We start from the raw sequence: 144,179 nt of genomic DNA, 5'->3' as shown, positions 1-144,179 counted from the left end.
GCCGTCTTTATCCTCTCAGCATTTTGCAACTAAACTCGCCGTCTCTATAACTCCATGGTGCTGGCCTCATTGGGCCCAGCTGGTTGCTTAAAACTCCGCCTATCATTGGTTATCTCGCAGTGTCCTGGGACACGTCATACAGTTAAATGCTACTACTTCAGTAGTCGGTATTCCTTCGGAAAATACAACGGGAAACACTGTCAAAGAAGGCTCAAGGTTTGAACAGAGATTTCCGCTTACTGGCGGTTTAGCTGCGGGCTAGACGCGGTTCGCGTCTGATGGTGCCTGATCAGCTGTCGTCAGAGAGCACGGAACACTGTTCTCGTGAACTCCTCTTCGAAATGGAAGATCAAAGTCTGGGATGAATAGTTTTGTGTCTGTTGAAATTTGACAGGTGAAAGTGGGTAGGATGGACTATGTCGCGAAACGGAAAAGTGAAGGAACGACACAGACAGCTGAGGGACCGCGCGGGTGCCAGCCGCGTCACGTAAGGTACATGCCCTTGCGGGTGTGGTTCTCTTGTTCATCCAACAGACTAGGTATATAGCCAAAACTTTCTCGTTCTTGGAGTGTGATTCACTCTGTTTCGGTTATCTATCACGGGGGTAGGCATGTGGTATGTTCCCCCAGATGAACATTCAAATACAAATCAAAATAAAGCATGGTTACATCCTAAACTACTCTTCCAAAACAATTTATCACCTAAGACATCATTATTATTAAACAAATAGTTGGCAGTACTCGGGAACTTACTCTAGCATACTTGAAATCCTACAAAATGATTATCCTCATCAATATAGTAACACAGTGACACATGGAAACACTAGGTTGATACTAATACTAAATTACTGGTGCTGGCAAAACTTTAGCAAAATTCTCTAAATAGGTAGTAATAAAACAGTCAAAATGAACAACAATAAGATAATACATGGACTTAAGTAATTGGACACAAGTAATTAGACATAAGTAATTGGCAACTCGTCATAGTGATACAAGACATGGCAAAACCGCAACAAAGGCAAAAGTTTAAAATATTATTTCTTTCAAACAAAACTTCCTTATCCTCCAGTTACATTTCGTAGCAAAATGAGTGTAAGTATCCCTTGGTATTCTTTTACGCTCTCGTTTGCATCTCCATACCAACTGACCTTTGGTACTTCTACCCACAAGAAAACTGTCATTAAGTAATGGCAATGCTGTGTGTAATGCTGTGGAATAGTGCGATGTCACGTTAATACTTCCTTTAACAAGACTCTGATGAAAAGTGGTTTTGTGTCGCCTTCAATGAACAGACCAATAATTATTAAACAAGTGATATGCTGTTTGCTGTGTTGATTTGTTTTTGCAAATATATGTGATTATCAGTCACCCACTCAATCGTTCAAGGATATGATTGTTGTTCCTTTTGTTAATTCTCTCACTTACCTGCTTCCATATAATCAATATTGGCGGCTCGACGAAGCTGGTTGCATCTCGAAGACGTCGATATGACTTACCTGTCGGTGCTTTGGTTTTTGGTTCATTTGTCATATAAAAAGTGTGTAGGGAGCAAAGTAAGTTCCTTACTATTGAAAATGTGCGTAACGTTATTCAAAGCGTTCGTTATATAATGGTTAAGAATTTCTGTGTTGAGATTCAGTGCAGCTTGAGGTGCTAAGGTGCGACACGCGTCGCGCTCGTGAGATTGTAAGTTGCTGACAGCAGAGCTGACAGTACGGCTGCGTCCGTTTCACTGGCTCGGCGGCATAACTGGCGTTCACGCTGGGTCCGTCCTCTTGCTACGCATGGAGTTTATCTCTCGATACAGTCACAAAATTTCCTTCCAGAGTTTTCTCATGTTGTTCACGACAGTTATGCATGGAGGATGTTCTTTTCTAAGGGACTCTAATAACTTAAATCGCTAGAGGTCACAAAACTATCGGGTTCCAATTATTTTATTTAAACACTCTGTTCTTCTAAAATTTAGGTAACTGGCAGGTGTTAGGCTTCTAGATAAACTGTATTTTGCGATGGCATTCCAAACCCAACTCCTTGGCTAACGCGTTTCCCACACAGCGGTCGTTTACAGGACAGATATAGCGGCAAGTGCCGGCTTTCTTGACGCCATATAGATCCGTTTATTAACCGTGGTGGTGATACAACATAGCCGGAGATCGATCTGAAATTCCAACGTTTGCTAATCCTGATGGTTTAGACAATGCGTACCAGGAAAAAGTTCTCTCTCACGATTTTGTTCCTTACTGAAAACTCAAATAGACAATACACATAGATTCCCGTCTTTAGATAAGACTAATAAAATCTGTAGGCCAATATTAAGCTGGTGAATTAATTTCTATAACTATCACTTTAGGTTTGCTGTTTAAACTGCAACGTACGAATGTACGAAGGTGTAGCGTGGCTGACGCACGTGGCGTGCAGGGCGAACGGATGGGAGGTGAGGAGGAGCGAGGGGAGAGGTGCAGATGCTGTATGCGCCAAAGACAGAGGCGGTGGGTGGGGAAGTGGGAACCGCAGTGGCCGCTCTCTCTGCAGGCCGGTGAGAGGGAAGGGAAGGGGGCCGCGTCGCCAGCTGACAGGGAGGGGCGGGACTCGCCGCATCTGAACAGCTGTAGACAACAGCGGCGGTATTTACGCGACTCCTTCCGCGGCATTTAAAATACAGAAATACGTGGTACCAAGAAAACTTACCTTGTTGTCTGTTCACATCGCATCATGAAAACAATGAAATAGCACTTGAGGAAGACTCCTTTTACTTTAGAGTAACCTATTTGTTGTTTAACTTGGACATACTTATTCATGTTATTATCGTTGTGTGAACATTTAACAGAACATACATGTAATAGGGCGTATTTCAAAGGACAGGTAGACGGCAGCATGTAGTCATTGATCTACTGGCAGTTACGAAGGCGTGTTACTATCATGTTTTTATGGTCAAGCTTTGTACCTGTGTTCGTGCACTATCCACTAAATTAACATATACAAGAGTAACTGATTCATTCTCTACGTGTTCTTTTGACAAGGACAACTTTCCCCTTAATTCCATGATTAAAGAATGTTTGTATACAAAGACAGTAACTTGTTCTCGAAAGAACAGTTATTGTTGATGACCGTGCAGCTTTTCCCTGAAATAAATGATGACTAACTGACAACCTCAGCTGCTGATAGGTGTTGTTGTTATACCTCGATGTGGACAGCTGAAAATGTGTGCCCCGACCGGGGCAGCTGAGGTTGTCAGTTAGTCATCATTTATTTCAGGGAAAAGCTGCACGGTCATCAACAATAACTGTTCTTTCGAGAACAAGTTACTGTCTTTGTATATATAGTTAAAGGCTACCCAGCCATTGACCTTTGTCTGTGCGAATGCGCACAGGTTGCCCTAACTCTTACGGGAATCGCCAGCGCGTGCGCGAGTAATGAGTGGGTGGGCAAATGTCTATAAGGTACAGTACATATGTAGAATTGTGGACAGTTGGGAATGTGAGTCTCACGGGAAGCGTGCAAGGGATAAGTCCCTGCAGTCGCGCTATTCATCTGTGTCCTCGGTGGCTCAGATGGATAGAGCGTCTGCCATGTAAGCAGGAGATCCCGGGTTCGGGGTCCCGGTCGGGGCACACATTTTCAGCTCTCCACATCGAGGTATAACAACAACACCTATCAGCAGCTGAGGTTGTCAGTTAGTCATCATTTAAGAATGTTTGTGTTTTTAATTCTGGACTGCTACGATAACATTACTGGAGACGTTAAATGACAAGACAAAATGATTACATAACTTCAATCACTTCATTAACATGTGACGTCATAAATTCTATTACTAGTTGCCAATTCTTATGTCTACTTAGAACTAACATGCACAACTTAATTAAAGGTATATTAACGACGGTGTTTTCCGTCAATAGATTCTCTTGCTGCATGCAGGACTTTTCCAACTGTTTACATACCATTTCAGACCTACTTTCTAGAACGCAAATCATAGGGGTTTGACCTTAGAGCATATCTACGTTGCTGTCTAGGCGGTTGTATTAACTTTTTTCTTGCTTTTTTGGGTGGAACTACTGGCGTAATAGGCCGAGCTTCTCCGGTCGGAATTTCGTGCTGAACCAAATCCGTAGCCGGTAGAAACTGCCTCTCTTCAAACAACCACGAAAATTCCTCTAATACTGGCTGCAACATTCTTTTCTCCTCACTGTTTAAATGGCCAAACTTCTCTGCTAACTGACTCCTTAACGTCGACGCGACATATCGCACTTCTCTAACTGAACATTTCTTTCTTCTCCTTCCTTTCTCATCTTTATCTCGCTGCTTCTCAGCTCCTCTTACTTCCTCAAAAATTTCCTGACCACTGGCAACAATAGTACCCTTCGGTATATCAACATCTTCTACACCAAAATTATCTATACTTACTGGTATCGCAAAACCCTTCTGTCTCCTCTCCGGTCGGCAGATACTTAAATGAATGGTCTCTTTACATGTACTGAGTGACGATCTAAAACATCATTCTGGGTGAGCGGGTCAACCAGAATGTCTGTCTTATGCTGTTCTTGATTTTTGACATCTATCCAGAGAATCTTTCCACTTCCGCCTTTTATCCTCACAGGGTCAGTGGTTTTTATCGCCCACATCTGCGGTTTTATGGGAGACTGCGAACGGCGCCTTTCGCAGCTCCCTCGCGTCTGACGGGGGTGCGCACTGCCAAATCGGTGAATTGCTTCGCCGAACTGCACAGTTCGCGTTCGATAATCCACTATCCCCTGATAACAGTGCAGGAAGTCATTCCCTAGTATGATATCAAATTCACCCTTCTTTAGCCTTACTACCTCCATCCTCTGACTGTATTTACCCTCGTCTATTTGCAGATTCACTACACACGAACCTGCAGGGACAATTACTTCCTCTCCAAGGCCACTGATATGGTACCGGGGTGACTGTAACACCCTTCGATCATTTTTCTCCACAAACAATACACTAACTTGAGCACCAGTATCAACTAAAATTCTAACTAATTTGTTCCCGAGTACGCCAAATAGAGTAACGTGTTCCACCTCTTTACATTTTCCAGTCCTAACCGGGTGTATTATTTTTGTCGGGGGCGCGGGTGGGTGGCGGAACCTGCCCCCCAAGCGTTTCCCTGATTCGACCCCACGTTGCGGCGGTGGCCGCGCATCTGATTTGAAAATGGTGACTTTGTGGGGCAAACATTATTAGGATGACCTACTGTCTGGCAAATGGTGCAATACGGCGTGCGACAGCGCATTGCCGTATGGTTGAGCTTCCCACAACGCTGACAAAATACTTCTTTTGCTGGGACCGGTACTGGGTCCGATGGGCGCGGGGCGGCAGCGCAAAAACGCAACACCTCTTCGCGAAGCATTGCCAAACGAACAGCTTCAAACAGAGAAGGCTGCTTTGACTTCTCCTCCGATGCGGGGGTCAATACCGCGAACAAATGCATCAATTGCACGCGCTTCCGCTTCTGAGCGCAAAATTCTGTTTTCACTGGCATTTTCACCTAGCTTATAGGTACGACAAGATACTGCTCGTATGCGATCTGCAAAGGCATCAAAATCCTCATTAGGCTTCTGCCTAAGGGTTGATAATTGGTCTCTGTAATATGTGGTACCTCTGGTATCGGAGTAACGCGTAGTCAATCCGCGGACCAATATTTCAAATTCGTGCGTGTCACGCAATTCGTCCACCGTTTCTATGAACATTCGGGCTTCCCCTGTCAACTTCAGTCTGGCTACAATGACCAGTAGATCATCCGGCCAGGCACACGTGCGACCCAAATCACGAATATTTTGTAAAAACATAGCCACATTTTCGTGGGACTTCCCAGAAAACGTGGGAATGAAATCAGCCGCAGGAAAATTGCTTACAGTCGCCATGTTAGCAGAAATTGTGGCGTTTGTATTAGAGACAGAATTAGTGTTAGTTGCCTCTGTTTGAGCATTAGTTACAGGGGTGGAGCTAGCCACAGGTATGGAAGTTCGCGCACTAGCTTCCAGCGTCTGTTTCAAGACGCAGTTTTGCTCAAGTAGCTCCTGATTTTGTGCGAATAACTGGCGCATTTGTGCATTTATGGCCTCGAGCGGGTCTTGCGAGACAGGTGCCTCTACGGGGGTATCCCGTTCCGTCGCTCGTGTCCCTATCGGCATGTTTACAATTTTATGGGACGCTAGTGACCAGAAAAAAGTAATGATTGTTACAAAAAAAGGACGGCCACAAAGATTCTGAATCCAGCGGCGGAAGATCGTCGAAGCTATAGTTGTAAGCATCGCGGCGACTTACATGGCGATGGAGGCGGTGCGACGCATTGGTGGCGGCGACGGCATGGTGCAGTGGCTGCGGCGGGCGGTGGTCGGCGGGCGGCAGCGGGCGGCGGCGGCGGCGTCCAGACCCTCGTGCGGCGGCAGATGTGTTGGCGGCGGACGGCGCTGGCTCGGCCGGTCGGCGATGGCGGCAGGCCCCTGGCGCGTCGGTGACAGCGGCGGGCGGCGGCGGCGTGGCGGATGACGGCGGCGGATGACGGCGGCCCGGCCGGTCGCGCAGCGCAGCGCAGGCCCCTCGAACTCAGGCAGCGGACAGCGCGGCGGCGTCCGGCTCACGTGGCTGACTAGCGTGGGCTGCCTCGCTGCAGCGCGCGCCCTGTGCGTGTTTAGTGGAGCAGCCACGGCCCACGTGGAGCAAACGTGGCGGCCGGTTGGCGCATTCCATGCGCGAAGTTCACGGCGTCTCGCCGGGAAAAATTTTGTGTAGCGACAAAGTCACTACGGGAACGTATCCCACTTCTGACGCCAATTGTACAGGATGGCGGGTATGGGCAGGCGGTGGGCGTTGTGGAATAATAGTGTAAATTTTAGAGAAAGGCCATTTATTGGCTAAAGCATGATGAAAGGGGCTACATAGGCCTAGGGAGGTGAGGGTGAGCCAGAGCTCACAATTTGGCGAACATTGTTCGCGAAGCTACCGAAAGTGGTTGTCTGCCAAAACTAAGTCCACAGTGCCGCAGCACCGGGAGAAGCGGGAGATGTTCAATGCTACAGGGCGCGCATCCGACTCGCGGGTGAGCAAGAATACAAGAGAGCGGGCCCAGCGACGGGCGGCCGGGTATATTCGACGCACCACGCGGCTTCCTCCATCCTGATTGGTCAGGACCGAGCAAACCGTGCGGGCGGCGTGGAACTTTCCAGAGCGGCGCCTGCTAAGCGACGCCTGGGGTGGCGTTACCTCGTCAGCACATGAGAGAGGCGCGTGAACAAGGTGCCCTTTCTCGGTGCTGACTTCCTGTTACTAGACCGTGGCACGAAAGAATTTACAGGCAGCTAACACTGCCGGCCGTGGCTTGGCCGCGATGGAAAAATGAAGTTACCGGTTGGAGGCTCATATAATAAAGTAAAATCCCTTATTGTCTGGCTCAGCCTTTACAGCAGTTATCTTTTATGGGCATTGCGAGACAATGGACAAAAATGGTGTTATGGCCCGGGATGGCTCACTTTGTGTATCAATAGCATCCAGAAAGAAAGAGAGGGACTCATAATTAGTACATGCAGATGTAGTAGTAATAATAATTGTAGAAGAAATAAGTATCAGCAGGTGCACGTTCACTCACTGACAATCTGAGTCACGCCCTTGGAACTCAGAGCCGAATATGGTGTAATGGGCTCCACATTATCAACTACACGAGGCATTTCTACAAAAGAAAACAGACAGTATCGTATAAGTACCAGGTGATCAAAAAATCAGTATAAATTTGAAAACTGAATAAATCACGGAATAATGTAGATAGAGAGGTACAAATTGACACACATGCTTGGAATGACATGGGATTTTATTAGAACCAAAAAAATACAAAAGTTCAAAAAATGTCCGACAGATGGCGCTTCATCTGATCAGAATAGCAATAATTAGCATAACAAAGTAAGACAAAGCAAAGATGATGTTCTTCACAGGAAATGCTCAATATGTCCACCATCATTCCTCAATAATAGGTGTAGTCGAGGAATAATGTTGTGAACAGCACTGTAAAGCATGTCCGGAGTTACGGTGAGGCATTGGCGTCAGATGTTGTCTTTCAGCAACCCTAGCGATGTCGGTCGATCACGATACACTTGCGACTTCAGGTAACCCCAAAGCCAATAATCGCACGGACTGAGGTTTGGGGACCTGGGAGGCCAAGAATGACGAAAGTGGCGGCTGGGCACACTATCATCACCAAATGACGCGCGCAAGAGATCTTTCACGTGTCTAGCAATATGGGTGGTGCTAATAAAACCCCATGTCATTGCAAGCATGTGTGTCAATTTTTACCTCTCTATCTACATTATTCCGTGGTTTATTAAGTTTTCAAATTTATACTGACTTTTTGATCACCCGGTACTATGAGTAAGAAAAAAATCAATCACAGACGAAGATGAAGGGGAAAGATCGCGGTAGCACTGACCATGTAGTGAGCCAGCGGACTGCCTAAATCCCAGGCGTCAACTCTTGGAGAGACTGTACCTTGGCAGTGCAGTGCCAGAGGGGCACTGGCTCATCCACGTACACCCCTGCAACATCATTGAAAAATTATACAGAAAAGATGAAATACATTACATAATCAGAGTAGTATTCACACACACAAAGACTTACAGAATGTGTACTCACGATCGCAAAGCTGTTCAGGAGCAAGCTCAAATCAACTCGCTCATCTCTCAGGAGAACCAGAGAACAGGACACCGAGTGTGTCACCCTCCCATTAACGGCGGCAGTGTACTGCTAACACCTGAAGAAAGAGAGAAAATCACTGCAGTCGTGTTTCATATACAGAGCAACAATATGAAGAATGAATGAATATACAAACACACACAAAGTTCACGATAAATACTACATGAATGCGAGCACGATTGCCTGTCTCCATATCACATGAAGAACAAGCAGACTGATGACACTTCATCACTCACAGCGGTTGTGCCAGCTGTCTGATCAGAACTGAAGTACTGTCACAGAGCGTGGCCTATTAATTGTCCGCTGTCAGAGGGAAGCTAGCGCCTGTGGTTGGGTCAGATTCTACCAATAGGGAACCCATCCTGTAATATTTTTCGAACAATCAGAGCAGGGAACGCTGCTGCCTTTTATTTGTTTGACCAACCAGAGCAGAAGACGCCGTATTTTTGTGACCAATTAGAGCAGGACACGCCGACGCTGCCGTCGGTCGGAAGAGGATTTCTGCATCACAACCCTGAAACTGTATGGCGATGATGTGATATAAACCAGACACACACGTAAGCCGTCCGAGAGCACGGATTTGCTTTACAGAGATGGTTCCGAGCTATACAGGGTTATTGTTTTAACTTGAGAAAACTAAATATCTCGAAAACGATGCACCGTACGAAAAACATTGTGTGGGTGAAAAGTTAACATTAGTAAAGGGGACAACTGGTGACCTCATAACCACCCCTGTTGGATGGGCGTGGTCAACTCTGTATTTTCAAACGGGAATGTTTATTGCATATTCGGATTCTACGCCAAAAAATACGTGAAGTTAACTCAAACCATTGTTTTGTATTCGTGGTAGACGGCGTTGTTTTTGCAATTAAGAACCGATACATTTGATTCTACATTTCACGTGCGATCTAAATGTAAATCTTTGTGTTCTAACAACTGATATTTATGATTGAAATTTACTTTAGTGTTGCACATTTGATCGTACAGTACAATATGGTTTGCATTACAGTGTCTTGTTAGAAACTACGTTTAACGACATACACGAACAAGGATGCGCATGTAATAATTTTCCTGCGGAATGTTTGACATCTCTCTGTCGGCCGCGCGGACGGGCTGCGCAGTTTGAGGTGCCATGTCACGGATTGTGCGGACCCTCCCGCCGCAGGTTCGAGACCTCCCTCGGGCATGGGTGTGTGTGTTGTCCTTAGCGCAAGTTAGTTTACGTTAGTTTAAGTAGTGTGTAAGTCTAGGGACCGATGACCTCAGCAATTTGGTCCCTAAGGAATTTTCACACATTTGAACATTTTCTGTGTGTCCCCTTGCCTCTCACCACTGGGGTGCTTTATTTCGGTAAGCATCCATGGCAGGCGTGCCTGTCACTACCACTTCATGGATATTTTACCTTATTACAAAGGTTGCAGTTTGTATTCTGCCGGTAGCTGCATAGCGGCCAGCGCGAGAGTTGGATGGAGTCACCCACCGAAATCAGTCACCTTGCTGCCTGGCTTCCAGGGCGACCACCGAAATCAAGCATTCCGATGGTTTTGGGACTCACCACAATCAAACCCGTGCGGAACAGAAAACAGCGTTATCATACAATTAGCTTATTTGCTAGAAATGCCAATGTCCATCCGTAATATTTGTACTGTATAATCATATTCACATCACTTAAGTAACGTTTGGACATCAGTATCAACCGTTATAATACAAAGGGTGCTATTCACATTTTAAGTGAAATGTAATCAATTTCGTCGGTTCCCAATTGCAAAAACAGACACGCCTGATGTTTGTCGATGGCAGTCTACCATGAATAGGAAGCAATGGTTTGAGTAAACGTTATTATTTTTTGGCGTAGATTCCGGATATACAATAAAAATGGGGGGTTCCTGTTTGAAAATACGAAGTAGACACAGACCAAGCAGACGGCGTTGTTAGGAGATGGACACCTGTAGCAGAATCATATGTACCTTTTACAAATAATTACTTTTCACTTCGAAAATTTTTTTGTACAACTCGTTGCTTTCAAGATATTTTGTTATCTAAAGTCAAAACAAATACCCTGTACAATAAATTTTTGTACCATACAACATCTGCCAAAGGAGATGCAACTGTCACTGACACACCGACAGCAGAGTACTTTGCGCTATACGCCAAATACACTCCTGGAAATGGAAAAAAGAACACATTGACACCGGTGTGTCAGACCCACCATACTTGCTCCGGACACTGCGAGAGGGCTGACAAGCAATGATCACACGCATGGCACAGCGGACACACCAGGAACCGCGGTGTTGGCCGTCGAATGGCGCTAGCTGCGCAGCATTTGTGCACCGCCGCCGTCAGTGTCAGCCAGTTTGCCGTGGCATACGGAGCTCCATCGCAGTCTTTAACACTGGTAGCATGCCGCGACAGCGTAGACGTGAACCGTATGTGCAGTTGACGGACTTTGAGCGAAGGCGTATAGTGGGCATGCGGGAGGCCGGGTGGACGTACCGCCGAATTGCTCAACACGTGGGGCGTGAGGTCTCCACAGTACATCGATATTGTCGCCAGTGGTCGGCGGAAGGTGCACGTGCCCGTCGACCTGGGACCGGACCGCAGCGACGCACGGATGCACGCCAAGACCGTAGGATTCTACGCAGTGCCGTAGGGGACCGCACCGCCACTTCCCAGCAAATTAGGGACACTGTTGCTCCTGGGGTATCGGCGAGGACCATTCGCAACCGTCTCCATGAAGCTGGGCTACGGTCCCGCACACCGTTAGGCCGTCTTCCGCTCACGCCCCAACATCGTGCAGCCCGCCTCCAGTGGTGTCGCGACAGGCGTGAATGGAGGGACGAATGGAGACGTGTCGTCTTCAGCGATGAGAGTCGCTTCTGCCTTGGTGCCAATGATGGTCGTATGCGTGTTTGGCGCCGTGCAGATGAGCGCCACAATCAGGACTGCATACGACCGAGGCACACAGGGCCAACACCCGGCATCATGGTGTGGGGAGCGATCTCCTACACTGGCCGTACACAACTGGTGATCGTCGAGGGGACACTGAATAGTGCACGGTACATCCAAACCGTCATCGAACCCATCGTTCTACCATTCCTAGACCGGCAAGGGAACTTGCTGTTCCAACAGGACAATGCACGTCCGCATGTATCCCGTGCCATCCAACGTGCTCTAGAAGGTGTAAGTCAACTACCCTGGCCAGCAAGATCTCCGGATCTGTCCCCCATTGAGCATGTTTGGGACTGGATGAAGCGTCGTCTCACGCGGTCTGCACGTCCAGCACGAACGCGGTCCAACTGAGGCGCCAGGTGGAAATGGCATGGCAAGCCGTTCCACAGGACTACATCCAGCATCTCTACGATCGTCTCCATGGGAGAATAGCAGCCTGCATTGCTGCGAAAGGTGGATATACACTGTACTAGTGCCGACATTGTGCATGCTCTGTTGCCTGTGTCTATGTGCCTGTGGTTCTGTCAGTGTGACCATGTGATGTATCTGACCCCAGGAATGTGTCAATAAAGTTTCCCCTTCCTGGGACAATGAATTCACGGTGTTCTTATTTCAATTTCCAGGAGTGTATTTGTATCAAACAACATCTGCCTGAGATATGGTGCTTCACAGTACTGGAACAGATACAGCCACAGCGGGCTCCTGTGCAGTATACACAATAAATTTTATGGCAGTAAACGCTCAGGATAAAAGACTTTACTGCACAGAGCTAGCACTGATACAGGCAGAGCAGTGTTTTACGTGATATAAAACAAATATTTAAGCAGACACACACGAACAAATCTACAAGAGCAGTTGTGGTACACAGGCAGAGCTGTGTTGTCTAATAAATTATTGTAACATTCACTGACTGCCTGGCCCTCTTATGCATTTATACAATGGTGCGTATTGGTGGTGCTATACGAAGCGATAAGTTCTGGATGCAGGCCCTGTTACACGGGGTCGGGCAAGTGAAAGTTGCCCGGACGATTGTATACGATGGCACATGAATGTATGTATATAACCAGGAGAAAAAGATCTTCAGTTACTTCCAACAGGATGGAACAACTGCCCATACAGCCGGCCAGACATTGAAGCATATTTGCACAATCTTCATCCCTGGCTGAGTTGTTATCAGAGGTCACTCAGGTCGCGGCCCAAGCTGGCCACTGATCTGTCAGTGTGCGATTACTTTCTGTGGGGAGCCCTCAGGTCTAAGGCGTATCACAACAACCTTCATAGCCTTCGAGAACTGTAGCAGAATATTTCGGATGATATTGCAGAAATTCCAGCAGTCCAGCATCGATCCGCCTTCGGTAACTTGCTGACCACGGCCCAAAAGAGACAAGAGATAAATGGTGGTCACTTTCAGCATTTGCTACAGTCAGGTTACTACCGTATTTCCCTTTGTTTCTTTGTACGCTGGAACTCTGTTCTCCAGGCCACTTTTATTTGCCTTAATTCATGCATCACTGTGCATGTGATCTTAACAGATGCGCTATTTATATTTACTCCGTGCTCTGCAGAAGGTGGTAAATCCAGTGTACCTGCTCTTCCTGTTGTTCAGTGGATCTCAGTGTGAGCACGTCAGCAGGACGTATCTCTTCTTAATGAATGCGCTATTTATATTTACTCTGTGCTCTGCAGAAGGTGGTAAATCCAGTGTACCTGCTCTTCCTGTTGTTCAGTGGATCTCAGTGTGAGCACGTCAGCAGGACGTATCTCTTCTTAATGAAATTGCATATGGAATTGAACGCGTGTGCCAGGTCCCATATATAGAGCAGCGTGCAGTGTCCTTAAAACTCCTTACACCTCAGCAGTCTGTATGCTTTCAATAAACAGTACGCCCTCAGCTCACCGATCCTAAACAAATACAACTATGCTCAGAGATGGCCAGTGCGAGCCCGCCACCAATGTAAACAGAGGGACACAGGCCAGCCCAGTCGCAGTACGGCCGCACACGCTACAATGGGCGCGAAGAAGCACTTCAATTTCAGGACAAACGTAATACACTTCATCAGATGATTGGTGGTAATACACTTACCGACTAGCTCGTGTCGGAATGGAGGAGATACACGCACTTGACCGACGCAGCTTCGACAATCGTATTCGAAAACAATTCTGTCTCTATTTCTGGAACCAAGCCACAGACCGCATATGCGGCTGATGTTACACACTCGCCGTTGATGTACCAGGGGTAAGGGAGTAAGTCAGAACCCTAATTCTACTTTAAAAATCTTTTATTGGCTATCCAACTTAAGTACTTACACATTGTATTGTACACTGATCAGCCAGAGCTCTATGAGCGCCGACCTACTATCGATATAAATCCGTCAGGGCGATAGCAGCTGAATCTGGGGAGAAATGACTGCTGGTCACACACACGCATGGTGCACGTAGTATCAATGAGCGTGCTGTTTGTGTGTAGAATGGGGAAGGCGCGCTATCTGAGTTTCATCGAGGACAGACTGTGATGGCCTGGAGACTCAGAAAGTGTATATCGGCAGCTTCACGACTTGTCGGATGTTCGAGAAGTGCTGTGATCAGTGTCTTCAACAGTGGAGAAACCGAGGTGGAACGAAGTCCACGTCGTTGGGCTGGGCAGCCACCCCTCATTACAAAAACCGAGCGAGGTGGCGCAGTGGTTAGCACACTGGACTCGCATTCGGGAGGACGACGGTTCAGTCCCGTCTCCGGCCATCCTGATTTAGGTTTTCCGTGATTTCCCTAAATCGTTTCAGGCAAATACCGGGATGGTTCCTTTGAAAGGGCACGGCCGATTTCCTTCCCAATCCTTCCCTAACCCGAGCTTGCGCTCCGTCTCTAATGACCTCGTTGTCGACGGGACGTTAAACACTAACCACCACCACCACCATCATTACAAAAAATGGCTCTGAGCACTATGGGACTTAACATCTGAGGTCATCAGTCCCCTAGAAATTAGAACTACTTAAACCTAACTAACCTAAGGACAACACACACATCCATGTCCGAGGCAGGATTCGAACCTGCGACCGTAGCGGTCTCGCGGTTCCAGACTGTAGCGCCTAGAACCGCTCGGCCACTCTGGCCAGCCCCTCATTACAGATATCGGACGTCGTAGGCTGCGCAGACTGGTAGAACAGGACAAGCGGTGAACTATGGTCGAACCAACATCAGACTTCAGTGCTGAGCAGAGAGCAGGTGTGTCTGAAAACACAGTGCCCAGAACATTCCGAACGATGGGCCTCCGCAGCCGAACAACCATGCATGTACCAAAGTTAATACCATGACATCGGCAACTACAACTGAAATGGACACGTGACCATCGCCACTAGACGTTGGTGCAGTGGCAGAGCATTGCACGGTCAGATGAATCCCGGTACCTTCTTCATCATACCGATGGGAGGGAGTGAATCCGTCGACTTCCTGGCGAACAGCTCCTTGACGCCTGTACTGCGGGACAGAGACGAGCTGGCACCGACTCCCTTACACTCTGTCGAACATTCACGTGGGCATCCATGGGTCCAGTAGAGCTCGTGCAAGACACCAATATGGCCAAGGAGTACTGTACACAGGTTCAAATGGTTCAAATGGCTCTGACCACTATGGGACTTAACATCTGAGGTCATCAGTCCCCTAGACTTAAAACTACTTAAACCTGACTAACCTAAGGACATCACACACATCCATGCCCGAGGCAGGATTCGAACCTGCAACCGTAGCGGTCGCGCGGTTCCGGCCTGAAGCGCCTAGAACCGCTCGGTCACAACGGTCGGCTACTGTACAAAGATTGCTGACCAAATAAGCCATTCATGACAATCATGATTCCCGGCGACAGTGGCATTTTCATCAAGATAATGTGCTATGAAACAAGGCCAGGTGTGGGATGGAGTCTTTCGAGTTACACAGTGGCGAATTCCAATTGATGTGCCTGACTGTGTGGCCGAGCGGTTCTAGGCGCTTCAGTCTGGAACCGCGCGATCGCAGGTTCGAATCCTGCTTCGGGCATGGATGTGTGTGATGTCCTTAGGTTAGTTAGGTTTAACTAGTTCTAAGTTCTAGGGGACTGATGACCTCAGATGTTAAGTCCCATAGCGCTCACAGCCATTTGAACCATTTTCAAACCAACTGATGTACTGGCCCCCCAACTCGCCATCTCTTAACCTTATCGAACACACCTGGGTTGTGGTTGAACATGGCGTCAAAAGCTCATCGCCTCCCTCCCCGGAATTAATGGGAATTAGGTGACTTGTGCGTGCAGATCTGGTGCCAACTCCCTCCAGCGACTTACAAAGACTTCATTGCTTCCATGACACGACACTTTGCCGCTGTTATCCGTGCCAAAGGTGGACATACTTGCTAGGAGGTAGGTGGTCATAACGTACTGGCTGATCAGCACATGCTTTAAATTACCAGATGGAGATAAGACACTGCGGTATTCTAAGTAATTTTGACTGCTTAGGAAGTGAAATATTATACACAAGCTACGAACGCTGTTTAAGACTGATGAGTTTGTAACCAAGTACGTCTGTTGTGATGAGTATTTTCAGTCAGATGGAGATTGTGATGCTCATGGTCCACCTCGTATTAAATTGCTCTGCAAAGACTAATAAAAAAGGGAGCAAATAAAAGAAATGTTTTTTTCTTAATACATGTTCTTTTTTTCACGTAAAATTTGCAACAGATTTACTTCAGCCAGTTGGTAATGGTACTACTCACTTCTTCTAATGCAACCAACAACACATCTTTAAGCTTTGTAAATTAAAGTGCGCGTCATTTATGTTGGCGGCCGAGTTTAGGTTCGTTCTGCGCATCTGACGTCAAAAAATACAGTCAGCCGATGAACAGAGAACGACGTTGCCAGAGCTCGACTGCAGAGCAGAGCACGGACGAGTGTCTTCAGTTTTAGAAACGTTCAGTCATAAATAAAGTAATAGAACAAAAGCAATGTCTTGATAGCAGACTTTGTTTTTTGAAAGTTTGGGAAAACCATTCTTTATACCAATTGCTTCATTTTCTATTAATTAATTAAACCAAACAAGCAATAAGACTCTTAATTCAGGCGATAGCAAGGAAAGGTGTTTGTATCAATTTCACGAACCGCTTTTTCGCAATAAAGAACAGCGGTAATTGTTTATTTCATATTGTACTTCGACGAAGTGCGAGTAATTCATAGGCATACCAACAGTGTTTGTCAGAATTTTGCGTGACCTGTTAGATTCCTTATGGAGAGACGTTGCAGGACGAGCTGCGCTAGCGTAACGGTTAAGGCGTTGGGTTAGTAAGCGATAGGTAAAGAGTTCAAACCTTGTGTGTTGCTAAACATTTTTTTTATTTTAAAACAATATCGAAGTGTCTTACTTCATGAATTTTATTCGTTTGAATGCAATTTTTTGAAATTTCTAGTGCTTTGTCTCTTCATTAACCCTTTCGCTGCTGCAGTCACGTGTTCCCCGCATTCTGCGCTGTGCGTGATTTTGTCATCACTTCACTGCTCGCCTGTGCAGACACAAGGTGTTCCCACTGCTTTGACACACTTATCATTCGATTTCACAAAAACTATTTGGCCCAAAAATTTGATTTTTTACACATCTTCTTGACTGATACCTTCCCCCCATAAATGACTTAATTTTGTTTCGATGTTCAACCCATTTATTGTGCAGCATTAAATGTAGTAAACCATTCCACGAAATTTTGAAGAGTTTGCAGAGGTGAAAGTCCATAGCGTACACTTTCCGTACGGTCGATTTTAGTTGCCACAATGTTGAGAATGAAATGTGGACAAGGTCCTTAATTTCATATAAAATTTACTGTATAACAACATCTCATTTACTTTAAGTACCACATAGGTGTCGTATGTAATATTGAGAAATATTCCGTCTTTCGCGACTGTAATAAAAGTTTTATTTACACCGGGCGCGTTTGGCTTTATTTTAAAGCACTTCAGTCAGTCAAAGGAAGTGGGGGGAAGGTATCAGTCAAGAAGATGTGAAATCTAATTTTTGGGCCAAATAGTTTTTGTGGAATCGAATAATAAGTGTGTCAAAGCAGTCGGAAACACCATGTGTCAGCACAGGCGAGCAGTGCAGTGACAAAATCGCGCACAGCGCGGAATGCGGGGAGCACGTCTCTGTAGCAGCGAAAGGGTTAATGCGGCCGTGGCGGCTTTACTTCATAAACAGCGCGCTCCCCCCTAAACGTAAGCTTGCGAACTATACTATACTATGGCGCTGTTCCTCTTGGCGCGTGCGTCGTGTGCAACTGGCAACGCAGCAATCTCCCGCGTCTGGGCGGGCATGCGCGAGCCGCCAAGATAAAAGAATTCAACTATAGATGCACATCAGACAGAGAGAGACGCAGCATGTCGCTGTGAGATAGTGACCTGATGTGTGCTTATTTAAGTGTGTGAGGAGCTGAATAACATTCAGGGCGCCTGCCCACAGCCCATAGTGCACCCGCCTGTGATGACTGCTACTGCTCACTCCAGTACCCTCTGGCAATGGGGAATGGAGTTAGTACCCAGCAACGTGCAGAGCCAGTGTGTGTGGAAGCTAATATCCAATAAGTGCTCAGCTAACCTATCACAGTGTCATTTACTATAATATTACAGTGTCAAAGTAGTAGTAGCAAGAGTGTGTTCTTGGTGCCTGCTTATAGATTACGCACTTAAGTGTTAGTTGCTAAGTACGGTATTCTTGCCAAGGATAGTCATCTATGCATATAATAAAAACGGATGTACATATTTATGTACGTATATACACATTTATGTACGTATATACCACATCTCCTCCTGAACCACTGGACCGATTTCATCCAAACTTGGTTCAAATACCACTTACTGTCTGGAAACAACACTGCGGGATAAGAACCATTTACATAGCAAAGGAGTGCTGGTGAGGGTAGAAAGCAGTGTGTCCCACAACACGTACATACCCATATTTTATTCCCCCAATACTTGAGAATGGGAGCACTTAGTGAGTTATAACAAACATTATACAATTTTCAAAACTTAACGAAACTTTTCTCACTGGCAACCCCCACAAAACGAAAAAAGGAAAAATGTTATATAGTTTCCTGCATTTTAGTTGTTCATGTAGTAAAACTATGGCATAAAGCATGACGTTTTAATTAATCACTTGTTTATTACTAACACTGTTCACAACACATTTCGCATACAGTATATACGTACACCGATCAGCCAGAGCATTATGACCACCTGCCTAATGGCTGGTATGTCCACCTTTGTCACGGATAACAGCGGCGACGCGTCGTGTCATGGAAGCAGTGATGCCTTGGTAGGTTTCTGGAGGGAGTTGACATCACATCTGAACACACAAGTCACATAGTTCCCGGAGGGGAGGGAGGGAGGCATCGAACTCTGATGCCAAGTACAATCACATCCCAGATGTGTTCAATCGGGTTCACATATGGGGAGTTGAGGGGCCAGCACATTACCTGGAACTCGCCACTGTGTTCTTCTAACGACTCCATCATACTCTTGGCCTTGTGACATGGCGCATTATCTTGTTGAAAAATGCCACTGTCGTCAGGAAACATGGGCATCACAAAGGAGCGTATGTGATCTGCAACCAGTTTATTATTCCTTGGCCGTAATGGTGCCTTGCACAAGCTCCACTGGACCCATGGATGTCCACGTGAATTTTCTGCCGAGCATAATTGAACTGCTGCCAGCTTGTCTCTGTTCCGTAGTACTGCTTTCGAGAAGATGTTTCCGTAGAAGACGAAGGATTCGCGCCCCCCCATCGGCACGATGAAGAAGGTGTCAGAGTTCATCAGACTGTGCACTGCAATGCTCTGCCACTACGACAACGTCTAGTGCCACTGTTCACGTGCCAGTTTCAGTTCTAGTTGCCGATGTTGTGGTGTTAACATTGGCACATGCATGGGTGTTCCTTGAGAGGTGACGCTGCTATCGCCTGTACGGACTTACATCGACATTATGTCGGTGATCATAAAGTTTTGTCGGATCAGTGTATACAAATGGATGTTCCTGCAAAATTATATCATTATACGACACACGGTTTTGGAGGTACGGCGTCATAAATATTGAGCTGCGTGAAAATGAAACAGTATGGGGAAATTTGCTAGAGATGCAGGTGAAGTATGTGTAGAAATACGTGTGAAATATGTTAAATATAGGTGAAATATTTTTAACGTGTGGGAATGCTGGCAAGGCTATGGGTAGAAAGCTTATCCATGCTCCTGGAATGATTTCAATGAAATTGGTAAACATATTAGTTAGAATCTGGAACGAAATACCGTGGGAGTAAGAACCACCAGACTCCTACGGGCGTGGGAGTGATAGCGTGGAGAGAGAAGGAGGGACAAAAAGAGAAGGGGACAGAGGAAGTGGACATAGATAGGGGGAGGAGGAGATGGAAGAAGGGGAGTTGGAAGTGGACTTATTGTTAGAGACCAGGAGATGGACTGAGAAAGAAAAGAGAAGCAGATAAATAGAGAACTGAACGGAGGAAGAGATGGACAGAAGGAGGGGGAAGAGGAAATGGACAGACAAAGGGGGGAAGTGACAGAGAGATGTGAGAGAAGGAGACAGACAGAGAAGAGAAAGAGGAGGAGATGAACAGAGAGAATAGGGAGGAGGAGATGAACACTGAAAAAGTAGACAAGGAGATGGACTGGGTAAGGGAGGAGCAGAAGGCTGACAGATGGACAGGAGAGGAGAAGGAGGAGATGAAAAGAAAGTAGGGGGTGAAGGAGCTGGACCAACAGAAGCTAGGAATACATACATACCTGGGAAACGCCGGATACCAACCTAGTTTACTATGTTATAAGAGTGTCAACGTAGAAAGAGCTTATTTTTTGCTGCATTGTGGCGTTAGTAGTTAAACATTTATGCACAACTGCAGGGGATACACTGCGGTGCTAGCTGTCAGTGAGTTCCATTTTAACATTTGTATTCCTTAAAAAGCCGGTCTGCGTGCAATATTAAACTGAAAATTGCAGGTGTCCCATACTGTTCCTCAAGTGAGGTACAGGCTACAAACGCCAATCCCCTCTCAGGATGTTGGGTATACTGAGAGGGGCAGTACTGGGAGGAGGGGCGGCAGGAGCACCAATAGGAGCACACTACGCCAGTGGAGGAGGGGAAACGCCATTTTTGGGTATTAAATTACCATCTTTATTATGAGTTGTCATTTAGGCTGCGAGCGTTTGATCATTAACTAACACCTGTGTAAACATGAGCACAAGTTCAATTTACAGCTGCCATACTGACCGTTTATTATGGTAATTTCAGAGACAGTTTACATAGGACACCATCGTAAGTGGGCAATTTATTTACGTAAGGAGAACAATGGGGTGTTCCTCATTATATGTCCACTGCTCCACTACTTTGAGCCGTTTTCCTTCCCGCTCTCTATTCATGAATGGATAGTTTCCCTGAAAGTAAAATGCTTCAGGTAACATAAAATGCACTCAGGCACTGGGAGGAGATTTGAAATTTTGTGACTTGAATGCGTCTCATTTGCCGCTTTGCCTTCAAGATCTTACATACCTGTGGATCATAGGCCGTTAAATCACTTGGTAAGCTAGTCTTGCGCACACAATTGTGAGGAAGCGCAGAACAAGAAAGATTGTTTCCGATCTAATACCTCATTAAAACTGACTGGTATATATGTTACTGGCAAACTGTGAAATCCGGCATTTTATGAAATCTGTAGGAAATATATAGAATAATAAAACTTATTAGGCACAGTATTAAATGCATCTTATTAAGTACCTCGTCTAGGCATTTAATGGAATGCCGGTCATCGGCATGTGTAGAAATTCTTCCAAAAAGGGGCAACATTCAGAACTTGACAGGTTTGACGCAAGAGATTCGATGAGTTTGAAAACGTCTCGTGCCCCAAGAACTAAATTTAACCTGGAGTACAAGAGATGTATTTAGTATCAGAAAATGGTTCAAATGCCTCTGAGCACTATGGGACTTAACATCTGAGGTCATCAGTCCCCTAGAACACAGAACTACTTAAACCTAACTAACCTATCACACACATCCATGCCCGAGGCAAGATTTGAACCTGCGACCGTAGCGGTCGCGCGGTTCCAGACTGAAGCGCCTAGAACCGCTATTCAAGGTCGTCTCTTTACGTTCATAATATGAATATGGATGCAACCTTTGTGATTAAATGATCAAAAATTACATTCTCATATGATTAAATCTGGAACATACAACTAGTTTTGAAACAACGCTACAAGCATTCACATAAATAATTTATTCATATTCTCATAAAGTTGTTAAAAGCTTGAAACTGAAAATCACTAACTTGAAATAGGAAAAAAATGATTGAGGAAATCCTGCTGTATATCAACAGAAACAGGGACTAATCTTTTAAAAAGGGCTGTTCAACGTTGACGCCTTCCGTAATACTTTGTTTTCTTACGAGACATCACATGTGTTCACGTCAGTGGATTTATTGCATTATTTAAACGATTTATATCTATTACTGTAGATGCACATAATTGAACTTTACTAAAATTTGTCTCTAGAGGTAAATTTTTTGAGTCATTTAGGTGAAGTGTAGGCCACGGCTAATATAAGACTAGATGAATGTGGGAAACATCTCAAAATCATCCTCAGATTGGTTGGTAGAATCAATTTTTAGCAGCCTAGATCTGCGCCAAGTTAACTCTTGTCATTCCAGTTTGTCACATTATTGTGCAGCTTGCCAATTGGAATCCAGAATTCATGCTTCGGTGACTGCATGTGGCACTGTGTTAGAAACATAGACATCTACAGGTTGACGACAACCTTAAAATTTCACGTATTTTCTCTCTCTTCTCTCTCAAATAATGGAATTTTATTTTGTTGACTGGTATATTTCTGATGAAATATACACCCTATGAAGAAGAAGATGCACCTCGAAGGAACTATCTGGATGGCATAGAAATCGGTAAATGTGATGTACATGTGCAGCCAAACAATTTCAGAAAAAACTGCATGATTTACTCAAGTAAAAGACCATTGCAATCTGAGAAAGTCAGTGACGAGTTGGTCATTGTGATTGGGGCTCAATTCGTAACGGGACTCATCTCTCATCTCTGAGGACAGTTCTACTCCAGTTAAAGAGAGTACAGGCCGGAAACGTGTCTGAAGACGCCACGCACGGCAGTGGGATATCAACCTGACAGTTGCTCGTCATACGGCTCGACAACCAGGAGTGATTGTCTGGGGTGGCATTCCATTTCATAGCAGGACCACTTTGGTTGTCATCCGCGGCACACTACTGCGGTGCATCAACGATGTTCTGCGCCTCCTTTTGTTACCCTTCACGGCCAACCACTATGAGTTTACATCTGAGCAAGGTAACGCACGCTTTTACACGAAGAGAGTTTGTGCTGCTCGTCTTCGTGCTTTCCAGACCCTACCTTGGTCAACCAGGTCGTCGCTTCTCTCCACAATTGAGAACGTTCCGAGCATTATGGGAAGAGTCCTCCAACCAGGTCGGAATTTTGACGATCTAACCCGCCGGTTGCACAGAATGTGGCACGACATCCCTCAGCGGGACATCCAATAACCCTGCCAAGCCAAGCTTAAGAACCACTAGCATCCTTTCATGCTTGGTGTCTTACCCGATGGCGGTATTATCATCTTTCAGCCGTATAACTGTCTCGGAGCCAGAACCGTGCTACACTGATATGAAGAGCATTACAGCAATCTCATGTTGAGGTCTCTGCGACCAAATTTGCCTGACGTAAATCCTATGTAACCCATTTGGGTCGCTATCGAGCGCCATCATCGCGTGCGCAACTCAGCAGCCCGTTATTTACGCGAATTACGTCACCTTTTCGTAGACATCTAATGCCACATACCTCCATAAACCTACCAACAAATTGTTGGATCCCTGATACGCAGAATCGGTGATGTATTTCGTTCCAGCTACGGACAAACAAGCCATTGAGCAGGTGGTCATAATATTTTGGCTCATCAATGAATTCATCGGGTGTGCAAGATACAGAGTCAGGCGAAATAGGCTCAGATGTCAAGAAGAAAGTAATAATTCCATTTCCAAAGGAAGCAGATGCTGATAGGTGTGAATACTACCGAGTAATCAGTTTTATAGTTTATGGCTGCGAAATACTAACACGAATTCTTTACAGAAGAGTGGAGAAAACTGGTACAAACTGATGTCGGGGAAGATCGGTTTGGATTCCGGAGAAATGCAGGAATACACAAGACAATAGTGACCCTACAACTTCTCTTAGAAAACAGATTAAGGAAAGGCAAACCTATGTTCTTAGATTCTGTACACTTAGAAAAAGGTTTTACAATGCTGGTTGGAATACTCGCTTTGAAATTCTGAAGGTAGTGGCGGTAAAATAAAAGGGGTGAAAGACTATTTACAACTTGTACAGAAACTAGTCCCCAGTTATAATAGTCGATGGGCATGAAGGGGAAGCAGTGAAATGAGGTTGTAGCCTAGCCTCGATGTTATTTAGTCTGTACAGTGAGCAAGCAGTCGAGGGAACTAAAGGAAAGGTTAATGTTCAGGCAAACGAACTAAAAAAACTTTGCTGTTTCCGGATGACACTGCAATTCTGACAGACACAGGAAAGGACTTGGAAGGGCAGTTGAACGGAATATACAGTCTTGAAAGGAGAATGAAAGATGAACATCAACATAATCAAACCAAGGATAATGGGATGTGATCGAATTAAATCTGATGATGTTGAAGGAATTAGATAGGAAACGAGGTACTAAATGTGGTACATGAATTTTGCTATTTGGGCAGCAAAATAACAGATAGTAGACGAAGCAGAGAGGATATAAAATGTAGACTGCCAATGGCAAGGAAAACGTTTCTGAGGAAAGAAATTTAGTAACATCGAATATATTAGGTTGGTACATAAGTTCGTAGCTTTTTTCCGTAAGCGTAATGAACACAACTGATACACATAACTGAGGCTTAAGTCATCAATACTATAGTCCCCATCGCTATTTACAACAGTCTCCCTACGCTGCGGTAACTTTCCAATTCCGCTTCTGTAGAGATAACGTGGTTTTGAGGCGAAGAACTCGTCGAACCATGTTCGGAATGCATTTTCATCAGGAAGGAAATTCCTTCAAGGTTGTTCTAGAGAGAGCGGAAAAAGTTAGAACCTGAGGGTGCAAGATCAGGCGAATACGTTGGGTGCGGAATGACTTCCCAACCAAACTCCTGTATAGTGTTTTTGTCAATCGAGCAGAATGCAGGCGGGCGTTATCGGAGAGTAGCATCACTTCACGTAGTCTTCACGGTCCTTGTTCTAGGCCTGCATCTGCAAGCTCTCTCAGTTATTGACAATAAATGTCAGCAGTGATGAGTACACCTCGGGGAAGGAATTCATAGTACTCCACACCTTCGCTGTTCCATCATATGCACAGTCCCTTGTACGAGTAGTTGCTGCTTTGTTTGGCTCAACCATTTCTTTCTTTTCCTTATATTAGCGTGAAGAGATCATTTTTCGTCGCCAGTAACGATACGGGATAGGAATGGACGGTGTTGTTCACGAGTGAATTGATGATAAGTAAGCAGAGTTGCACATATGGACACCTGCTGATTTTTGTGATTTTAGTTTAGAGCATGCGGTACTCACCCACCCGATTTTCGAATTTACCCATTGCAAGCAAATGTTACACTATCGTGGAATGATCACAGGTTGACATATTTGTCAGTTCTCGAGTACGCTGACGTGAATCATTGTGGATTAATGCGTTTAAAAAATCTTCATGTGAAGGTCTTCCCCGACGTGGAAAGTCACTAACGTCTAGCGCCCACAGCTCCACTCACTATATCCAAAAGACAAAATGACAATATGCAAACTCAAACAGCAACAGTGAACTACAAACGAAAAATTACAATCGATAAATAATCTCATAGCAACCAGAATAGCAAAATGCAAAACAAAAACTCTATGAACATATGCATCAACTTAATAGACTTAAGTGTTAGGAAGTGTAGCCACGTAGGGAAGTGAAACATGGACGGACGGCCGGTGTGGCCGTGCGGTTCTAGGCGCTTCAGTCAAGAACCGCGTGACCGCTACAGTCGCAGGTTCGAATCCTGCCTCGGGCATGGATGTGTGTGATGTCGTTAGATTAGTTAGGTTTAAGTAGTTCTAAGTTCTAGGGGACTGGTGACCACAGATGTTAAGTCCCACAGTGCTCAGAGCCATTTGAACCAGTTTGAAACATGGACGATAAACAGTTTACACAAGAAGAGCATAGAGCCCTTTGGAATGTGGTGCTGTAGAAGTATGCTGAAGATTGGATGGGTAGATGGCGTAACGAATGAAGAGCTACTGAACAAAATTTGGGAGACAAAAAATTTGTGGCACAACTTGACTAAAAGAAGGAATTGGTCGATATGACACTTTCTGTGACATCAAGGTTTAGTACTGGAGTGAAATCTGAGGGTAAAAGCCGTAGAGGGAGACCAAGAGATGAATATATTAAGCTGATTCAAATGGATGTAAGCTGTTGTATTTGTTCGGAGGTGAAGAGGCTTGCACAGGATAGAGCACCATGGAGAGCTACATCAAATCAGTCTTCCGACCGAAGACAGCAACAACAACAACATTGTGTTAGAGTGCTTCCACATTCGTCTCTGCTCCGCTTTCATACTTCCCTTACGGCGTCACGTGACCTCTACGCCAACAGGCGACATTTCATCCGCGACGGACAGTGGTCACAATGTTTTGGCTTTTCAGTGTATCTGTGGTACAGATATAAAATATTATAAATTAATATTTGAAAAATTAAATTAGAAAACGTTAAAGTTCGGAAAAATTGCTGCCACCGATAAATTTTGCTTCAGCTAAGTAATATTTCGCATCGCGCATTCTATCCCACACTTATAAACGTGTTAGATCGTTTAAGTAAATGTGGCACCAATGGTTGGATTATGCACAACCAAAAAAATCACGGTGTTGAGAATACAGCTCATAGTTTCAATGAAACCGGTCAAAATATAAAAAATATAATAATGAATTTAGGAAATAGACTTGCGTCAGTGAAATGTTATATTTAGCCGAAGGGACGTGTAACAGCAGTTCTGACTGCACATTTGCTGTATCGTAGTCCCGTATAGAATACTGTTATTTGTGGAAAATCTTCTAATCTGTGGGGTAACTGCGACATAAAGCTCATTGATGTGCTTTTCTATTATTCTTGACTTAGCACAGTTGACATAAATAGATATTACATCCATTCTTTAACTCGCAGTTAGATTAAATTAACATTGCAGTGTATTTTTGGTAATTATACGACGTTAAGAACAGGAAATTAAGTCAATTAAAGAGAATTTATGTCAGTGTACGGGATACGAAGGGTGTCTAGGGAGGAAGTTACTAGGTGCAGGCCACTCGAGCCTGATGAAAAACTAAAGAAGTGGACAACGGAAGGGAGGCAGTTCATGCTAAGTTCTGTTGGTGGTAGGTCATGGGGAGCAGAGCCAGAGGCTCTGCCTCCCATGAAGACGTTAGTTCTGCTTGAGCTGCAGAACCCTCCAGAGTCCACACACGTGACCTGCCTCCCACACACGCTATTGGCTAAAACCGATGGCGTGAATATGCTAGTAATTTCTGCAAAGCGCTGAGGGCGTCTCTTGTCAGCAGCTTTAACCGGACAGAACTGCCTCGGTTCTCAAAGGAAGGCAACTTGTGTCACGTAGGAAGAGCCCAAGTTACACTGGGAGGGAAGTTGTAAATATTTAACTGGGGCCTTTGAAATAAAATTTGTTGCACCAATTCCCTAAAATATTCCATGACTGACTGCCGCTGCCACACTTAGAATTATTTTACAGGGTGTCAGTACATCGTCTGTATCTGCCGGTACATTTGATATCAGCACATGTGGGAGGCACTGTTTATTTACTCGTACATCGATACTGCAGAAATTATTTCGTCCGGATTACAGAGGTATTACTTCAGTTAGTGCACAGGTCACATCTCACTGACAGATGCAGCGACGATATTCAAACAGTACAGTTCACCTATGTTTTCCGCCATCTAAAACAATGTCAGTGGTGTGTCAAACACAAGTTTTTCTTTATAACATAAAGATTTATAATGTTCTAGATTTATATTTAAGACGCAAAAATTAATTGAATTGAAATATCAGAATTAATTACTTTATATCTAAAATACTATTTATCTTAATGTATACTTTTAGCTACCGTCGGGACCAAGAAGGTCAAAGGTATTTACTTACTTACGGACATAGTGAGTAAGTATTTAACTTAAGAAATGATAATAAAGAAGCTATACAACAAGCAAGAGATGCGTCGTTATATTTCTACAAACGGTAATGACTGAAAGGAGCATGTTAATCAGGAAGATACTTGACAGAAAGAAACGACATTGACTTTTTTCTTAGCCAGAGTTGGTTACAGTAATTTGTTGCACTGTGCCACTTACATAATCGCATCAGTTACTAATCTGTAGAATAGTTGCTAACAGACATTAATTACACTTTAGAATGGTGACACATACTTATGCGCGATCCACCTGTCTCCGTATCAGAGGTCATATGCCTGCGTGGTGGCGCTCAACTTGGAGATAAGCGGGTTCAAATCTTGACGGTGGAAGATATATTACTCTCATCACCATACAACTATCACACCGTCTTGAGAAAAGAGGTCATTGTGCACGGAGATAAAAACTCTTTCCGATAAGGCTATTGAATCTACTCCTCGAGGTCCCCCACACGAAAATGTCTTACGACCCTTTCTTCCGCCCGATCTTTAGTCTTGCTCATGATCGTTAGCACGGCGGAACCGTACTATCCCACCAAGGCAGCTCTTGCAGGACGACTTACAAAGTACATATTTGATTCTGTGTGGATATACGGGAAGCTAATGTCGGCATTTGAGGGGGGTGGGGGGGGGGAGGGGGACAGATTCTTTAGGCTAGTGCTATCACGCCTCCAGTGACTATTCTGCACAGGTTAACCTTTCCTCGTAGTAGTATTGGTCTGTACTCTTTGATCCATTTTGTTTACATTGGCGACTCTGGCGCACTGAGGTCATTAACATGGTGATGTCATCATCCTTACCAGTGACGCCTTCAGGGAGGTCACTGCTGTTATTAGTGATATCATTATCATCCTCATCAGTGGGAAGCCACGCACCCTCCTCCTCCCCCTCCGCTTCACTCATCCTATCTCTAGTCAATCATGACTCAGTATTAAAAATCCAAGATGGTGGAAATAGTCCAATTATGTTAATGGGAAATTAAAAACCGTGTCCTCCCGTCTCCCTGTTCCCATCCAATCAAACAAATTGGCAACATGTGGATGGCGATTAAGTTGCAGATGTTTGCCTGGGAAGATCTTACACATCCTCCATTCAGTCCTGATTCCCCCCAAACTACTTCCATATTTTCGGTGCCACAGCAGCGGACCAATCGGGGGACACGTGGGACAATCGTCGGACTCGTATCTGAAGGCAACCCGGTCGGGCTGAGCGCCTTAGACACAATGTCAAGCGAGTGCAGCAAGGTGGAGGTTCCCTGCTGTTTTGGGGCGCCGTTATGTGGAGCCGACGTACGCCGCTGGTGGTCGTGGAAGGCGCCGTAACGGCTGTGCGATACGTGAATGCCACCCTCCGACCGATAGTGCAACCACATCGGCAGCGTACTGGTGAGGCATTCGTCTTCATGGACGACAAATCGCGCCCCCATCGCGCACTTCTTGTGACTGACTTCTTTCAGGATAATGACACCGCTCTACTAGTGTGGCCAACATGTTCTCCAGACATGAACCCTATCGAACATGCATGGGATGGATTGAAAAGGGCTGTTTATGGACGACGTGATCCACCGACCGCTCTGAGGGATCTACGCCGAATCACTGTTGAGGAGCGAGACAATCTGAACGAACAGTGCCTTGATGAACTTGTGGATAGTGTTCCACTACGAATACAGGCATGCATCAATGTAAGAGGACGTGCTACTGGGTATTAGAGGTATCGGTGTGTACAGAAATCTGGATCACCAGCTCTGAAGGGCTGGTACAAGATGCAATGTGTGGATTTCATGAGCAATAGAAATGGCGGAAACGTTGTTTTTGTTGTCCTCTATTTCAATTTTCTGTATAGGTTCCGGAACTATTGGAACCGAGATGATGCAAAACTTTTTTTGATGTGTGTAATTAATTAGTTAAATGTTCCATGAATCATTTGCACGATAAATTGTAATGCCGTGGAACGAGTCATTGTACATACAAATCGTAAATTAATTTTTAAATATGGCTACATGTTCACCATTTTTAAAGTTTTTTTGATATACAGATGTTTGTGATCCCTACTAACCACTTTTATGCATTACAGTAACAGAAATTCTTCTTCTACGCAATAGAAGGACTTGTGAAGGAGAAGCTTTTCCAATTTGTTTTCAAATTTTCCTTTGGCATCTCTCAGACATTTAAATCACTGAGCCAGTTATCAAAATTATAAGCCGCAGCATTGTACACATCTTTTTGTGCTAGAGACAACCTTAATGTGGAGTTATGAATGTCATTTTTCCTTCTGATATTGTAATTACGTACGTCGTTATTGATTCTGAACTGTAGTGGATTATTTACAACAAACTTCATGAGGGAATACATATAGTCTGAAGATATTGAACAGATGTGTACAAGTTGATTGCGGGTGTGCACCACATATTACTCTTACATGACGTTTTTGGGCAATGAAAAGTTTCTTTCTTAAAGATGAGTTACCCTGGAACATTATTCCAAATGATATTATTGAATGAAACTATGCAAAATGTGTCAGATTACAGACTTGTCTCTCTCTAATTCTTCCAGTGATTCTAAGTGGAAATGGGGCTGAATTAAGTTGTTTTAGATGTCCTACAATGCACTTTTTCCAGTTTAAATTGTCATCAATGTGGACACCTAAGAACTTTGAAGTTTCCACCCTATTTATTACTTGCTCACCAAGTGTTACACTAACCATTGGTATAGTAACACTAGATCTGCAGAACTGAATACTTTGTGTTTTTTAGAATTGAGAATATGAACATTTGCAAAAAACCTGTCAATGATACTTTTAAGAACATTGTTTACTATCTCTTCCGTTTCTGTACGTATGCCTGGATTGATTACAATACTGTAGAAGGAACTAATTCTGCTTATTGTATATTAGACAGAACTGAGGAACTATACTGGACCTAAGACTGAGCCCTGGAGAACCCCATACGTGATTTCTTCCCACTCAGAATAATTTACCTGTACTACATTGGTTGAATTATTAAGTACAAGTTTCTGCTATCTATTCGTTAGACATGATCTTATCTATTGGTTACCTGCACAGTGAATCCCACAAAACCCCGCCGGGAATCGAACCCGGGAACCCGGGCGTGGGAAGCGAGAACGCTACCGCACGACCACGAGCTGCGGACCCAGATTATCTCAAACTACCTTACATATTTCATGGAAAAGTGATACTTGTTGTCATTACCCAGCATGTTGCAGGGACCTCGCAAACCGATTTGCAGGATGAGTGTATTACAGAAAAATCTGTGGATATTCTAAACTAATGTTACACTACGAGTCCTGAAACAAGACACAAAATAACTTGTGCAGTGCACTATTCTACCGAACTGTTAGAGAAACTGGATACAATTAACAAAACACAAATAATAATAACCAACTGATCGAGAAACTTTGATAAAGAAATGGCAGAAGAAATCGTTGATTTTATCAACTGCGGGGTGTCTACTGATCAAACAGGACTCTAGACTGCAGCTGAAACTGTAGAGCATGCAGGTGAAGGGTGTACTTCACATTTAATCTCGTAAAAACGCCTTCCAGTTCACCAGAAGAAAGTGGAGACGAGACAGAAATCGACAGAATTTCATCATAATCGAACGTAAATAGAAAGCTATATTTTTATAGATATATTCACGAGATTCTCATGTAGCGTTAAAATACTGCGCAGAAAGTTTATGAGCTAAATGAACAATCTTCCATTTTTAATGGCTCTGAGCACTATGCGACTTAACTTCTGAGGTCATCAGTGGCCTAGAACTTAGAACTAATTAAACCTAACTAACCTAAGGACATCACACACATCCATGCCCGAGGCAGGATTCGAACCTGCGACCGTAACGGTCGCTCGGCTCCAGACTGTAGCGTCTAGAGCCGCACTGCCACCCCGGCCGGCTCCATTTTTTATAATAAGTAATGCCAGTAAGACATGCCGAAAGCCGGCCGTTGTGGCCGAGCGATTCTAGGTGCTTCAGCCCGGAACCGCGCGACAGCTACGGTCGCAGGTTCGAATCCTGCCTCGGGCATGGATGTGTGTGATGTCCTTAGGTTAGTTAGGTTTAAGTAGCTCTAAGTTCTAGGGGACTGATGACCTCAGATGTTAAGTCCCATAGTGCTCAGAGTCATTTGAACCATTTGAACATGCCGAACTTCATCCAAAATGGGCATTGAACTCGAACGTGTCAAAAACCATGCGCAAACAAAAAACTAATAAACAGCTGTGGCGATGGTATTACCAACTGAAGAAAGGTGGAACAAATCACGAATAGTATAAAATGATAGATTCGTAGGCCTATAATCGTTCTGAAGAAGCCAGGAAACACGGTTACAGCCAAATTATTGCGGCAGTGGGCGATGGTTCAAATGGCTCTGAGCACTATGGGACTTAACATCTATGGTCATCAGTCCCCTAGAACTTAGAACTACTTAAACCTAACTAACCTAAGGACAACACACAACACCCAGCCATCACGAGGCAGAGAAAATCCCTGACCTCACCGGGAATCGAACCCGGGAACCCGGGCGTGGGAAGCGAGAACGCTACCGCACGACCACGAGATGCGGGCGGCAGTGGGCGATGTCGGTAGCGGCTTCATTGTAATCTGAAAATATTGAATTTAAAACATGGTGTGATACCTTGAAGACTAACATAGAATTCAACAGCGACATGTTACCGAATACATCAGCACGAAGGGAAAACGTATGTTCGAGGAATTACTGCAAACTACTGAGAGTTATCACAGTGAAACGTCTGCTTTAATTCCGCAGTTCGACCCGATTTTGTGGTTAACACGGTTATGCGACCATCACATCATCGGTACAAGAATATTGTGACTCCGAGGTGAAAAGGTCACTGAACTTTCTGTCAACCAGTTAAATAACTGACGCATTCGTATACCGTCCAATACGGCATAACACTTTCCGGAAAACTCCTGACAACAACCTTCATTTTCTTCAAGAAGTTTGCAGAAAATTCGGTCCTCGAATGTAACAAGAGGTGAACCAACTAATGGAACAACGTCCGAGTGTGTACGCAACCGCCACAAGGTCAGGGAAGTTGGTAAAAGAAACACAGAGTAGATCTGGGGAACGTACCCAACTTAAGGTGTGGAGGATCAGAACGTTAGTTAGAATTACGAGTTTAGATTTGACAGTAAACTGGTGCTCATTGAGGGGCGTTTTCTGTGGACAGGTCAGTTGGTATTATGGTACCATTCCTGGTTATATGGGTTTTGAATTTTTTGTGAATAGTGTAGTTTAGGCATCTCACCGTGAGCATTGGGATGAGATGGCAGTTATATCGGAAACTGATTTCTGTGCTAATTTTGTGGATTTATGTAACAATGTAGCTAAGTACATAATTCGTTAAGCAAATTTCATACATTGCAAAGAGGAAAATACAGACTAAACATATAAATGGATTTAGGAATCTATCAAAAGACGTGATTGCTTCCACATTAAATCAGAGTTTTCTTGCACAGTTATTGCACACGTTTTCTTCTTCTGTACAGGTTTCACGCAACCACGTTTTGCACATGACACACTGAATCAAGTCCATCTGCAGTCAGTTTTTATCGTATTGGTTAATGGCACACTGAGCACAACAATTACTGCCTGTTTCGCTAATCCTAGATCGTTTTTAGACTTAATTTGCTGTGACCCAGCTCGTGCTTCTTCAGTTCGACTTGTTCTGTGTTCCCCAATAGCAGCTGTCGATACCAGCATTATTTTTCGAATTTTGGACAGGTCAGTATTATCTCAGTTGTTTTCTGAAAACTGTCATATATTTTTATACACAGTATGTTATATTTCAAGCTAAAATTTATGAAAATGAATTACTTTATAAAATGTTCTAGACTCGATGTTTTTATAGATAAGTACTAGTTATGAATGCGCAGTTAAAATTACTTTTATAGAAACATTTGAAATTAAGAACTATTGGCACACTTAAAATTTCTATTATTACGCAATACTGTACTGGTTACTATGTTTATTTCTGGATTCATTTATGAAATAATAATCGAAATTAATAATGTAACAGAAACTAGTAGAAACTCATTTGTTAAGAAAAATTGTAAATCCTTTGGAATATTATTCCCCTAACAATGGTTTCCCTTAAGAATCCAACTCCTATCATTATCAAAATTACCGTCTCCTGCTACGCACATACACAAACCCTTTTCTTTAAATTAATAAGCGCGCTGCAAATTATAAAAAATGTCAACTCACTACCAAATCCTGTGTCGCTGCTGGCAGACACAGCAGTACGGCAGCTTGGCGACGACCCCTCGCCCAACACACGTGCGCACCACAGCAGGCGGGATCCTACACTGGCTTCGAAACTGCCACTAGTTAATCTGTGTGCTGCGAAGCGCGACAACAATATCTTAGATTCCAGAGGTTGTGTATGCGCGCTGTAGCCAACCTTTAAATCCTAAGACACTATTGCCAACTCTCATAACACCCAACCTCATTTTTAAAAATTTTGTGGGGTGATTCTTGCCTAACATATTTTCAAGGAACAAACAGTAAATTTTTTTTTTACAAAACGACGAAAAAACTTAGGCAAAGAGAAAAAATGTTACAACTTATAACCAATGACTAAAAGTATTTCTTGCTTAGCATCTAAGTAATATTTTTTTTTTACAAAACGACGAAAATTTTCTTGCATGGCATATAGCCAAGAAAAAAATGTTTAAAATTTATACAAAATGACAGAAATGTTGCTTGCCTATTTGACTGGAAAGGAGAAAACATGGCTCCTTTTACAAAATAATATGAAAATGTTGCTAGCCTAGTATGCATGTAATAAGAAAACATCGAAGGAAATATAACAAATTTCTTACATAAGTAGATAAAAAAGATCATATAAGTTTTAACAGATGTGTAACAGTAACTACTTAAGCATTGAATAGTCTTCAATAAGTTAACATAACCTAATAACCAGTAAAAAAATGATATTTTATTTTGTGCATTTGGGCACTTAAGTTTCCATGACATTAATCAGTAGTGGTCTGAATACATGATATTTTATGTTTTTCTCTGCTTGCAGTTCCCTCTGGTCAAAAGAAACCAGGTCTACATGTTTTAAGTGCATTAGACTCAGGGACTTCATACCCTCTGACGAACACACCTGTAGTCAAATTTTCCTCTGATGAGACAGTTTAACAACGTAGGCAGGCTCAGAGACCTTGTGTCCACTGACAACCATTCGTAACGTCCATCCTACCAGGATAACACAGTTTGACAGTGTTGGCAGACTCAGGGACCTCGTTTCCACTGACAACCACACGTCACTGCGTTATTGCTTAAGTAACTCCTCAAACGTATGTAGTAAAAGCCTCGATCGAGTCTTTCTGTATACTGGAAACGTCATATTTTATAGAAAATAGATTCTCCCTTTAAAATACGATATCTCTAACCTAATTACAGAAATAAAGCAAGGAATAATATTATATCATATAAAGAGGCATGTGAGCTCTGAGCTCATTTAAATGTTTTCTTTAACTCTATTGCCACAGCAATTACAGATTTGTGGTATATATCTCAAGTCATTAATAATGTGAGGCTCATCACATGGTGGCAAAGTCAATTTTCTTTAAATTTCTTGCCACAGCAATCAACGATTTGTGGCATGTATTTTTCAATTCAGTCATAATATGAGGCTCACCACACGGTGGCAAGTTAATTTTCTTATGATTAGTTTGGCCAATAACAGTGGCAAAGTTTTGATTGTGACCACGAATCATTACCAATGTGGCACCACACAAAAAATATCATTTTAATTTGTTACAATATTTGTTACAATAATTGTTATGTACATTTTGGTTATAAAATATTTAAATAATCCTACAAACAGAAAAGTAATTCCATAGTGATGCTATAATAATAAAAGTTACAAAATCATGTAGAAAAAGTCTAGCCAACGGCTTGCCAATTCAATTCATGAATATGTACAAAATTTAGTGAATAATTACGTGACTTTGCGTCAGAATTTTTTTTACACTCTAATTACTAAGTTATACCAAATTTATAATTATCAGTCTGTAATGACTGTCAATATTTCTGATGTCAAACGTCAATGTCTGTGGAATAGCGTCTCAATCGTTTTGATATGGAGTCCTCATTGTCTCAGTTTGGAGGCCTCTCTAGTCTTTGCATGAATCTGTGTGGCCATACCTTGGACGGTCACAAAGAATAAGGAAAAGAAACAACCTACAAAGTACATAATAAAAAAATAGATTATTTGCAAAATACAACACACAAAACCCCTCCATCTGTCCAGTAGAAACTGAAAGAAATGATTTATTCATCAAGGTGACAAGAAATAAATTTATGACATGACAAGAGAAAAATCATCACCTTCCAATTAACCTCGTCACTAAATGCGTCACTAAATGACAGTCATGAAATAGAAAAACAAAAGATAAATATTAAATTGACTTATTTTAAACTCCTATTTACATATTCATAAAATATGGCAGATACTCTCACCTCTTGGCGTAAGAGTCATTTCACTCTGCAAAGAGCAAAGAAATCGTTTAATGCAAGACACAATTATCCAAGTCATAGCTCAGTGTTGTTTTGTTGTCACGGCCGACTGTTTCTGGAACGTCTTTCTTCTCGCGACCCTTAACGGTAAGCGTGCTACGCTCCGATCTGAAAATATCGTCTACTACACAAAATTATGTCACGTTAAGTTCTTTCGTTTCTGCAATGGAGAAAACTTCCGTTGCGATCATGTTTCCTGTAGGGAATGCAATAAAGTCAACCTTAACAACAACAAGAAGAGACACAACAATATCATTCTTACCATTACACAATTTCACAGAGCAAAAAATATTCTTGGCATTCATTCATCACATAATTCAACACTGTGCTGTGTATTTGTATCAGAACTCCTTTCGTGAGTCATGGCTATGTCTTAACTTTACTGTGACATAGATTTCAAGTAAGTGTGTACTCTCCCTTAATATTACTGTGACTTAAATTTTACGGAAATGTGTATAAGCTATATCTTCCTTCATAGAACACCATTGTGGGTTTCTTCGTTTAGAAGTGTATCTTTCTTACTTTCTCTTGTTCTATAAATGTCTGAAAAATGCTTCCTCATTGTGCCAAACTATTCATGAGAGGTCCATAAATCCTAATACGACTTACCTGGCAAACTAATATACACGAAAAATACACATAAATCATCACTCTTCAAACTACCTCATAAATCAGAACAAGTGTCAGTTCGAAAGTCTCCTAATTATACTATTGCCCATCAAATATACCTTCTCAATTCAGTGCCACTTATACACTATATTTTACCTGAAGATAATGTCAACAGTTTCTGTTATTTCATGTTATTTCTCCCTAAAAAACGTACATAGCTATTTCTTGCATTTTCCTTCAAATAAGTCACGAAAATTTCATTGTTTCGGTGAACAATCGCAAGATGTCTACAACTGGTATAATCCTCCCGTCAGAAATGTCCCTTTGCAAAATTCTCATTCTCTCCAACAATACAAATCATTCATAATCATTCATTCTTGGTCTTTCAAACAGGATAGATTGATAGTAAAAGATTAATAGATAAACAGGTTAGTCAAAGATTATGAAGCAGTACTGAAAATTAAAATCGGAAGAAATTACTGTAACGGCTGGGGCACCTATACTCGCCAAACGTATATTTACTAAAGATCAGGCCTTATTCCTTGAAAATTTTAATGTGTGACAAGTGATGAAGACCTCTCGATTTATGTGTTCGTATTGTCTCAAGTTCCACAGCGTTTGTGTGTGCAATGCGTCGTATACGGAGGGGTCCTTCATACACCAAGAAAAGCTTCCTACTCAAATATTTTCCCTTATGAGATATTAGGTGTGATCTAAGCAATACTTTTTGACCTACCTGTAAATTCTTGACGTTGACTCGTGGATTATGCAGCTTCTTTCTTCTGTCTGCAGCTTTCTTGATGTTCTGTAATGCTATACTTACCACTTCATAGTGTTTTTGCAATAGTTCATCTAGAGTCTGTGGTCTATCGGTTTCAGGTTGGATTACTGTGTTAATTTGTCTGAAATCAAGAACCAGCCTAATGGAATTATCCCTTTCCTTAACCACGTGTAATGGGCTGTTATATGAACTCACAGCACGATCGATGATTCCCTGCTCTAACATGGATTGTATTTCCTGTCTGACTTTGTATCTGTACGTCAATGGGATAACGTATGGTGGTACAAAACATTTATTACGTTCCTTGACCTTGAATTCATAAAGAAAGTTACGTATTGTTCCTGTCTTGTGAAAAAAACTTCACAATTTGTTTATAATATTTCAAATAACTCATCTGTGCCTGCATTAGGATCTACTTCGTCTTCGTAAAATTTCCTTTTAATTAATTGTTCTGTACTAATGGGTTGTTCTGTTTCACAGTAACACCTAGTGATGTTATCTGTGCAACTATTAGACAAATTCAGTGATAGTTGCTCCTCAAGCGGAAAGAGAAAACGCAGATAATTCACTTTCTCGTCCTCCTTTGTTAGCCTTCCTTGAAATTTAAGCGTGACTAGCATTTGATTTACTCGTAACATGACTTCAGCATTACAAAAGTTTAACATTTGCTTTATATTCACGTAGGAATTCCACACCCAAAATCATTTCTGTTGATAAAAACTCGTGTCCTTGACACCTGAAAACTAAAGAAGTCTGATTGCGTATGTCTACACTCTTTCCTTGAATGACTCCCTTTAATTTGGTCTTTAATAATGGCAAGGTTGGACAAACAGATGCCTGTTCACACTTCTTAAACATTGTCTTGCTAATTACATTCACAGGGCTGCCAGAATCAAGTACAGCTGAAAGTAGAATATTTCCTACCGAGATTTTTATAATTGAATGAGCATACATAATTTCGCTGTTATCATTTTCTTGTAATAATGTGTCTCTAATGTCCTCCAGTCCAACAAAGTTAACATAATTTGTGTGTCGGATTTCCGCCGATACAAACGGTTCGTTTGTAGTCCTTGTTGCTAGTCATTGTTGTGCCGGCTCGTATTGCCGCGAATTATTGCTTGGGTTGGGTGGTCTGATTTCTACATTGTCGCCACGCTCTAAATTGAAATTTCTGTGATCCTGCCAATTTTGATTTGTCCCCTCATCATAACTGTTTTGGTTCTCATAATTGTTATGACCATAATTATCACGTGGGCTCGATGCTCTGTATTCTGCATGAGCACCGCGTTCCGAATTGTAATTTGCGTGTCCGCGCTAATTTCGGTTGTCTCTACCGCGACCATTCCTTCCAAAATAATTTTCATTTCCATAACGCCTTCGCTCTCGCGATCCGCGATCCCTATTACTGTACTGAAAGTTCCTATGATCATAAAAATCATTTCTCTGGCGTCTATGACCTGTGTTATACGGTTGATGCCGCATATCGCGCCTATCTTCTTCCGCCCTGTACGCGTGAGGTTCGTCCGAGTTCTATACGCGTTTACGGTCGCGCCGCGGATTATTATTTTCCCAATATTGATTTCTATTATCTCTTTGTGTGTTTTCGTAGTTGTCAAATTCTAATTCTTGCAAAAGAGCTTGGAATGCCTCCAAGTCATCTTTGCACCTACCTGCCAAAATTATGTGGCGTAATCTGATCGGCAGTTTTGTGAAACAGATACGAATTAATTCCGACTGACTGTACGGATTCGTTAAATATCTGTTCATGCGTATCATGTTTTCAAAATATTGCACTGGATTTGAAAATGTGTGAAAATGTGAGAAAATGGTTATAGACAAACTCGTCATTTTTCTTAGCGGATGAGTTTTCTTTTACAGCATGACTCACGTTTCCTTCATTACGTCCCGCAAACGTGTCATATTCACGAGAACGGTGGTCGGCATTTCCATAATTAACGCGCTCATTGTCGTTACCAATTTGTTAATTATCGGATCTACCAGTGTCATTGCTGCGATCGATCTTTCCTTCGATGCTGGCAAGCTGTTCCTGTATATTTTTCACGTCACGTTTGTTTTGCTGATTGTCATCTGCCCTTGTTTAAAACGTTGCAGAGACTGAAATTCCTCGGTATCCGCGATCGGTACCGGCTGAGTGTCTTCTGACCTCGTATCTAACCCGCTACTCAGTTCCGTCACTTTCATGGATAATTCATCTACCTGTTTAGCTACCGTCGTTAATTGAGTTTATATCTTTGAAACTTCATAGGTGGTCTGTAATGGCAATGACTCAACATTTTTCGCTAATTCCTCTACTTGCAGTTCTTGTTGTGACGTCTGTAGTTTCACTTCAACAATATCAACATTTTGTACGTGATCAAGTCGGGATACAAGATCATTAATATTTGATTTGAATTCTTCATGTACCTGACTTTTCAACTGACTGGTCATTTCTTCAAATTTACGATTTAAATTGTCATTCATTTCACCCCGAAACAATGTGAGATTCTCGTTAATTTCGTTCTGAAGCGATTTGAAATTCTTTGCAATATTGTTGTTAAATTCACTGAGTTTACTCAGTAATATTGTAAAACATCATTACTGGGGGCAGGGAGTACAACGTTACTCCTCTCTAGTAAAGCAGAAGCAGTACCTGCATTTCCACTAACAGAAGGAAAGGCACAATTACTCCGCTCTATCGGAGTGGCAACGAGACCTGAATTTCCACCGAAAGTGGGGAAAACAAAATTACTCTGTACTTTTGAGGCGGAAGCAACGCTGGAGTTTCTCATAATGAGTTCCGTTTGCGTCACTGTATTGTCATGTCATAAGCTGCGTGTAGCCCACAGTTGTTCATCACGCATTGTTGGCAAATGATCGCCTACATTCCGATTCTTGGCAGTATTGTTCGAAAATTCCCGGATCTCAATATTCTCAAAAGAATTTTCTACTCTCTGTTCCGAATTTTCAGAAACTGCGTTTGAAACCGCTCCTACATTCATGTTCGCAACCGTAACTACGTTCGCGTTTGCAGTAGCATCTGCATTATTTTACATGCTCGCGTTCTCATTGTCGCAATACGAACGAAAACATGTCACTAAAATACACCGCTATCCTAAATATACCACTGTTCAATAAACTATTACACAATTCACCAAAAATTCAAAGACAAAACTGTTGAAATAAAATTTTGTGTTAATGGAAAGCAGTGCGCAAGCGATCAAAATGCTGTGCCGCCACTAAGCGTAAGCTTGCAGTTGGCGGTAGAAAGACGAAGCATATATAACTACGACTCATCCAAAAAAAACGTATCCTAGCAAGCATGTCGACAGATGAAAGTCGCAAGCTCACTCTTCTTATCTCGTGTTTTCTACTGAAAATCTCGTGCTTGTGCTCCTGTTAACTTTAGTATTATAGAGATCGCCTAAACTTTATTTTTTTATAGGTCCTGTGCGCAACAAATAACTTACTTGGTCTTTCTGCTGCCACTGCTTGATCTGCTGCATTCCATTATTTAACAAAAACATAAAAAACCTATTATTCATGCTGAGTGCAATGCATGTTCTATGGCGACTCCTGCTATTGCTGTGGCTGCTGCAGCTTACCACAACTACATATAATTCAAGAGAAAGGGTTTGGTCAAATCTAAACTCGATAAATGACAACCCAAACACGTAATTCTTTTTTTTCAGAACTATATTCTGAAAGCGATTCTTTCTCATTCAATTAACAAAACGCTAGAAGCTCTTTGAACAATAGCTTCGTATGTAAATTTGCCTCCAGTGGCATTAAAGCAATATTACAAATTAATCAAACTCTTGAGACAGACTGAAATACTCCTCAATTAAATACACAATGAAACAATTCCCTGACAATTATAAAAGAAATCAATGACGAAAATCAATACTTAATCTATTCGCCTAACAATGGTTTCCTTTAAGAATCCAACTCCTATCATTATCAAAATTACCGTCTGCTGCTACGCGCATACACAAACCCTTTTCTTTAAATTAATAAGCGCGCTGCAAATTAAAAAAATATCAACTCACTACCAAATCCTGTGTCGCTGCTGGCAGACACAGCAGTACGGCAGGTCGGCGACGACCCCTCGCCCAACACACGTGCGCACCACAGCAGGCGGGATGCTACACTGGCTTCAAAACTGCCACTAGTTAATCCGTGCGCTCCGAAGCGGGACAACAATATCTTAGATTCCAGAGCTCGTGTATGGGCGCTGTAGCCAACCTTTAAATCCTAAGAGAGTATTGCCAACTTTCACCTTATTAACATACAATCGTAATTCGCAGCTTCAAAAGAAAGCAACATAAATATTTTCAGTGCCAGTGAAATCCACTGTACAAAATCGAGCACTCTTTTGTAGAAGACCGTTAGGAATGATGTAGGAAGCGAAAAATTTTGAGTAATAATAGTAATGCAAAACATGAAAAATGTCTAATAATACTAATTTAAAATATGAGAAACGCTTGCGATGTTGCCAAACAGATATTCACGAGAAAACACATTGTTACAGTGCTTTAAAATAATGCGAAACGCATAATGTGTAAGCAAGACTTTTAGTACAGTCGCAGATAAGTGTCCTGTATTACTAGCAATTAACAAATAGCTAAGCATGGCGTCAGAGGAGGTTTTGTTCACTATTCGCAAAGACATTATGTTGTAAACAATAGTGCCAGCGGAATATAATCTCAGCTAAGTCTGAAATTAAAACTGATGAAAAGTAGAATAAAAAGATATGTTAGCCACAAGAAAGGGCCAATTATATTTTCCTCTATACATTTATGTTGGGAAGATGAATGTACTTGTATCGTTACCATCGTTGAAAACACATGCAAGGTTTTAAAGAAATAGGGCCAAAGCTTTGCTGTAGCAGCTGGAGGAAGCAGAAGAGGACAGTTCGGATCATGGTCATATTTTGTCCAAAGTCTCCATTACCCTCCAACTGAGCTCAAAGCAATCTGAAAATTAATGAATGTTTTCCTATTTTAGTTCCTTGGAACACGTGAGGCAATACTGACCCTACGACTTGTCTTAGAAGAAAGATTAAGGAAAGGCAAACCTACGTTTCTAGCATTTGTAGACTTAGAGAAAGCTTTTGACAATGTTGACTGGAACATTCTCTTTCAAATTCTGAAGGTGGCAGGGGTAAAATACAGGGAGCGAAAGACTATTTACAATTTCTACAGAAACCAGATGACAGTTATAACAGGGACACGAAAGGGAAGCACTGCTTGGGAAGGGAGTGAGACAGGGTTGTAGCCTTTCCCCATGTTATTCAATCTGTATATCGAGCAAGCAGCAGTAGGTATTAAAATCCATGGAGAAGAAATAAAAACATAGAGGTTCGCCGATGACATTGTAATTCTGTCAGAGACAGCAAAGGACTTGGAAGAGCAGTTGAACGGAATGGACAGTGTCTTGAAAGGAGGGCATAACATGAACATCAACAAAAGCAAAACGAGGATAATGGAATGTAGTCGAATTAAGTCGGGTGATGCTGCGGGAATTAGATTAGGAAATGAGACACTTAAAATAGTAAAGGAGTTTTGCTATTTGGGGAGCAAAATAACTGATGATGGTCGAAGTAGAGAGGATATAAAATGTAGACTGGCAATGGCAAGGAAAGCGTTTCTGAAGAAGAGAAATTTGTTAACATCGAGTATAGAAGTGTCAGGAAGTCGTTTCTGAAAGTATTTATATGGAGTGTAGCCATGTATGGAAGTGAAACATGGACGATAAATAGTTTAGACAAGAAGAGAATAGAAGCTTTCGAAATGTGGTGCTACAGAAGAATGCTGAAGATTAGATGGGTAGATCACATAAGTAATGAGGAGGTATTGAACAGAATTGGGGAGAAGAGGAGTTTGTGGCACAACTTGACTAGAAGAAGGGATCAGTTGGTAGGAGATGTTCTGAGGCATCATGGGATCACCAATTTAGTACTGGAGGGCAGCATGGAGGATAAAAACCGTAGAGGGAGACCAACAGATGAATACACTAAGCAGATTCAGAAGGATGTAGGCTGCAGTAGGTACTGGGAGATGAAGAGATAGATAGAGTAGCATGGAGAGCTGCATCAAACCAGTCTCAGGACTGAAGACCACAACAACAACAACATTTAACCAATGCTTTTAAGATTTTCTAAATGTCTATAGCTCATAGACTGTGAGGCATAGCACATTCATATGAGCTCGTTTAACCATTCCTAAAAGAACTGGGCCATGTTTCAGATTACATGTTACAATAAGTGTCCTGTATATGCGCATCGGTGAGCTGGTACTGTCGTGGAAGGATGTGTGACCACGCCCCTCCACTAGAACTGAAACAAAACACCGTGTTTTTCAGAGCATCGAGAAATGGTGATTACCTTACCTTTGTCTCCAATGATTTAACTTAAGGGGAATGAGTAATTATTCACTATAGCTATTCGAACCTCTGGTTGTGTAATGTGAACGTGCTGAGCTTATACGTGTCGATGCCGGCTCCGCCACGGAGGCAGGTCGAGCTCGGCAGCACTGAGGTGTCGCCGTTTCATTAGTCCAGCGGCGCCGCCGCCGCTCGTCATCCCGCTCGGGTCCTCCCCCGTAATTCCGTGCGTGCGCACCTGCTCTGCCTCCGCCGCGCCGTAAATATTTCAGCAGGCCATCTCGCACTGCGGCGCCGCCTTTCCGGGTTCTAATCGCCGGCCAGCAGCATTTCCCCCGCGAAATGAGTGTGCCGCCCTCTCTCGCGAGCATCTTCACATAAACGTATTACTGTAGCGACGCGTTACCTAATACTACCATCCAAATGAGTATTTAGGCTCAGATGGGCTATAAACCTCTGCCCTGTAGAAAACAGGGTTATTACACTTTTTTTATACCAAAAATCGCAGGGTGTGTTCTTACAACAATATGTAACAATGTTTTCTTATTATGAAGATACACAAGTAGTAAGAGCCCTCATTGTTAAGATCTGTTTCAATAGCTGGTGGGTGCCGGCCGGGGTGGCCGAGCGGTTCAAGGCGCTACAGTCTGGAACCGCGCGACCGCTACGGTCGCAGGTTCGAATCCTGCTTCGGGAATGAATGTGTGTGATGTCCTTAGGCTAGTTAGGTTTAAGTAGTTCTAAGTTCTAGGGGACTCATGACCTTAGAAATTGTCCCATAGTGCTCAGAGCCATTTGAACCATTTGAATACGTCTACCAACCCGTTATGCACGTTTAGAGGAACATTATAGCAACTGTCACGAAAATACACACCTCAAGCTCATCAAGCTACAACATTGCCAGTTAGTGATAATTTTAAATATTAGTAATAATTCAGAAAAAAATATTAGAGATCTCTATTTTTAGTCTAGAATACCTTGGAGTACATTGCAAAGAAAAGTTCTTAACGGCTGTTACGAAAAGAACAAAAATTAATGTTACAAGATATTTTGAAGACTTTTTTTTTTTACTTCATGTGGAAAAATAGAACCGCTGACATATTTTTCTAGGAGCTCTTTGCGGTGTGGGGGAGTAGCCATGTATGTGAAAAACGGTATCCCATTTGAGTCAGTTGATGTTTCAAAGTACTGCACTGAAAAGGTATTTGAATGTTGTGCAGGTGTGGTTAAATTTAGTGGGGCTGAACTTCTAACTGTTGTTATTTATAGATCACCAGACTTCGATTTCACAACATTTTTGCTAAAGCTAGAGGAGGTTCTTCGTTCACTTTATAGGAAATACAAAAAGTCAGTTATATGTGGTGACTTCAATATTAATTGTATAAGTGATTGTGCAAGGAAAAGGATGCTGGTAGACCTCCTTAACTCATATAAATTTATGCAAACCGTATTCTTTCCAACGAGAGTGCTAGGGAACAGTAGAACAACCATAGACAACATTTTTGTTCATTCCTCATTACTAGAAGGGCATTCTGTTAGCAAAAAGTTGAATGGCCTTTCAGATCATGATGAACAAATTTTAACTCCAAAAGATTTTTGTGCTGCAACACATGTTAAATATAGTTATCAACTTTTTAGGAAAGCTGATCCAGTTGCTGTAGAGACCTTTGTAAACCTTATCAAGGAACAAGAGTGGCAAGATGTTTATAGTGCTGATACAGTAGACGATAAATATAACGCTTTCCTCAAGAGTTTTCTCGTGCTCTTTGAAAGTTGCTTTCCGTTAGAACGTTCAAAACAGGTTAGTAGCACAAACAGGCAGCCTGGGTGGCTGACTAGAGGGATAAGAATATCCTGTAGAACAAAGTGGCAATTACATCAAAACGTTAGAAATAGTCAACATCTAAGTGCAGCAGCCCATTACAAACAGTATTGTAAGGTGCTTAAAAAGTTATTAGGAAGGCAAAAAGTATGTGGTATGCAGATAGAATAGCTAAGTCTCAGGATAAAATTAAAATCATACGGTCAGTCGTAAAGGAAGTGGCTGGTCTGCAGAGACAGGTCGAGGATATAGAATCAGTGCGTAGTGGGAATGTCTGTGTTACTGATAAGTCGCATATATGTACAGTATTTAATAATCACTTTCTGAATATAGCAGGTGAACTAAATAGAAACATTGTCCCAACAGTGAATCATATAGCGCTCGTAGAAAAAAAAGTGTTCCGAGACTGTTACTTGAAATGCTCCTCCATGATACTGACATGAGGGAGATTGAGTTAATAATTAAATCACTAAAGACCAAGAACTCTCATGGATATGACGGGGTATCTAGCAGAATACTTAAGTATTGTTCTATGTATGTTAGCCCAGTACTTAGCCATATCTATAACTTTTCCTTTAGGAGTAGTCGGTTTCCTGACCGATTAAAGTACTCGGTAGTGAAGCCACTTTACCAAAAGGGAGACAGGGATAATGTTGACCTATTTCTATGCCATCGGTGTTTGCTCAAGTTATCGAGAGGTTTGTATATACAGGGTTACTGGAGCACTTAAATTCACATATTTTGCTGTCAAATGTACAGTTTGGTTTTAGAAATGGTTTAACAACTGAATATGCTATATTCTCTTTTCTCTGTGAGGTTTTGGGCGGATTAAATAAAAGGTTGCGAACGCTAGGTGTTTTCTTTGATTTAACGAAGGCTTTTGACTGTGTTGACCACAAAATATTACTGCAGAAATTGGACCATTATGGAGTAAGGGGAGTAGCTTTCAATTGGTTCACCTCTTACTTTAAGAAACTTTAAGAACAGAAAGCAGAAGGTAATTCTCCGCAATATTTAGAGTGGTAGTGATGTTCAGTCCCAATGGGGCACTTTTAAGTGGGGCGTTCCCCAAGGATCGGTGCTGGGGCCACTGCTGTTTCTTATTTATATAAATGATATGCCTTCTAGTATTACAGGTGATTCAAAAATATTTCTGTTTGCTGATGGCGCCAGCTTGGTGGTGAAGGATCTTGTGTGTAATATTGAAACATTATCAAATAATGTAGTTTATGAAATACGTTCGTGACTTGTGGAAAATAACTTGATGCTAAATCACAGTAAGACTCAGTTTTTACAGTTTCTAACTCACAATTCAACAAGAACCGATATTTTGATCCGACAGAATGGGCATATTATAAGCGAGACGGAACAGTTCAAGTTCCTAGGCGTTCGGATAGACAGTAAGCTGTTGTGGAAAGCCCGTGTTCAGGATGTTGTTCAGAAACTAAATGCTGCTTTATTTACCATTAGAACAGTATCTGAAATAAGTGACAGTTCAACACGAAAAGTAGTGTACTTCGCATATTTTCATACGCTTATGTCATATGGTGTTATTTTTTGGGGTAATTCTTCTGATTAAAAAGGGTATTTTTGGTTCAAAAACGGGCTGTTCGAGCTATGTCTGGTATAAATTCGAGAACCTCTTGTCGACCCCTATTCAATGGTCTGGGAATTCTGACATTGCCCTCACAGTATATATTTTCTTTAATGTCGTTTGTTGTTAGCAATAATAGGTTATTCCCAAGAGTTAACAGCTTTCACTCAGTTAATACTAGGCAGAAATCAGATCTGCATGTGTAATGAACTTCCTTGACTCTTGTGCAGAAAGGAGTGCGGTATTCTGCTGCATCCAATTTCAATAAGCTACCACAAGAACTCAAAAGTCTAAACTGAAGAGTTTCCTCATGGCTTACTCCTATTCTGTCGAGTAGCTCCTGGAAGAGCTGAAAAATTAAGCAAATTCCAGTGTTACATTGATGATTTTCTTTATTTAAACTTACGAATTGTCGCTTGAATATGTTACTTGTATTTCATTTTTATCTGTTTCTACTATCGAGTTATAATTTCATGTATTGACTCGTTCCATGACCATGGAGACTTCTCCTTAATTTGGTCCCACGGAACAATAAATAAATAAAATAAATTTGGACTGAAAATAAAATAAAACATTCTCAAAGTTTATACACGCATGTGATACGTATTCTAGGATGAAAAAAATAAAAGTATTTCGAGTTAAAAATAAGATACTGTAACAGGTGTAAAACTATGCACCCTGTTTAACGAAAAATATCACCGCTGATAAATTTACGTTCTGCTGGACCTTGTAGCAACTGCTACGGTCTCAGGTTCGAATCCTGTCTCGGGCATGGATGTGTGTGATGTCCTTAGTTTAGTTAGGTTTAAGTAGTTCTAAGTCTAAGGGACTGATGACCTCAGATGTTAAGTCTCATAGTGCTTAGACCCACATTAATGTCAGTTCACTGTTATGCCCCTAAATCCCCCCATATCACGGTATCACGGTTCTGACTCCGCAACACGGGCAGTTATCCTGCTGGAAGATGGCACCGCCGCAAGGAGAGACTAAAGCAGGATGCGATGCAGGTTGTCCAAAATAATATTCGCGTAGTGCTCTGGTGTCATGATGCCTTCTATTACCACTGCAGGTCCGGCGGAAGCCCAACACAATGTACCCCATAGGATAATTTCCCTCACCAGCCAGCATCAGTGGCTCGGTGAGTGTTTCGTACAGCCATTCGCCTGAACAACGGCGTGTAAGGACCCAGTCAGCGACCTGGCGTAACAATGAAAGCGATTCATTCGACAGGCGACACTTTCCTATTGATCCACTGCAGTAATCAGTGACGATGTCGTCGGGTCAACACAGGACCATGTAGGTGTAGTGTGACGTGGAGCTCCATGTTCAACAGTGGTTTTTGAACGGTGAGCACCGAAGAACTTATGCCTGCACCAGCATTGTACTGTGTCGTCAGATCCACCACAGATCTGTGGGGATCCTCCGATCTATACGTTTTGTGATGAGACGTGGTCGACGAATACCATACGGCCTACTCGTTATTTCACCATCCTTCAACCACTTTCCATCAGCGCGCACGACAGGCGACCAGCTTCGCCGTTTCAGAGATTCTCACCTTTGTCAAAACTGCTTCTATCAGTGGATTTCCGTATTTGCAGCCCGTATCTTCGCTATAATGATTGCCCATTCGTCTCTCTACTGCTTACATTCTTTCCTTACTGCGTCACATGCCCGCAACACCAACAGAAGGCATTCAATCTCGCGGTGGGCAGTCGTCGTAATGTTTCGGCTGACCAATGAAATTACCGTATCGTGTCACGTATGACAGCATTTAAATATCTACGAGACACTCCGTGCGCGACAGCAAGCGACTACTCGTATTCCGCCGTCAGGATTTTAGTTCCGACGGCACCCTTTAATACTACCGAGAATATTCCTTACCACCCGATTTTTTTTTATTTGCAGCTCTTGCCGACCCTTCGTTACTGCACCCATCACCCGATATACGCTATACAAAAGTATCTGTAAGTACTGTCTGGCGAATATTTCCGTTGAAGTCGAGTAAAATATATTTCTGCGCGGTTTTTGTGAAATCCAAGTTTTATCGCAGTATACTACAAGACAATTGTGATCAACACGCAGTAAGTGCATGTCACACAAAACGTCGTTATTGGTTCTGCATAGCTTTGCAGTCCATTAAAAAGTTTTGTCCATCATTACACTTTCTGAATCAAAATTTTTATGGCCTTCGGATACTCTGCTCTGTCGTAGTATCGAAGTACAGTTCTGCGCACTAACGTCTTGACAAAATCGTCAAATTCCGTAATTACCGTTTTCATTTACGTCACTTTCTTGGAGAATCAAAACACGTGCACATATCTAGAGATTCTGCAGATGTTACTGCACTGGTAATAGGGAATACACTCGATTCGGAAATACCACAAGGTTTTTGCGCAAAATTTATATTATCCCTGGCTTCTTCACTGTTGGCGAGATCGGTAAAAAAAGATATTCCGCATGTTCGATACGACAGTTTTAGATTGTTTTCGAATGTCTTTCCACCCTTTAAGCACACCGAGTAGAGTAGCATTCCACGTAGACCCCTGTTCTTGCACTTCGCTCGTTACCAAAGGCACGTCAATGCACCGCTCGACGGAAGACTGAACACACAACATCGTACGGAAACAGAATATTCAGTTGGCGTTGATCTACTGCGTGTTAATAGTGCAGCTGCGGCAACACAGCTACCAGGCTGGTGGATCACAGTGCTTAGTGCCCGCGGACTGTAGGAAGCGGATTCGACCTCGAGGAGTCTAATTTCGTGACGGCCACGTATTCATAATCGTGAAACAGGAGCTAGACTTAACTAACAGTTACTGAGGAAAAAAATAAAAATTTATTTTTTTACTAGGAAATAAAACTGTACAATAAATTGCTCGAGGAACTTAAAGGCAAATAAAAAAGGAACATCTAAAAAGTCTATTGAAACATCTCTCTTAAATAACAAATATTGTTGTTGTTGTTGTGCTCTTCAGTCCTGAGACTGGTTTGATGCAGCTCCTTCTGAATCTGCTTAGTGTATTCATCTCTTGGTCTCCGATTTTTACCCTCCACGGTGCCCTCCAATGCTAAATTTGTGATCCCTTGATGCCTCAAAACATGTCATACCAACCGATCCCTTCTTCTAGTCAAGTTGTGCCACAAACTTCTCTTCTCCCCAATCCTATTCAATACCTCCTCATTAGTTACGTGATCTACCCACCTTATCTTCAGCATTCCTCTGTAGCACCACATTTCGAAAGCTTCTATTCTCTTCTTGTCCAAACTAGTTATCGTCCATGTTTCACTTCCATACATGGCTACACTCCATACAAATACTTTCAGAAACGACTTCCTGACACTTAAATCTATACTCGATGTTAACAAATTTCTCTTCTTGAGAAACGCTTTCCTTGCCATTGCCAGTCTACATTTTATATCCTCTCTACTTCGACCATCATCCGTTATTTTACTCCCTAAATAGCAAAACTCCTTTACTACTTTAAGTGTCTCATTTCCTAATCTAATTCCCTCAGCATCACCCGACTTAATTTGACTACATTCCATTATCCTCGTTTTGCTTTTGTTGATGTTCATCTTATATCCTCCTTTCAAGACACTGTCCATTCCGTTCAACTGCTCTTCCAAGTTCTTTGCTGTCTCTGACAGAATTACAATGTCATCGGCGAACCTCAAAGTTTTTACTTCTTGTCCATGAATTTTAATACCTACTCCGAATTTTTCTTTTGTTTACTGCTTGCTCAATATACAGATTGAATAACATCGGGGAGAGGCTACAACCCTGTCTCACTCCTTTCCCAACCACTGCTTCCCTTTCATGCCCCTCGACTCTTATAACTGCCATCTGGTTTCTGTACAAATTGTAAATAGCCTTTCGCTCCCTGTATTTTACCCCTGCCACCCTCAGAATTTGAAAGAGAGTATTCCAGTTAACATTGTCAAAAGCTTTCTCTAAGTCTACAAATGCTAGAAACGTAGGTTTGCCTTTTCTTAATCTTTCTTCTAAGATAAGTCGTAAGGTCAGTACTGCCTCACGTGTTCCACCATTTCTACGGAATCCAAACTGATCTTCCCCGAGGTCGGCTTCTACCAGTTTTTCCATTCGTCTGTAAAGAATTCGCGTTAGTATTTTGCAGCTGTGACTTATTAAACTGATTGTTCGGTAATTCTCACATCTGTCAACACCTGCTTTCTTTGGGATTGGAATTATTATATTCTTCTTGAAGTCTGAGGGTATTTCGCCTGTCTCATACATCGTGCTCACCAGATGGTAGAGTTTTGTCATGACTGGCTCTCCCGAGGCCATCAGTAGTTCTAATGGAATGTTGTCTACTCCCGGGGCCTTGTTTCGACTCAGGTCTTTCAGTGCTCTGTCAAACTCTTCACGCAGTATCTTATCTCCCATTTCGTCTTCATCTACATCCTCTTCCATTTCCATAATATTGTCCTCAAGTACATCGCCCTTGTATAAACCCTCTATATACTCCTTCCACCTTTCTGCCTTCCCTTCTTTGCTTAGAACTGGGTTGCCATCTGAGCTCTTGATATTCATACAAGTGGTTCTCTTCTCTCCAAAGGTCTCTTTAATTTTCCTGTAGGCAGTATCTATCTTACCCCTAGTGAGACAAGCCTCTACATCCTTACATTTGTCCTCTAGCCATCCCTGCTTAGCCATTTAGCACTTCCTGTCGATCTCATTTTTGAGACGTTTGTATTCCTTTTTGCCTGCTTCATTTACTGCATTTTTATATTTTCTCCTTTCATCAATTAAATTCAATATTTCTTCTGTTACCCAAGGATTTCTATTAGCCCTCGTCTTTTTACCTACTTGATCCTCTGCTATCTTCACTATTTCATATCTCAAAGCTACCCATTCTTCTTCTACTGTATTTCTTTCCCCCATTCCTGTCAATTGTTCCCTTATGCTCTCCCTGAAACTCTCTACAACCTCTGGTTCTTTCAGTTTATCCAGGTCCCATCTCCTTAAATTCCCACCTTTTTGCAGTTTCTTCAGTTTCAATCTGCAGTTCATAACCAATAGATTGTGGTCAGAATCCACATCTGCCCCAGGAAATGTCTTACAATTTAAAACCTGGTTCCTAAATCTCTGTCTTACCATTATATAATCTATCTGATACCTTTTAGTATCTCCAGGATTCTTCCAGGTATACAACCTTCTTTTATGATTCTTGAACCAAGTGTTAGCTATGATTAAGTTATGCTCTGTGCAAAATTCTACAAGGCGGCTTCCTCTTTCATTCCTTCCCCCCAATCCATATTCACCTACTAAGTTTCCTTCTCTCCCTTTTCCTACTGACGAATTCCAGTCACCCATGACTATTAAATTTTCGTCTCCCTTCACTACCTGAATAATTTCTTTTATGTCGTCATACATTTCATCTATTTCTTCATCATCTGCAGAGCTAGTTGGCATATAAACTTGTACTACTGTAGTAGGCATGGGCTTTGTGTCTATCTTGGCCACAATAATGCGTTCATTATGCTGTTTGTAGTAGCTAACCCGCACTCCTATTTTTTTATTCATTATTAAACCTACTCCTGCATTACCCCTATTTGATTTTGTATTTATAACCCTGTAATCACCTGACCAAAAGTCTTGTTCCTCCTGCCACCGAACTTCACTAATTCCCACTATATCTAACTTTAACCTATCCATTTCCCTTTTTAAATTTTCTAACCTACCTGCCCGATTAAGGGATCTGACATTCCACGCTCCGATCTGTAGAACGCCAGTTTTCTTTCTCCTGATAACGACGTCCTCCTGAGTAGTCCCCGCCCGGAGATCCGAATGGGGGACTATTTTACCCCCGGAATATTTTACCCAAGAGGACGCCATCATCATTTAATCATACAGTAAAGCTGCATGTCCTCGGGAAAAATTACGGCTGTAGTTTCCCCTTGCTTTCAGCCGTTCGCAGTACCAGCACAGCAAGGCCGTTTTGGTTAATGTTACAAGGCCAGATCAGTCAATCATCCAGACTGTTGCCCCTGCAACTACTGAAAAGGCTGCTGCCCCTCTTCAGGAACCACATGTTTGTCTGGCCTCTCAACAGATACCCCTCCGTTGTGGTTGCACCTACGGTACGGCCATCTGTATCGCTGAGGCACGCAAGCGTCCCCACCAACGGCAAGGTCCATGATTCATGGGGGGGGGGGGGGGGGGGGTACAAATATTATATTATACACACAGTATTTGTTCTAAAATATTGCCACGGGCACTCAGAATGTGAGGGACACTTAAATCGCAACAGGTGTGGAAGACTTTCCCAGAATCCAGACGGACTCAGCTTAATTCAAGTGTTTGCCTCGTTTGGGCAGATTGCTTAATGTAGAGTCTGACGGACAGCAAGTCACCTGCGGGCACTTCAGCAGAGCACAGGTATTCCCATTACAATCAAGCGAGTTTGTCATTGGGTGGCACTACAATTACTACATTATTTAGAGTACTTAGGATTCGTAAAAATTAACATAAATTAGTAATAAACTTCGCTGCTATTCAACAGTATGCAAAGTATAGTACATGTTAACGTCAAATAGTCTGTCTGACAATCGTGGAGCAAGAGTTAGACTTTACATACAATGACTGCAATCGCCACAGGGAATTGCCAGCTGTCAACCCACTGCCACACAAACAACGAGGGATATTTGACTCATCGAGTTGACCTTTCATCTCCCAGACACACCTTCATACAAAACTGACTGGATTGGATTGTTTGGGGGAAGAGACCAAACAGCGAGGTCATCGGTCTCATCGGATTAGGGGAGGATGGGGAAGGAAGTCTGCCGTGCCCTTTCAAACGAACCATCCCAGCATTTGCCTGGAGCGATTTAGGGAAATCACGGAAAACATAAATCAGGATAGCCGGATACGGGATTGAACCGTCGTCCACCCGAATGTGAGTCCAGTGTGCTACCACTGCGCCACCTCGCTCGGTATGAAACTGACTCCATAGAGTTATGAGATGAGACAATTCATCTCCTCCCTCCCCTCTTTGCCAAATTACTGAGCCATGTCTATGGCCATAAAATCGGCCTCTAGATTTATGTTTATATTGATGATAAAGTAATAAAGAAAAAACCTTTTCATGTTTTAAGCCTTTAATAAATTTGTTTTAATACATTTTGGCGCCCAATCTAGAGCGACTTTATTTGTCATTCGCTGTATCACTTTTGAATTTACTTCATCAACCAAAGTTGGTATGCATGTCATTTACTGTCTCGAAGGAATCGCTATAGGGTAAGAACCACCTACCTATCAAAGGGCTATGGGTGGAGATGAAAAATCAGTGTATCCCAGAAAGCGCGAATAGTCATTGCTTATATATCCAGTATTTAAGAATGAGAGCACGTAGTGACTTGCCACAAACATTACATGTAATTTCAATCCTTTACGAAACATTTTTCGCTGACAACTCCTGCAAAATGATAAAACGAAAAAAGTTTATTGCTTACCACAGTTGCCGGCCGGAATGGCCGTGCGGTTCTAGGCGCTACAGTCTGGAACCGAGCGACTGCTACGGTCGCAGGTTCGAATCCTGCCTCGGGCATGGATGTGTGTGATGCCCTTAGGTTAGTTAGGTTTAATTAGTTCTAAGTTCTAGGCGACTGATGACCTCAGAAGTCAAGTCGCATAGTGCTTAGAGCCATTTGAACCATTTTTTACCAAAGTTTGGCTGTTCCTGCAGTAAAACCACAGCATGAGTCATGAGTTTTAATTTATTACTTCTTTATTACTAACTGGATCAGCTAACGGTATTAGCGACACATTTCGCAAGACAATATTCACATATACCACTGAATGTACCACCAAAATTATATCATTGTAGGGCTCGCAGTTCAGATTTGACTTCAACTACTGAGATGTTTGACAAAGTGCCACATCGCATATGGCGTTTTAATTTATTATTTGTTTACCACTAACTCTATTCACAACACATTTCGCAGACAGTATTCCCCTATATCAATGGATTTACATGCAAAATAATATCATTGTACGACACATAGCTCAAGAGATATTATGTCATAAACATAGAACTGCGTAAAAATGAAACTGCAGAACGAAATTCACTAGAGATACAGGTTAAATATGTGTATAAACAAATACATGTGAAATACGTTAAATGTACGTAAAATATATACGTTACATAGAGCCACAGGAAAAAAAGCTGCTCCTAACTCCCTGGATTGATGGATTGATTTCAGCAAAATTTGGCACACAAAATACTTACGATCTGGAAAGATGTGGCTGTGTATACTGATCAGCATAGTCAACTTCTACATCTACATCTATATCTACATCCATACTCCGCAAGCCACCTGACGGTGTGTGGCGGAGGGTACCCTGAGTACCTCTGTCGGTTCTCCCTTCTATTCCAGTCTCGTATTGTTCGTGGAAAGAAGGATTGTCGGTATGCTTCTGTGTGGGCTCTAATCTCTCTCATTTTATCCTCATGGTCTCTTCGCGAGATATGCGTAGGAGGGTGCAATATACTGCTTGACTCTTCGTTGAAGGTATGTTCTCGAAACTTTAACAAAAGCCCGTACCGAGCTACTCAGCGTCTCTCCTGCAGAGTCTTCCACTGGAGTTTATCTATCATCTCCGTAACGCTTTCGTGATTACTAAATGATCCTGTAACGAAGCGCGCTGCTCTCCGTTGGATCTTCTCTATCTCTTCTATCAACCCTATCTGGTACGGATCCCACACTGCTGAGCAGTATTCAAGCAGTGGGCGAACAAGCGTACTGTAACCTACTTCCTTTGTTTTCGGATTGCATTTCCTTGGGATTCTGCCAAGGAATGTCAGTCTGGCATCTGCTTTACCGACGATCAACTTTATGTGATCATTCCAATTTAAATCACTCCTAATGCGGACTCCCAGATAATTTATGGAATTAACTGCTTCCAGTTGCTGACCTGCTATTTTGTAGCTAAATGATAAGGGATCTATCTTTCTATGTATTCGCAGCACATTACACTTCGTGGCGCAATTATGGCAGTGTCGAAAACTTCAGTTAGTAAACTATGTGATATGTTTGAAAGAAGACTGTTAAATGCAGAGAAAATAAAAGTAACATACTGAGTTGGATACATGTTAAGGCACCAACTATCACAATGTCTGTACCTATACCGATGACATATAAATTGTCTAACTAACTACATTTTAAAAAATGCGCAATTTCATTCTTTATTCCCATATCGTGTACATATTTTTCTACATTTAAGTCCACAGAACCATTAATGGGAATTTTCATGTTTCAGGTGAATCGAGAAAGGAAAAAAAGAAGCTTAGGATTTAAAATCCCATCCGTCACGAGGTCAAATGACAGGGTTGTTGCAAGAAGCCCACAAGAGCGTATTTTGAGGTATTTCATGAAATATGTTCTGTTAAATTCAAAGGCAAAAATATAAATACCATGAGACAAAACAGTTTATATTGTAGAAAGCCCTTTATACAGTACATGTCGAACTACTTGTCACAGGGTCGTGTTGGATAGTCAGTTCCACAAGAAAGTGTCCACCGTTATCTTTACGAAATAAAAGACACTATTATAAATATATGTTTGCATGGAAATACACGTTATTACTAATTACACAATTACCTAACAGTTAATCCGATCGCCGCCATTATCGATTATAGCTTGGCGCCATTTTTGCATGCTTTTCTTGAGATTTTCTGCATATTCTCTCGATATCGATCTCCATATCGTCCTGATTTTATACGACAGCTGCTTCAAAGTATGTATTGACTTTCCTTTAAGCTTCATCTTAATATACAACCAAATATTTCCATCCGATTTGTACCCGGAGACATTGTAGGGCAATCCATCGTGAACACCCCATAGTCTTATTTCCACGCTGTGCAGAGACGGCTATGATTTTTCGGATCATTATCCTCTTGAAGCACCCAGTTTGCCGCATTAGAACCAAATAGTTTCTCAACGGATCTCAGAAGTCATTTTTGATAAATACTGCACATTCCTGCGGCGTTTAAATTGGCTGTAAATAAGTGCAAATAGTCAAAATTGCAGTCGACAAAACAAAACATTCAACTTTCACACTCTTTATCTGCACACTGTGCAAAAGCTCATTGACTACAGATCCGAGACCACTAACAGACGTGTCGATGCGGACGTTACATTTAAAATTATGGTCAACACTTTCTTATAGAACTGACTCTATTCGAAAATACAACGCAGTTAAAGTGATCAGTGTAATCCCTAGTCAACTGGGCATAGCTCTTTCTCTCGCCAACTGCTTCAAATGTGACAGAGCACCCGCTTCAGCATGTGATTCAATCAGCTGTGTCCTGATTCCCCGGTTTCTCCATAAGCGATTTGCGACAAACCTGAACCTAGGTGACCGGACGGCCATCCTGCATTGACTCGACCTCAGTAAACGAGGTCAGAATACGATTCAACACAGGAGGCTCGCTACGCAAAACGTACAGTGTGGTTAATATAAAGTACAGTAGTGCTGAGCACTTCTCCGAGACTATTTCACCAGAGACGCACTGCTTCATAGAAGCGACGTAGGAGAAAGGAATTGTAGACGGAAAGGACCCAGAGCTAACTGATATACACAGACTGGCGCTTGTTGTATTGAAACTGAAATGGCGTGACTGATTTAGAGAAATACGTCCAAAATGAGTGTAAAGCCAATAGGCTCAAAACTACCTTGACTACAGGTCTGTGCGCACCTCGGTAGCGTCTCACACAGATGGACAAATGTATAACGTAACTGCATTGTGACGCACGCAGCAGCTATACGGAATTTCATTTAAGAATTTCATAGCTGAAACTACCCCGGTCTTTTTCTCCTCTAAAGCCTCATAATTAAACTAAGGCAATTTATACCATTATGTAAAATGAATGTATGAAACTCAACATGTTTTCTGGGCACGTAAAGTGGTTTTCACAGTTTACTGTAAACCGCAGCTGTAGGCTTGAAGACACAATATAATTTTTAATTCGTTATTTCTCTCTCACCTCGGGGATTTACTTTACCTTGCAGTAAAAAGAAAACATTCGCGTGCACCAATAAATTCCCGTTCGGAATCAAGCAACAGGTTGCTACAGAGCATAAGAATTTATTTTCCCTCATTATTTTAGTAAATTTTCCTCTCCATTTACTCTTCAGTATGCGCTGACTGCACGCGAAACCTATACCACTGTGACACAATGAAGCACTACCTGAGATAATGCTCATCTAGATAAAAAAACTTGACAAAGATCTTTTATTTCCCCGATTTTCCAGGCCATTAGGAACCCTATACACGAAAAATGTGTACATATTTTATGTTCGTGACTGAAAATATTGTCTTTGGGTGCTATTAATTTGATCCTAAGGCATTTACCTTGAAATCATTTCGTTTCCTGAATTCATTAATACACTACCGGCCATTAAAATTGCTACACCAAGAAGAAATGCAGATGATAAACAGGTATTCGGTGGACAAATATATTATACTAGAACTGACATGTGATTACATTTTCACGCAATTTGGATGCATAGATCCTGAGAAATCAGTACCCAGAACAACCACTTCTGGCCGTAATAACGGCCTTGGTACGCCTGGGCATTGAGTCAAACAGAGCTTGATAGCGGGTACAAGTACAGCTGCCCATGCAACTTCAACACGATACCACAGTTCATCAAGAGTAGTGACTGGCGTATTGTGACGAGCCAGTTGATCCGCCACCATTGACCAGACGTTTTCAGTTGGTGAGAGGTCTGGAGAATGTGCTGGCCAGGGCAGCAGTCGAACATTTTTTGTATCCTGAAAGGCCCGTACAGGACCTGCAACATGCGGTCGTGCATTATCCTGCTGAAACGTAGGGATTCGCAGGGATCGAATGAAGGGTAGAGCCACTGGTCGTAACACATGTGAAATGTAACGTCCACTGTTCAAAGTGCCGTCAATGCGAACAAGAGGTGACCGAGATGTGTAACCAACGGCACCCCATACCATCACGCCGGGTGATACGCCAGTATGGCGACGACGAATACGCGCTTCCAATGTGCGTTCACCGCGATGTCGCCAAACATAGATGCGACCATCATGATGCTGTAAACAGAACTTGGATTCATCCGAAAAAATGACGTTTTGCCATTCGTGCACCCAGGTTTGTCGTTGAGTACACCATCGCAGGCGCTCCTGTCTGTGATGCAGCGTCAAGGGTAACCGCAACCATGGTCTCCGAGTTGATAGTCCATGCTGCTGCAAACGTCGTCGAACTGTTCGTGCAGATGGTTGTTGTCTTGCAGACGTCCCCATCTGTTGATTCAGGGATCGAGACGTGGCTGCACGATCCGTTACAGCCATGCGGATGAGATGCCTGTCATCTCGACTGCTAGTGATACGAGGCCGTTGGCATCCAGCACGGCGTTCTGTATTACCCTCCTGAAGCCACCGATTCTATATTCTGCTAACAGTCATTGGATCTCGACCAACGCGAGCAGCAATGTCGCGATACGATAAACCGCAATCGCGATAGGTTGCAATCCGACCTTTATCAAAGTCGGAAAAGTGACGGTATGCATTTCTCCTCCTTAGACGAGGCATCACAACAACGTTTCACCAGGCAACGCCGGTCAACTGCTGTTTGTGTATGAGAAATCTGTTGGAAACTTTCCTCATGTCAGCACGTTGTAGGTACCGCCACCAGCGCCAACCTTGTGTGAATGCTCTGAAAAGCTAATCATTTGCATATCACAGCATCTTCTTCCCGTGGGTTAAATTTCGCGTCTGTAGCACGTCATCTTCGTGGTGTATCAATTTTAATGGCCAGTAGTGTATTTTATTTGTGCAGTCTAAAGGTCCACAACAGAATGTTTCTGAACTTCACAAAGTTACTAGAGTACTAATAATGCTTAGTACAAATAACTAGGGTCTGGATATGTCAATATTCATTTCATCTTGGATAATACTGATAGTATTCAGAGTATCGATTGAGGTAACGTATCTCAATCTTCTATTTATTCCCCATAGCAGCATCCCCAACTAAAACAGGAGGACGTAGTGCAACACATATTAATAATTTATTTCTAAACCCTGCTGTCTTTCATGACACAGATGTGAATAAGAAAGTAATTGGTTCCTCTGACTGTGATGGTTATCAGGCAACAACAAAGTCATGTTTAGTTCAAGAAGAACGAAATTACAAACACTCATAATAATACATGGTGACTCGGTCATAACATTCAGAGTGACTTCACTGCATGAACAGTGGGATGATGTTTGCCAAAGGCATACAAGAGGCGAGAAATTCCTGTCCAACACAAATCAAAAGCTTCTGACAATGGTATGAATCCAGTTTTCCTTTAAAACAGTCCAGAGATAACTGCAGGGGAAGCAGAGGGAAAGCCTACTACCACTAAAATGTGTGACATGTAACTGGTAGACATTAGGCAGAAGACTAGAAGTATCAAGATACTCAAAACAACTAAAAGAGTACCTTACCACTCCCATAACTTACCAGGATACTTGGACTCAAATATGTAACTTCCAGTTCTGATACTCATATTAACCAGTTTTAAACGGTTCCAGATTGTTGGCGAATTATAATTTTCTCTGAAATGAGTGGAGTTAGATAAATGCTTAGCATGACGCAGTAAGTGAAAACAACAGCTGTAAGTCATAAAAGGAACTGCAGAAGAAGGAAGGAAGATTAGGGTTTAACATCCCATCGGGATCATTAGAGACAGAGCACACGCTGAGATTGTTTCAAGGATGTAAATCGGCCATGCCATATCAAATGAACCATCCCGGCATTTGCCTGGAGTGATTTAGGAAAATCACAGACAACCCAAATCAGGATGGCTGGCCACGGGTTCGCAACGTCCCTCTCCAGTCCGCTGACCACTGCGCTACCTCTATCTGTGATGTGCAGAGGGATTTTTTCCCCAAAGCAACTACATTTCTATCATGTTCTGTTTTGTTTTCAGGTGATGCTGTCATTTACCGTCTAGCAAAGTCATCGGAACATCAAAACTATTTGCAAAATTACTTACACACGAAATCTGTATGGTGCGAAAAGTGGTAGTTGCCTCTGAATAAGGGAAAGCGTGACGTCATCCACATGAGTATGGAAAAAAAATCGGTTAGATTTCGGTTAAACGATAATTCGCACAAATTTAAAGGCTTTCAATTCAACTAAATACCTACCAGCTTAAATTGGACGGATCACACTAGTAATGTTGTGGGGAAGGAAAACCAAAGACTGCGTTTTATTGCCAGCACACTTAGAAGATGCAAAGGGTCTACTAAAGAGATTGCCTACACTACGCTTATCCGTTCTCTGCTAGGGTATTGCTGTTCAGTATCAGATCTTTACCAGACGGGACTGACGGAGGACATGGAAGAAATCCAAAGAAGGGCAACTCGTTCTGTGTTATCGCGAAATACGGGAGAAAGTGACACAGATATGACAAGCAAGTTGGAAATGGCAATCATTAAAACAGAGGCGTTTTTCGTTGGGGTGAGAGCTTTTTACGAAATTTCAGTCACCAACTTCCTCCTCTATAAGTGAAAGTATTTTATTGTCGCTATCCTACACAGGGACACAAAATTATCTCAATAAAACATGAGAAAACAGGGCTCGTGCAGAATTCATTGTTCCCAAGCTCTGTTAGAGAGGGCAACGGTGGAGAAATAGTCTGAAGGTGGTTCGAAGAACCATTTGCCAGACCATTGGGTGTGAACTAAAGAGCATTCATGTGTATGTAGATGTTATTTGTATACTTTACGGGAATAGCCTACAGTTTCTTCTTCTGGCTGTTAATGTATATTTTGACCCATTTAGCAGAATGGGAATAATGGAACATGATGTTGCACTGAATGTAAAAGACAGAAGAAAAATTACTTTAAGCACAGCATTACTTTAAGGATCAGTCAAGAAAACCAACCCTTCTTCCCAAATCTGTTCTCACCACAGCAAAATTTGTAATAACGTTATTGAAAATGTCCAGTTCTGTAGAAGCGCTAGAAGAAGAGTCATGTTAAAAAGAACTGTGATAGTTTTTTTAAATGATGGTTCCAGCTTTGTCTTCTTGCTAATTTTTGGTTTAGTGCTCCGTGTGCTTATTGTTTATTGCAGTGTTTTTTAATAATGAATTTATTACAACCCAGACAATCATTTTCAGAGTGTTCTGAGTTGTATGATTGGCTCATAAATCAGCCTGCTCAAAACTTTATGAAGAATTACATAGTATCTGACCTGTAGCCTGTCGTCTTATGTTTTGCTCCTGCAGTGAATTTTTTTCGTTTTCTGGACTAATAGGCTTAGAAACAGTGACTCAGCAGTATATGATACCATTAACAAGAAATGGACCCGAGTAGAGTAGGCCTCATCCTTATAAGTTTCTTATAATCGAAGAACGCGTCATAATAACCGACTCTGTGAGAAACCGGACTATCCTTACATAAATCAAACTTCAATTTATTATGATTGTATATGTACAATAGCCACCAACGTATGATACTACTGGCTAGCAACTGCTAAAATCAGTAAGGACAGAATCTGACATTTAAAGAGAAGCAAAGTTGTCTGGAAACGGTGTATGTTCTGTATTACATTCCGTCCATGGTTGTGAAACAAGAAAAAAACTAACTTTGATTGGTAGATCTGATTCCAGATTTTAAACAAATCCTTAAAAAGGTAGAAAATCGCAATTTTTACTACACTTCAAACATTTGTCTCAGTGAAATATGAGAAGTCTTTCCATTTACAACTTTCCACCACAAATAGGTAATTTTGATGAGCTCTGCTGGGCCTACCGACGTATTTAAGTACTTAGATGGATCCAATACCTTTAACGCTTCCATAGTGCAGTCACCGAAAATCTATAAACTTCAAATTCTTTTCCTAGAGAACAAAAATAGAGTGCTTTCAGTGATAACCCATCACAATACTTCAGTAATTTATCACATATTAAATTATAAGGTTCTCGTACTTCTGGAAACGAAACTTCCAAAACTGAACCTAAGTTCCCGCTAAATTTAGTAAATTTGAAAATGTACCCATCAGTTTTCTGAGTGATTTATTTCTAACACATTTCAATAAGTGCACAGAGTCAATTACGAAAAAGGGGCCTTGCGTTGTTTGCTGGATGTGGATACACAATACTCAGTTTTGGTTTGTTTTAGAAATATGTCATACTCTCCCTGTTTACAGAATTTTTATCACTTACTGATGCTAGCACTTTGAACCCTGTGTCGTAAAGGTCAGGAACTACCTTCTTCAGAATACGGCGCAAAATTCAGTAGTTATAGCGCGAACAGACAAAATGTGTACAACATCCCTGAATGGAGATATTATGTCACTTATTAGTTGAGACTCAAAGCATTTCCAACAGTATATCCGCTTCTAAAATGGAGATATTATTTAGTAAAGATCTCATTGGCCATAAAAGTAGCAATCGGTTCTACGGATTGCGACAGAGTAACCTTACTCTTAATGTAAAATGAGAAACTATTGTCAAGTTTTTCTAATTCAGGGCCTCATTAAGTCCTGAACAAAGTCGTCTCGTTGTGCTCTGATATGACATCAACATTTTTTCCAAATTCTTCCATGAACCTGTGAGAAACTGGGGAAATAATTCGCTCATGAGAACAGAATAAGACATCTGGTTCGTATCTTAACCCGTGCTTGCTTGTCGCAAAACTTATTTGAGGCTTTAAAAATTGAAAAAGGCTTTTATCAACACAGGTTTCAATAAGTATATGTAAAATGCCTTGCATTATCTCTAATAAATGATGTTTCTCATGAGTATCTGGAGATCTACAGTTATCACTTCAATGCACTACCTACACAATTAAAATAATTTTTTTCGTGGGAAATTTGCATTTGTTCTACAGGTTAATTCCTCAATGAAACTCTGCTTCACCGTCTCACAGTTCACTAATTGTTACAGAATAGCACAAATGAGTTACAGATTCTGGTGTCTCAGTATTAAATAAAATTACACTGTTTTGCTAATGAAGCTCCAAATCGAAGATGTACTTGAAACTTTATTTTTGCTTTCGTACTGATCAGCTGAATTCATACTTTCAGTCGTGGCTATCTGAGCTTGTGCTGCTTCCAGTCGCATTCGCGTTTCATCAGGCGATTCCCAGAAATCCGGTTTCGATGAAAAGTAGAATGGATAACCAGAAAACGTCAGTGGAATATATTCTTATTTTATCCCAAGTCGTTCGATATTATAGAGGTGGAGCCCCTCCACGCCCACACCGGCATTATGGCCAACACAACAGGTGTACTGCCATCTCTGCATAAGGGTTAGTTTTCACTAAAGTGAGGTGTCGCAGGATGTGGGTACTGCGATGTTTGCGTACGTCTGGTTAAGGTTAACCATTAGTACGTGCTCATCTGGAGATAGATTGGGTCGAAGTCGAACAAGGGGTAGCAGTTTGAAGAGCAGAGGAAAAGTGCCAAGGCAAGAGCCAAGGGAAAAAAACCTCTACGAAAGTTAGGTCGGGTGGTAAGAGCAGTAGTGGATGTCTTGCTGCCTGCGATAGGTCGTGCAAGGGTAGGCTTTGTTAGTAGTGGGTATCATGCATGTCGATACCTTTGACGTTGTGCGGTGGTGTTGCTCGGAGGCTGCCGCTGGGTGCCAGTGAAGAGCTCTCGTTCAGCGTCAGCAACCTGCAACAGTTAGGTTTTTTATCGTTTTTCTGTCCGATAGGTAATATATCGGATGCACAGTGTAGGGTGATGTTGGCGAATTGTTTGTGCGACAGTGGGCGAGCTCGTCGGTGTCCCTGCTGTGGCCTGTTGGTCGGCTCTAGTAGCAGCTGGTAACAACCAGTCAGTGTTCTACGTCTACATCCATAATCCGCAAATCACCTGACGGTGTGTGGCGGAGGGTACCCTGAGTACCTCTATCGGTTCTTCCTTCTATTCCAGTCTCGTATTGTTCGTGGAAAGAAGGATTGTCGGTATGCTTCCGTGTGGACTCTAATCTCTCTGATTTTATCCTCATGGTCTCTTCGCGAGATATGCGTAGGAGGGTGCAATATACTGCTTGACTCTTCGTTGAAGGTATGTTCTCGAAACTTTAACAAAAGCCCGTACCGAGCTACTCAGCGTCTCTCCTGCAGAGTCTTCCACTGGAGTTTATCTATCATCTCCGTAACGCTTTCGTGATTACTAAATGATCCTGTAACGAAGCGCGCTGCTCTCCGTTGGATCTTCTCTATCTATTCTATCAACCCTATCTGGTATGGATCCCACACTGCTGAGCAGTATTCAAGCAGTGGGCGAACAAGCGTACTGTAACCTACTTCCTTTCTTTTCGGATTGCATTTCCTTAGGATTCTGCCAAGGAATGTCAGTCTGGCATCTGCTTTACCGACGATCAACTTTATATGATCATTCCATTTTAAATCACTCCTAATGCGTACTCCCAGATAATTTATGGAATTAACTGCTTCCAGTTGCTGACCTGCTATTTTGTAGCTAAATGAAAAGGGAACTATCTTTCTATGTATTCGCAGCACATTACACTTGTCTACATTGAGATTCAATTGCCATTCCCTGCACCATGCGTCAATTCGCTGCAGATCCTCCTGCATTTCAGTAGAATTTTCCATTGTTACAACCTCTCGATATACCACAGCATCATCTGCAAAAAGCCTCAGTGAACTTCCGATGTCATCCACAAGGTCATTTATGTATATTGTGAATAGCAACGGTCCTACGACACTCCCCTGCGGCACACCTGAAATCACTCTTCTTCGGAAGACTTCTCTCCATTGAGAATGACATGCTGCGTTACGTTATCTAGGAACTCTTCAATCCAATCACACAATTGGTCTGATAGTCCATATGCTCTTACTTTGTTCATGAAACGACTGTGGGGAACCGTCTCGAACGCCTTGTGGAAGTCAAGAAACACGGCATCTACCTGTGAACCCGTGTCTATGGCCCTCCGAGTCTCGTGGACGAATAGCGCCAGCTGGGTTTCACACGTCGAAACCCATGCTGATTCCTACAGAGTAGATTTCTAGTCTCCAGAAAAGTCATTATACTCGAACATAATACGTGTTCCAAAATTCTACAACTGATCGACTTTAGAGATATAGGTCTATAGTTCTGCACATCTGTTCGACGTCCCTTCTTGAAAACGGGGATGACCTGTGCCCTTTTCCAATCCTTTGGAACGCTACGCTCTTCTAGAGACCTACAGTACACCGCTGCAAGAAGGGAGGCAGTGTTGCTGACATGCAGGGGCTTGCCGACGTTTGTCGCTTGTTAGTGTATGTTAGTTTACCATAGGTGGCTATGCCCTAGCTAGTAGTGTCTTTGGCCGCTTGGGCTTTGGGTTATGGTTGTGATCGTAGTTTCCCAGAGTGAGGATGAAATGATTGTTCGAGTGTCTCGAGTTCCTGTATAGTCGTGTGGTATGTTTTTTCAACACTTTCTTGAGGGTATCAAGGCGGCATTCTTGGTGGAGATCCACGGTGCGTGTGTAGCGTGGAGCGTTGCTAATGATTCGTAGCACTTTGTTCTGTATGATCTGCAGGCGGCGCAGTCGTGTAGGAGCTGCATAGCCCCAGACGGGAGCTGCGTATCTCATCAGAGGTCTAATCAGTGCCATGTATATGGACCTCGACATCCTCCTATTCAGTGTACTTTCCCTGTTGAGCATTGGGTAGAGCTGTTTGAGCCTCACGTGTGCTCTGTTGGCAACGCATTCGATGTGGTCCCCCCATGTAAGTTTCCGGTCCAGCCAGACACCTAGGTATCTGACTTTCTCTCGGAAACGTATTGGGCGTGTATGTAGTCTCATCGGTCTACTGTGTAGATGTTTGCGCAGTAGTTCCGGTCTACGTGTAAACAGAACTGCTTCGCACTTGTCGACGTTTACTTTAATACACCATCGCTCCAACCAAGGCTCAGCTGTTATGAATGCTGTCTGTATTCGTGAATTAATGATCGACAGTTTCCAATCTTGCGCAAGGATGGGGGTGTCATCCGGGTAGATGGCTAACGTCGTGTTTTGTGTTGCTGGGAAATCGTTAATGTACAGGTTGAACAAGATTTTCTCTGGGATGCTTCCTTGGGGTACTCCAGCTTGGACACCATGTTGTGTTGATTGCTTATCCTGCACGTTAGTGTTGAAACACCTGTTCGTGAGATATGAGTGTATGAGACGTACAAGTCCGTCCGGGAAACCAGCTTCGCTTAGTTTGCGTATGAGGCCGTTGTGCCAGAGACGGTCGAAAGCCTTTTCGATGTCCAGGAACACGGCCCCAGTGGCTTTGTTCATGTTGTAGCCGTATGTTATATGTTCGACTACGCGGAGGAGTAGTTGTGTTGTCGAGTGGTGATTCCTAAAGCTGAATTGCTCCGGTCTTAGGGTGTCATTGGCGATGCAGTGCCTAATGATACGTTTTAATATTACCTTCTCAACAATCTTCCTGAGGGAACACAGCAGACTGATGGGTCGGTAATTTTGTGGAAGGGAGTGGTCTTTCCCTGGCTTCCTGGACATCAGGACCTTGGCCACCTTCCAAAAGTCAGGGAAGTGTTGGTGTTTTAGGATGGCATTCGTTAAGTGTGTAAGGTATTCTGCGGCTTTATCCGTGAATTCCTGGAGGACGAGGTTTTGAATGCCATCAGGCCCAGGGGCTTTCCTAGCGTTGCTGTGCTTGATAGCCCATGTGATTTCATTTGTGCTAGTGCGTCTAATTTCGTTACGCGAGGGCTCGGCTACAAGTCGTGTAACCACCTGGTCCGTTTCAAGTGTGAATACTGGGTCTGAGGGAACCAGATTCGGGTCGTTCGAGCTCTGCACTTAAAATCTCTCCTGTTTTCTCGTCAAATCGTCATGCTGTCAAAACAGTACATCTCAATTGGAAATGTCTGACAAATATCTTTTGTCAAAATATCTATGTTGTTGACAAACATTCTTCAGCTAGCTTCGGAATAATCATGTCAGCAAGGGCGTTGAATTAAGAAACAAATGATCTTCGTAAAAATACGCAACTATTTCCAAAAACAACTGAAATATATGGTGCAGCCGAAACAAATACCACGTTATTAATTTATCATCATTTATTTACCGGTCAGTAATATGTAGATACAAAATCCTTGCAGCAATCCAGCGATTTCTCAGGTTCTCATGTTTGAGAAATCAGAACATGTGCACTTGCATTCCTTATTGGGATTTATAAATTCCATGGTAACAGTGAAAGCAGCATTTGTATCCCATACTTGAAATAAGAACAGTATGCATTATAACACTTTCAAGTGGTACTCCCTTTCAACATATAGCAATCGCGAGCTGAGGCTTCGTATTACAAACGAACAACACTTAGTGTCGTCACGTTTCAATATGGTTGCTATGTGTAGACTTTGTGTGTATAGAAGGCTTTGATTGGATTAGAATCGAGCGCGTACACTGCAAAACTATTCAGACCCTAGCACCCGTAAAAAAAAAAAAAAAAAAAAAAAACACCACGAGACGTAAACACAACGTAATAGCCGAAATCCAAAAAGAGGAATATTGGAAATCCTAATAGTTACAAAAGAATATAACATTCCGCCTTCACAAATGAATAAAAAGTGACCCAACGCCTTAACCAAACATCATGAGGAAAGCTCAAATCGAGCTTCCTGAGGAGCACAGGAGCCGTTTGTAGCTACTGACGCCGCCTCATTGTCCTCCAGATGCTAAAGGAAGAAGAATCAGCAACTGCACTCCCTGTACATCTCACTATCTCTGCGTTCAACTGCACGACCCAATATGCGTTCTGAGGAATAAACTTCCTGTACAGACTCACGAGTCTTGTTTTTAGCTGAAGTTGTTTAACACGGCAGACTTGGCACCTGAAGCAAAACTAATATGGTCCCACACTCTGTATTCTGTACTAGTCTTCTCAGAAGTATCATCAGCAAAATAATCTTAACTATGGAATAATTTCACTACCAGGTTCAGTTTAATATAGGACAGGGGGAAAGAGGTAGTAATCGTTTCAATAAATTAGTGACTATGTAATTGTATGAAGATTCTTCTTTTATTCTAAAGTAATCTATCCATTGGTTATCTTCTTTGATAGATTTGGTAAATTCGTTATCTAACAGTCTAATTTCTCAGTTGCAGACTCTCTATTATTATCAATGTCATTCAACATTAAGAACGACAAAGCTTCAGGATGAAACCCCAACCTCAGTGAAGCTCCATTTCGGTCACGATGATTGTTACTACGAACCCAAGCATCACTCAGAATAATCAAAGAATATCATTACATACTGAACTTTGCTTTGTATACTACACTCCTAGAAATTGAAATAAGAACACCGTGAATTGATTGTCCCAGGAAGGGGAAACTTTATTGACACATTTCTGGGGTCAGATACATCACATGATCACACTGACAGAACCACAGGCACATAGACACAGGCAACAGAGCATGCACAATGTCGGCACTAGTACAGTGTATATCCACCTTTCGCAGCAATGCAGGCTGCTATTCTCCCATGGAGACGATCGTAGAGATGCTGGATGTAGTCCTGTGGAACGGCTTGCCATGCCATTTCCACCTGGCGCCTCAGTTGGACCAGCGTTCGTGCTGGACGTGCAGACCGCGTGAGACGACGCTTCATCCAGTCCCAAACATGCTCAATGGGGGACAGATCCGGAGATCTTGCTGGCCAGGGTAGTTGACTTACACCTTCTAGAGCACGTTGGGTGGCACGGGATACATGCGGACGTGCATTGTCCTGTTGGAACAGCAAGTTCCCTTGCCGGTCTAGGAATGGTAGAACGATGGGTTCGATGACGGTTTGGATGTACCGTGCACTATTCAGTGTCCCCTCGACGATCACCAGTGGTGTACGGCCAGTGTAGGAGATCGCTCCCCACACCATGATGCCGGGTGTTGGCCCTGTGTGCCTCGGTCGCATGCAGTCCTGATTGTGGCGCTCACCTGCACGGCGCCAAACACGCATACGACCATCATTGGCACCAAGGCAGAAGCGACTCTCATCGCTGAAGACGACACGTCTCCATTCGTCCCTCCATTCACGCCTGTCGCGACACCACTGGAGGCGGGCTGCACGATGTTGGGGCGTGAGCGGAAGACGGCCTAACGGTGTGCGGGACCGTAGCCCAGCTTCATGGAGACGGTTGCGAATGGTCCTCGCCGATACCCCAGGAGCAACAGTGTCCCTAATTTGCTGGGAAGTGGCGGTGCGGTCCCCTACGGCACTGCGTAGGATCCTACGGTCTTGGCGTGCATCCGTGCGTCGCTGCGGTCCGGTCCCAGGTCGACGGGCACGTGCACCTTCCGCCGACCACTGGCGACAACATCGATGTACTGTGGAGACCTCACGCCCCACGTGTTGAGCACTTCGGCGGTACGTCCACCCGGCCTCCCGCATGCCCACTATACGCCCTCGCTCAAAGTCCGTCAACTGCACATACGGTTCACGTCCACGCTGTCGCGGCATGCTACCAGTGTTAAAGACTGCGATGGAGCTCCGTATGCCACGGCAAACTAGCTGACACTGACGGCGGCGGTGCACAAATGCTGCGCAGCTAGCGCCATTCGACGGCCAACACCGCGGTTCCTGGTGTGTCCGCTGTGCCGTGCGTGTGATCATTGCTTGTACAGCCCTCTCGCAGTGTCCGGAGCAAGTATGGTGGGTCTGACACACCGGTGTCAATGTGTTCTTTTTTCCATTTCCAGGAGTGTATAACACTCATGAAACGACAACTGACATTTAACATGAATCGAAAACAATCTTGGTCTAGGACACAGTTTTAATTTTCCAGGAAGTTTCATGTAGAATGTCAAAAACGTTTCTTTTACTTAAAAACTTTTATGAGTTTGCACATAAAAAATTCAAAAGCATTAACTTTCGGCACGTCATCGTGGTGTGTTCTTTCTCGTGAATCTCCTTGTACATACTCTTTTGACCACGGGAAACACCTGTGTAATCTTGCATTATCAGTGCAGTTCAATAGAGTGCGTTATTTATCTATTTGTGAACGAAACATTGTGTACACTGTTTCGACTGTCAGCATGCGTCGGAAGGTCACTTTAAGCATACGAGTAGATCCTCCGGCAATCGTATTTTATTATTTTTTTAAATTTATGCTATGTGAAGTAAAGAAGTCAAATATCTACCTTTATCCGTCTTGTAATGGTACTTGAATTACGTAACCATTACGGCAACTCACCTGAACCTCTCGATACCAGCAATATTCTGCTGTGTGTCCGTAAAGTAGTTAACATGTTTCTGAGACAACATTCAGATTTGATTTCATTAATGTAGAAGTGCTTTGATTCATCGATAAGTTTATTTTGCAATGATATTATTCTTATGTGTATTCTTTCTTTTGTCACTATGATCTTTGACGTACTTGTAACTCTTGATTTTTGGGCGCGTAAGCAGTTAGTTGTTAGAGAGTCGGACCTTGAGAAAGTCACGTTTGGACGTCATGTTGGAAAGACGCATAACGTAGTCAGCTTATAAAATGTGAACTTTAACAGTGAGGAAGATGTTTTCAAGTATGCTTTGTATTGTGAAGTGATGCTTTGTGTGTTACGCGATATTGCACCAAAAGCAATAAAAAGGAAGTGTAACTTAAATTCGGAGTGCTGATTATTTTTTTACATCACCATTGTGCTAACTTTCAAAGGTTTGATCTTCAAGAACGGTTAGTGAAACACATCTATAAAACTTTTGAATATAGCAGAATAAAATCTAGGCCTTTTTGCATCCGAGCTTGGAATCATCACCACCTAGATTTTCGACGATTGAGCCATGATTTAACAACGAGACTAGCGTGGGAAACACGAAAATATGAGTGCCTAGTTTATTCGTTATTACATGAAATGACTTTATTAACTGTGCTCTAATGACACCTGCCACATAATAACTTTGTTGTTGCCCGAAAATGCTGTATTTAGTAGCGTGAGCAACACCACAATCATTATTAAATTTTGACCTTTGTTGTGGTAGGGTTGTTAGAGTCTTCAGAGGAATTCGATACAACTATCAAGAGTTTTCGAGATAATCGACTTTGAAAATATCAGAGGAAATTTAATTGACTGAACTTAAGGGACTTTTTTCGCTACGGGTCGTGGGGCTCACCCGTTCTCGGGTAAACAATGGATCACTAATTCGAATCTCTCTACGGTCAGTTTTGCATTTTAATTTTTTCTCTCGGTTCGAATACCTAAATCATTTAAATTTAAAATTCATCAAATATACGATATAATTAACATACCTAATCAACGATTTTTGTAAAAAATGCACATCTTCTTGTTTCTTATTACACATAACATGCAAATTTCGAGTTTTAATTGCAAATATAAATTCTTTATTATTGACATTTTGTAAAGGAGCGTTAATAAAATTCTAATGTTTCTTTATTTTAAACAATCTTTATTAACGATCTTTTATAAAATATTGAAAATTAAGAATTTATATTTGTAATACATGCAATATGAAATGAGAAACAAAAAGATGTGCATTTTTCATAAAAAAAATGATGACGATATATGTGTTAATTAGCATAGATTTGATGAATTTTATATTTAAATGATGTAGGGATTCCATTTGAACGGGAAAAAAGTCCACAGTGAGATTCGAACCAGGGATCCATTGACAACCCAAGTACCATTCTCCGACGCTTCAATGAATTACAGTTCCTCAGAAATCTTCAAAGTCGATTTTCTCCAGTATTTTTGAGAGTTGCTTTAACTGCTGTTGCACATTAATACTTGAGTTCTTAAATTTACATACGATACATATAAAAAATACAAAATTCGGATTGCCGGATAGTCTCTTTGTTAGATCGTGCAGGCGTCTTCGCTTTTCAGGAAGAAGAGTTTTCAAGACGGAATATTGTACTGCGAATTGGCGTACTCCTCAGCGGCGTCATTCTCACATTTAATCGTTATCGTGACAAAGAAGATCAGCCTTGTAGTAGTCACCTTCGATCAAAAACGCCAGCTGATGACCGTTAGCTATAAACATTGGTATGGAGCTACTCCGAGCAAAATACAGAATAACTTTGCGCAGAGTTTTTAGAGACAATGTTTTCAGCTGAGTCGATCGGGACACTACGCATCTGTCTCCACACGACCACTTTGGCCTCTAGGTGTCTGTTACGATAAACAATACAAACTCTCCATCATTGTGGTGTGCCAAGCACGTGAGCAAGAAATCTTGGTGTCGAATTTTGCTCAACGACGTATGGGATTTTTCTGACACCTGATGATCGTCGTAGAAGAGTGTGGAAGCAGCTAGGTACCATCGCACATCTCAGGCACGCAGCCCCACGGGTTCAGCAGGGAGGTGGGTCAGTAATGTTTTAGGTCGCTATCATGTACGGATTTCGGACGCCAATCAGCACTATCCAGAGGAATTTGAGGGCTGTGCAGTTACGGAATAGGATCCTCCAACATATTGTCCACCTTACAGCCGACATTTCGGTGATGGGTCTATCTTTCCAGACGATAATGCACTAGCTCTTCGCCTCCATCTCGTGAATACCTACTCTCAGGAGGTGGGAATCAATCTGAAACATCCCCTTTGAACAATTATACAAGACTGTGTTTAAACTGACACACGATATTTTTTAGCGCAACGCAATCTGACTTTCAAAAATCCCTACAAAAGAATGGCCCTGACTAACATTAACCTATACCTTTCACAAATCACTTACCTCACAAAAATCTTCGTTACTCAAGCTACTGCAATACAGCGAGCGCCACTACTGCCAGCTAAATAAAAGATCTAAACTACTGAAGGCACTAACTACTGATAGGCTTAGCAAATGAAAGATTCTAATAGAGAACAACCAATGTATTTACCTTAATAGTCATAATATATATAGCAGTTAATGACATCCAGTCTTACAAATTTCAAAACTCCACCATCTCTCTCCCCACATTCACCACTGCTGGCGGCTCACCTGCAAGTGCGCAACGCTACGCGCTGTTCACATCCAGCTGCCGCTGCCCAACACTACAATGGCAGACAACAATGCAAACTAGCCACAGACTGCACACAGCACAGCCAGTGATTTTCATACAGAGCGCTACGTAACGTTGCCAATAAGAAAACATAAACAGCCTACTTACATAGCCCCCATGCTCCCCACAAAAATTTTTACAAATTGTTTTGGGCAGTGGCCAATAATGATTTGATAAAATTTTTCATAATTACAATAACAAAGATATCAAATGCACACACTTATTGATACATTGTTGGTCAAAAGCTAAAATTTTCTCACAGTCCATAAAGACAGTCCTGATCGTTCATCGCAGTAAAATTGCAGTGTTTTTCTCAAAGTCTGAGCAGTCAAAGAAAATGCACACGGAAGTAGTGGATTTCCATGCAGTCTTGAAGAAGTAGTGTTGTCCTTCCAACGGAAAGACAATGCTGACTCTCGACATACAGACAAGTAATGGGTCACAACAGAGCAAACCCACAGCAGAGTCATTCGAAGTTTTGAAGAATATTGGTGGGCAGGTCATCACAGAGTAGACCCACTGTCGTCCTGGTAGAGAGTATGGTATTGGTGGGCCATCAAAGATGCAGACCCACGGCAGTCCTTGTAGAAATAATGGTATAGATGGATCATCAAAGGTGTAGACCCACTGTAGTCCTTGTAGAGATGGCCAGCAGCCATCTGCTGCGACTGTGCAGGTGCACAATCACCATCGAAGAGTCTTGCAGACAATATAGCAAGTCCATAACCACCACTTGCGCACTCACAAAGTTTTTGGAACTGTCCTTAGAACCAGCAATGCTGTTATCCAGTCCCTTGCTGAATTTTTAACACACGTGCAAGCACTAACAGTCCCAACTTCTCACATACTGTGCATATATTATGACCAACAGAAACGTGTGCAGTGAAATTATACTTAATTTGTACAACTGGTAACAATTACAATTTGATAACATAAAAATACAATAACAACGGTACAAAATACATCATTAAAAACATAATAATACAGATAACATTTGTAGGAATAGGGGCTTTACAAAAGAATAGAAAGAAACATATACACCAGTGTTACAGGAATTATGAGATGAGTACATAGATAAAAGATCAGAATAACTTTCAGAATATCAACTTCACACATGAGCATTGAAACAAAACAGAACAAATAATGTTTAAACATCTTTACAAAGTAAATAACATGGTATTAGAAAAATTCTACAACATAACAACATCAGCTAAACACACAAAGACAGGAAAAACACAAATACACAAGGGAACACAAACACATAGTGGGATAACACAAGGAAAGGACAGGGTTTCTTTTACTGCAGTATTTTGCAAACAAAACTTTCTTTACTTCTCGGAGATCTCCCTTCGTTCCTCATTATTTCCAAAAAGTTGTATCTATACCTGCTTTCTCTACTTTTTTTGTATGACTTCTCAATGCATTTCTTCCAATTCAACACAACTCATTCTCTTATATAGTCTACCCCCTCTTAAGCTAACTTAAATCTACTGAGCTCAGATGCTAAACTAAGGGACGAGGCAATGCAGCAGCACAAAACAATTAATACAAATAGAAATGACAAAAAAATACAAATGGGCAAAGCAATTGCAATATTACAACTAATATAAGGCACTGTGCAGCAAACAAGAAAAATAAATCAGTAGTAAAACTGGCTTAAAAGAATAATACAAACATGACATAGCTCAAGCAGAAAAAAATATTACACTAAAAATGGCCATGTCTAATACCTATGTCACATCTTAACACTAGAGTGATGCATCACAAGAACTTACACTAGCAGATAAGTTACCAAATCGTAAAGAAATTATTTATGCAATTCCTGTGAAGGGAAATGTCTATTTATGTGCCCTCGTTTTCTTGGAAGTAGATCATAAATTTCTTATTGACTGGATCTGTAGGCATAAAATAACTACATTAGTACATATATTAAATTTTATTTTAACCAATGCTGTAGTGCAGCTAGAAACTAGATATTAAAGAAAATGAGCAAATATGTACAAAGGACGGCATGAAACATCATTCATTAGCCATATGGCATTTCATAAGGCAGTAAAAATTCTCTCAACTCTCGAGAAAGACGGTTGTCATAATCAGGTATGCAGATGTAAGTATCTTTCCAAGTAATGAGCGTGTCGTATTTGCGGTGCTTTCTACAAAGGAATGTCAATAGCGAGGATAATGGCCTCCCTTTTTTTTTCTTTACTACCTGTGCCTCTGAAAAGGCACGCACTAATGGCTTTTTCTCCAGGCGTCTGACACAGCTGGGTGCCTACGACGCATTACGTGCAGGTGGTCACTCAACTTTCTTACGGAAATATTTACGACAGCAGTTACCGCTACAGTGGTAGTCTCATATAAAAAATTTCAGAGGTCGAGAACTTGCATTGCAAATGAGTAGATACAAAATCTTATAAATATAACAGTGTCCAAAAAATTTTCGCCGGCATTGTGATACATTCATGCATTTACACACATTTCATAACTCTTAAAGTACGATTCTTGGTTTCCTACATCCTTTTTCACAAGTCAGAGTCCCTAACCACTACCCATTATTCCTTACCTTATTACACATATACATATTCGTCGACACTTCAATATTTCATCATAATAAATATATATCATAATAAACATCCCTCAACAGCATAATACACATCGTCATCGTAATAATAACATCATAACACCTCAGTCAAATCTCAAAAACGTCGTAGCTTTCTGCAATAATTTCAAAACCTAAAGAAAATTCTCTGCTCATTTCAAAGTGTCATCTACCTCAAACGTACTTTAAAATCATGCTCCCTTACCAAATACATCATTCAAAGCTCTCATAGTATCACAATGGTTCCGAAAAAATATGAACAGTACACAAAGTACAGACAAAATACAATTTCGTAAGTGTGAAGTTACCCAACTGTGTAATTGAGTAAACATGTGTCACTGACGTAGTAAAAAAAATGTTTATCTCTCAATTAAATGATCAGATAGCTGTGTAATTTGTGTGTTAGAGAAATATGGTACTGTTCTGTAAAGTTGTATAAGCAAATACCATATTAGCTAGGGCTCCTTGTGCTTGCCAAACACATGGTACACAAAGTAAGTGTGTACCCTCCTGAGGATTAATGTAATTATACCCTCAGGTGTTGCAGATTACAGCAATGGAATTAAATGTATCACAGAAAACTTTCTTTGTAATTCAAAAATCTTGAAAATGAAATGGTTTAAGTACAAAATTAATCACTCAAATGCGTGTCCTGTAGCGCTAAATGTGCATCTTGCTGTAAGATAATTCTGTGGAACTGTCGTAGTTATCGTCCTCTGAAAGCTAAGTTCCGCAAAAGTCAATGTACTTACCTCATGATAAACAAAAGTGAAATGCTTTGCGTATAGATATCTTAGTTATTACGCTTATTGCCGTGATGAAGAAAGTATTGTGCTGTAACGTAGTGTTGTGCTACGGAAAAGGCTGTCTCATTGTAGCTATACCACAAAAGTTACTAATAAAACATGTTTTACTTTCCAGAATAATGCAGAAAAACTGTGCAGATATAAAACAGAAACACTGCAAAAGCAACATTGTAAATTGTCACTCATTAGTAGCGTCGTGATAAAATCATGTAGCTGTCACATAAACTAACCACTGTGTCATCTGGTATCTCACAGAAAGTACTTTAAATCCAGAATGTATTTTCAAGTAAACCAAAATGTTGCATTAAAATCTCATTAGCAGTACTGGTAAATGTTTTAAGTATGTGAGCCATATAGTCATTACGTAATCGTGCAACTAACAAGCAAGAATGTACACACACAATAACACTGTGACGGCTGTTCACAATAACAATGCATTCGTAATTTCTGTTTAAATAAGTTCTCTTGGTTCTTGACTGGATATTTAACTTCAAACATTGTTGCATATTAACAGATTCTAAGTCTGACAAAGGATACTAGTAATGTAAAGTGAAAAGTTGTATGGCAAAGACAAAGTTAAAAAGCAGATTATCTTTCAATAAACAGTTTTACATGTGAAATGTAGTGTAAACCTTTACTCTTCATAGTACTCAGATTTTCAACTTGAACGCAATTATCATGCGGTATACGTCGGTAAAGAATACTGGAATTTTTCTCAAGGTTAGTGTCCACGTTATTTTTCCCTGAGCCAGCCGGCGCACGCGGCTGCCTGCGGTGCGAGTCATTGTCTGTTTCTTTGTTGGCGCGCATCGTTATTGGGATTAGGAGACCTAACTTCTACAAATTCACCTTGCCGAGGAGGCCCTGCCCTGTTTGAAGCTCGCCAGTTCTGATGCAATTCAGCTCTGTCGTTACGATCACATCGTCTGTCGTCATGTCGGTAGATTCCATAGTTTCTTTCTTGTCAGTCATGTGGTGGAGAATTTCTCCTGGAATCGTAACTGCGCGCTGAACTGTTGCGTCTGAAGTTATTCTGTCTCCCATGATAATAATTGTTTTTGTTCCCATATTGTCTGATTCTATGGTAATCTCTGTCATATTCATTACTACAGAAATGCGCTCTTTCTCTGTAACTATTACTACTCTGCCAACGGTTGTCATACGGGTGGTGTCTGTTTTGGTCACGATTTGTGTTGTGAGAATAGCCTTGCCGCGTCCAGTTATTATTTCCTTCATCGCGGAATTGCGACGGATGTGACCTGTAATTGTTGTGTTCCTGTTTTCGCGTTCCGCGATTGTCAGTGTCAATATCTAATTCTTGTAAGAGTCCCTGAAAAGCTTCAATGTCACCTTTGCAACGTCCTGCCAAAATAATGTGTCGTAAATGTTCAGGTAATTTGATTAAGCAAATGCGGATGAGTTCTGAGGGGCTGTATGGGTTTGACAGGTACTGATTCTTGTGCAACATGTCTTCCAAATATTTCACAAGACTGGAGAATTCAGATTGTTCGAAATGTTTCATCATTATGATGCTATGTTTTACTCGGTCTTGTGTAGCTTGAGACCAATATGCTGAGAGGAAGGCATGATAAAAACTCCTTCACTGTGACAATCGTGAATGACCGATCGCATTCTTACAGCTGGTTCATTCTCCAAGTAGCCACACATAAATTCTAACCTGTACTCCAATGACCAGTTGGGAGGAAAACAATGAGAGAATTGATGGAGCCACGCTTGTGGATGAATGTCGTTGGCAGAATTCTTAAACGTTTTGAATTTACGTGTAGTAATGAACAGCTTATAGTCAAAATCATCGTGTCGGCGAGTAGCATATCGGTCATTGTTACGTCGTGTCGGCGGTTCCATCTCAAAATTCGGTGCACCTTGCCAATTTCTTTCATAATTTCCGAAATGCCCTGTGTTATTATTTTGTGGCTTTTCCGTATTTCTAAGTTCCTCTTCCCGTGTTGGAGCGCGAGTGTCCTCTGAAATATGAAATTTTTGTATTACTTGTGCCAACTGATCTTTTACTTCCCGGATTTCTCTTTTGTATTGCGTATTAATTTGATTCTGATTTTGTTTGAATTTCTTAATTTGTTCATACTCTTCTGTGTCAGTGATGGCTACTGGTCTTGTGTCATTCCGATCATCATTTACCTTTGCAGATAAGTTAGTGAACTGATCCGAAAGTTCGGCTACTTTCTCCGATAGTGTACTTATTTCCTAAGTGTGTTTTCTGAACCAAGTTTCAGAGTGTCCATTTGTGTTGAAATCTTATCTACTGTGTCCTTTAAGTTTTCTTGAGTTTTTGCAAGTTGCGTAACCGAATCGGTAGATGCAACTGAGTCAATTTTAGCTTGCAAGGTGTCGTGATTTTCATGAACAATAGTTTGCAGTTCTTTTATGGCTTTTTCGTGATTCTGTAATGCATTTTCATGCCGCGAAAAAATAGGTTGAAAATGCTCACAAATTTGAGTTTTTACGTCATTACAGACTTTTTGACATTTCGATTCAATGTTATGTAACTCAGTAGTTAAATCTTCACGTGTTTGTTCAAGTGTGGTGTCTAACTTTTGAAGCTGTTGCTGTGTTTGTCTCTGATTTTGTTCCATTGTGTCTAACTTTTGAAGATTTTGTTCCATTGTGTCTAACTGTTGCTGTGTTTGTCTCTGATTTTGTTTCATTTGCTGCATTAATTGCAATAGTAATGTATTAGTGTCTGGAATCTGTTCCTCTATGCTTTTCGGCAGTGCATTTGCACCGGCAACATTTACATGTTGACGAGCAGAAAATGTGTCTTGACTTATTTGAGAAAACGGTGAGGACCCAAAACCTGAGTCTACAGTAGTTGCAATATTGTGTCCTGTCATTTCGGATTCCTGAGGCGAGCTGTTGCCGACCGATCGATCGATAATGCTTCCCTGTTCACTACTTGTTTCACTGTCTACACCATTATTTGCCGCCCGTTCCATTTCCCTATGCACTATTACCAAATTACTACTTTGAATGTCTGTTACTTCATTACACAGTGCTGCTGATAAGCTACGCTCGTCGTCACTATTATTTCTCAGTTTACTTTGGAGCCTAGTGTTACGTTTTTCACACGCCATTATTGTCACAATATTTCACACGATAACACAGAAAAGCACAATTTGAAGAGCAAAAATAAGAGAACACATTAACATAACACTGAAAATAATATCTAGTTAATTGCAGCTGCGAAATACTTGGTGCAAATCTACATGCCTGCCACCACTGTTTTAATGTACAACAATGAAAGACTGCAACTGCAAAGGAGATTTTCTCTACAATTACGGGCTAGCAATAAACAAAATCTACACTAATTACACAAACTACAAGGAAAAAATCAGAAGATTCCAGTGAGGTATCCTCGGCTAAGGGTCGACATATGAAACATCCCCTTTGAACAATTATACAAGACTGTGTTTAAACTGACACACGATATTTTTTAGCGCAACGCAATCTGACTTTCAAAAATCCCTACAAAAGAATGGCCCTGACTAACATTAACCTATACCCTTCACAAATCACTTACCTCACAAAAATCTTCGTTACTCAAGCTACTGCAATACAGCGAGCGCCACTACTGCCAGCTAAATAAAAGATCTAAACTACTGAAGGCACTAACTACTGATAGGCTTAGCAAATGAAAGATTCTAATAGAGAACAACCAATGTATTTACCTTAATAGTCATAATATATATAGCAGTTAATTACATCCAGTCTTACAAATTTCAAAACTCCGCCATTTCTCTCCCCACATTCACCACTGCTGGCGGCTCACCTCCAAGTGCGCAACGCTACGCGCTGTTCACATCCAGCTGCCGCTGCCCAACACTACAATGGCAGACAACAATGCAAACTAGCCACAGACTGCACACAGCACAGCCAGTGATTTTCATACAGAGCGCTACGTAACGTTGCCAATAAGAAAACATAAACAGCCTACTTACAAATCGAATGGAATGGCTTCCAAACATACTGAGATGAACCCGATCGAGCACGATCTCCCAGCTGCTCATTTTGCTTTTCTAAGATGTCATAAAATAGCGCATTTTCGAACAGGTTGCCTTTATTTTGTTTTTCTTCCACAGTAAATTTATTGTTTTTTTTTCACGATGTTTATCCTTTAAATGGCTGCTACCCTCGAATTGAAACTCAGATGTTCTCGACATGGAGGTGGTGCAAAACTTTTTTGAATACTTTATTACGCTCCATACCGACCGCTAAGGATGGAACACTGTTAGTGTTAAGTGCGTTAAATAGTGCTAACTACCCACTTGAAGTGACAAGAAGCATTCACTCTTTATATCTATTCCGTCAAGCGCCAATTTTTTTTGTTAATCACAATATTTATAATAACAAATAGTATGATAGTTCTTAATACTCGTAAAATTCCAGTAACCTTGAGGTAAGTTTTCTCTGGCTGTTATTCACCGAACTCGAAAGGAAGGTTCGTTTAAACCCGTCTCCCGTGAAAAGGCGATGAGTTTATAACCCAGCACCTGATGGCGTGAGAAAGTGCAGCGCCAAACACAGTATTGTATACTGTACGTCAAGCGAAAAGATTCGACAACATTCCAAATAGCGGCATTCTCTCTTGAACGACTCATCAAGTCACGTCAAGGAATGACTGGAATAAAATGTTTGACTTTGGCAGAACAGTGGTGTCGCGTCACTGTCTAAACATTCTGCGTGGTGTCTGTTTGTTCTATATCGTGTCTCCCTACCACTTTCGCGCAACGACGCTCTGAGCGTGTTTCTTTAGGGAATTGACTAGTTTGAACCTGGGAGCTGTTGCTGGTAAGGAGACGCCAGACCACACATGAAATGTAGAATTCAGAGGAGTTCAGTGAGACTAGTGATGATATAACCAAACACTTAATGATTTCAGCGTCAGCTCCACTGCACTCCCTGTAAAAGAATCTTAATACTAACTAAATTTAGTGGAAGGGGTTCAAGGCTTTCCTATTTTTAGTTAGCTGGTAAAATAACGTCGAAAAAGCAGTTAAGTTTACCATTGGAAATTTTATTCTACTCACAAAACATCGTTTATAAATTGCACTATTGATAAAAGGAAATGTTTTAATACAAGATGGTAAAAACCAATTGCGTTCAACAAAAATGTGAACGAATATTCCCTGAATGGGTTTCCAAGTTCTACAATGGATCGAAGGATGGCCTATGCCATATCACATCTATAATCTAGGTTTAAATTAAGTTTCACAAAAGAGCAAACTATCAAAATGGTCTACAGTGACCCTCAATTATCTTTAATTACTTATCTAACCTGTCGTAAATTACAGTGGCTGATGTGGCTTCTCAATAACTATATAACAGAAAAATCATCGCGTTTCAGATTTTTACTTCAAGTGGCAAATGTGAACACCATGAGCTTTAATTGACGATCGACACTAGTATTACGCAAAAAGGGGGTATAACAGATGAGACTTCTGCAGTTCTGAGAGAAGCTTTATGCGCTGTTATGCGGCATCGCGTGCGTTCATTACCTTGTCGGTGTTCGTCAGGGGGCGGCAGGCAGCACAGATCCGCTCACCTCGCCGTCTCGGAAGCAACTCTCTCCTAACTTCTCCTTACTACAATTTACCGAAGTTGGTTTAAAAAAACTATCTGGCTGTGTTTTCATCTGACCGATCAGGGTCTCAATGTTAACCTTAAGCTCCACCTACGAAAATTCTGTCCATCCAATGAGAAACGTTATGCTTTTCGTGGTGGGGCAATGTTTTTAAAGTTTGCAACGTAACAGAGACGCGAAAAAGTCTCACGCTAAAACTTGCGAGTGGTGTGGTCCTAGCAGTTAGCTGGCAACGTAGGTGTCCGTCCGTCCCTTATCGTAGGGCCTTCCAGCTTAACACGGTTCTGCTCTCGGCTTCTGTTCTCGTTTCTCCCCTCGGAACTGCGTCTGTCTCACGGTGGGAAGGTATGACATGCATTTAGGCATTCTTGTGTTAGTCTGTGGTATTCCATTTGCTCACTCGTTACCCGTATTACTTTGGTTAATTTAATGTCACGATTTATTCGGAGCTATGTGACATACTACTGGATTTGCTTATCATGTCAGGGTTTTCATGGAAGGTGTTGGATTTGCCTGACACCTTACATATCACCACCCTTCGAACTTAATTTTTGCAAAGGAGTTAGGCAATGATTGAATCGTTGTCTAAGTCAGTCAAAAATTATTTCTGTATCTAAATTTTGTTGCCTTCTGTTCAGCCACGCTATTCTGTATATTCTGTTCTATGCTAGTTTGTGTTACTAATTTATATTTTTATATTCTTCCACATTATAATTAAAAATGACAAGAGGAGAATATTTTATGCTATTATTAATTTTTAATTATTTTCTTTATTTAAGTGTGAAGTTTGTTTTTTTAAGAAGTTTGTTATCGAAAGTCAGGAGTCTTTCACATCGATTTTCTTACAAATATGTTTTTTTACAAGTGTAGTAATTAAGTAAAATCTATTCCTAACACATTTTCTAAATATCATGTACAAGCAAAATGTTTTTGTTTCTAGACACTCATTTCAACATTGTTACACTAACAAATAAGAATTATTTCCAAGAATAGCTTTGGCAAAGAAATATACATACGCAAGTATTTAGATATTATCCTAACAAATGGTACAAATGTTAAAAAAAAGGGAAAACATCCAACAAGATAACTTTTTATTCTTTGTTTTTATAAGAAGAAAGTAAGTAAAATATATGTAAGCGTAGGCTTCCGCAGCCGTTGTCTTCAATAAAATTCTTCAGGGCATCAGACCGCATCGTCATAATTTAAAATGCGCCAACGTTTCGGCCAGCGTTGCAGCTAGCCTTCATCAGGGCCTTACGTTAACTGCTAAATGAACACACTTGGTTCCTTAAATAGCTGCACGAGAAAACCGTGTCGTTACTTGATTGGCTGTAAAAGGAGGAGGAGGAGGAGGGGTGAAAGGTATGCTTTATTGGTGTTTCCTTTATTATCTGTCATTGGCTGAAATAGCTGTTGCATGGGGGCTTATTTATAATGTAATGAAAATAATTTTAATTTTCAGTTTTAGTAGCTGTCTGTCCGATTACGAAGTCTCGTAAACGGTTGGCCCTGACTCGTATTATTACGCAATCTGACTGCATTGAACAATAACAAAGAATGAAATGGAAATTTTCATTAACACAATTAATTAATTAAGCCCCCAGCAACTATAAAACTAAACGGTTGGCCCTGACTCGTATTATTACGCAATCTGACTGCATTGAACAATAACAAAGAATGAAATGGAAATTTTCATTAACACAATTAATTAAGCCCCCAGCAACTATAAAACCTACGAAACCAAAGCACAAGTGTAACTGTTCTGTGTGTGGAAGTATGACTCAACGTACACATCTGGCACGGTTCTTCTTCAAAAGACAAGAATTTCAAATACCATTTATACTGAATTAATTAAAGAAAATACAAATACCATAATTACTCAAGAGAACCACAATTTCACTCTAATCCAAGAACACAAGCCAGATGCTTTGTTGACTGAACCTGTAATGACACATTATTTAAAACATGGAAATAATGAAAAATAAATCAAGTTTCGTTACCTTCATATATTGACCAAAATCACTCTCATAATTACAATATATCTCCACACCGACTCGCTATTACCACATCTCAACAAGAACTTTTCAGTATCACATCTCAGCAAGCACTCCTTACTAGCACATCTCAACATGAACTGACTACTACTAGTCCTGGACAAGCACTGACCTCTAGCACATCTCAATAATGACTGCCCGTGGAGGCGGCGGAACAATGCTCTCTAGCGATCTCTGGCGCTGTGGCTCAGTGTAGCCACCTTTCATATGCCCTTCCTCCACAGGCTAGAATTTGATGGTATTTTTGCCAGCATTGGTGGTGAAAATACCACCAAATTCGTCAAAAAAATACAGACAAAATTAAAAGATAATATTAATACGTAAATATCATATAACTAGATAAAATTTTGGCTTTGCACTGACCTTTCAATAACCTATTATATGGAATACAGTAAGCAATACAAATTCTTTCATACATGTGACTTTACATAATAGTTTACACAAGTATTATGTGGTTAAACAATTCAATCAATAGCGTCAGCAATGACGAATATGTGCAGGTAAGAGTCTCATAACTTTTCACGACCAGTAATACACAAAAAATCAGTTTATACATATATTCACATAAACGCTTTCCATAGCCCAAGAAACAAGTAGTTGACAGTTCCAGCAGTAGCACCCAGCAATGGTCAACAGGTGCAAAAACCAACAAGTGAAATTTTTTCAGTAGAAACAGTCCATCAGTGGCACCCAGTAATGTTGAATAGGTGCAGACACCAACAAGTAACACCATTTCAGTAGAAGCAGTCCATTAGTGGCACCAGCAATGTTGATCAGGTGCACACAGCAACAGGTGACTTCATTTCAGTAGAAGCAATCCATCAGTGGCACCCAGCAATGTTGAGCAGGTGCAGACATCAACAGGTGACATCTTTTCAGTAGAAGCAGTCCATCAGTGGTACCAGCAATGTTGAGCAGGTGCAGACACCAACAAGTAACACCATTTCAGTAGAAGCAGTCCATTAGTGGCACCAGCAATGTTGATCAGGTGCTGACCGCAGTCTTTATGGACTATCACTATCACGAATCACACTGTTCATCAGCAGAAATTAAACATGTCCTTGTGACACCAATCATGTAGAAAAAGTGCAAGTAACAGTCCATAATTTTTTTTTACAATCACTGATCACACAGTTCATCAGAGTTTATAAGCAGAAATTAAACATGTCCTAGTGGCACCAATCATGTAGAGAAGGTACAAGTAACAGTCCATAATTTTTTACAATCACTGATCACACAGTTCATCAGCAGAAATTAAACATGTCCTTGTGGCACCAATCATGTAGAAAAAGTGCAAGTAATAGTCCATACTATTCACCATAACTACTGAGACAGTTCAGTCATGAATAATAGTTTGAATGCACATACAATTTCTTTAGCAAATTATTATCAATGCTCTTACACTAAACATACAAATCATAATAAACACACAAATGATATCAGGTAATTGTCACATTAACTATTACAGTACACAATAACAGTTAACCTATAATATTTATGGGTGTCAGTGCAAGCCACAACAAACAAGTGAAATAATATTTAGGAGATAGGTTGGGATCACTTCTCTGGGATTATAAAAGGAAAACACACAAAACACACTCACTCATCTTTCATCCACATTAGTGCTACTGTGTAATTGAATAGTGTTAACTGTGTAAATGTAATTCTGTCAAAATTTTATGTTCATCATGTGTACCAAGTAGTAGTGGCAGCAATGTATAACAGTCAATAATAGGTAAGTCAACGTCATAGTCATCATGTCAAGACCAATGTTTGCCAAGCCAGATCAAATTGTACTGTTGCTGAACAACTGTCAGTGAGCCAAGATATGCAAATACTTCCTCTCTTCAAAAAAAATGTATATACTGCTTAGTGATTTGACAAAGTGTGTGTGTAGACAATCTTCCTTCCACTTTAGTGTTCTAGTCTGCCATCTTCATCCTCCTTGTTCCATATAAACCAACAAAAACAATATGCTCCTCATTTACTTTACCTCTTATCCACCAAACTCCAATCCAATAATCATACCTCTTCAATACGTTGATACATATAAACCTCAGCACCAATATCATTTACCTTCCATAACAACTCTTTCCTCTAGTCAGTCTCCTCGAACAAGTACAGACAAAATCCTAGTGCAACTTCAATTCAGCATCCCATGTAATCCGAAGACACAGTGTCCACACACAACCTCTGTGTAATCCATCTGACCCAAATTTTCTACTCATTATAAATTATAAGATACATTTTGGTTCCTTGTCCATCATTAAATAAAAGAAATGCATACATGACCTCTAACAGACTTTAGTTCGAATAACTCTCAGTAATTAAGTACGATTACGGAGTGTGAATGATCATAATATTTCACAGTGTGTACACCACTTCAAGAATCATGGCAGAAACAAACATGTGGAGTATTTTTTGTGTCAAGTGTCACTTCCTATTTCAATTGCTCACGAAGGATGCAGTGTAATAACTGTCGATGGTCTAAACCTAGTGTTGGTATGTCATGTCGTTATCTTCCTTCCTATTAGCATAAATTTATACAGCTTCCATAAAACCTCCAGCTCATGTGACTTCTATGAAGTTTCTCGTATTAATGTCGTTCGTCGAATTATAGCAGTTCTTTTTCCTATCTTAAAATATAAGGCACTAAGCGTAAGCAAAACATGCAATAGCGAGTAAATATACCAGTAGAGAACAGAATGTCAACAAGTGGATGCAGCACAATTCTTACAACGAGGCTCTGCCAAGCGAACAATCTATAATTAATACCACACTGTAACCTAAACTCTATGTTCGTACACTGTACATCAGCATTGCTATATTCTAAATTGAAGAGTAGTTATGACAACAAAACAGAAATGTGTAAATATGCAATCCATGCGCACAGCAGCAAACATGCCTTACACAATAAACAGGTCATTAGCATCACATCGACATAAGGAAATAAATGTTCATATGTAATCTTAATAAGTACCCATGAAGGCGCAAGCAGATAAATCACAAAGCATAACTTACATATCTAACCACAGTCAGCACAATTAATCAGGTGACAATTATAATTTAAATAAATAAGCACAGCAGGCACATAATAAAAAATATGACATCAGTGAAAAAGCAGTGCAGCCCAGCGATGCATAATATATACAAATAACAACCCTGTTCATTAATTAATCATTGTCAAAATCAGTTAATGTGCGTAAGCACGTCGCTTCACTAATAAATTCATAGAACATGAAATTAGCACAAAGTATCAATCACGTAATCGCTAGCAGCAAATTACGTCTAAAGTACGTACCTAAGTGGAATTATTTTACCTGAAAAATAAACTCAATTAATAGTTACCTTTTTTATTACTTTTTTTTTCTTCGAAATTACATTCTTCCTGAAATTTTCTCCATAGCAAGTCGTCTTAACGTCGGACATGCACAGAATTTACCTGAAGGTCTTAAATATTTTACACAACCGTATCCTGAAAAATACTGAACGTTAATAACATAATTTTTTTTTTGAAGTCACCATAGCTTTATACAGAATTTAGTCGGAGAAATTAAACGGTGTATTTGTTTACGGCTGTCAGTGCATTCGCACTGAGCGCTCGATCAGCTGTAGGCGCGTGACGTAGGAAGTAATTGTTTGCGGTCAACGACTGCCTTGTGCGGCGCGCCGACTTGACTGTTGCTTTGAGTATGTGCCGCCGCCGGAACACGGCGCGGTATCCTTGTATTCTCTGCGTGTTTACCTGTAGCTGTTAGTTTCTCAAAAGCATGTCATTCCACAAAAATTTTAACATTCGATATGTGATGTATTCCCTTAGAACGCCGAGATTTAAGAGTTTCTACTTCAACAGTGTTATCATGAATAATTTTGCGAATTCTGTATGGACCGTTATAAAGCAGAAAAAATTTGCGACACAAGCCTTTTCCTTTATGAGACAAACGATGAGATTTAATTAACACCTTTTGACCAACTGACAAAATTTTTAAACGACCAGGACGTTTAGCTGATTTCTCTCTTCTTGCAGCCGCAGACGCAATATTTCGTAGAGCCAAGTTCACAACTTCAGAATGCCGCAGTTTCCGTGAAGGCGGAAAAGGAACGATTTCAGAAATGCGATTTGTTGGTACTTTATTTTTTAATATCAATAGAGGCGGTAAAGAAGTTGAGTCATTAGGAAGTTCATTCAGAATGTTTTGAAAAATATGAAGATACTGATCCCAAGTTCTGTGATTCTGATGACAATAAAGACGGCACAATTTATTGATTTCCTTCATCCATCTTTCTGAAGCGTTAGATTGAGGGTGAAAAAGTGAAATGAAGATTGGTTTAATTTTACGACGCCGTAGAGTACGAAGCCAAATTTTAGAGCGAAACTGTGATCCATTATCTGATATAACCTTATCAACATGACCCACTTCTTTAAGAAAATGTTTGATGAAAGCGTTAGATACTGAACGAGCTGTTGCTTTGCGTAAAGGTGTAAAACACACATATTTTGATGTCAATTCCACTGCTACGAAAATGTACGCAAAACCATTAGTAGAACGAACCACTGGACCGAACAAATCGACTGCAGCCATGTCCTTTAATTTCGCTGGAATGATAGGAAACAACGGTGCTCTGTGCGAAACTGTTGGCGGCTTAGCCTTTTGACATAATTTGCATTTGGCAAGAACAGATCGAATACGTTTTTCCATATTACTGAAGTAGCAATTTTCTCGTAATTTATGAAAGCATTTTCTGGGACCAAAGTGCGCATAACTGAAATGTGTGTACCAAATCAATTTATTGACCCACTCATCAGGAATACAAACTAACCAAACAGAGTTGTCGACCGATTTCCGTTTAAAAAGAATGTCATTGCGAACTAAATAATGCTGTCTAATCGCTACGCTTTCCTTTCTCCTCCACTTCTCCTTAATGTCCTTCCAGATTGGATCCTTATTTTGCTCCTTAGCGATGTCCTGGAGCGAAGACGAAATAAAGTTCTCAAACGCAACACCTTGAATGTACATCAAACAATAATGGTTTTCTTTGCAGTCCTCTTCAGCACTGTTTCAAACCCATAGGTGCACGTGATAAAGCATCAGCAACAGTATTTGAAGATCCCTGTATGTAAACAATACTAAAATCAAATTCCTGTAGGTACAACGCCCATCGTGACAATCTGCCATGAGTTAATTTTGTCGACATAAGAAATTCCAGAGCTCGATGATCGGTGTAAACCTTAGTATGTCTGCCAAACAAAAATGTGCGAAATTTTGTGAAAGCCCATACAACAGCCAAAGCTTCAAGTTCCGTAATCGAATAATTCTTCTCTGATTTAGAGAGAACACGACTTCCAAATGCAATAGTCTTCTGTACTACAACGCCGTTTTCTTCTATCTCTTGAAATAAATGTGCACCTAGGCCTTTGTATGATGAGTCCGTCGCCAAACAAAAATCTTTAGATAAATCCGGATGTGAAAGAAGTGGAGCAGCAACTAAAGCATCACGAAGTTGTTCAAATTCTGACTGAGCTTCCTCATCCCAACACCAATTAGAATTTTTTCCAGATAGTTCACATAAACGAGGTGTGGCCAAATTGTCCAATCTAACAAAGCGTCTAAGAAAATTACGGACACCAAGGAAACTACGAACATCACGTTTTGTGGTAGGAACAGCATAATTACGAATAGCGTCTAATTTTTCTGGATCAGGAAGAATACCTTCTGTAGAAATAATGTGACCGAGAAATTTCACCTGAGAACGACCAAATTCAGATTTTTCCAAGTTCACTGTCATGCCAACTCGTGCAAAAAAATACGTAATAATGAATCCAAAATTTTGTTATGCTCACTCCAAGAACGTTTAGCAATAAGAATATCGCCAACATAAGAAGTAATATTGTCACGAAGATAAACAGGTAAAATTTCATTTAAACTACGAATGAATGCTGCTGAAGATACAGTAAGTCCAAACGGTAATTTCCGAAACTGGTAACAGTTACCAAAGGCTAAAAAAGCAGTATATTTTCTACAATCAGGGTGGAGTTCTATTTGCCAAAAACTTGCGCGCATATCAATCGTGGATAAAACTTTAATTCCATGGAAATGTTGAAGAAGTTCATCTAAATTTTGTGGACGGTCAGTTTCAGGAATGATGATATTATTTATCTGTCTGGAATCCAGAACCAAACGAATTGACCCATCCTTTTTAAGAACAACGTGTAATGGGCTGGTATAAGGGCTGACTGCTGGCTCAATAATGCCCTGATCTAACATGTATTGAAGTTCATTCTTAACCTTGTCTCTGTAAGCCAAAGGAATAGCGTACGTTTTCCCGCGAAATGGTGTGTGTTCTTTTACTTTAAATAAATATTGTAAGCCTTGTATAGTTCCTGTGTGATGACTAAAGACTGTAGCATGTGAAGTCAAAATATGGTGCAGCTCTTCTTTTGCAACGTCATCTGGCACTTCAGCTTTCTTAACCTTTTCATTAATTCTTCGCTACTAATTATATCCTCCATCGCGTCTCTGTATCTATTGTCATTGTCATGAATAAACACACTGTCGTCATAATGCTCAACGAAAGCATCAGAAGTAAGAAACCTTAAACATTTTGTATCTGATTCAGATCTTGCTAAACACTCGAAAAATTTCAAACAATTAGGCATTCCGGCAACAGTCAAATTCACACTTCCTTCTTTAAAGTTCAAAATTGCCTTATGTGTGTTAAGAAACTCCATACCTAATATAATCTGTGTACTGAGTAATGGAACAATAATAAAATTAGCAGACAATTCGTATCCTTGACAAATGAAATTTAGGTTGGTCTGTTGTTTAACTTCCACACCTTTTCCAGAAATCGCTCCTCGAATTGTAGTTTTAGAAATAGGTAACACAGGACAGGCAATAGTTCTTTCACATATACGAAAAACTGATTCACTAATGACGTTCAATGGGCTCCCAGAATCTAAAACTGCAGTGAACTTATTCTTACCCACACATACTTCAATAACAGGATGTAAAAATGCGTCTACATTATTTTCCTTTTCGCCTAGCAAAATGTCTCTCATATCTTCCAGGCGTACGTAGTGTAAAGTTGTAGTGTCATTACTTTCTGAATCGTCTATATTGCTGCCAGAAGCCGAAGCTGCTAGTCATTGTCGATTGTTTGCGTCACGTCTTTGATTATTCCCGACATTTCGCGGATCAATTTCTACGATTTCCACTTGTCTCTCTGAATTTCTGTCACGCGGAGGATGCCAATTAGGTCCTTCCTGTCTGTTGGATGCAAATTCTTGGTTGTGTCTGTTATTAAAATTTCTGTTTTCCTGTCTGTCTGCATAACTACTTCTTGTATAATTTCGACTGTCACTTCTGAAATTATTGTTAGACCTACTTCCCTGGTTATTTCTGTAGTAAGAGTTTCTATTACTATATGGATAATTTCTGTCTTGATGATACCGATTACTGTTTCCGTATGAATGATCATTCCTGTACGAATTACCGTTATTATAATTGTCTGTGTAATTTCTGTTAGAACGTCTGTTATTGTCATAAGGCTGGTATCTATTGTCCTGTCTGTTACGTCTGTCATTCTCAAAATTACCCATATAACGCCCGTTCCGATCACTATCCCTTTTCTCTGAAAATCTATCGTAATTACTGTTACCGAAAAAGTTACAAGAAGTCCCGTCGTCGTTGTCATACTCAAGTTCTTGTAGCAAAGTCTTAAAAGTCTCAATGTCGTCTTTACATCTTCCAGCTAAAGCAATTTGTCTTATGGATTGTGGCAGCTTAGTTAAACAAATGCGAATTAGTTCAGTCGGGCTGTAAGGGTTGGAAAGGAACTGATTCTTTCGAATCATGTCTTCAAAATATTCTGCTGGCGTGCGGAATTCAGACTGTTTGAAATTACGCTGCATAATAAGACTATGTTTGACTCTGTCTTGCGTGTTTTCGGACCAATATGCCGATAGAAATGCATGATAAAAATCATTCAGATTATTACACTCTCTAATGAGTGCGCGCATCCGCGTCGCCGGTTCGTTTTCTAAATATCCACACATAAATTCCAGTTTGTGACTTAGTGGCCAATTTGGTGGGAGTGCATACATAAATTGATCTAACCATGCACATGGATGTATGTCGTTCTTAGAATTGCGGAAGATCTTAAATTTCCGAACAGTCAAAAAGTGTTTATAGTCAAAGTTTTCGCCTCGTGGCGACAAAGACCTACCGCGTCTGTCCCAGTTTGAATGTCGATTATTGTCAAGTTCGCGCGCCTGGCGCTCTCTTGTTGCATCCCGTAAATGAAACAAATTATCTTCTTCAAAGCCTTCTGCTATCTGTGATTCTAAATTTCTTCTGCTGTCTTTTCCTACGATTTCGCCTTCAATTTGTTTGACTTGCTTTCGTAATGCCTCAACTTCCCTTTTAACGCGTTCATTAAATTTTCCCTGATTTTCAACATGCTTATTTATGTTCTGGTACTCTTCGGTTTCTGCAAATGGTAATGGAGCTGTATCATCTGAATCTCTATCCCCATTTAAACTAAGACTTGTCAATTTATCTGATATCTCCTCAACTCTTTCCGATAAGTCACCTATTTTTTCTTTCTGTTTACTTGCGTCTTCCGTAAGTGTCGCGACTCGGGTTTCAGTGTTGACACATTTGGTAGTTAACTGTTCATATTGTTGTGTTAGATTATTTATTCTGTCATTTGGTACTGATTCCTTGATTCTCTCAAATATCTCTTCCTTATCGTGTGCACATTGTAAATTTAACTCTGAAAATTTCTGTACTATCACGCGATCTCTCTCCTCCTGTTCTCTATCCTGTTCCCTTTGTCTAATCTCTATTGCAATTAATCTATTATTGTGAGAATTCAAAATCGGTTGTACTTCTTCTGATTTCTTTCTTTAATTCATCTTTCATATTTTTGAAACATGTCCCTATTCGTGAGTCTAATCGTGTTTCCATTGTTCCTATCTCAGTTTTTAATTCAGATCCTAACTGTGATCCCAGTGAGTCAAACCGTGTTTCCATTGTTTCCATCTCTGTTTTAATTGTTCCTATTTGTGAGTCTAACCGAGATCCCATTGTTTCCATCCGTGTTTCCATTTGTGAGTCTAACCGTGTTTCCATTTTTAATATAGCACTCATCAACTGCTCCATAGTAACTGATTCGAAACTCCTTTCGCCCCTAACATTTCCCGCAAAACCAGTTTCCTTCGTCATAGCTGTAAAGCTATCTGTGTTCGATACTATTTCAGAATCTTCTATCGTTAATCTCGTATTCTGTGAATTTTCTAATTGAGAAAAATTTTGAAATGGTTCCGGGCTATTTTCCCGACTTATTACATTGTTTTCCACTTCATTATTCATCACACTGTTTTCCTCTGTTGGCGAGTTCGCCATGTTAACAATTTCGTCTTTCTCACTATTCATCATTTTTGTCTTTTTCATTGATCGCGTAATCATTTACAAAATATACAAAACTCGTCACTGTACGAAAATTATACACAATAAGACTTTATCACCAACAATATCATTCACATGAAATGCTTCCCTCAAACACGATTAACGAACAATTGAAATAATTGCACTAAATTATCAGACCCGTAGACAAGACAACAAAAAATAAATAAATTTTGCAAAATACCATTAGAAGAATGTCAATTACCAAATCTACACATGCAATATAGACTACAATTACTAAACTACAAATTACTACAACAATACTACTGTCTACTATTTTTACAATCAGAAGAATTCCAAGGGACGATCCGAAGCAGTGGTCGCCACGTGCATGGGGGCTTATTTATAATGTAATGAAAATAATTTTAATTTTCAGTTTTAGTAGCTGTCTGTCCGATTACGAAGTCTCGTAAACGGTTGGCCCTGACTCGTATTATTACGCAATCTGACTGCATTGAACAATAACAAAGAATGAAATGGAAATTTTCATTAACACAATTAATTAATTAAGCCCCCAGCAACTATAAAACTAAACGGTTGGCCCTGACTCGTATTATTACGCAATCTGACTGCATTGAACAATAACAAAGAATGAAATGGAAATTTTCATTAACACAATTAATTAAGCCCCCAGCAACTATAAAACCTACGAAACCAAAGCACAAGTGTAACTGTTCTGTGTGTGGAAGTATGACTCAACGTACACATCTGGCACGGTTCTTCTTCAAAAGACAAGAATTTCAAATACCATTTATACTGAATTAATTAAAGAAAATACAAATACCATAATTACTCAAGAGAACCACAATTACACTCTAATCCAAGAACACAAGCCAGATGCTTTGTTGACTGAACCTGTAATGACACATTATTTAAAACATGGAAATAATGAAAAATAAATCAAGTTTCGTTACCTTCATATATTGACCAAAATCACTCTCATAATTACAATATATCTCCACACCGACTCGCTATTACCACATCTCAACAAGAACTTTTCAGTATCACATCTCAGCAAGCACTCCTTACTAGCACATCTCAACATGAACTGACTACTACTAGTCCTGGACAAGCACTGACCTCTAGCACATCTCAATAATGACTGCCCGTGGAGGCGGCGGAACAATGCTCTCTAGCGATCTCTGGCGCTGTGGCTCAGTGTAGCCACCTTTCACTGTTTTCTATTGGTCTTTATATTAATCCACCCCATTGGAGGAGACGGACGAATAGCGAACAGGTGATGGCTGTGACGTCACACTGTTTCCATGCTGTCCAGAGGCCGGCTGCGGCGTGCCATTGCTTTGTGTGCTCGCGACCACTACTGCAGCTCTCCGCGTGTCTGCATGGGCCGCCACGGCTCTGCCGCCGCTCCATAGCCCTGCTATTGCAGGCAGCCAAGACCTCGGAAGCTTGTACCCGTCCTCTCTATTCATGTTGGCGGGTCTTTTGGCTATTTCTATCGCCTCTCTAATCTTTCTTTTGAAAGTGAGAGGCTGTTTCGCCAGGACGCGGGCTTCTTGAAAAAATATTGGTTTCCCGCACTCGTCTCGGTGTTCCGCCACTGCTGACTTAGTGTGTTGTTTCAGGCGGATATATCTTTCATGTTCCGAGAGCCTTGTGCTAATCGGACGTCCCGTCTCACCTATGTAGACTAATCCACACGCACAACCAATTTCATACACGCCAGCTGTGTGTAGTTTGTCAACTGCATCCTTGGTAGAACCGAACATGTCTCATTTTGTTTCTGCTTCGGAAAATTGGTTTGATGTCGGCTTTTCGTAGAATTTTTCCAATACGTTCGGTGACCCCTTGTACATATGGTAACACAGCAATGCTCTGTGCCTCCTTCTCCTCTTCCCTATTAGTCTTCTCCCTTGTCGACATGGTGCTGTCTATCATCTGCTTCCCATAGCCATTAGTTCCGAAGATGGACCTGAGGCGTTCAAGTTCTGTCTTCAGATGTTCTTCGTCGCTTATCCTGTACGCTCTCTTCGTTAGCGTGTGCAGGGCGGACTTCTTCTGCGTGGGGTGATGGTGGGAGGAGGCGTGAAGGTACCTGTCCGTATTGGTTGGTTTCCTGTACACTTTGTGGCCAAGTTTACCATCAGGTTTTCGATAAACTTCCACGTCGAGAAAAGGCAGCACCCCATTCTTCTCTGTTTCCATTGTAAACTGAATTTTCCTATGCTGTTGGTTAAGGTGCTTGTGGAAGTTCTGTAACTCCTCTTCTCCGTGGGCCAGATGACGAAAGTATCATCGACATAGCGAAGCCAACAATTTGGACGTAATGGTGCGGACTGGAGGGCTGTTTCCTCAAATGCCTCCATGAAAATTTCTGCTGCGATAGGCGATAGGGGTGAGCCCATAGCTACACAGTCAGTTTGTTCATAAAATTGACCTCTCCACTTGAAATAGGTGGTCGTCAGACAGTGGCGCACAAGCTCACATATATCAGGTGCCACGCGTTCTTCTAGGATGTTCACAGTATCTGACACTGGGACATTCGTGAATAGGGATTTGACGTCGAAACTAACCATCAGATCTTGGTCCGTAACACGCATTTCCTTTAGGAGAGACACGAAGTGAGTGGAATCCTTAACGTAGGACTCGGTTTGGTGCACTAGGTGTCGGAGCCTAGGTGCCAGTTCTTTCGCTAGGTAGTAGGTCGGCGAATTTCAAGTGGAGAGGTCAATTTTATGAACAAACTGACTGTGTAGCTATGGGCTCACCCCTATCGCCTATCGCAGCAGAAATTTTCATGGAGGCATTTGAGGAAACAGCCCTCCAGTCCGCACCATTACGTCCAAATTGTTGGCTTCGCTATGTCGATGATACTTTCGTCATCTGGCCCACGGAGAAGAGGAGTTACAGAACTTCCACAAGCACCTTAACCAACAGCATAGGAAAATTCAGTTTACAATGGAAACAGAGAAGAATGGGGTGCTGCCTTTTCTCGACGTGGAAGTTTATCGAAAACCTGATGGTAAACTTGGCCACAAAGTGTACAGGAAACCAACCAATACGGACAGGTACCTTCACGCCTCCTCCCATCATCACCCCACGCAGAAGAAGTCCGCCCTGCACACGCTAACGAAGAGAGCTTACAGGATAAGCGACGAAGAACATCTGAAGACAGAACTTGAACGCCTCAGGTCCATCTTCGGAACTAATGGCTATGGGAAGCAAATGATAGACAGCACCATGTCGACAAGGGAGAAGACTAATAGGGAAGAGAAGGAGGCACAGAGCATTGCTGTGTTACCATATGTACAAGGGGTCACCGAACGTATTGGAAAAATTCTACGAAAAGCCGACATCAAACCAATTTTCCGAAGCAGAAACAAAATATGAGACATGTTCGGTTCTACCAAGGATGCAGTTGACAAACTACACACAGCTGGCGTGTATGAAATTGGTTGTGCGTGTGGATTAGTCTACATAGGTGAGACGGGACGTCCGATTAGCACAAGGCTCTCGGAACATGAAAGATATATCCGCCTGAAACAACACACTAAGTCAGCAGTGGCGGAACACCGAGACGAGTGCGGGAAACCAATATTTTTTCAAGAAGCCCGCGTCCTGGCGAAACAGCCTCTCACTTTCAAAAGAAAGATTAGAGAGGCGATAGAAATAGCCAAAAGACCCGCCAACATGAATAGAGAGGACGGGTACAAGCTTCCGAGGTCTTGGCTGCCTGCAATAGCAGGGCTACGGAGCGGCGGCAGAGCCGTGGCGGCCCATGCAGACACGCGGAGAGCTGCAGTAGTGGTCGCGAGCACACAAAGCAATGGCACGCCGCAGCCGGCCTCTGGACAGCATGGAAACAGTGTGACGTCACAGCCATCACCTGTTCGCTATTCGTCCGTCTCCTCCAATGGGGTGGATTAATATAAAGACCAATAGAAAACAGCTATTTCAGCCAATGACAGATAATAAAGGAAACACCAATAAAGCATACCTTTCACCCCTCCTCCTCCTCCTTTTACAGCCAATCAAGATACGACACGGTTTTCTCATGCAGCTATTTAAGGAACCAAGTGTGTTCATTTAGCAGTTAACGTAAGGCCCTGATGAAGGCTAGCTGCAACGCTGGCCGAAACGTTGGCGCATTTTAAATTATGACAATGGGGTCTGATACCCTGAAGAATTTTATTGAATAAGTAAAATATAGTTATTCTTTTATTTTTATGAGGAGAAAATAAGTGGCATAAAGTTTTAGTGTTTATTATGCTTTACTTTTGTTCTTTATATACTGTCCATTTCAGAACTAACGACTTATTTTTATCGATAGTCTATTTTTTACTTAAGTCCATAGTCAATGACTTATTTTGTAGTTTATTAGCTGTCTGGTGTGCTTAACTTATTTAGTTTTTCACACGTTTCTTTTGCACAATTTCTACATCACATAATTTGATTTCACATGTTCACACAATCCTATGAATGTTTAAGCATGAGGTTGGCGAATGGTTTTTGCACGAAGGTGATGGACTTGAGCGAGATGGATGTGGGCAAGTATCTGATGTACAGCTTCATTCGTCGTCCTTGTTGGCTTTGCAAGTGTGTGTTGCTGTTGTGGAGGTCCATAATGGAATGGTGCTGTGAGTGCAGAATCTCGGGTTTACTGGCTTTGTATGCGTGAAAGTCATCGTTATGTGTCGCTGAAAGCAGTCGTTTTTCGTTGTAATACTTCGCAGACGACTAGTTTACAATAGGATAGGGATTTGGGAGGGTATGTCGTCTATTCTTCACCCATCTTCTTTCTTGGTCTCAATCTTGCGAATCTTCAACTTCTATTCTTCCTGCTCTTTCTCTGCTTCTTACTTGCTTCTTGGTTCTTCGCTTATTGATAACTAGTCGCTTTGAAGTTCTCCTCCTACTAACAGTTTGATAAATGGTTTGGACATGTCATTTCTACTTTGTGGACGTTTTCTTCAGTTTCTTGCATTAGTGTGCTGTTTAATAGCGGTAGTGTGACTTTTACACATATTTTTTGCCAGTGGTGGATTGCCCAAGCGGTCTTCTCGTCGGGCCTTTTTTTTGCTCGCTCCGCTGAGTGGGGGCGCTCGGAGATCTTTCCGGCGTTCGGCATTGCGTCGCGTCACTGCAGGGTGTTCTGTCCCAGCAGGGTTCCGCCTAGCGGTTAAATTTATTGCCCACTTCAGTTACAAGGGCCTTCTGTTGGTCTCGCTGTCCTTTCCCGTCTCTCGACACTTCTGCCTTGTAGGAATCATATCTTGCTAATTACGTCCTTTTCTTTCTTGATACTTCTCGCGTTGCAACTTGTGGGTCATTGCATCTGGTCCTTGCTGGAGTTTTTACAATGGTTCTTACAAAAAGTTGTACTTATAGTCATGTAACATATGTCTAGTACCTACATTATTTTGCGCCTTCTTAAAAAGCTTTACAAATTTCGGTGCCCTTTCCGTGTTACAATTCTGAGATATTTTGAATCTTAACTTCTACAAAAATCCTCAAATTCGTTTTATTTTTATTTTTTGTGCAGTGTCGTGGTGTATAGCATTTTAGTATTTCATGCTGTTAGACTATCTACGCTTTATCCTTTCACCTTAATCTACGGTACTATTGATGTTATTATTGAAACTACTTTCTTTTTCCCACCTTCCTCTCTCTTCATTCTTCTTTCTCCTGACGATCTTATCTGCAACATAATCTTAAAATATTGTGCTGATTATTTACCAGTAATAAAATTAATCTTCAAACTTGTACTGAAAGTGTTTAATACTACCAGTCTTAGGTAAAAATACCTCTGTTTTATCTCCTAAAATACCCTCTAATTCTCTTTTACTGTGTTCTGAAATACCTTTAACTTCTTCCAATTTTTCGTCGATTGCTTTATGGACTTCTAACATGAGTTGAGGCGATTCCCCCTTTTGTGCATACCATTCTAATTCTTAATCCTCTTTATCTCGCATCATTCTTAATTGTTTGTTTATGACTGGTATTTCTTCTTATTTTAGCTTTTGCTCAAAGAGAAGTGTGACATTTCCGAATGTTACGCTATCTTTCCCCATATCTATTATCGTTTGTCTCTCATTTAAAAAATCTGCACCTATAATCAAATCTACAGTTAGTTTAGGTATAATCACGAAGTTGGCTTCGATCTTTTGACCTTGACACGAAAGAGTTAACCTTGTTTGTCTCGTAACTTCCGCAGCATTGTTTCTAATAGGACCTCTTACTTTAATCTTACGTGTTTTCAGAACTGGCAATTCCTCATTGTCATTACACTGTATGAATAAATTTTCTGAGATTGCAGGCAGTTCACTTCCGCTATCAATTACAATATTGACTGGGATATGCTTTACCATGGCCTTCACAATTGGTTGAATTTGAAAGGGTTGGTTCTGTTCTTCTTCTTCTTGCATCAACGAGTCCTCCACTGAATCATACATGAGTCTTTTTAGAAATTTCCCTTGTGATTTCGAACTTTCTGTAAGATAAGCTTCGACTGCTACTTCTCTCTCTTTTATTTCCTCTTCTCTATTTCTTCCTTCATTTACGCTTTCTTCAAGATCCTCTACTTTTTCCTCATCCTCGTCTATCTTCTCCTTCTTCGTCGCTACTTCCACATAATCGCATCTAAATGCTCTAATTATCGCTTCATAACTTCCTTCATTATATACGTTGGGTTGTGTGCCCACTCGTAACTTATTTTCAACTTCTGTCGACTGCGCATTATCCTCATTGAATTCGCTTTCTCTGGTTTCCATCTCAAATAGCTCTGCAATACTCATTACTTCGCCCTTTCGTCCTACGTTCGTTGTGCATGCCTCTGGTAATTCATCTTCCTCGTCAGTATTTTCCCAATTAATTTCTTCCCAACACAATATTGTTATTTTCTTGTCTTCGTTTTCATCTGGTCCCTGCGGTTTTGTTTCTTCTTTTTCTCTTCTCGTGATAAGATTTCTACTTCTCTGTTCAAGGTGCTGCAATTATCCTGGGTCGGTGCGTCATTCTCTTTGGCATGGGCGCTTAGCTGTCAATTCGAACGTTTATCGGGGTTTGGTGGTCTTACCTCCACCTCTTCTATATGTATTCTCTTTTCTTGTTCAGCTTGTTGATAGTGGTTTCTTTGTTGATAATTTGTCGGTCTATTGGTTCTCCAGTACCCGTTCCGGTTGTCGTAATTCCCTCTGTAATAGTTGTTGCCGTTCCTGGGTGAATTATAGTTATTGCCATATTCTCTTCTAAATCCATAACCGGTTCTTTGTTTATATCTATTGTCGTTTCTTGGTGCGAAGTTATCACATGGTTCGTAATTATTGTTTCTTCGTACTGTGTCTTGTGGATTCCACTGCTTTTTGCTTTCGTTTTCACGTGCGCTTCGTCTTTTTCTTGCGTCATCTTCCGAAAATATGAACTCTAGTTCCCTTAGAATACCTTTAAATGCTTCGACGTCATTGTCTCTGCGACCTACTAATGATTGCTGGTATTTCAATGGTAGCTTCATCACGCATAATTTAATCAACTCTCCGTCACTGTATGGTACATCTAAGCATTGATTTTTCTTTGCCATTAATTCGAAAAATTTCACGGGACTCTTCTCTCCTGAATTTTCAAAATATGGGTTCTGTAATAATTCGTACTTCACTCTGTTCTGTGCTTCGCTGGACCAATATCGTGAGAGAAACTTCTCTCTGAAATCTTCGTATGATCGGCATGTCGCTGCAACATTCTGCATGGTTTCTGCGACTGTTCCTGACATGTGTGCACATATAAAGTCTAATTTGTGTGCTAGCGTCCAGTGTTCTGGTAATCCTACTCGGAATTGATCAATAAAAGTTCGTGGATGTAATGAGTTTCCTTCTCGAAAGTGTTGAAATTTTCTGACTGTGAGCAAATGATCGTTGTCGTACTTCGTCATGGTTCCATATGAAATTCGCGATTCTTCGCCGCTTTTGTTTATGATCATTTCTCCCGTCGTTCTTTCCGGTTGTGGTAGATCCATTGGATGTTGTCCACTGTAACTTTCGCCTACCCTTGCGTAGTATCGTTGGAGTGGTACGCAATAATTTTCTTCCATCGGTTGTGAACGGGCAGCTGAATGCCTTGCACTGTACTCTTCACGACCTGGCTTTCCATTGTGACGTATGTTACTTTCCTCCTGTGATTGGAATCGCAAATGCGTAATATCTTCGTTAATTGCTTGTTTTTCCGGTGCTGTTACAGATACGGATGTGGTTGCAGACACTGTGCTTGTTCGAACCTGTTCACTACGCTCTTCAATGGTTTGCAACAACTCTGTCCGCAATTTCTGAAATTGTCGCTTCGTTCGCGCTTCTATTTTGACTATGCGGTTATCATATCTTTTCAGCGCTGCTTTTGTGATACGTTTGTGTAACACACTGCTTTCAACAATTTCACGCGCTGTACCTGCTACCTGTCTAGTAATTACGTTTATCTGTTTCTCTAGTTTCTTGACTTCTCCTTGGATGTGGTTACGTAATGTTTTGATCTCGTCCTGAATGTCATTACGCAATGTTTGTACGTCCGCTTGTACCTTGTCAATGTCTGTTCTCAATTGATTGTAACCTGTTATTAAGTTTCCTATCACTTCTCGAGATTCTTTTGCCTCGTCTTCAATATGACTTAGGTGTAACTGAATTTTTTTGTTTTGTTCTTTAATCTCACGCATTTGTCTCGTGGTTTCTGCATTTTGTTTCGTCATTTCTGCATTCTGAATTTTAATTTGGTTCGCAATTTCTTTATTTTGTCATGGTTTCCGTCATTAATTGTAATAATTCTGCCAGATTGGTGGGTCCTATTGCGTTTTTTTCCGACGTCCTACGCTCTGTGTTTTCGCCCAAGTGTTGGTTCGCAACCGATTGCATTGAACAGTGCTGTGACTCGTTTCTGCTCGCATTTCTTGTACTCTGTGGTGAGGGAGCTCTGATTACTTGTACTATGGGTTCTACGTATTCAAGACGCAAGTTAGAATCCTCATCGACTGTCTCTCTACTTTCCTGCTCCTCTGTCGTATGCTGACTTACGTTTTCTATACCTTGACGTACATTATCCTCGTTATGGTGCGTTATATGTCCTATTTCTCGCGATACTGCATCGTCTGTTGTACTGTCCTCTATTCCAGTCCATTTTCATGCTGGGTCTCTATCTCAGTTCGGTCAAGGTCTCGATCTGTGCCATTGCTAATCTTTCCGAATCCCTTATTTTCTGTTTTAAAAGCAATTCACGCGCCCTACTTCGAGTCAACATGCGCTCATACGATCTCACACGTTTCATAAACTTTTTGTTCACACGACTTCACAATCAATTCACTTACTTGTTGGGTCAGAACCAACTTGTCAACGATGTATCCGCCACCTGTACGCTTGCATTGGAGAGAAAACTTAATTCTAACAATATTAAAATTCACAACTCAATTATGCTGTTGTCTCTGACACTTTTTTACTATCTATCGCTGCAGCTACTGTTTTCGAGTATTTATAACGTTAAAAAAAAATTTTTTTTAACAGGATATTTTTCTGACCTAGTTAGGCATGTGGTCGACCGTCAATCATAGTATTTTACCATCCTGGCAGGGTCGCCATTTTCTAAACATTCTGCGTGGTGTCTGTTTGTTCTATATCGTGTCTCCCTACCACTTTCGCGCAACGACGCTCTGAGCGTGTTTCTTTAGGGAATTGACTAGTTTGAACCTGGGACCTGTTGCTGGTAAGGAGACGCCAGACCACACATGACATGTAGAATTCAGAGGAGTTCAGTGAGACTAGTGATGATATAACCAAACACTTAATGATTTCAGCGTCAGCTCCACTGCACTCCCTGTAAAAGAATCTTAATACTAACTAAATTTAGTGGAAGGGGTTCAAGGCTTTCCTATTTTTAGTTAGCTGGTAAAATAACGTCGAAAAAGCAGTTAAGTTTACCATTGGAAATTTTATTCTACTCACAAAACATCGTTTATAAATTGCACTATTGATAAAAGGAAATGTTTTAATACAAGATGGTAAAAACCAATTGCGTTCAACAAAAATGTGAACGAATATTCCCTGAATGGGTTTCCAAGTTCTACAATGGATCGAAGGATGGCCTATGCCATATCACATCTATAACCTAGGTTTAAATTAAGTTTCACAAAAGAGCAAACTATCAAAATGGTCTACAGTGACCCTCAATTATCAATTACTTATCTAACTTGTGGTAAATTACAGTGGCTGATGTGGCTTCTCAATAACTATATAACAGAAAAATCATCGCGTTTCAGATTTTTACTTCAAGTGGCAAATGTGAACACCATGAGCTTTAATTGACGATCGACACTAGTATTACGCAAAAAGGGGGTATAACAGATGAGACTTCTGCAGTTCTGAGAGAAGCTTTATGCGCTGTTATGCGGCATCGCGTGCGTTCATTACCTTGTCGGTGTTCGTCAGGGGGCGGCAGGCAGCACAGATCCGCTCACCTCGCCGTCTCGGAAGCAACTCTCTCCTAACTTCTCCTTACTACAATTTACCGAAGTTGGTTTAAAAAAACTATCTGGCTGTGTTTTCATCTGACCGATCAGGGTCTCAATGTTAACCTTAAGCTCCACCTACGAAAATTCTGTCTATCCAATGAGAAACGTTATGCTTTTCGTGGTGGGGCAATGTTTTTAAAGTTTGCAACGTAACAGAGACGCGAAAAAGTCTCACGCTAAAACTTGCAGCTTGTGTGGTCCTTTTAGCGTTATCGTAAGATCTATACTGTTTTTCTGGAGGGCTCTATCTTTTAACATGGGCTGGGGGGTGGCCCTGAGGTAACAGAGACGCGAAAAAGTCTCACGCTAAAACTTGCGGGTGGTGTGGTCCTAGCAGTTAGCTGGCGACGTAGGTGTCCGTCCGTCCCTTATCGTAGGGCCTTCCAGCTTAACACGGTTCTGCTCTCGGCTTCTGTTCTCCTTTCTCCCCTCGGAACTGCGTCTGTCTCACGGTGGGAAGGTATGACATGCATTTAGGCATTCTTGTGTTAGTCTGTGGTATTCCATTTGCTCACTCGTTACTCGTATTACTTTGGTTAATTTAATGTCACGATTTATTCGGAGCCATGTGACATACTACTGGATTTGCTTATCATGTCAGGGTTTTCATGGAAGGTGTTGGATTTGCCTGACACCTTACAACTGATCTAGAGCAGTTTCGTCGTTTTGTAACACCTGAAGTCAACTTATGACTGCGACACTTATTCGTATTTAGTACAGGATTTCATGCTTTTCTTTCTTCTTACTATTTTTTTTATTGCTTTTTATTTTACTGGTTTCACTTCATATTAAAAAGCTCCCAGGAGGACGTTTTTTCCTTCGAGTAACTTATCGCGACACAGACCCAATATATGAGAGCTAAATACACGTTCCATTCACATTAATGTAACCACTTGTCAGAAGCCTAAATAACCACATTTTGCAACGCAGAAAGCTGTGAGGCACGCAGGAGGAGAGACAATGGGATTCTGGAAGGTATCGCCAGGGATGTGGAGCTATGCCGACTCAAGTGCCAAGACTAGCTGCGCTGCTTTTTTCGGTTGAGGATTCTGGTCGCCGACAGTGTCTCGACTGGTTTCAATGCGGAATATACGGTAACCTCAACCTGGCGCCCTTCGAAGCACGCACTTACACTGCGAACCGTGTGACAAGTTGTACTGGTAGACACCATGGTGCCGAGGAAAAACAAACCTCATGTAGGGTCTCGAAGGATGGAGGCGTACTTGTGTTGATCCACTGTGCATTCCAGAATGACGGGATTGCCCATGGAATTCCACGAAAACATTCCGCAGACCATAACGATGCCTCCTCCGGCCTGCACCGTTCCGACGTTTGTTGCAGCGTGTTTGCTTTCAGACGTTTCACGCCGTACATGCCCTCGGCTGTCTGTCCGATAGAGCATAAACCATGATTCACCTGAAAAGGAGACCTGACGCCACTCCAGTTGGACGTCCAGTTGCGGAACTGGCATGCAAATTCCAGCCTTCATCGTCGATAACTGCAGTCAGCACGGGTGTATGGACCAGGCGCCTGCAGCGGTGCCCCATACGCAGCAACGTTGCTGAACGCTCGTTGAGGAGACACTGTTGATAGCCCCTCAGTTCATCTGGGCGGTCAGCTGCCCAACAGTTGCACGTCTATTCGTCCGTACAGATCTTCACGACTGTCATTCGCTCCTATCACCTATGGTCCGTGGTGCCCCGCAGTTGCCGTGGCACCGATTTTGGATAGTGTCATTTTTCCACGAACGGTATGCTTCAACCGCTGAGACACGTGAAGAGTTTGCGGACTTAGCAGTTTCGGAGATGCTTCCACCCTTGGCTCGAAAGACAATGCTCATGCCCTCTTGGGTGTCACATAAATTTCTTCTTTTCCCCCGCTCGCGATTAGCCGAGCGGTCTGGGCGCTGCAGTTATGGGCTGTATGGCTGGTCCCGGCGGAGGTTAGAGTCCTCCCTCAGGCATGGGCATGGGTGTGTGTGTGTGTGTGTGTGTGTGTGTGTGTGTGTGTGTGTGTGTGTTTGTCCTTAGGATAATTTAGGTTAAGTAGTGTGTAAGCTTAGGGACTGATGACCTTAGCAGTTAAGTCCCATAAGATTTCACACACTTTTTGTTTCTTCTTTTCCGCATTATGACGACAACTGCACTGCTTTTCACGTCCCTCGGACATGATTTATGTATCCTCCACTGCTTTTGCTGCCACCTGCCGTCTTTGAGTGATAACTGCACGTTGAACTCGAACATAGACTATGGTCACATTAATCTGTGTATGATTCCGATTTTACGATAGACGGACAAAGAAAAAGGTTACAGTGCAAAGTTTCTCTATGAAAATTGCTTTAACAGTGTAACAGATCCCTACACAGTGAGTAAAACAGTTTTTTTACTTTCTTTGACAGTCAGAAAGAACATAAGACGCACAGGACGACATGTCCTCAAAGCAATTTGCTCTTTTCCGATGCCATTCCGGAAATTCAACCGTAAGCAGTTCTTCTACTGCTCCGATAGTTTACCTGCCAAATGCTCAGTTATCTTCTGAGTGAGAAGTAAGAGCTGGTTACAGCATCATTCCCGATATTACGCCACGGAAACGTGAAGATACAGATGTTGTAATTATCTTCATTTATTTTTCTTTTCAAGTAAATATGTATTGTGATTTACGACAACAACTTTTCGATTTAGTTTTATTTATTTATATACATATTTTTATAAGGTGCGCGTCAATCAAATGTGTCGACTTAGAGGGGAGCGGGGATTGAAATAATAAGCCAACTCAAACTAAATAAAATAATTTTAGTGCGAAATAAAAATAAAACCATTAACGAATCAAAGGCAATTTGAAAGCACGCACAGTTCCACATTTGTGAAAGCAAATTCTAATGTTGGTCCGGCTGGTGTGGCCGTGCGGTTCTAAGCGCTTCAGTCTGGAACCGCGTGACCGCTACGGTCGCAGGTTCGAATCCTGCCTCGGGCATGGATGTTTGTGATGTCCTTATGTTAGTTAGGTTTAAGTAGTTCTAAGTTCTAGGGGACTGATGCCCATAGATGTTAAGTCCCATAGTGCTCAGAGCCATTTGAGCCATCTAATGTTGGATAGCACTGAGTACCGTGTAGTATACCAACTGCGTTGATGATGATGAGGTTTGGTTTGTGGGGTGCTCAACTGCCGGTCATCAGTGCCCATACAAAGTCCCAATTTTGGCACAGTCCAATTTTTACGCAATCCAATCTAGGCACTGTCACGAATCACGAATGATGATGATGATGATGATGATGAAATGATATGGACAACACAAACACCCAGTCCCCGGGCAGAGAAAATCCCCAACCCGTCCGGGATTCGAACCCGAGACCCCGTGATCCAGAAGCAGCAATGCTAGCCACTAGAGCTGTAAGTAGGCTGTTTAGGTTTTTTTAATGGTAACGCCACCTGTGTATGAAAATCACTGGCTGTGCTGTGTGCAGTCTGTGGCTGCTTTGCATTGTTGTAATACTCGCCATTGTAGTGTTAGGCAGCTGGCTGTGAACAGCGCGTAGCGTTGCGCAGTTGGAGGTGAGCCGCCAGCAGTGGTGGATGTGGGGGAGAGAGATGGCGGAGTTTTGAAATTTGTCATGAACTGCTATATTTATATATGATGATATCAAGGTAAATACATTGTTTGTTCTCTATTAATATCTTTCATTTGCTAACTATCCCTATCAGTAGTTAGTGCCTTCCATAGTTTGAATCTTTTATTTAGCTGGCAGTAGAGGCGCTCGCTGTATTGCAGTAGCTTGAGTAGCGAAGGTTTTTGTGAGGTAAGTGATTTGTGAAAGGTATAGTTTAATGTTAGTAAGGGCCATTCTTTTGTAGGGAATTCTGAAAGTCAGATTGCGTTGCGCTAACAAAATACTGTGTGTCAGTTTAAGCACAGTCTTGTATAAAAATGTTCAAAGGGGACGTTTCAGAGCACGAACTGTGGATCCCCATTGCGTTGGACCGAGTTTGGATCCACAACGTGGTGGAGACGCTGCTGCTCGACCCTGCAACCGTCCTGATGTCATCCTGTTTGAGACGACCTATTACAAGTTTCAGCTGCCCCAAGTATGCACAATCTTGTTCATGTCAACAGATACTACAGCCAGTTTTGATAGGTTCATCCCTGTCTCGTGGAGGAAAACGTTCATGCGTTGGGCGTAGTGTGCTCATGCTTTATCGTCTGCAAAGATGACCCTTCGGCGATATCTTGACTATAGGGCTCGACAGCCGGTTGCTGGATCCTGTCCAATATTCTACGGCATTCAAATTACTGTCGATGGAAACGAGAGGATATCGATATTCGAATGTAATTGACCCATCTCGATCCTGAATTTGTGAGACTGCGCGTATGAGACGTACGTTGGTTCCTGGTTGCGTCACACTCTTCTACGACCATCAGGTATCGCGCAAATCTTGTTCTTCGCTGAACAGACCCCGAAACGAGTTTTCCAGATGGTCTCTTCCACCAAATTTGCGAACCACTGACTTGGGGGAGGGGGGGTTATTATTGTTCCTACTGGAACTTAAGAGGCAAACTTTATCGTGTTGAAACTGTTGGGTACAGTTTGGACAGATACACCTCTGCCTGACGCCTCAAAAAAGATAGCACGCAGTTCTGTTGCAGTTCATTGATTGGTGTTGACTGCGAATGATGACTTCAAAGCAGATCGTTAATCTTATGTTTCTCTCGGGAGAGTTAGAATTTATGACTGATGTTGCTTTGGTATACGTCATTTTGGCAGGGAGATATCTATACTGACAACTCTGTTACTGTACAGTGAGTATGCGCACAACGTCGAAGCTTCAGATGATTCTTAGAGACGTATTCGCAGACTGAACAGTGTACGCAAGTAGGAGCGCTACTGAACTTGAGGCCTAGTCGTTACCAGTACAAATAATGTCCTCGGTAGCTGCACCTCCGTAGAATTTGCCTAAAAGATTGGTGGTTAAAAATGGAGTATTATCAATCAAGTAGTCTACACCAGATATGCAGTTCAAACACCTTCTTTGCACTTATATGTGTAATAAACCACTGTTTATGTCCAGTTCGAGTCCCATCTTCCGAAATTTTTCCTCATATAAACTGATGGCCACATACTACACTCAGTTCTTGTCCTATAACATGATTTTCCGAGTGCAGTAATCTAACGCTAACGTAATTAAGCACGAAACTCTATGCTTGGCAAACAGATAAAATCAACACAGTCTCTGAATAATGTTCTTAAATCTCTGTCTTTCAAACAGTCAGGCCAGTACGAACTCTATGTGCAAAGGGAAGTAACTAGTGCAAACAAGACTGTTCACAGTGTAATCCTTTTATCACAGAAGATGACGATCGTTACTGAAGTTTAATACAGTCCATCATTTAAAACAGTCACTACATCATTGAATAACAACCCGGACACGATATCTAGACAAATTGCAGTACATTTCCCGACTTGTAACTTGTACTAACTTGTCTGCGGTACATTTCCCATATCGACGGACGGTTGGTTGGTTTGTGGGATTAAAGGGACCAGACTGTCGACGGACGCAGATCTTGTACATTTCATAACTCCCCGTAGACTTACTTAAAATTTCTTACAACATGCCTCTTTTATAAGTTTAAAACAATTAATACTGAAGTTACTTACTATGGCTTGCTGGATTTCCATACATTACAATTAAATATTTACATTTCTGAGTTACTGGATAGTGTACGGAGATTCGTTTTAACCAGGACTTCCACATATAGATACAATTTCTTTTGAATTGAGCTGGTTAGTTTGCCTAAATATGGTATTCTGTTGTAGTAACTATGTTTTAGCTAAGTATGTTCAAAAATGGCTCTGATCTATTTGGGACTTAACTTCTGAGGTCATCAGTCCCCTAGAACGTAGAAATACTTAAACCTAACCAACCTAAGGACATCACACACATCCATGGCCGAGGCAGGATTCGAACCTGCGACCGTAGCGGTCGTGCGGTTTTAGACTGTAGCGCCTAGAACCGCTCGGCCACCCCGGCCGGCAGCTAAGTATGTTAATTACTCCGGGATTACAAGATTTCAAGTGTTGCTAACACATTTTCGTCATTGATCCTATGAATGCTTTACTTATTTCTGTATTTTTTCGTCTATTTTACCAGGAAGTCAGTAACAGAGTATATGTTTACATATCAACAATGATAGTGTAATCTGAAATTACTGATATTTTGTAATTAACACAGTTATTTGGCACTATAGCTGGATCATTAACCGCTCGTAACCCAGGGAATGTAATAGATAATAAAATTAAGTTTCATAAGCCCTGAGTCAATATTCGAAAATTTTAGTTACTCCGCACATGTTATATACACAACAAAATTGAAGATATGGCAAGGGTTCAAACCGCCTGCACCATTACAGAGGCTACTCTAAATATCGCTTTCGTATGGCCAGGAGAGTGTCGGGAAACAGGTTTGTGAAAAAAAAGAAAAAAAAACGGAAAAGAACAAGTAGGCCTCACACTTCGAGTATTCCGTAAAAACTGAATTATCTATACAGACAGTTCATCTACAGGTTTTGATGAGTTCCCGAGTATCAAAATGACAAATAGCCGTAACTTTTGATAACATTGACTTAAAAGCTTAATTTTGTACACCGTCAAGGGACCGTAGGCATTATTATTGGACACAAATTTCAGCTTGATATCTCTACCCGTTCCTGAGAAAAAGGAGTCTTCACTGATGGAGAGACAGACAGAAAACAAAGTGACGCTATGTGGATTCTGTTTTTACCAACTAAGGTACAGAGCTCTGTAGACACTTCATTGGGTGGTAAAGAACCTTTTATATCGAAACATGTTAAAACAAGCACCTGAAGGATAGAACAGATTCTAAAAACACTTCTTGCTTCTCAAAAGAAAAGACCATTCTTAAAGTGACTAGCAAGAAAACAGTACAGGATTTTTGGGCTCGCCTCTCTGCATTCTTCCCACTCTCATATGTACCTTTAACTACAGGTTAATGTAACAGCGAAGTTCCGGATACTGTCAACCATCACCATTTCACCTGACGTGAAGCTGGCGTAGCCGTTAAAACTGCATTTGTCACGGACTGTAAGACGATTCCGAAACATTATTAAAGACTTAGTAAAAAAGAAAAAAATAGCTTGTCACCTTCACCAGTCACAAAACCTTTTTAAAAACGCATGTTTCAGACATCTGAAGACTATTCTTCAGCAAGCAAAGGATAGTTAAACATATACTAAAAATAAAATCACTGCCAGCTGTTATCCGAGTAACATGAAAGACTGAGAATGCTATAGAGTGTGGGCTGCCAGACAGGAATTACGTGCCGAACTCTGAACGGATTTTGAAGACAGCGCATATTCCGCTGTAGAGTGAAAGACAATCCCTAGGCTGTGACTAAATCATTTCTTTCAAGAGAGCTAGTTGAGCAAGTTTCCAAGTATAATACAACTGCTGCCGGGGGCTGGACACCGTACTCTAGCGACAGGGTTCATTCAAATTCCGCAACGGATAAAATTAAATCTTTTTATCCCGTTACGACGGACGTAACGCCTTGGCTTTTTTCAGATCCATGCTGCCTCAGATAGAAAACATTTAATTACAATCATGACAAAAAAATGAAATGGCGTGTAGCTAGGGCCTCCCGTCGGGTAGACCGTTCGCCTGGTGCGGGTCTTTCGAGTTGACGCCACGTCGGCGACCTGCGCGTCGATGAGGATGAAATGATGATGATTAGGACAACACAACACCCAGTCCCTGAGCGGAGAAAATCTCCGACCCAGCCGGGAATCGAACCCGGGCCCTTAGGATTGACAGTCTGTCACGCTGACCACTTTTTTTTTCTCTATCCACTTTTTTATCCATCCTTTTTTTCCAGCAATCCAATTTTTATTAACCACTTTTAATTTCTTTTTTATTTTATTTATTTATTTTTTTGCATTTTTAGGATGGTCAGGGCGTGGTACACGCCGCACTAGCAGTGGGGTCTGTTCACGGCACTGCCAGTGCGTCGAGGCCCAAACCCCTCCCACCCCTTTTTCATGTTCCCTGTTGGGTCATAGCACTAAGTGTGCAGAAAAATCTTAGCGCAATATTTCCATTCTCCGATGTAAGAAAGACAAAGCGACCTCTTCTCCAAGTAGAAACTGAAAAAAAAAAAAACTTAACAATTCTTCTCGAATCACACAAAAACTTTGGAAGTCGAACACGAGTAATTTTGAACAAAATGTTTGGAAAAAAAAAGTTCAGGAAGCAAGGTAATAGTAAATAATAATAAGAAACCAAGTGACTTTTAATTTTCTTCTGTTCGTTCTCGTTCAAGGTGTTGTAGTGGTTCCACATATTTAACCAACACCCATTCTTTCAAAAATGATCTTCAGCATGTTGCCGTAGTGCTTCTTGTGGTTGCGATACGTGCTGATTTTTGCATATTCACACTTCATGTATACGCGGAATTCTATCTCATTGTCCGACCCAAGTGTGTGGATGACATAACTAACATATTTTCCCAGTAACCAGCTAACGGCGTTGGTTTTTAATTTCGGAAAGTATGTCATGTCTGGTCTCAGGAGGAGCGATGGCGTTATATATTCCGTAGAGGATCTGGTGAGAAAAGCGATTTGTTGCCTGATCCAATTCCAGTTATGCACATTGCCACCACAGGTGAATCTGTGGCTGAGAGTATCCACCAGACTGCATTTTCCACAAAGGTGTGTCTGGTTTAAACCGATCCCATATAGTCTCTCGTTAGTGCTGATGACATTATTAACTATTTTGTACCATGCGGAAATAGCGTCTGTAGATAGCCCGGCATGGTTGATGTTCCGCCATACAGCTTTCCAGTCACAATTTGGGAATTTCGTTTCAATTTTGTTTCTACCCTCATTTAACTTCCTTTCAAGTATGATGTCGCGCGCTGTGATACGTGTGTTGCTTCTGATTTCGTCACTAAGATAACTTGCTTCGAGGAAAAAGTTCCTCACATACTGCAGACGGGCATTAATTCTTCGCACATCAATCGGTGCTTGCAGGCTATGGGGTGTCACAGCCTCAAAGAGCTTTGCGGTTATACATTGTGGAAGTCCTCTGAGTATATGGAAAGTCCGTTTGAGGAACCGAGCAGACGCTTTATTGCGAATATCCACCAAACCGAGGCCCCCGTTTCTGACATCCAGTATAACGGTAGTCGCACCAACCCTGAATATGTCTCCTCTCCATAAATAATTGGTAACAGTGGACATGATCCCTTTCGCTACTAGTTTAGGGATTGGAAATACCTGCGCAGTGAAATACGCTTTAGACAAAACGCAGGAGTTGATGAATCTGACTTTTTGCACCAGGTCCATAGTTCGATGGATGTTCTCCATTATAGCACCATGAACTTTCCTCCTAGTTTCCGTCCAGTTAAAAGCAGCCATCCTCATCGGACATGCCATTAAGGTTATTCCCAAAGTTTTATGTTTGTTGTCTTGTTTTGCCCATGCCAGTCGAAGGTGATCTAGGCCCCGTAGATTCAATATTTGACTTCTGTTTTCATTTTCTGTCGCTCCCGACGCTGGACAATACCTTTGGATTTCTCTTTCCAGTGTAACTGTCTCCTCATTTCTTATTACAACGCCCACGTCATCAGCATAAGCTCGTATGACAGTTTTCTCACCACTCAATGTTATGCCTGTTAATCTTGCGTGGACAGTGCGGAGGAAGGGCTCTAAAGATACAGAAAATAAAAACATAGATAAGGGACTGCCCTGTGGAACCCCTCGCCTTATCTGTATGGGTTTAGATGTTTGGCCATTGATTGCTATTTTCGCATTTATACCTGTTGCAATGTTCCTTAGCATGTTCACAATCTGGGGGTGGAAAGCCATTCTTGACAGCGTCGCAAAGAGGTATCTATGACTAACGCGGTCAAAAGCTTTGTTGAAATCTGTAAAGATTAACGCACATTTTATACTTGTCATTGAGGTAATTGCAATGACGTCTCTGTATGCAGATAGACTTTCGAATATCGTTCTGGTCGGAGAACAAGATTGATGATGACTCAATATTTTGTTGGAAAAGGCAGAGAGTCTTTTGTTGATAATACGCGAAATTATTTTGTAATCAGAATTTAGTAGCGAAAGAGGCCGAAAATTGTTTAAGTTGGTTTTGCCTTTACTCTTTGGAATCAGTACTATTTTACTTTCCTTAAACTCTGCAGGGACCGGTTTTCCGTTCAGGACCTCATTTGCCATGGAAGTGATCTTGTCCCCAATTATAGACCAGTAGCGGGCATAAAACTCCACAGGGAGGCCATCAAGTCCCGGAGATTTTTTGAGAGGTGAGGTACGCACAGCCTCATGCACTTCATCTTTAGTAATAGGTGACAGGATGTCAGCGTTGTCTGTTCCCGACAATTGTGGACCTAAAATAGTGAGAAAGTCCTCGAGAGCTGCATCTTCCACTGTGGTAGGGGCATATAAGGTTTCATAGTACCTGTGGACTTCGTCCAGTATTTGTTTCTGGCATGTGAGCCTCGTACCAGTATGCGTCTGGACTTCATCAATTAAAGTTAGACGTCTGTTTTTAGCATGCCGCACCAAGTGATACAGAGAAGCTGTTTCATCTGCTACGACTGATGTGGCTTTCGATTTAATTTTGAGTCCCTCCATCTGTTGCCGTTTAATGCTTAATAACTTGGCTTTTATTTTTTTGATATCATTCAGACGAATTACGTCATCATGGGCCTGTTGATATAAGTCTCTTAAAACTTTATAGTAAAACTCCATTGTATTCCTTAACTCCCTGTGCCTCGCTGCACTATACTGCATGACAACTTTCCGCAGCCTTGGTTTAGCCCTCCTAGTCCACCAGTCAATGACTGTTGGGTGCTTGTCTACTGTGCGGAGGCACATAGTCCACGCTACTCTTATTTCCTGTTCTAGTTCTTCGTCAGTTAAAAGAGAGATATTTAAATTCCATTGGCCTCTGAATCGACGGGTTGGCTGTACACTTAAATTAAAGCAAGTTAAAAGTGTACTGTGATCGCTAAAATACACGGGAATAGTTTCAACGTTTAATAAATAATTTTGCAAATTTTGTGACACGTAAATTCTATCTAGTCTGCTGCGGGAGTGGCTGGTTATATACGTGAACCCGACTGACGTCGGGTGCTGAAGTTCCCACACATCCTTAAGGTGTAGATCACTTACTAACTTTTTTAACTGTGGCGAGTAGTTGAAGTTGGGTTGTTGATCTTTCTGGTTTAAAACACAGTTAAAATCTCCACCTAGTATGAGAGAACATGGATTTTTCCTCAATAAATAAATCAGTTCATCTTGAAAAACCTCAATAAATAAATCAGTTCATCTTGAAAAAACTTCGCACGACCCAATTTGTGGGAATTTCCTGATGGGGCGTAAAGATTAAGCACTGTCACATCGAATATTTTTATGCCTATGGCTCTTCCTGATTCTAGTCGTTCGATTTCAGTCACCGGAAAGCCTTCCCTTATAAGAATGGCTGTACCGATATTGGCTTCCGTAGAAACATTTACAATTTCAAAAAAGCCTGGGATCCGAAATTCCGTTATCGCAACTTCTTGTAGCAACACGATATCTGTCCCGGACTGGTACAAGAATTCTTTTAGTGCTGCCAATTTCAAGGGTGACTGTATTTTATTAATGTTAATAGTAGTAATGCTATAAGCTTGCATCACAGACATACCATAAGAAGCTATTTGGGATGAGGATCGGTATGATTATAGCAGGAACGTGCTTCCCTACAAGGCACGATCTTTACAAGCTGTGTGCCCATTACATGTACTAAATTCCTAGAAAATTTGCACTTCTTTTAAACAAAGAGCTTGAGAAGAAAAGTGTCCTGATAACCCAACAATGCATTGCTATAAGTCACTGTGGCCATTCTCTTTCTCCTCGTCAGTGTTGGCCCTGATGACTTCACATTTAATATTCTTTTTCTTGATGTCTTTTTTCTCTGGTGTGGCTTTCGCTTGATGACGCGTGACAGCAAGACCCGGTGTCGGTCGCTGCCGCCGGCGGTGGTTGAATGGGGCAACGGCCTTGGCTTGCGAGTCGTCAATATTTGCTTCCGGCGTGGTGTCTGTTGTGCTGTCTTGCTGGCGAGGCGGTGATGCTTGTTTATTTCCTCCTTCGGCGCGGCGTTGCGCTGCGGAGTCAGCAGGTTGTTTACTTGGTACTTCCTCGTACTGTTCGCACTGTATGGGCTGTGCACTTGATGCGGTTATTTCAGTCGTGACCTCAGGCTCAGAGTCACATTTCCGTGAAAGGTCACTACCAGCTGCGTCACTATTTGTTCGTGGCGGTATAAGTCCTTGTGTGGAAGTGGTAGCCACATCGACCTGCATTCCATCTCCTTTTTCCACTTCCAACAGATCTTCAGGACTGGGCTTCGGCCTCCTGGCAACGGGTGTTTCACAGGAAGAGTCCTCATCAACAGTTTTTTCAGTGTCCTCTAGAGGGCGCTTTTTAGTGGGAATCTCGCTGTCACGGGACGGAATTTCAGCAGTTAATGCAGGTTTTAAAGACGGAAAGTCATTAACATTAAGCGCAACATTTTCAGTGGTAGTAACAGGATCCACGACAGCCGCCGGCTCTGTTGTATTACTGGCTGGCAACAAATCGTTGAGTGTTAATTTCCGGCGTTGCGTAAGGTTATTTGTTAGCACAAAAACACGGCGAGGGCAGTCCTGACGGAGGTGACCAGACTCGTTACATACATGACATGTAGGGGTTTGCCCTGAGTACATAACATGCGCCTTGTGCCCGTCAACAAAGATGTGGGAGGGAATGTTTGCCTTCATTTCCATCTCCACGGAGCGAATGCCGTTAAAGCACTGCAGCTTGAAATGCGAAGCCCACCTTTCGTTGACTATTTGCCTGACAACCCCATATTTGGAAAGGACATCTTTAATTTTCGAGTTGTCTACTTCTATGGGAATATTCAAAACCCTAACATTCCTAATTACAGACTCGGAATTCCGGAGTTTTACAGTACTTGTAGTACCATCACGGTGTATAAATTCCATTTCATAACCAAATTTTGCCAGAAAGCGGTCTACACTCACGGAATCGTTGAACTTTACATAAATGCAGTATTCATCGAGTCTAGCTGCATGGTATGAACAGATTCAGAATGAAGGCCAATTACCTCGGTAATCCAGTCGTGTATTTCAAGTGCAGAGGGCTGTACTCGACGGGTGTACTTGTCGAAGGTGAAAATCACGGTGTTTTTTCTCACGGAGTTTGCCATGGTGTTCTGCAGCGAAGAAATCTCGGACAACGCCGAAATCCCAACAGCACTACGTAGAAAGATGACACGACGAAGACAAAATGCTCAATTGATAACGCTTAATTGACGTGCAAAACGTCAATAAACGAGCACGAAACTAGAAAAACACTGGCGTAAACACTGAACGTTCACGGAGCAAACTTGAGGAGCGTGCGACCGCTGCGACAGCTAAAGCCAGACTACTCGGCTACCGGGGATGGACATTATAATCATGCTAGATTACATGACATTTATAATGTCAGAACGTAGAATCATTGGACCTTTTAGGCTAGTTCGTGAGTTGCTTGACGGATATGAAAGCTTGCAACAATCGTTCCATTATTTTAGTTTTTGGTCATTTAACTGAAACGTCGATTACAACTTTCAGATTCACCCATGACGATAATAAACACCTATTGACGGAATGCACACACGGTTTCACCCATCCGATTTGAAAACAGGCACCCCTGTTCACCGGAACTAGCTACTGTCATTCGGTGTTATCAGGCCTGTAAATGTCATTGGTGAGACGTTCCGAAATTTTCAATTTCACATGCGCCCCCATGAACTGATATGGCACCCTTGGTGTCGATCGTAATCGAATTGTTCGGTGTCATTCCCCCTTGATTACGGTTATTATCTAGAGATGGGGGAGTAGAGGGGAGGGGAGACAGACAGACAGATAGACACGTGAGTTTTGCGCTCAAGTTGCAGCGTATTTCAAACGCCGATCAATAAATTCCTCCATGTTCGTTTCTACCAACTGCTTCAAATCATTTTACATGGCCCCCACTTCATCACTCCACAAAATTCGTCTGAATGAGAACATTTTGTTTTTCCACTCTCGGTTAAAGCCTTCAGGCCGTGTCTTACGTCTAACCAGGTATCTTTAGAGATTATGCTTACAGTAAACGTTGCAGTGTGAATAGCCCATGAGTTACGCAAGATTCCTCCTCGAAAAGCAATATATGTTACACACAAAACAATAGATATATGAGATAAAGAATAACTACAAGATAACTTGTACTTAACCTTGATTCATCTTCTGCATAACAAAGAAAAACTGATAAAGTGTGCAACGACACTGCGCACATATGATCTTTTACTGAAAGTGGCTTATTCTTGTGATTTTTGTGTGCCGAATCGTATTATGACAACTAAAATCGCTATCATCCATCATTTTTAATGAACTCTTAGTATTTCAAAAATTTTATTTTAGCCGTTTTAACTATGTATATTTTGTACACTACTTCAATGAATAATATAAATTTAAGACATAGGTGTCAGTGTTTTGACCGGTAACCATACATCGTAACTACTACGACAAGCAATTTGGTTCGTCTTTATTCGTAGCTGTTCTTTTAGCCACGACTGAAATTCTCTTTTATATTTTTTAGTGGATGTTTCTAGTACAATGGCTAGTTGTTGTTATAAAAACTGTCATGGAAGTTTTTTGCTGGGTTTGTGATTCAGAAATACCAATGAACATTTGCAGATTTCGTGAAGACAGTACGTTCCTCAAACTTTGGGGATAAACTTGGTACTCACGGTAATCCCTAGAGGCCGCACAAAGTACGCTGTATATGTGTAGAAAATCACAGGAAAAGAAAAATAGGAATCTAGATTTCGTATTCTAACGATACAAAGATAGCCAAGAAATCATTCTAGCGATTTTTACTCCTTTGGCATTGATGCTACCACCTATAACTAAAAAATAAATCGGTAACAGTGTACCTTAAGCATTCTGTCTGTTATTTAGCCAGTAGGCCATGGTCCAGATCTTTCTGTTTCTAAAGCACCAGAAGGTTTAGATGACGATATCCTGTATATTTGTAGGGATGTCCAGTCTATTGCAAATACTTGCAATCATCATTTAACGCTTGAAGGTGGCATTTTAAGCCCAGAAACACTTAACGAAATAAATAAATACTGTACAATATCCATAATATTCTGCTTTTCATTTATAACAGTTACAAGTTCATGACAATTTTCATTTATTTCCAGTAATTGAGAACCAAAAACCTCTTCGCAAACCGATCTAAGTGATTCGGTTACGAAGTTGCACCTAACGAAGGAAAGAAATCTGCTTGGTTCCAGACTCAAATAAAATAACTTTCTGGCAGCAGGAACAAACGTTTATTCAACGAATAGATGAGAGCACTTCGTCAGTATTTCAAAGAAGAATGTCAATTAAAATACTGCTCAGATACTGCAGGTGCGTCGAATGAATCTGGAAACGAAAATAAAAGGTAAAATGGGACTGTCCATAGATTCTCCTTAAAGTAGTTCAAGGGCTGTTTTGGCACACAATGATAATAGGCCTGCCTGTATATCAGTGCCTGTTTCCCATTCTGCACATATGAATAAAAAATATGAAAGTCTTGATTTAGTCTTAAATAAAATAAACTGTTCTGCACATGTCTGGAACATATGTGGCGATTTAAACGTAACATCTCTGCTTCTTAGCCAGCAATGTCGCTACACTAAATACCCTCCTTCTTGAATTCGGGTAGTACAGTAAAGCTTCAACATCGATCCAGAATAAACTTGTCTGCAAGAAAATCTTTCAAGCTTGAACAGAAGAACGTTTCACATAAGAACCTCGTGGATCCGAAACAGATCCTAAAACCGCTGTTACACATTAATCTGGGAATAGTGATACAGTTTACGAAAGCCTTACACAGAATTTAAAATGTTTCAAGTATCTCTATGAGAAGTGGAAATGATAGTGTTTGTTGGATATCTTCAGTGCTAATTTAAATAAAAAGTCACTGTAAGCTAGACAGAGACTTGCTTATCATTGAAGGTTGTTGTTATTAAGTTTTAAGGCAAAAAAATAAAACACATTATGTTTCTTTGTAGCAGCTGAGCCTCAAGCCTCACTTTTTAAACAATGATCTTGATATTTCCTCAGAATTTGAACGATTTCAGTGAGAAACGGGGTGAGCGTTCTCATTAAGAGATAAAAATGATCAAAAGGTGGTATTGAGGCCGTTCGAACAACAATATTGTGAGACACTACCGTTGATCACTTCACCGAGATTCACGACAGGATATTAATTGGGGAAAACGCTATAGTTGATGCTTTATTGAGAAGAGAGAAAGGAAATATAAGTCAATGGAAACATAATTACTATGCAATAAAATGTGTTTTCTTGTTAATACTTTGAGAAAACGTTCGTTCACACTGAAAACTTAAATTACTTTCCACTCCAATTACATACGTATTACTAATTTTCTAGGTCAAACTGAAGACTCACTGTGACAAAAATGTAACAGACAGAAAAAAATCTTGCGTTACATATCGATTCATTGTTCAAAAAATAAGAAACTGGGCTGCTTCCTTAGAAAAAGTAATCTAAACATTTTTTTGTTGGCCTGTGATATGGTCACACTTCACTATTCCCAGTAATGCACAATACCCTGCCACTATCCATCTTAGAGCAATTATAATAACAAACTGTGCATCACCTGAGAGAATATCAAACAAAGAATTCAGAAAAGAGCAGTCGACAGTGTAACAAATTCTGAATCTGTAAGTGTTTCATAAGATACTAAATGTTAAAACTAAGATTTTGAATACTGGTGTACAATCTAAAACATCTAGCAGAAATGAGGGTTGATGGAAAACTATTAGCTATCACAGGGACAATCCTGACTATTTTGTTTATTCATTCATTATTCAATCACGAGATCTGTCTCCTACAATCTAATGTGGCTGATGTTTTTACAAAACTACAGAAAGTTATATGCAACCATAATTAAACATTCGATTCAAGATTTGTTATTTATTTGAATCATTTTCAGTAACTGATGAAATTAAATATAATATAAACAAGGAAAAAAATGGTTCAAATGGCTCTGAGCACTATGGGACTCAACTGCTGTGGTTATCAGTCCCCTAGAACTTAGAACTACTTAAACCTAACTAACCTAAGGAAATCACACACATCCATGCCCGAGGCAGGATTCGAACCTGCGACCGTAGCAGTCGCACGGTTCCGGACTGCGCGCCTAGAACCGCGAGACCACCGCGGCCGGCTAAACAAGCAAAAACATGGAAAACACTTAACTCATTGTACTACGTTTGTTGATAATCTGCACTAACATCGCAGCAGATAGTTTACTGGCAGTTCCTAATCTTAACCATTGGAACACATCGGGTGAACCCAGAGTGGCACTAAGTCTGAAATCAAAACAGAAGTATGACATGAATATGGGCTCTCACATGTCTTGTTCAACCGCATATAAAATAAAGGAAACAAACAAGGAGGAAAAAGGGTGGCCCGAGGAATCACAGCTTGTGAGCCATTAAAGACTGGAAAGAACACTTAGAAGATAGACTGCAGTTGATTAAAAATTTGGAATCAGCAACAGAACAATTTGATCTACCGAAATAAACTGCAATTGCAAATATATTTTGAAAAATATTAAAGAATAATATATATCGAGGACAATCAAACCCAGTTAAATACACTATACAGGAACAAGCAACGTGTGAATAGCTCTAAATCGATAACGGTCGCAGGTTCGAATCCTGCCTCGGACATGGATGTGTGTGATGTCCTTAGGTTAGTTAGGTTTAAGTCGTTCTAAGTTCTAGGGGACTGACGACCTCAGAAGTTAAGTCCTATAGTGCTCAGAGCCATTTGAACCATTTTTGATAACTTCTATATCTAAATCAATAACAAACCTGTAAAACCAGCATGTCTGTCTGTCTGTCTATCTGGACATACTAATCTCAGAAACTACCAGACAATTTTTTCCAGACTTTTTGTCATTTCCCTTTAATTGTGTAAAATTCCTCAAAAGCATATATTATGCTGTGACCATAAACAGAGCAAAAGGCCAGACACAGCGTGCTGCAGGTGTGGACATATGTGTCAGGCCAACTCTGTGTGGCTCTCTCCTGTGTTAGTGCTGCAAACAAGCTCTTCATTCGTGTCCCCAATCATACTACTTCAACCATAGTATACAAAGAACCTTTATAAGCTGAAAATAACTTCCACCCACACAATGTCCCTGGAATAGTTATAAATAAATACCTGGGCAGTCACAGATTTCGCAGCTAGTACAGCATATTTAGGAAAATGACTGTCTTTAACAACTTTAAAGGGAATGGTTCCATAATTTCGGAACTAGAAAGTATATTTGCGAAAAAAAAACTTTTTTCTTCTTAGCAAAGAGTCGATGTGATGCATCTGCTTTCAGTACTCCAAGATGTAAGACAGCTGCCATGTGAGTTCTAATAATGTAGCTAGGAAAGAAAACTAAATAATAATTTTCCCCCTCTGACTGTGTGAAGCATAGGTGTCGGGGCACGTAATTGTCATTTTTCTCGCACTAGGAAGTATAATCAGTCTAGTCAAAACCTGCTGGATTAAGGATGCTGTAGAAACTACTAAACTAGCACCAGAGAGTACTCTGGCAAGTCTAGTTTTGATAGTTGGATGATGTTTAAGGATAGCTACTGTTAAACGACCACCACAGGGTGTACAGGACAGTCTAGGTAACAGCATCTGGATATGTGAGCGCTTCTCCAGCCAGGGTATCCTCAACGTGTGTACTTCTTAAAAACAAAATCTCTTCCCCGTAATCACACATGAATGGCTAATTTTTGCATTATTTTCTTACGCATTATTACAAACGCTTCGCCGCAAGCTCACTGCAGTATCGCACAGAAGCGAACGAGTCGGCCGGGCGCGTGGCAGCCAGTGATACTGGGTAGTCAGCACGCGTCTAGCGTTGCAGTTGCACTGCCTCACAGCGCACCACCGCCTTCTAGCAGCAGAAGTACACTTCCCTGTCTTACAACTTGAAATTTCTAACACCAATCGTACACGGTGATTTTTTCCACCGTGTACAAACTCTAGACATTGATCGATGACAGGATACGGAAGAAATGAGGTCTAATGAACTTACGTCCGGAAATGCATGGTTTCCAAAACAGAGACGAGGTGTGGCTAGAAAAAAACCGGACTAGTACTGGTGAAACAATAAAACGAATGCAATAAGGCTGAAAGTCGCGTGGCCTGTCACGTGACTCTCGCTCCGCCTACTGCTCGAGTTTCATCTGCCTCCTGCACTCAGTCTGCCCGTGGCGTCTGTTTTAAGTAGTTGACGTTTTGTCTGTGCGTCGGAAAATGTTGAGTGTACAGAAAGAACAGCGTGTTAACATCAAATTTTGTTTCAAACTAGGAAAATCTGCAAGTGAAACGTTTGTAATGTTACAACAAGTGTACGGCGATGATTGTTTATCGCAAACACAAGTGTTTGAGTGGTTTAAACGATTTAAAGATGGCCGCGAAGACACCAGTGATGACACTCGCACTGGCAGACCACTGTCAGCAAAAACTGATGCAAACATTGAAAAAATCGGTAAACTTGTTCGACAAGATCGCCGTTTAACAATCAGAGCAGTGTCTTGAGTTAACAGGAGTTGACAAGGAAAGTGTTAGGCAGATTCTTCATGAAAGTTTCAACATGAACAAAGTGTGTTCAAAAATGGTTCCAAAGTGTCTCACAATTGAACAGAAGGAACGCCGAAGAATGATTTGTTCTGACATCCTGGAAAACATTGAAAGTGATCCCACCTTCTTACAAAATGTTATTACTTGCGATGAATTATTACTTGCGATGAATCGTGGTTTTTTACTTACGATCCCGAAACTAAACGCCAATCGATGCATTGGAAAACTCCTGGTTCTCCACGAGAAAAAAAAGCACGAATGTCAAAATCGAAATTCAAGGCAATGATGATTGTTTTTTTTTTTTTTGACATCAAAGGGATTGTGCACATTGATTGGGTACCAGAGGGACAAACAGTGAATCAGCATTACTACATTAGCGTCCTGGCTACCCTACGTGAGCGAGTACGGAGAAAACGGAACGATTTGTGGAGAAAAAAGTCATGGATCCTTCACCAAGACAATGCCCCAGCTCACAGTGCGTTGTCAGTGAAGACGTTTTTGGCAAAACACAACATTCCCATCTTAGATCATCCACCCTACTCACCTGATTTGGCCCCCTGTGACTTTTTTCTTTTCCCTAAAGTCAAGTCAGCTTTGAAAGGAACTAGATTTGAGACTGTTGAAGCAGTAAAAGAAAAAGCGACTGAAGTAATGTATGGACTTACCGAAAATGATCTGGAGCATTGCTATGAACAGTGGAAAATTCGTATGGAGCGGTGTAGAGACCGAGGAGGAGAGTACATTGAAGGAGATAACATGAAATTGTAAATAATTGTAACTAAATGTTTTTTCCAGCATCAGTCCGGTTTTTTTCTAGCCGCACCTCGTACATTGTTACAGGGACTACGGTCTAATGCGCGCTGTTCTATGCAGCCGCAGTTACAGTATGCGCAGTTTCCTCCTAGAGGGTGGTACTTTTCGCCACACGTTATACCCTAAAACACTCTCCTGCTGTAGTCATTGACAATGTTGTCGCCGAGTCACTTCTCTCACTGGCTTTTCTTGTAGTGGATGTGATATAGCGTTGTACACAGTGGTGCGGTATTCGAGTCGAGAGCTTGTCGACATGTTGTTTACTTAAGGAAAGGCAAACGGCAACTGGCGGCGGGCAGCAAGGTTGTATCAGGAGACCTATCCCCGCGGACAACAGCCACAGCATTCTATGTTTGCAACAGTGTTCCGCCGCTTATCTGAGACAGGGTCGTTTCAGAAAGCAGGAAATCATGAAGGACGAACCAGAAATGTTCGGACACCAGACTTGGAGGAAAATGTGATTAACACTGTGGAGGGCGACCGCCGTGTCAGTACCAAGCAGTTGGCCTGCCATTATAGGGTAAGCCAGACGGACGTGTGGAACATTCTCCATGACAATTGTAAATACCCTTATCACTTACAGCGTCTGCAGTGCTTACTAGAGACAGACTTTCCACATCGGGAGCAGTTTTGTCACTGGTTTCTTCACCAGGCAACCACGATTCCAGGATTTGTGTCATCCATCCCATTCACAGATGAGGCGACTTTTACGAGGAGCGGTAGCTTCACCTTTCATAACACTCATCTGTGGAATAGTATGCATAGCCCCCATGGTATGTTCAAAATGTGTGTGAATTCTTAAGGAACCATCTGCTGAGGTCATCTGTCCCTAGATTTACACATTACTTCAACTAACTTAAACTAACTTACGCTAAGGACAACACACACACCCATGCCCGAGGGAGGACTCGAACCTCCGGCGGGAGGGACCGTGCAATTCGTGACATGGCGCCTCTAACTGAGTGGCCACTCCGCGCAGCCCCATGGTATGGTGACAGCGAATCACCAGCATCGATGCAGGCGGAGTTTGTGCACCGGGATAATTGGCGACAGAATTTTGGAACCAGTCTTCCTTCCACATCGCCTAACAGGCCGAAACTATCGGCGTTTCATGCGGATGACTTTGCCCCTCCCCCCCCCCCATCCTCCCCCTGCTGGAAGAAGTGCCATCGATGATTCCAAGTGTTACGTGGCTGCTACATGATGGTGCTCCAGCCCACTTCGCCGTTAACTTCCAAACGCATCTAAAATGTGTTTTCCCTGGTCGATGGACCGGACAAGAGGGTCCAAATGCATGACCCGCTGGTTGACAGGATATCAACACGTGCGATTTCTGGTTATGGGGCAATCTCAAAAGTATCGTGTATGCAGAGTCCAGTCCAGATGTAGAGAACTGGAGCAGCGTGTTCATGCTGCCTTTGACACTGTTCGGATGCAGCTTGGCTGATATGAACATATGAGACAGAACATACTATTGCGCGTACATGCAACGTTGCGGCAAGTGAAAACCATTTTCAACACATACTTTAACTGTGGCTGCATTGTACAGCACGTATTGGAGTGCAGTCTCTGTAACAATGTGTGACTGAATAAATGGTCTTTACCGAGCGAGGTGGCGCAGTGGTTAGCACACTGGACTCGCATTCGGGAGGACGACGGTTCAATCCCGTCTCCGGCCATCCTGATTTAGGTTTTCCGTGATTTCCCTAAATCGCTTCAGGCAAATGCCGGGATGGTTCCTTTGAAAGGGCACGGCCGATTTCCTTCCCCATCCTTCCCTCCCCCGAGCTTGCGCTCCGTCTCTAATGACCTCGTTGTCGACGGGACGTTAAACACTAATCTCCTCCTCCTCCAATAAATGGTCTTTAGCATGGAAACCACTCACTTCCGGATGTAAGTTCATTAAACCCTTCTTGTTCCATATTCTCTCATCGATCAGTTTCTAGAGATTGTACAAGGGGGAAAAAATAACCTGTGTAAACTGTAAAGTGCATTCGAGCTAAAACGTCTTGCAGTTAAGTTTCCTACAAAAGTATTTAACCACTCGAATATAGGTGGTGAGTAAGCTGCCCCTTCCGACCTCGTTTTATGCAGTCCGGAACGTTGTCTTTGGCCTTCAAAAACACACGCGACACGTTCATGTTCTCTCGCTCACTAAGCGCATACTATTAGTCGTACAGAAAAAATAAACAGGAAGCTATTGTAGAAAATTTAATCTAGTCAAGTTTCGTATGGGGATACGTTTTCGCTTTAGACTGTAGTTTTCGAGTTATTCCAGAAAAAGGTACAAAAGTGACCCTCAAACGCACACCTATTCCCACACCCACACTCAGCTCCCAACGGTCAGGATTTCTAGTGTACTGTTCATGGCACTCCGTCGTATTACTGTACAAAAATTTGCGGCTAAACGAATTGCTTCCCACATTTGACATTTTTTGCTCTTCATTGACTGGCATTATTACGCCACTGGCTTTGTGGACAACTTACTAATTGTAAAATTGATGTTTGTGTAAATTTTACGTAACATTTTTGTGAATTTTAACAGCATAAAACAAACAATTACATCGTTCTATTCGTCTGGACCTCTGACTACAACTATAGTGTTTTTAAGTGTTAAGTTTTTATTCGAATTGTCAAAATAATTACATTTAGCGTAACGTTTACAGAAGACCTTTTCCTTTCGTTACCCTCGAGGGCACGTTTAAATTAATAATGTTAACGAAATAGCCGACTATGGGCGTGGCGAAATAGCCCAATCAATAGACACCAAAAAATGTCGAACGTCGGGAACAGCGCGTGTAGTCGGATATTTTAGTGCAATGGTAGGAGGGAGTGCCACGAACAACTTACTAGGAAACCTGACTGGTGTGGGATGAGTGTGAATATGGAGGCGCGGTTGAAGGCCAGTTTTGTACTTTTTCTTGATTCATTCGAAAACCTTGGCTTCGACCGATCTCAGTGCAAAATTTAACTACATTAAGTTTCCTACAAAAAGCTGCTGTTCATTTTTTCCGTAGTACTAACAGTCTACGCGTATCGAGCGAGAGAAGAAGAAAATCTCGTGCGTGGTTTTTTAAAGCCACATATAACATAGAAAATTGCGTAAAACGACATCGGTAGGGGCAGTTGAATCATCCTACATAATCGCTCTAGAATATCAGTGATGTTACACTAATGTCGTGCAATCGACAGTGCATAACGGATGTGTTCAAAGCTGCGCTTACACAGGTCAACAATGAGCGCTGCCACACTGCATTTATTGTGTTTATTACGATGACCTGAACACAGAACTTAGTGTATTTAACCGTTTATACCAAAAACCAAATATGGAATTTAAAGTTGCATATTTATTTACAATTTTCGATAAATCGCTTACTGCAGCCAAACAGGCGCAGAGAGTAAACAAAAGAGCAGTATTGCTTACCTTGCGTGTTTGAGTTCCCTTTTTTCAGAGCTCCCCGCTCTTCTGTTTGCAAGGATGAATCAATCCGATGCCATTAAATGTTTTCCATCGCTATGTAGCGCTGCGCAACTCGTTCGCGGCATATGAATTGTTCAGGGTGATGTGTATTTTTAGTGTCAGCCTTTAGGTACTTTTATGTGGGTATTGATATGCACAGGAGGTGAATGCAGAGACTAGCACCTTTCTAATGAGATGATTTATAGTGTTACAGCGGGAAATGTTGTATTGCAACGTAGAGACCAATCCTATGATGTATTTACATATAGGCAGACAACAAACCCACTCAACAGTTCTTGTGTTGCTCCCGAAAATAACAATGCGAATGTTGAGGCGAAATATCATCAGTGAAAGCATATCTTTCTCCTTTAGGGTATAAAGACAGATACCAAATGGATAGTGTCTTGAAAATAGGATATAAGATTAACATCAACAAAAGCAAAACGAGGATAATGGAATGTAGTCGAATTAAATCACGTGATGCGGAGGGAATTAGATTATGAAACGAGATACTTAAAGCAGTAAATGTGTTTTGCTATTTGGGAAGCAAAATAACATGATGGTCGATATATATATAGAGAGAGGATATAAAATGTAGGCTGTCAATGGCAAGGAAAGCGTTTCTGAAGAAGAGAAATTTGTTAACATCGAGTATAGAAGTGTCAGGAAGTCGTTTCTGAAAGTATTTGTATGGAGTGTAGCCATGTATGGAAGTGAAACGTGGACGATAAATAGTTTGGACATGAAGAGAATAGAAGCTTTCAAAATGAGGTGCTACAGAAGAATGCTCAAAGTTAGATGGGTAGATCACCTAACTACTGAGAAGATATTGAAGAGAATTGGGAAGAAGAGAATTACGTGGCACAACCTGACTCGAAGAAGGAATCGGTTGGTAGGACACATTCTGAGGCATCAAGGGATCGCCAATTTAGTACTAGAGGGAAGCGTGGACAGTAAAAACTGTAGAGGGAGGCCAAGAGATGAATGCAGTGAGCAGATTCAGTGGAATTTACGTTGCAGTTGTTACTCGGAGATGAAGAGGCTTGCACAAAATAGAGTAGCGTGGAGAGCTGCATCAAAACACTTTGAACTGAAGACCACAACAACAACAACAACAACAACAACAGTAACTTTGTAACCTGGGATGTATCGTAGTTGCTACAATCCGAGCCTTTGTTCGGTGTCTGTTCAGTCCTTAGAAGGGCATTAGTTCGAAGCAATATACAGGTACCGTCAGTCTGATACTAGAACAGCATTAAAACGACTGCCGTCTGTTGCAGGCAATGTTCCCTCGTTTTGCTCTTTTTGCAGACTGCTTTTCCATCTGGCATCGATCGCGCGCGTTTCCGTTTCTTCTAGGAGCACCTCATTACAGAAAATATCAGTGTTGTCGCTTTCAGCTTCGTTTCCTTTACCAAACAGATCAAAGGCAGGAAACCTAATGGCACTTTCCGTGAAACGTTCGCGCTTTACTAAGTACGCCTTGACTTGTATGCTCCCCGTGCAGAGAACTAGGACTGCAACTGTAGAAGGAATCCCACACTTCACTCTCTCCCCCCCCCCCCCCCTTACTGTGTAGGTCCATCTAAACTCCGCTCCAGAAAAAAATGCTTCCAAGTATTAATGACATCACGGCATATTCTGAGAAATGACATTAAATTGTAATGTAATAGCTGCTTACCAAAGAGTCGGTGCTCATGCACGCACCACCGCCGCAGTCGTCCCAGAAATCTATCCGTGTCAGCTGAGTACCAAATAGGATCGCATGTAAAATATAAATGTCATCCAGTCTGTGGTGTCGTCCGAAGGACAAAGTCCAATGTCGAAGTTTATAATTCACCACGGAACGACAAGTAAAGACAGTTCTCGAGTGGAAATCGATAACGAGCTAAGTGCCCTTTTTTTTAGTTAGTTAGACCGGAAAACAAAGCTAAGTGCCGTTACCAACAACCTGAAGAGCGGGCTAAGCGCTACGATCATTTCTAGAAGTACATATAAGGCACGAAAGATAGCATGAGCGATATGTACCAGCGCTCTTGTTAGGCTAAGGTGGGCGAGCTGGACAAAGCTTTGTAACTGTTAGCAGCGTGTGACAAAGGTTTTGCCCACACTGACAATCGTAAGAGGCCCGAAGAATGTCAAGTACCTAAGTACCTAAAGATCTTATAAAACTTATGGAGAATGTAACACATAACAGTCTATTTGTGGTTCCTACGCTCACAGCCTGAGAACTTCTTTGTTTCAAAAGAGCAGGAGATACACATATTAACACAATGTAGTTGGATTCAAGAGGAAAAAGGTTTCACGTGGTATGGTCAAGATGAGAACAAAAGGAGCACCTGTAAGAAAGGGATTACCACTGACGTAATAAAGAACTTCCTTTTACCGTCACAGCTATGCAAAAACAACTCAGCTCGAAACGAAAAGGATCTGCAACCGAGGCTGCCATATTTGAAAGTAGCTAATAGAACATCTTTCGAACAGTTAATCAATTGAAATTGCTTTGTGCTCTATAAAATTAAGAGAATTGAAAATAATTTAATCGCAGGGTAGTGTATCTGTAAAATTTTTATCATTAACAAAACTAATAAATCCTTGAGATTTATTTCATTGGCATTTACCTTGCTTTTACCGAAACCTGTATGGCATTTAGCACCTTCTGCGCCTTTCAGAATAAAATATTTATTTTCATTTATCGAAGGAAGGAAACTTAAAATTGCAGTAGTTGTGTGACTCTTACTGTAGTCAATAAATAAAAAATATTGTTGAGATTTTTCCAATAAAATATTTTTGCCAAAAAAAAAACTGAATACAGTGGAACGTCGCTTAACGAGAACCTGCCATAACGCGCAATACGCATAACGAGCAAAAGAAATTGTAAAAACATGACTCGCTTAACGAGCGATGTTGAGCATAAAGAATGACGACGATTTAGTGTGACGTCACCAGCCGATCGCGGGCGGCTGGGGGAACGTTCAACAACATGAACAGCTATCATTGTCGGCAGTGGTATATGAACAATGTCTTTAGCATGCACTGTAGTCTGGGTTTAGCGCTCTTTCTGCTACCATCTTAGTGCAGCTTGTGATCACACATTTTTCTAAACTTGTGTTCACTCAATGTTTTTTTGTTTGCAAATTTTTAATAACCTTCGTAGAAATCTCCCCAAAGATAAAGATGCAGGAAGACGACCAAAAGAGAAAGAAAATTATCTTAGAAATGAAACGTAAAATCACTGAAAAAAGCGAACGTACTGTGAGTGTTGCTGATTTAGCAAGCACATACAATCGGTCTACATTAACTATTTGCACTATCCTCAAGAACAAGGGCAAGAGTAAGAATATAGGTGCTTCAAAGGGAGTGACAAGAGTATCTAAACAACAGTTTCGTATTCTGGACGATGTCGAAAGGTGGCTCCTTATGTGGATAAATGAAAAGCAATTGGAAAAAGGAAATTTGTGGTAAGGTCTTACGGGACCAACCTACTGAGGTCATCGATCCCTAAGCTTACACACTGCTTAATCTAACTTAAGCTAATTTACGCTAAGGACAACACACGCACACATGCAGGAGGGAGGACTCGAACCTCCGACGGCGGGACCCGAGGGCACAGTGACAAGACGCCCAATACCGCGCGGCGAAAAGTAATTGCAAGGCGACACTATTATCAAGAACATCATTTGTGAGAAGGTGAGAATGATTTTCTCCGACCTCGTTAAGAAGACGCCAGGATTATCAAGGGCCGAAGAAGTGTTTAAGGGTAGCCGTGGGTGGTTCGAGAAGTTTAAGAGAAGAACCGGCACCCACTGCGTTGTGAGGCACGGCGAAGCAGCCAGATCCCACACAAAGGCAGCGAAGAACTTCATCAGCAACTTCAAGATGCTAGTAGGTTCTGAGGGTTATCTGCCACAGTAGGTCTTTAATTGTGACGAGATGGGCCTGTTCTGAAAAAAGGTGCCGAAGTGCACCTTTATAGCAGCAGAGGAGAACGCATTGCCCGGTCACAATCCGATGAAAGACGGTCTCACACTGCTATTCTCTGCCAATACAAGTGTCGATTTGAAAATTAAACCGCTGCTTGTTTACCATTCAGAAACTCCACGAGCCTTCAAGAAGCGTAAAGTTCAGATGAGCACGTTAAATGTGATGTGGAGGTCCAACAACAAGGCTTGGGTGACAAGTGATCTTCTTTGTGATTGGATCAATGAAGTGCTTGGTTCTTCGGTGAAAAAGTATTTGACTCAGATGAATCTGCCAGTCCCTGACTTGTTTGTTATGGAAAACGCGCCCATTCTCGACGCCTACAAGACCACCTCCCTGAAGTATTTCAGTTGATCAAGAACCAGTTTCAGTCTCCCAACACCAGCCCGTTACTTCAACGTATGAACCAGCAGATAATTTCTAACTTTAAGAAGCTCTATACTAAAGCACTCTTCGAGCACTGCTTTGAGCTGACTGTCGCTACCAATGTCACTCTCAGAGAGTTTTGGAAATATCACTTAAACATACACTCCTGGAAATGGAAAAAAGAACACATTGACACCGGTGTGTCAGACCCACCATACTTGCTCCGGACACTGCGAGAGGGCTGTACAAGCAATGATCACACGCACGGCACAGCGGACACACCAGGAACCGCGGTGTTGGCCGTCGAATGGCGCTAGCTGCGCAGCATTTGTGCACCGCCGCCGTCAGTGTCAGCCAGTTTGCCGTGGCATACGGAGCTCCATCGCAGTCTTTAACACTGGTAGCATGCCGCGACAGCGTGGACGTGAACCGTATGTGCAGTTGACGGACTTTGAGCGAGGGCGTATAGTGGGCATGCGGGAGGCCGGGTGGACGTACCGCCGAATTGCTCAACACGTGGGGCGTGAGGTCTCCACAGTACATCGATGTTGTCGCCAGTGGTCGGCGGAAGGTGCACGTGCCCGTCGACCTGGGACCGGACCGCAGCGACGCACGGATGCACGCCAAGACCGTAGGATCCTACGCAGTGCCGTAGGGGACCGCACCGCCACTGCCCAGCAAATTAGGGACACTGTTGCTCCTGGGGTATCGGCGAGGACCATTCGCAACCGTCTCCATGAAGCTGGGCTACGGTCCCGCACACCGTTAGGCCGTCTTCCGCTCACGCCCCAACATCGTGCAGCCCGCCTCCAGTGGTGTCGCGACAGGCGTGAATGGAGGGACGAATGGAGACGTGTCGTCTTCAGCGATGAGAGTCGCTTCTGCCTTGGTGCCAATGATGGTCGTATGCGTGTTTGGCGCCGTGCAGGTGAGCGCCACAATCAGGACTGCATACGACCGAGGCACACAGGGCCAACACCCGGCATCATGGTGTGGGGAGCGATCTCCTACACTGGCCGTACACCACTGGTGATCGTCGAGGGGACACTGAATAGTGCACGGTACATCCAAACCGTCATCGAACCCATTGTTCTACCATTCCTAGACCGGCAAGGGAACTTGCTGTTCCAACAGGACAATGCACGTCCGCATGTATCCCGTGCCACCCAACGTGCTCTAGAAGGTGTAAGTCAACTACCCTGGCCAGCAAGATCTCCGGATCTGTCCCCCATTGAGCATGTTTGGGACTGGATGAAGCGTCGTCTCACGCGGTCTGCACGTCCAGCACGAACGCTGGTCCAACTGAGGCGCCAGGTGGAAATGGCATGGCAAGCCGTTCCACAGGACTACATCCAGCATCTCTACGATCGTCTCCATGGGAGAATAGCAGCCTGCATTGCTGCGAAAGGTGGATATACACTGTACTAGTGCCGACATTGTGCATGCTCTGTTGCCTGTGTCTATGTGTCTGTGGTTCTGTCAGTGTGATCATGTGATGTATCTGACCCCAGAAATGTGTCAATAAAGTTTCCCCTTCCTGGGACAATGAATTCACGGTGTTCTTATTTCAATTTCCAGGATTGTAGTTGCCTGCGTCAAGATGATCAAAAAGGCGTGGGAAGAAGTTACCAAGAGAACTCTCACTTCTGCTTGGAAGAAGCTTTGGCCGGAGCGCATTGTCGCATGTGACTTTGAGGCATTTGAGTCAGTACGTGTGGAGCCTGTAGTCAGTGAGATTGTGTCCAAGAGCATGGGACTAGAAGTGGGTAACTAAGATATCGATGAGTTTGTGGAAGATCACAGCCAAGAAATTAACACCGAAGAGCTTACACAGTTGCACTGTGTTTTACAGCAGTAAGTTGTGGAGAAGAGTTCTTCAGATGAGGAGGAGCAGGCGGTAACAGCAAAGCAACAATCTTCTTGCGCAATAAGAGTATTGCTGCGAGCACTGAATAGGTTGCATCTTACATTGAAAACCATCACCCGAATAAAACAGTGGCTACAAGCGCTACAAATTTACTTGACGATGATGCTGTGTCGCATTTTCGACAAATGTTGAAACGTCGGCAGAAGCAAATGGGTATAGACAGCTTCCCAGTAAAAATGAATTAGTTATGTGTCGTGAATCATAAATACATTATACTGAATGTATAATTTTTTCAATAAATGGCCCGAATAAGATAAAACTTTTAGTACTTTATCTGCATGGAATGCATTATCGTATTTAGATTAATTTATATAGAATAAACTATTTCGCTTAACGAGTGTTTCTTACTACGAATAAGATTCTGGAACTAATTGTGCTCGCTATGCGAGGTTCCACTGTAACTCGGAATTAGTCTTTTGGCACTTACCGCGTTATCGATTTCCACTCTACATTGCTACTGTCTGACGCAGAATCAAATGGGAGACGGTTTAAATGGTTCAAATGGCTCTAAGAACCATGGGACTTAACATCTGAGGTCATGAGTCCCCTAGACTTAGAACTACTTAAACCTAACTAACCTAAGGACGTCACACACATCCCTGCCCGAGGCAGGATTCGCACATGCGACCGTAGCAGCAGCGCGGTTCTGGACTGAAGCGCCTAGAACCGCTAGGCCACAGCGGTCGGCAAATGGGAGACGTTAGCGTAGGCTCTCTCACAAGAGGTACGAGACGCTACCGCTGCTGGATGCGTACAAACGTCAGACCACAGTGCCGCTCACTCTACTCTGTATTCGTCGCTTACGATAACAGCATCGTCTTAAATCAGATGCAGCAGTGCGAGATGCATTATAATTATAAGTCAGAAAAGTGTATCAACGTTATACTCGATTGTGCATTGAAGTAAGACTATCATTCTGTATACTACAAAGTGTAAAATGTTTTGTTACAGCGACAATAATAAATACCTGTAATATATATATATATATATATATATATATATATATATATATATATATATATATATATATATCAAACCCTCCAAACCGACGTTTCACGTAACTCACATGCAACGAAAATCTGTAACGCAACCATCTGTATATGGCGTTATAATTAATTTAACAACATCAACTCAAAAATTCTATGTCTCTGTACTAGTGTAAAAGGCATTACAGTTGCGTAAATGAATATATGATCCTTACCAAACATAGGACATCATCGTCAAATGTTACGATATACACTCCTGGAAATGGAAAAAAGAACACATTGACACCGGTGTGTCAGACCCACCATACTTGCTCCGGACACTGCGAGAGGGCTGTACAAGCAATGATCACACGCACGGCACAGCGGACACACCAGGAACCGCGGTGTTGGCCGTCGAATGGCGCTAGCTGCGCAGCATTTGTGCACCGCCGCCGTCAGTGTCAGCCAGTTTGCCGTGGCATACGGAGCTCCATCGCAGTCTTTAACACTGATAGCATGCCGCGACAGCGTGGACGTGAACCGTATGTGCAGTTGACGGACTTTGAGCGAGGGCGTATAGTGGGCATGCGGGAGGCCGGGTGGACGTACCGCCGAATTGCTCAACACGTGGGGCGTGAGGTCTCCACAGTACATCGATGTTGTCGCCAGTGGTCGGCGGAAGGTGCACGTGCCCGTCGACCTGGGACCGGACCGCAGCGACGCACGGATGCACGCCAAGACCGTAGGATCCTACGCAGTGCCGTAGGGGACCGCACCGCCACTTCCCAGCAAATTAGGGACACTGTTGCTCCTGGGGTATCGGCGAGGACCATTCGCAACCGTCTCCATGAAGCTGGGCTACGGTCCCGCACACCGTTAGGCCGTCTTCCGCTCACGCCCCAACATCGTGCAGCCCGCCTCCAGTGGTGTCGCGACAGGCGTGAATGGAGGGACGAATGGAGACGTGTCGTCTTCAGCGATGAGAGTCGCTTCTGCCTTGGTGCCAATGATGGTCGTATGCGTGTTTGGCGCCGTGCAGGTGAGCGCCACAATCAGGACTGCATACGACCGAGGCACACAGGGCCAACACCCGGCATCATGGTGTGGGGAGCGATCTCCTACACTGGCCGTACACCACTGGTGATCGTCGAGGGGACACTGAATAGTGCACGGTACATCCAAACCGTCATCGAACCCATCGTTCTACCATTCCTAGACCGGCAAGGGAACTTGCTGTTCCAACAGGACAATGCACGTCCGCATGTATCCCGTGCCACCCAACGTGCCCTAGAAGGTGTAAGTCAACTACCCTGGCCAGCAAGATCTCCGGATCTGTCCCCCATTGAGCATGTTTGGGACTGGATGAAGCGTCGTCTCACGCGGTCTGCACGTCCAGCACGAACACTGGTCCAACTGATGCGCCAGGTGGAAATGGCATGGCAAGCCGTTCCACAGGACTACATCCAGCATCTCTACGATCGTCTCCATGGGAGAATAGCAGCCTGCATTGCTGCGAAAGGTGGATATACTCTGTACTAGTGCCGACATTGTGCATGCTCTGTTGCCTGTGATTATGTGCCTGTGGTTCTGTCAGTGTGATCATGTGATGTATCTGACCCCAGGAATGTGTCAATAAAGTTTCCCCTTCCTGGGACAATGAATTCACGGTGTTCTTATTTCAATTTCCAGGAGTGTATCATAGCATCTTTGATACTCATATGTTTGTAAGCTCTTTGTATGTATCAAAACAGGTGGTGCGTGGTACAAATCTTCTCAGTGGCAAATCTAAAGTGTTCAGTGAGAACAACTTTCGTGTGCAACAATAAGAATGCAGAATGCAACATTTGTTGGACGAATGTTATGAAAACAAACACTCCAAACCATCTCTGTATGGCGTGTTTATAATTATGTATTATTTATATTTTAGGACAATTAATCTGTAAAAAACACACCACATGTCATAAAAGCGTGTAAACCGTCTGAAGATGAATCACAACGATTCGAGACCGGTAACGGTACCCTTTGAATAAAGGAACTGAAAGTTAATTTGCAGCTGGTTGCTGTCCTAACACCATTAACATTTGTCTTCAAACTGTGGTGTCACTGCCAGACACCACACTTGCTAGGTGGTAGCTTAAATCGGCCGCGGCCCATTAGTACATGTCGGACCCGCGTGTCGCCACTGTGTGATCGTAGACCGAGCGCCACCACACGGCAGGTCTCGAGAGACTGACTAGCACTCGCCCCGGTTGTACGACGACGTTGCTAGCGACTACACAAACGAAGCCTTTTCTCTCATTTGCCGAGAGACAGTTAGAATAGCCTTCAGCTAAGTCCATGGCTACGACCTAGTAAGGCGCCAATTGTAACAGTGCATGTATCTTACGAGTCTCATTTGTATAGTCAAGAGAGATGTATCACAAGGAGTGATTAAAAGTTAAGTATATTCCAAAGCTACGTATTTTCTTTATAGCAGTCATAACGTATCCTGTTCCAGACTTGACGCCAGTCGGCGTGTGTGTACGCGTGCCTTTCGGCTTCCTTCTCAGTGTGGCGTAGCTAGCTTGTTACGCCACAACACAAACAACAGCCACGGTCTCGATCATGTCATCATCTGACAAAATTGCATATGTGAACAAGGACTGTTTAAGCATTCTACCTCAAAGACTTTTATTAACGTGAACTACTCATTCTATATGTATGTTCTAGTATGTGCTTGGCCTCCACTAGAAGTAAATCAGGAAGTGCAACAACGCCACTGTACAGTCCATTAAAAATACTCCAGCTTCTCATCTAGACCTACCTTACACAACATCTTACTACAGTCCTTAAATGTTGTGTGTGGCGCTTTCGTGGTCGCAGATAGGTGTTCTGAAGAATTTCGCTTCTACGATATTATTTACTAGGCATTGGCGGCAGGAAGGGCTTCCGGCCACCCCTTAACCTTAACATGCCACATCCGCTTAACCATGGCCGACCCTGCGTCACTGCGGGACAAGGCTCAGACAAAGAAAGAAAGAAAGAAATTATTTACGAGGCATTGGCATCATATTACAGATCATTGTACCTCCAGTCGGAATTCTGCGTCGCAGGCAGCGGGCCATTAGTAGGCAGTTAATCGGCTTTTTTCTTTTTTTTTTTAAATAGCGTATTTCCCGTCGCATATAGGAGCTCGGTTCCGAGATGGTTGAGGTATAACTGACTTGGTGGGCATGCAGGTTTGCATATGAAACCTCGGGAAAGTCTCCGGCGAACGAGAGAACATTTTGGAGCGATCAGCGACAGCTCGCAGTGGGCTACGGCAGTGCGAGCGCCGAGCCGCCTGCCGACCGGGAGTTGAGGCCGCAGCAGCCGGTAGCATCGCAGGGCGCCGGTCGCACTACGCACTCGCGCCACCGAGAGAGTCTGCATCCACAGCGGATCGACAACGCAGCACACCTCACCGCAACGTAGCACGCTGCAGTCTACAACTGTGTCTATTTTCAGCTTTCTTGCCAGCCCAGCAATGGATCGCGAGATTAAAAAATCACCGAGCGGTTGCGGATCTACAGGTAGGCGGAGTGAGCCTGTGAGTCCAAAACGACACGACAGTCCAAAAAGGATGATGAAGTAGAACATTTGCGTGTAGCAACTGGGTGTTAGCCTGTGAACCAACGGAGGGATGTAAAAGCAGGTGAAGTTGCAATAAGTTATCTAATAAGAATGATGAAACAAATGAGTGAAAATAAACACAATTCAATGGGGAAATTAGATGATAAAATGGGTGACGTGAAAACAGAATTAAAAGATGAAATTGGAGGCATCGACAGTAACTCTGGGGAATTTACAGAAAAATTTTGGGAGGTAGAGAGAAACCTGCTTTCAATGAGTGAGACAGTGGAGGCTGATTTCCGGGACGAAACAGAACCAGGAAGGCATATGTGTAAAAGAGGGAAGAAGACAAGGCATGCTCAGATTGAGTAGAATAGAAGGATTGTGACTTGAAATGGTGAAACTAAAAACTTATTGAGGGATGAATTGGCAGGCATTGCAGGCAACCTAAAGGCCCAGATTACTAATGAAATTCAAATGGTAACCTGTGCAATCAATAATTCAGAGTTGCAGAGTGCTTCTGGGTATGTAGAACGGCCAGTGATGCAGACACTCGATGGAAAAACATTTTATGGTGAGGGAAAGTATAATCCAATCGATTTCCTTGCAGCATGTAAAGACTGTTTTATTCATGTGATGGCTGGTGTAAATAAAATTAAGATAGTTAAGACATTACCGGTTGATTCTGTTCACACTTTGGCAGATGAGATTACCCATAAATTTATTACTTATTATGCATTTGAACAATTATTTTTAAACAGATACTGGAGGTAGGCGAAGCAATCTGGATTGCAGCGTGAGTTTGTGAATGGGCCAATGTACAAGGGAGGTAGACAAAGTGTAAGTATGAAGGAATTTTATCAGGAAGAAATGAGGAAACTCGTACATTTAGATAGACCACTGGGGGTACTAACTGAAATTTCCAAATTGATAAGGAGGTTACTAGAAAATTTACAGCAGGAATTAGAGCATTGTCCTGTGATTCAATTGAGAATGATTCAGATTTTATTGAAGGGATGTATCAGGCCTTGCGTTACAGGTCAAAGTTTGGAGGTAACAGACAAAGTAGCAATGAAAGAAATTTTCGGTATAATAGGAGTGACAGAAATTGAGGAACAATCAACAAGAACAGCATAGAAATAGCAATCTGAATGAAGATTTAATAATGGAAGTTGAAAGTAGTGGGGTGCATGGGGAAATGATTACGGGACTGATCAGAATCCTGTGCAGGACAACAGAGTATGGATCGTTGAGTTGGCTAATAGAGGACAGCAGCGACAAAATTTGAAAACTAGATTTTGTTCCAAACGGGGTCCACTTTGGGACAAGGCACGCTGTAAGATATGGGACCAAGAGATGAAAAAATAATTATAGGTAAACTCAAAGGAGGTAATTTAATAATAACAGAAGCAAGGGAACAAGGGAAGATAGAGTGTGGAATTATAATTATAGGCGAAGTGACAGGGGATTTTTCAATTATAATAAAAACAGAGAAATAAAGGAAGAAAAACTGTGTGGTATGGAAGCAGTCCTGGGTGAGAGGAGATTGTGAGGAGGCTGGTTTAAGCAACAAGATAGAGGAGAAATGCTTATGGAAAACAAGGAATCATGGGGAAGAAATAAATGTTGTGGTATGTTTAATAGAAATAATTGCAGTACTGGTGGTGTTGAAGAAGATAGCACTTCCACGGCATGTATACTTCACAACGGATCTAAATGAGCTGTGGAGCATAATCAACTAAATGTGTGCTGCTGTGAGATGAATAAAGGTGTAAGTTGTAACGCTGGTGACAATAAATCAGTTTTAGTGGGAGACAGTGATAACTGTGTGCAGGCAGTGAGCCTTGAATCTAGTGGTTTAACTGAAAAAAAAAGAAAAGAAAAACTTAGAACACATTTAGAGAGTGGAACACAGAAAAATTTTCGCTTCAGGAGAACTTTAAAGTTATTGTGTGATCAGGTGCTATTTGAAGAGGGGATTTATGAATTTCAGTTGAGTACCGCGAAATCTTTTAACATTACAGCTAGCAGTAAGTCGTGCACTTCAGAATATTTCATCTTTGAACATCAAGTTTACTTGCTAGCAGTCCGATTGTGTGTTTGGAAATATCTGCCCTATCAAACTCTACTTTGAAATGAGTGATGTTTACGCGAGAGAGTGGGCGAAGTCATCTATGGCCTCAAAACAGATTACCATATAGACAGTTATTAACAAATATTATTTTTTGAAAGATTTCTTGAAGCCTTCAGCTGCCGTTCTCTTTATTTCCTGTATGATTGTACAATTTCGGCCTTAAGGCCATTTTCAAGTATCAGTACAGGAAATAAAGAGAATGGCAGCTGAGGGCTTCAAGAAATCTTTCAAAAAATTCATCGCTACTGCGGACCCTAACGCATTGAAAATCATACAAATATTATTGTGTAAACAATCAGTAAGCTAATAAATATCGTTTGTTAAAAAAAATATAAACCACAGTGAGTCGTGTTAGGGATTCTTCACCGTAGTAGTAGTTGCCTGCATATATCTGTGTGATTATTTTCAAGGTAGATGCGACAAATGTGTTTCGCTGGCCCGCTAGATATTGAACGTTGCCACATTTAAAGTCCACCTGCGCATCTTTGGGTCCTAAGAAATGCGCTTCATCAACCTATGTTTTATTTTAATTTGTGCATAGGTACGTGGGATCTCTTATCGTCCTACAACTCAATAGCAACAGAAACTGTTGTCTTTCTTATTCACCTTTTTGGCAGCACAGTTAATATACTGAAAATAGGTCGCAGTTAACCAGCTGTTTATAAAAACAAAAGAAGATTTTACGTCCACATTTGCGTAGAAGAAATAGCATTTTACATGTTCATTCTGTAGTACCATATTTTAAAAGCTTCCATTCTCTCCTTTCTTGAACTATTTATCATTCATATTTCACATACGTACAAAATTACGCTCCCGGCCTCCTAATAATTAAATCTAAATTCCATGTTAAGAAATTTCTCTTTTTCAGGAAAGGTTTTATAGCTATCGCCAGTCTGCATTTTATATACTCTCGAATTCAGCCACCATTATTAGTTACTCTGTTGCACAAATAACAAAACTTATGAACTACTTGTTATGTCTCCAATCCTAAGCTAATTTCTCTGCATCGCCCGACTTGAGTCAGCAACATTGTATTTCCCTTGGTTCGCTTTTGATGATGTTCGTTTTATAACCTCTTTTCAAGAGACTATTCATTACATTCAACTGCTCTTCTAAGTCCTTTCCCGTCCCTGAGAGAATTACAACGTCATCGGCAAAGTTCAAAAGCTTTTATTTCTTCACCCTGATGTCCGCCTGCTTAGCTGTGTGGTAACGTGTTCGTCTCCCATGCAAGCAGGCCCTGGTTCGATTCCTGGCCGGGTTAGAGATTTTCTCCGCTCGGGGACCGGATGCTGTGTTGTCCTCATCATCATTTCGTCCTAATCACCGGCGCTCAAGTCGCCCAATGTGGCGTCGACTGAAGTAAAACTTGCACTTGGCGGCCTAACTTGGGGCCTCCTGGCCAACAATTCTCTCTGAATTTT

The sequence above is a fragment of the Schistocerca nitens genome, chromosome 4 (genome assembly GCF_023898315.1).
Source record: "Schistocerca nitens isolate TAMUIC-IGC-003100 chromosome 4, iqSchNite1.1, whole genome shotgun sequence".
Lineage (NCBI taxonomy): Eukaryota > Metazoa > Arthropoda > Insecta > Orthoptera > Acrididae > Schistocerca > Schistocerca nitens.
Note: the sequence above shows the minus strand (reverse complement) of the source record.